We start from the raw sequence: 144,179 nt of genomic DNA on the forward strand, positions 1-144,179 counted from the left end.
AAGTTATTAAGTGGGAATTGGTGAGATTTGGAACGCTTGATGAGGGTCTTAGTACGACCATCAGAGAAGTCATAAGTAGCTCCAAACCCCATGACTCTGATATGCATGCAGATTGTTACATGGTGTAGTGTCCAGCCATTTGATTAACATGGTCAAAGTTTTTCACAATTCACAATAATGTCACATTTGTATGTATGAATTGGCTGTGTAATGTTTATGTAGCAATGTGGCCTATACCTTATGTTTGTCATTTACAAAGTGCAGATTTAGTGAACAGGCTCACTCTCATTTTGGCAATATCAGACAGTGTCACAGGCAGATTGAATTTGAAGATTCACAAATTCACATTTGTATTGACCTCTATCTGTTTCATGGGGTATGGGTATGGTCATTTGGGAGCAATGGTATGGGTATGTGATGAGGCTTTGTTCACATTTACCAAGCAATTTAAACTTTGTAATTTCATATTTTGCCGTTCATGTGTTTAGGCTTCATTAATCTACTGATATTCCTTAATGATGTAAACAGTTGTGGACTGTCTGGGTGTTGTTTGCGTTCCCCAGGGCGTGTACCACCACAGGTTAAGAACCACTGGCCTAATGAATTAAGGGGACTTTCCATGACCATGAGGAATCAAAAGTGATTCCCAAGGTTCTAACTCTGATCTGAGGGGATGTGGCGAGATTCCCAACGTGTTTTTTCATAGCTGCTGCAAGCATCAAGCTTCTGAGAGAAACAATTCATAAAATCTCTGTTTTCAAATCATTAAGGCGGAAACATATCATTAATTTCGCTTTGGATGGTTAAACGTGCATGGAAGGGAAAGTGAGGTATAAGTCCAAAGATGGTGCCAGTTTAAAAATAATGTTCTTCTGACCATCATGAACTGTACATTATTCAGTACCACAGTAGCTCTTGCTCGCCGTGCCAGCTCTAGTGGCGGGGTGGTCATTCATCACAATGCCCAATGCCCACTGGTTAACAATAAAAAAAAATCGCCAACACCCGCCTTTGGTCCCGTCTTGATGAATGGCTCCAATTAATTATTTTGCAGCGAAGCAGAATTAACGGGGTGGCAGTTTCATAATCTTGTCCGCACAAAGGCCTTCTTGTAACAGTAATGAATGTGCGCATTTGGTAGGCGCATGCAAATGCGATTTGGAGACGCGTAGCGCGCGGACTGGGAACCAGAGGTCGGCTTTCAATTCCCATCATTAGGGCATTCCTGGGGGGATTGCATTTTTTCAATAAACTCCAACAAATAAGGAGAAGACGCCTTTTTGATAACCCCCTTTTCTTTTGCATAATAACCTGCATGCGCCCGCACGTGAGCTGGCCCTTTAAGAGGCCGCCTGCAGGACTCCCGGGAGAATGGAGGGGAAGGCGGAGAGCCCACTGGACGGAGTTTAGGAGGAGGCGAGCACCCGGGACCAGACAGCAAGGATGGTGACCTCGTACCCGCTTCCCGAGGGCTTCACCGAGCTCGAGGTCTTCGCCCTCGGCACTGCCCTGCTCATAGAAGGTGAGTATCTATTATGAGTGCGTACCTTCTTTTGAAACGTTCAGGTGGTATGACAGGTGCGTGTCAGGAGGCTACGACACTTCCCCGCTCATAGAATGTGACAGTGTTTGTGCTGTAAGGGCGTGCTGCACGCCCCTCTGACCTGCCTCCTCTGGGGTCGTTTGTTGGACAGGCATGTTGCGTGACGGGTGCCTTGGGCACTACACTACTAAAAGTAGGCGTGTGTCTTATGTGTGTTGTGGGTGCGCTCTAGACGCCACATGCCTTTCGATGGGCAGTTCAGAGGTAAGGGGGATGTCTGACAGATGTCTTGGCACTTCTTTTCTCGTGGGCGTGTGTGTGTTGTGGGTACGTGGTACCAAACACATTCCTCCCCTTCGACAGTTCAGAATTAAGGCTGGTGCATGCCAAGAGTCAGAAAAAGTGGCTACATGGGCATTGTGTTTGTTGTGAGCCCCTGCTGCACGTCACTTGCCTCCTAATGGGCGGGCCAGGAGATGAGGTAGATGCCTATCACGAGTTTTGAGCAGTGCCGAGTGCCCTGCTCATAGAAGTCGCTGTGTATATTTTGACTGCGTGGAACGCGGCTCATGCTTCCCGTTGGACAGTTCCAAATAAGGCATGTGCGTTCCAGGATTTGGGTAGTGCCCTGCTCATAGCAGGTGGGCGCACGTATGGTGTTTGTTGTGAGGGCGTGGTACTCGACTCATGCCTCCCTGGGCAGTTGTTCCCACAGCAGGTGCATAACTGGGGTCTACTTATAGGAAGAGGATGCATGTGTATTGTGGTTGCCGTGAGGACATGGTACGCGACGCGACACCTGCCTTCCTCGACAGTTCATTCGTAAGGCAAAGCATGCCACGGGTCTTGTGTGTTGCAAGTGCGTGTCACGCGAGACGGGACTCCTCAGGGGCAGTTCGGAGGTAAGGTAGGTAGGTACCAGGAGTCTTGGACACTGCCTTGCTCGCAGAACACGCGCGCGCATGTGTGTACAATAGTGTTGAGTGTGTGCTGGGCGGCACCTACTTTCCCTTAGGTAGTTCACAGACAAAGCAGAAGCCTGCCAGTGATTTCGGACACTGTATACAAATGACAGAAAGCACAGAGATACTAGATAAAGCCTTATCTGTCGGTGCACTTCTATACTGCTAAATACCACTGGGGCACCAAGTGTGATCTAACAAACATCTTTGTTGCACGCGGTTATTCTGTGTCTATCAAACAATTTCAAGGTGTCCTGCGCTTATAGAGGGCGTTAAACACAATTTACATTTCGTATTTTAACATTTCAATATAAAATCCGCATCTGAAGCAGGGTGCGAACAGTAGGACTCACACGTATTTTTGGAGCGATTGTTAACCTACTGAACCCCTTTCAGTGCTTTGTGGTCGTCAGCCATTGTTTGATGCTGAAATAGCCCCATCGACCGTGAAGCGGTTTCTATAGCAACGGCGGGAAATATGACGCACCGAAGTGCCTTTCTGTATTCCCCGCAGCCCCGTTTTCAAAGGTGGGAAATGTGTCCAGTGGGTGATAGGTGAAGTGGTCTGTGATGTGCAATACCTGAAGTGTTTCAACTACTGTGTACTGTCTCTCTCTCTCGGCAAGGTGCTAGCTCGATGGACACTTCGGTCCTTTATCTGACATGAGATGTCACATGCCTGCCTGGAACATCACTAACAATCATTAGCAAAGCCAAAAAGCATTGAATTGGCTCCAGCCTTTTGGCTTTGTCAGTTCTTGCTTCGTTTTGTCATGGTTTCTGTAAATCATTTTTGATACACACCAATACTGTGGCCACACCAATATAAAAAGTTTGGCTAAAGAGATAACATGTTTTGGCTCTCAAAAGGCACACATTATCAACGTAGTTCCTGGCACTAAAAGGAACTACTTTGGATGCAGTTATGTTTCTTGAGAAAGAGCAGAATGACATAATTGACTGAAAGTGAAATTAGCCAGTGCCCGAAGGGGGCTGACCTATAGCTCCATGTTGTGTGCTAAAATGGGTGCCATAGCATGAGACTGACGCAACAATAGAATAAACGCAGAGGACTGGCTGAAATTCCTTAAAGTATCATATAAATAATTTTAGTTACATTAATAGGTCTTGACTAATGCCTGATCTAAAAACAAAATTCTTCTCAGGAGGACGTGAGGACGGCAGTGGGGTTTGGACAAGATATGTCCAATGATCGTTGGAAGCTGATTGGAAAGGATAGGCTGAGTAACTCAGTTACCTCTTTGCGTCACATTAAAATTCAATGATGCTGTGTAACTGTCCAGCGTTCCTCAATTAAGACATGGTAGCTCAGCTGACTGTTGCACCTGCTGCAGTGGTCTGCATGCCTAAGCAAGTTTCAGGTACCAGTTGTAGCAGGGATAACTTTAGCCTTCCGTCCTTCTGGGGCTAATATAATGAATACCCCTGGGTTGGTCTTTCGTAATATCTTTTAGTAAAGCGTGGAAGTACAACAGAAGTGTTCCAATGCTTTATCAAACTCACTGTTGTTGCAAGAAAGAGAATGGGTTAGATTTTTCATCGGAGCCAACTTCAATTTTTTTTTACTAGGACCCAACACCAGGTCAGTGGCTCAATGGAAACCCCCCACAAGCCTCCTGTTCTCCATGGTTCATTGAAAATGCCGGAGAAAGGCAAAGTATCCCAGACTCCAGAACCATGGATAAATGTTTTGTTTATTCCTTTTGTGGAGTGCCAACGATCCAGTGCTGGACAGCCAAGTGTCCTACTTTAAACTCAGAAAGTAGAGAACACACCCTAAATATATAGGTAAATAACTAATTTGCGGATGCAATAATGTCACTGCAACACGGGGAGGACCGTCACAACCTTATTATACTATACACTCTTTTGAAATCACCTCTGAAGTACAACCTTTGTAATGCAATTTTTTTTTGTAAATATATTAGTAAGCTTATGTGTTTTCATGTATAAACCACACATTTATGCTCCTGTCACTGCACAACCATCAGCGTTTGAATCAGCTAGAACCCTACTTGTAAAATATTGTTAACGAACTAAAGAATGTGTACGTGACTTTAAGAAAGTACATGTTGCTGTTAGACTTTAAATATGGAACTCATTAAGTTAGTAAGATCTGGTAAGAGCCACATACAGTTTTTCCACATCTGAAAGGGTAGTTGACCTTATAAGTGACTCAAAATGACATAAATAATTAAAACTTGTGTTTTATGGTACTTTTAAACTAGGAGTCTGCGAAATTCACATACTTTCCATTTACATAATTATACAAAATCTGGCAAAGTAGGCAAATTTATGAAAAATTACACGAACCTGGAATTACGTGTTATTTTTAGAGTGAAATGTAACCTTTTGTCCAGTTTGGACCCATTTTGTCCTACAAAAACCATTAACGACCTGATTTAGAGTTTGGCAGAGGGGGTTACTCGTCACAAATGTGACGGATATCCCGTCCACCATATTACGATTCCATTATAGCCTATGGAAATCATAATACGGCAAATGGGATATCTGTCACTTCTGTGACGGAGTAACCCTTTCCACAAACTCTAAATAAGGCCCTAAGTCACACGACACAAAGAACACCCACTCGTGTTCTGTTGTCCCGCGCTGCTCCTGTTCTGCTCTGGGAGAATTTTTCCACATATGGACAGAAAATTACATAAAATGGCTTAGTGGTATATGTTTGTGCATTTACGATAAAAAGTAAAGCATGACATGCCAGAAAGTTTACATCATTATGCTAGAGTTACGAGCGAGCTAGCCCTAATTTAACTGAGGCAAATTTTCAATGAAGAAAACACATATTCCGCGTTGATAATGCTTTAGTGATAAGAGTGGTAGATGGCTTGCAGTCGGAGCAATCTCTGTCTTTGGCTCCCCACAGGAGTCTTTAGATATACTAATTACTTTATTTTGCGCCGTTTTTCAGAAAATGGGTGGTTGGGCATTCCCTCCTTCTCTGTTCAAAGTGCAAAAGAACATCTCCATTTTCTTCCTCAGTCTTGGAAGGTTTGACTGGTTAAGAATGGGAAAGGTCCTGACCCCTCGTAATGAGTGATCTTCTAGGCCGGCACCATACCGGTACCCTCACTAACATTGAAGCTGCTACAATAATTCACGGCCGTACCAATAGTGCGCTTTTTCGTAAGTGTCAGTACCACCAGGCTAAGTCTTGTTAGCTCAGTCGTTGTCAGTGTTAGTATTGCCCAGATCTACAACATCGTATCATACACTTACTGCTTCGAGTAAAATACGGTTTCCTTTGGTGGTGGGTTAATTTCAGAGTTCCGAAGCATCACAACACAGATGGATGTTAAGTAACTGTCTGCTTTCTTTTACGCCCTGGCTGTGGTGTGGGGCTGCTTCCAATTGGATTTTACAGGCAGTTCGTAGTACAGATGCCACAGCCTGAGTTTTATATGCGTCTTTTATTTTCAGGAGTACTTCCTTAGCCCTAAGGGAGCACCACTGGAGTGCAAGACGTTAAGCAACGATAAAGAGCAAACAAGAACCACCTGGGACCCACACAGAACCACATACCTGCTTAATAAACAAGTAATCGTTAACAAACATATTTACACAGTGTTAATAACTGTAAATGCAAATCAGTATAGTATTACAATGCTCAATATTTCTCTGGTTATTTGCAATAATGAGTCACCTTCTATGCCACACTAACATAGTCACCCTTGAAGCTGCTTCAATAATTCACGCTCGTACCAATAGTGCACTTTTTAGTAAGTGTCAGTACCACCAGCCAAAGTCTTATTATTAGCTCAGTCGCTGTCAGAGTTAGTATTGCCCAGATCTACAACATCGTACTGTAGGGGCTGATTTAGAATTGGGATGGCGGAGCACCCAGCGATGGCCAGGGAGCTGGATGTAATGATATCCGCTGCCTTGGCAGACTACCACCACCTTTATTTAGGAATTGCCACTTGCGCGGTGGAAATCTCTAAGGCTCAGATTTATGTAAAGTGGCGTTGCACTTAGTGCAGTGCCCCTTTTCATGTGCCCCTTAGCGCCCCCCCTAACGTCAATGTTAGACTTTTCATCCTTGGCGTGGTCTCCCTTAACTTTTTGCCTCTGTTTCCCAGGTTGTTGATGTGTGCTGGACTCTGATTTTGCTGTTTTTGTTACTCTGGGCACTTTACCACTGCTAACCAGTGCTAAAGTGCAAGTGCTCCTATACAAAATGTATACATAATTGGTTCATCCATGATTGGCATATTTGATTTATACTGGTAAGTCCCTATTACAGTGCACTAGAGGTGCCCAGCGCCTGTAAATCAAATGCTACTAGTGGGCCTGCAGCACTGGTTGTGCCACCCACATTATTAGCTCTGTAAACATGTCTCAGACTTGCCACTGCAGTGTCTGTGTGTGCAGTTTTAAACTGTAAATTCGACTTGGCAAGTGTACTCACTTGCCAGGCCTAAACCTTCCCTTTTCTTACATGTAAGGCACCCCTAAGGTAGGCCAGAGGTAGCCCCGGTACAGTGTATGGTTAAGGTAGGATATATAGTATTGTGTTTTATATGTCCTGACAGTAAAATATTGCTAAATTTGTTTTTCAGTGTTGCAAGGCCTATCCCTCTCATTGGTTAACATGGGGGCTAACTTTAAATCTGATTACAGTGTAGATTCCCTTTGGGAGCGGATAGACATGTGGAGTTTGGGGTCTCTGAGCTCACATTTAAAAATACATCAGTAAAGTTGATTTTAAGATTGTCAGTTTGAAAATCCCACTTTTAGAAAGTGAGCATTTTCTTGCTTAAACCATTTCTGTGACTCTGCCTGTTTGTGGATTCCCTGTCTGGGTCAGTTGGGCTACTTGCACCTCTCACTAGACAGTGAGACAAAGGGAGCTAGGGTGTAGCCTGCATATCCTGTTGAGCCATCTGTGCTAGGAGGGAGGGGAGGAGTGGTCACTCACACCTGAAAGAGCTGTGCCTGCCCTCACACAATGCAGTCTCCAACCCCCTGGTGTGTATCTGGGGCCTGGCCTGGGCAAGGCAGGATTTCACAAACAAGAGAGACTTTCCTTTGAAGTAGGCCTACTTCAAAGGGCAAAATGGGTAAAAGAAGGGCACCCAAAACCACAAACTTTAGAACACTTCAGGAAACCAAGAGGAACCTCTGCCTGGAGAAGAGCTGAAGAGCTTAGGAAGAAGAGCTGCCCTGCCTGTGCTTTGTGGAGCTGTCCTGCAGTTGCTGCTTCTGCCTGTGATAGAGGACAAAGACAGGACTTTGTGTTGCTTTCCTTCTTGTGAAGATCTCCAAGGGCTTGTTTAGAGCTTGCCTTCTGTTGTTTGAAGTCTCAGGGAGAGCAAATACTTTTCTCTGCCAGCACCTGGAGCCTCTGGAGAGACTCCTACTCTGCCAAGTGGTGTCCATACAGTTCCTGGGACCCTGAGAAGAGCAGCTAGCAGCCCAAGAGTGAGAAATCCATGCACAAACCGCCATGCAGGGAAAAGATCGACGGGCTCCGATCTGCAGCTGAAAAATCGACGCACCGCCGGCTTTGCAGCTGAAAATCGACACTTGCCTGCAACGCGACCGGAAGATCGATGCCCGCGGCTAGAGAAACGACACACAGCATCACTAACTGAGGCTGGTAAGATTGCAACCTGCACTGCTTGGTTTTCGGACCATTGTGCGGCTAAATTTCTGAAGCAAACACCACTGGGCATGTAAAAACGACGCAAGGCCTGCCCATATCCGAGAGTGCTGTCCGGATCGACGCATCGCTCTCCTGCTGAGAGAAGAAATGACGCACGCTGACCTGACTGAAGGAGAAATGATGCAAGGTCTCGCTCGTGAGTGAAATCGACGCTATTGCAAGCCCTTTTTGACGCACACTTGTCCCTGCGGGGTACATTTTCATGCTGACAGAGTTAGCATTGTTTTTAAAATTACATGAAGACTCTTTTTGAATTCGTAGTGATAACTTGACTTGTGTATCGTGGATTTTTGTCCTTTTGGTCTTGTTTTGTTTAGATAAATATTTTCTAATTATAGAAAAATATGTCATTTTGTAGTGTTTTCATTAAGTTACTGTGTTTGTTGCTACAACTACTTTACAACTAGCACTCTGAAGTTAAGCCTGCTGCTCATGCCAAGCTACCAAGGGGATGAGTGGGGGTTAGCTGAGGGTGATTCTCTTTTACCCTGACTAGAGTGAGGGTCCTTGCTTGGACAGGGGGCAACCTGACTGCCAACCAAAGACCCCATTTCTAACAGTCACCATATGTGCGCTGTATTTAAAATACTTTGCATCATGGCAGTCATCAGCGGGGCTAATGCAATCATTTTTTATGCTAGTCTGGGGCTTTGCAGGACTAGCATAAAAAATGTGGACGCTAATCCTGCAAAGCACCCAGAGGCACATTGAACACAATGGGAGCCTCCTTTTAACACCTGCAGTTAGCAGGTGTTGAAAAATGCTGCTAAAAATGGCGCATGGGAATCGTATAGATTCCTTTGTGCCATTTTTACAGCCTGCCTAGCTCCAGAACACCCCCCTGCATGTATTATGCCTGGCGCAAGCATAATGTGGCGCAAGCGGTTAAAAAGTGGCACAATGCAAACATTGTGCCACTTTTTAATCATGGTGCTGTGTTTTCGCCCTTCCAATGCCACATTAGCATTAAAAAAATGACTCTAAAGTGGCATTGGAATGGCGCTTGGCCACCGTAAATCTGGACCTATGTCTTTATATGAAATGCCACCACAGCGGCTCCACTAAAGGCATTCAAAGTTTACTGAGGGGCTGCCATGTTTATGGGGCTGCTCAGCAAGCTTTTTTGTTTACAAAACAATTTATCTACCTAGTGGGAGTTTGTTTTTCTCTTTGGGACCACCAGCCTTTTTCTGGCTGACCTGAAGAAGAGAAAAAAAGTGCATCAGGCCATCCGCTATAAAATCTTCCCCCAAGTCCATCGGGCCATTGGTGTAATGTTACAAACAGCAGAACCAGCAGGGGCATCACCAGCTGAAACTTGATGGTCCGCCTACTCTAAATAGATTAGGCAGACTGAATACTCCACCTCATTTGTAGCGGAGTACCCTTTCCTCCACACTCCAAATGAGGGACACAATTTTAATTAATGCTAGTACCTTGATTAAAGGCTTAGTGAGCCAGTATCACACGTCCACGCCTTAAAAACCCCACCTTATTCAATCACATTACCTTCACTCTATACCTTAGTAACCCATTCCTTTCTGTGCCCTTCTGCCAAAGTACAAGTCTTAGGAACTCTGGGTCAATTTACTAGGGTGTTTTCCAGATGTAAGGCACACTTAAGACTATCTTACACCAGTTATGAGGGCATGCTTTGTGAAGGGTTTTCCCTGGATTAACACACTGTTAATACTGTCTTTCCTGTCTGAGATAATTTAAGACTGCTTGGCCTATGTTTAGAATGGGTTTTCCCACTGAGTTTAAGACAGGGGTAAGCCTCTTAAGCCAGGGCTAACCACTTCATAACTCAAGACTTCTAACATGGTTTAAGAGCGTTTTAACAAAGTCTTCAGCCTATAACCCCCCCACCGAGGACATTGCACTCTCTTAAACATCAAAATCTTTAGTAGTTCAGTTCCTGTTGGTGCTAATGCCACAAATACAGGCCTCAAGGACTTGGACTTTTTTAGTTACAGTAATGAAGTGCATGTCACAATAAACTGATAATAGCTATGTCACCATCAGTTCCACTGCCATCTGTGCAAACCTTTGTTAATCATTCCTGATAAGTTCCAGCACCATCTTTGCAACTTTATTAGTGCAGTCATTATTAGCTCTCCCACTACAGCAGACACCTTACCCCCAGTGCTCAGTTCCAGCAGTTCATGGTGCCATTGCTCATTTACGTCAATGTTAATACTACTCAGCTAATGTGAGTGGCAGTACTATCGCCCAGTGTAAGGCAACGAAATTCCGATCAGTCGCGGTGTTACCACAGCTTATACCTCAATCACCATAGTTGTTCAGTACCACCAGAGCTAATACTTGCATAAAAAAATTTAGTAACCAACTCGATCTCTGTCATTGTCGGTACCACCAATGCAGTGATCCCATCTTTGTCACCAGTTGTAGTGTCAGAGTGCGATTAAAACAACACACTGACAGACAAGTACTTTGAATTGTTGCTTATTTAAAATAAGGAGCAGTTTTTCAAGCCTGTGTTTCCCTTTCTGCTCTTGTTCCATTTTTGTCCATCCCTTAGTCCACCTTCTTTTCATACCTGTCCTAAAGCACATCCCGTTCCAGCTGTAGCGTCCAGTGCCCAGCTGATGTGCTGACCTATGTGGTCATCATCTTTCTATCACCCCCATTAGAACCACCCCAAGGCTTTTAACTCAAGCACATCAGCACAAGCCTTACTTTAGTGACTATCACCATAATTGTTGTTGATACTTGTAAAATCAGTCACTACCATTGTCAAAGCTGGTGATGAAAGGTTGATATCTCCATCATCATCAATGTCCACTTCAGCCACACAAGACTGTTGTAACAGTCATCAGCCTTGGATGTGAAGCTTTATACCAAGTTTCTAAAGTCTAAAAGAGGACTTGTTTATTCCTTCAATCTTTTTGTATGGCACTGGGGCAACCACAGAGTGCTTCAGAAGGCTGGTTAAAAAGGGAAGGGACAGAAATTCATCAGACGAGGTAAAAACATCAGGCAGCGAATATGATAAACATTCTCTGCCAAATGATGTTTGAAAGAGGCATGGCCTAAAGTGTTTCCAGAATTACCCGGTGACATGAATATAAAAATTTCTCTCCACAAGGAACTAATGAATCTCAAGACAGGAGCAAGTGCATTGCGCCTGTCACTGATAGCGATGGAGGGACTGGAGTGCAGAGTTTATCGCTTCTATGATGCCCCTGGTTAATGTTGAGATAAAAAGCCTAACTACAGGAAGACTTGATGGCTCCAGGAATGGTCATAGGAGATCGGGTATGCCTCATCTGGGGCTGAACAGTCTCAATAATTGGAGCAGGGTACAAAACCAATTACCTTAAAGGCAGTGTGACTGATGGGGAGTGGCTCATGGTGATAGCACCTGCCTCCTCTAGGGTGATATTTAGGGGAATGTTACTGATATACATGGCCTGGATCCTTTCAGGGTGAGTGTAAGTGGGAACCTGCCACAAGAATGCAGGACTGTCACCACTAGGACCCGAGGAGACCAAGTAGTATGCACGGTGATGAAGACCCCAACACCTTTAGAGCTAGACTTGCTCAAAGAATCAAAAATCATACCCTTTCCCTTCTGGGACTGGATAGGCGCAAAGGCTTGGCTCAGTGCTACGGAGGCTTCTATCTCTTAGAACATAGTGTACATCGCTCATTGGACTGTCATAGAGATGTACAGCCTGTTATGTTAATGGTACAATGTCACAAAGGGTTGACAGAAAGTAGGAAAATAGAGTCTTTCTATGGCTAAATGGACACACAGGGTTATGGGATCCAGCACATTCAACTACTAAAGTAGATTGGCTTAGAAAAATTGCATAAGGATAGAGAGCCTGTGACAATTAGGGCTTGGCAGGCACAAGTGAATGGCCTCATGCTCTACTGCAGTGACTGCTGTTGTGGTATCTGCTAGGATATTGGATAGGTCCCACTTAACAGTCACAGCCCAAGTGGCAGCCCTCTGTCTCTCAGCCGCAGAAGAGTAAGAAAGTATTAATTTTTGCACATGGTGAGTATCTGCACTCCCTTTAGGAGTCTATTTTCATTGTCTCTCCTTACCCCATTGCATGCACAGAAAGGCAGGAAATTAGGAAAGCTAGAGGAAGAGAAATATAGGAAAATATTGATAAAGTGAGAAATCGTGGATGAAAAAGATAAAGCAACAGGGAGTGTAGGATGATAGAAAAAAGGGCAGGAGGTGGATTCGTTAAGGATATCTTAGTAGTTAAAAACCTCACCAGTCAGCAGTGCAGATAGCAGTGCCTAAGAAGACCTTGGGCTTCTGCACTTTTTAGTTTTATAAATTTAGCACTAAGGGCCCTAACGCTGGCACCTCCTTCGCCTAGGCTTAGGCCATGATGAAGGAAAATAAAACCAATAGTTTAATTTCACCAACGAGTTGTGGCCTATGCACACAAAAGCCTTATTTTCCTGCTATAATTAAACTTCAAGCATACAATTCATTACAGAGCTGTGGGGATCATAGGAAGTGTAGAGCCTTAGGAAAAGCATCCCATCGGTACCTACACCCACCCTCTACTTCCAAGGGAGACGCGAAACAGAAGATTCACTCTTCTTGAGTCCTTCCTTCTCTCCTAACTTGCAGTTGTTTTCTGGTTAAGGGTTCTGATGCTGTTGCCCTATTGGTCTTCCACATGTAACAGCTACATTATTCATAAAATTCCATACTGAGAGGGAGGCACTGTGTTTTCTTAGACTGAGAACACCAGTTCAAGGAATCCTTGTCTGATTTCGAACTGCATAACAATTCCAGGTACAACTGCCTCATGCTCACTGAAATCAACAGACTGCTCAACCATTGGTCTTTGCCTAAGCAGCTGCTATGGAGCTAAAAGAGCTAAATAATTACCAGAGACTGTGGCCTTCCTTGATGTTTGGGACAGCAATCACTCCAGCACGGAGATTTACGACGAGACAATCAGAATAGATTGGATATTTGTGAATGCGGTGTGGAACTAATGATCATTGGGCAAACTCTCTCTCTCTCTTTCAAATATAAACTTCATCAGATCCCTACCCAAGTAGACTTCCTGGAGGTAATGCATGAAATGTTCTTCTTTAGCCTTCGTTGATGATGAAACAACACTACAGAGAGGGGCAAGCTCCCTCCTTTTCATTTAAGAAATGGTCCTGAGACAAACCAGGGGTATACTTGGGAAGTGGGACTGGAGTGTTGGGTGGAATGGAAAATCTCATAATCTCTGGGATTGGCCACAAAGTGACTACCCCTTTATGGGTAAGATTGACACCAGGAGCTTGATTTGAAGGAAAGGAAGCAATACTGAAGCTTACTTGAGAGTGAAGTGACTTTACAAGCAGGATAAGTTTACCCAGTGAATCCTCCATCCACTTCCTATCATCGTTGACCTTCATATACAACAGTGGTTTCAGCTGCAAGTGTATATCAAGATACATAGGTATAATGGCAGGTTCGGCAGTCCCAAGAAACTGTTCATTTCATATCTCGCTACAACATTGAAGAGCTATGTTTTTGCTGGCATAGTAGGATTTTCATTTGTGGCATAAGTCTTTATTTAATTAGTATAGAGTTTGTTCTCACTGATCATACTGAAGGTTGATCCAAGCATTTACCAACTACTTTGTGTAGAGGAATTTTCTTATGGTTCTTCCGATCCTTTCCTAACCAGACCATCCTATATCTTCTTGTCATCCATAAAGATTCCTGAACTGTTTCATGATTCTGCTTATTCAAGCAACTAAATGTATACAGCTGGAATAGACTTCCTTTGAACTCCTCCATTTTCTCTGTTCCTTTGTTCAAAACTTCCTTAATGACTCGCTTGCGCATGCTTGAAAATGGCGACAGCGCATTCGTAGTCCCTCACTCTTGCACTATTGCCCACTCCAGATACCACTATTTTAAATATGTACAAATACCAAGTCATCCGTCTGTCTAGTGTCTATTTTTGTCACAGTATGTGTTTTGTTATCTTTGACACTGAAATTGGTTATGATCTATTGTGCCTTGTTTTTTTTCGTTTTGGGGAACCTCTCACTGAAATGCTTGATGCATCTAACGACTTTCTCCTGTCAGTCTTCCTTTGGCACTCGTGCATGTTGTCTCTTCCTGTTTTTATACTACTAAGGCACAAATTACGAGTTGGCCATTAAATTCCATTGTGTACAGAAACGTCTGTTATGCACATTTTGGAATTATGAGTCTTGCAATAAATATCGCACTCAAAAGATATACTTTGGCAGGTGAAATCTACTGATATTTATCAGAGGGAAAATGCCAGTTGCTTTCTGGGATATGGGAACATCTGCATGGTATTCCCCTTATTAGGGAAAAACTCATGATCTGGTGGTAATTATTGCACCGAATAAGTTTCGACCCGGCGGAACCGAACTTTATTGGGTACACTATATATCATGTCAATTAACGGCCAGCTTGTAATGAGGGCCAGTGAGTTTCAATATGAATCATATCTCTTCTCTTTCTCACCACACAAATTTAAGGCATTGGCTAGTGCTCTCTTCTTAATATTTTTGATGCCAACCCTGCATCATTTTGAGCATTGTCCTTTAGACTTGTATCTGTTGTATCCTGTGAACGATGTTAGATTTAGCAAATATTAGCAGTTTTTGTGACGGCTAAGGGTTTATCAGCCAATCAGAATGCTTATAGGTATGATATTTACTGCGTTTGCTGTCCTGTATGTTAAGTTCTGTGTGTGATGAAGGCGGGGACAATGGGTGTGTTATCGATCTGGTGTGGAAGACCTTAGAGTGTGATGAAAGCTACATTGCGGATATTAAGTTAGGCATTATCAACTGTTATTGGCCTTTCCCCTCATTGTGGTCCCTCCCACTTGGTTCCAGCCCAAGATATCAGAGTGGGCGATAAGCGGAGGGTAACTTCCTGAGCATAGGGTTTTAAAAGCTGTAAATACCTTGAGCAGAGGGCAGTAAGGCTTACATATGCCGTGTGCAGATACGACACAACGTCATTGTGTGGGCTTACCATAACAGACGTCCTTTATTCACACCTGTGTCGACTGTTGAATTAAAGCTGTGATTGTCATGAACTAGAATTCCATCCTGAATTACTGCCCTGGCGCATTTGTTAACCAAACGTATCTGCTCTTGTTCTTTTGCAGCTCTGCTGGGCTTCATCTTAAATGGCCTGACAATCCTCTCCTTCTACAAAATCAGGTCACTCAGGACACCTCACAATTTCCTGATCGTCAGCCTGGCGCTGGCAGACACTGGCGTCTGCATCAATGCTTTCATCGCAGCTTTCTCCAGCTTCTTGAGGTACGGTGACGTCGCTTTTACATCACAGGTGCTTCTTGGCTAGCTTCTGGTACAAAAGCAAACAACAGCCAGTAAAAGGTGGACCTTAGAATAACCACCGACTGTGAACCGTCAGTAGTGCTGAATATTTCATGATAAGCAGAAAAGGAACACGATTCAGCAACAGCGATTCCAAGCAAAAGCTCGGGATAATTGTTCGAAAGGCGTGTGACAAATTTTGTACTGATTTTTTAGAATTATTTTTTCATAATATATTAAAAACACTCAGATTTACATTGGATGTTTTCAAGCGTCAGCTATATGTAACATAAGGTATAGACAGTGTTTCTTCAAATGAACATTAGGTAAGCAGTAATATATGTGAAATAAAAACACGCCACGAGGATAACGTAGTATCCTTATGAGATGTCTGTCTTTGTCCAAGCAGTACTACATTCAGACCGGGCCAATTCTGAGCCCTTATTTGGGATCCTCAAAGATTAACATTGGTTTCAGGGCAAAGCCAATAAGTCTCACCTGTGACACCTGGTCTCAGACCTATTGGGTTTGCCAATGTTTTTTTCCCTAAATAGTCTCTGTGCATGCACACTCAAAGGGACCATCTTGGCTTTCTTTAAGCATAAGAAATGTATTAAAAGTTTGGTCGATGGGTCCATCACACATGACTTTTACCTTGTCTTTGTTTTAAAAAAAACAAAATCCCAAATCAGGATTTTGGTTTTGAAGAACAAAAAGTAACGAACCCCACACTACGGGAGTTGTCTTCCACGGTGCTGGGGTCATGTAAAGGGTTTCACTGTTCCTCACCACCAGGTTTTTCATTTTGGAAAGGGAGAGTGAAAGCTTCACATTAGACCGCCCACTCTGAATTGGGGGGGGGGGGGGGGGGGGGGAGGGGCAGTCGAATGGCCAAAAACATTGACAGCCCACACTCCATCGGCCAGTCGGAGATGTATGTAAGCAACACAGCCAGAGTAGGCTCTGTCTCTGACATAATTAAGATCCGTTCAACTCTAAATCAGGTGGCCGGACAGTTTGAATCAGAGGGTACTTTGTTGCTGTTACGATGAAGTGCCCTCTCCTCAAAACTCTAAATCATACCCAAAGTCTATATTGGATCAAATGGATTTGTTGCCAAAAGACAACTAAAATCGTCTATAGGCAAGACCTAATAAGACATTCATTTGTGAATATTCTTTTTATACGTTTTCAATGACAAAAAACAGACCGTGAGAAATACAAATGTTTCTTTAACGAGCTAAACACTCTTGTTCGATCATTCTTCATACTTGGATCTCATCAAATTAATATAGCTGATGATTTATTGTGTCCAGTCTTTAAATCTGTGCTATGGTGAGCACAGTGCAGCACCGCAGCTTTCCATCCAGGGATCTCAGAGATATATGATCTTTTTCTTAGTGACCTAAGGTGTTCTCTTTGTTGTGGTTATGTAAGTACATGCAAAAACAGCAACTAAATAATTAAAATACTGAATTGTGAAACAATGTACGTTTATCACGTTCCCACCAGCGTTTAAGTGTCAATACCTCACATTTTCTATTAAGGGTATTTGTTTCAGTGATATGGGTAATAATGTATGATGATAAGTGTGGACTTTGGACTTTCAATTGCAATGATATATGCTTCGCCTCTGCAGCATATATAGTCATGCTAATGTCTCTAACACCTTCCCACATTCTTTTGAGAAATCATGCAGCAGCTGGGAATAGTGAGTGGAGCCCAGAGGTGATTACTCTTTCCTATGTCTTTCTGAACTGCTCTGTTGCCAGTTTCATCCTTTTTAGTTCACAGTGCAGATAGATGCCTAGCAGTAGTAAGTGGAGCCGCTAGGTCTAAGGGATTCCTTTTGGTTTTGTGATCAGCACGCCCTGGCTTGATCCTCTGCAGTGACAACATTACCACCCCCCCCCTCAGCCTTTAGCAGATCTTTCAGGGGCGGCTCCTCTGCAATGGCGGAGAATCATCGCCCCACAGGCTAAGAGCCAGCAGCAGAAAAATAAAGCAATATTTCCTTTTTATGTATTTTTGTGCTGCTGGCCCAGCCAGTATTTGAAGGGAGGAATGGAGCTGGGCTATGGGTGGGGGGTGGGGGGGAGGAGGAGTGTAGTCTATGCACTAAGTATGCATGCATGTTTGACTGCCCGTCTGTCTTAGGCCATCCAAACACACATGTGCACTTAGGTTTCTCCAACTTGGCTGTGTTGCACAGCCGGGCTGCAGAAACTGCAGAGACCCCAGTGCACAGTCTGAGCAGCAGACCAAGCTGCTCAGATCAATCCTGACACTGCTCTCATGCTAAGTATAGCATGAGAGCAGCACCAGGATTGCTCAGAAGCCTGTGCTGGTGTCCCAGTGAATGCTGGGACATCAGAAGAGCAGCGGAGGTCCAGGAGGCGGTGGCGAGAACAGTAAGTGTTTTTTTTATTATTTGTTAACCCCATCCCCGTGATCCCCCTTTCACCCCCTTGACATTTGGGGTGGCTACCACTGGATCCTATACATTTTCATGAGCGCCAATACATGAATGAAGCCACATCCTCACAACGCATCACAACCCTGTGCATAAAGTAGTGATGTTGTGTTAAGCTTGCAAAGGGCTCAGTGAACAAATCAATACACAATACATTCACATATATTTTTAAAAATGTTTCTAGTTTTCTTGGCAGAACTCATGAATTTCAAGAATTCAAGGGGATACCTTCATGACCACTACCAGCAGCAAGATAGATCAGTTTGAAGTTGATGAGTGACCGGCACACTCAGAAATGTGTTTGTATCCTTGACTGACCCCTCTCATTTCTCCTGATTGCATTTGACTTGCACATGAGTGTGCTAAAATGCATGTGAGGTTGGATACGAAGTTGGGTACCTTTGTACGGTCCCACTGATTGTAGGCAGCTCCTGAGGTTAATGTGAGTAAAAGGATGGTTCATTGTCTCTCCTTTTATCTCCCGCTTCCTGGGTATTAGTTTCTGCCCTCCTTCCTTTGTAACAAGCACTTGCACTGTGTATCATCGATTACAGAGAGGAGAAATTAGAACATTTGCTTGCAATTGATTGAAACCAAGCTGATTCCAGGTGGTTAGAGAGTGACCTAACCAGTATAGCACCTGGACAATGACTGTGGCCTAGAAACTAGGTTGGGGTAGGCACCTCTCACAGAGACTTTGCTTTGTGTTTTGTAACAAAAACCACTGCAGGAGAATCCGCAACCTGAGAGTCTGCAGCCTGTTGCCTAACTTGACCTATGTACCTCCTCTTGTGCAGTCCTCACAGCATGTGTGCTTAATTCTGCTGCAGCAATGTCGGTACCTCCCTCCAAACAGTGTCTGTGTGAGCCCAAGCACTACACCCTGCATTGCTGCTGACCCATCTGCACTTGATGAGCTTGTGAGGCTTCTGTGATGCACTGTTCGGTGTGATCTTCAAGCGATTAAGCATTGTGTAAGGTCAGCAGGCCTGTCCCTGGCAACCACTGAGTTGTTCAAGTAATCGATGAACGAGTGACACCCTTGTGCTTGCACCCAGGATGTATTCTTATTCTTTAAGTGCACAATAATTGCATAAACCTGTGTGCTTTCCTCTGCATTTGTTGCTGTTAATTCATGACTGAAGATCTGGGAGTACGATAGCCCTCAGGGCCCGCCACTTAAGACCCATCCTTTCTCTGGTTCAATAAAGCAGCCGGCACTGACAGGTACACACATGTAACTTATTTGTCTCTGATATCCCCCAAGACTAGCCCTGGACATTGTGTGACCTCTGAACCACCTCTCATATGCGGCTCCCCCATCATCTCTCTCGAAAGACCCATGAGCAATCGAACTGTGCACACAAAACATTTACAGGAAGGCTGAGCACCGAGTCATTAACGGCTGCTTCCTTTACCAAAGAACACTTTAGTGGAGGTTTTCTACGATAGCACTAATAGTACTCCTTACCTGAACCATCCTACATCAGCGCTGGCTATTAGTTGTATCTAGCGTTAACTAGAGGAAATAGTTGCATTGCTCCACCATGATATACCAGGCAGTATTATAAGTTAAATATGAGACATCTCTGATAGATCCTCATTTGAGTTGAAGAGGTTCGTGAATACCGCCCGAGGCTCTTATATCCAAACCTCCTCACCCTCTGACCAGAAAGATGACCCCCTCTTGGCGGTATCATACAGTGTAACTGTGGTGAAAGATACTGAACTAAAAGACACTATTTTATACATACATCTTTATGGTAGCATCTAGTTTAAAATTAGTACACACAGGAACCAGAAATAAAAAACAATTAAGAAATGATTCACAACCAAATAGAAGGGTAAACAGTGTAAAGAAGTAGGCATAAAGAATGAAAAGAGCACTAAATAGGGAAAAAAAATATATAATTTCATATCACTTTAATGCTAACACTCCTTTACATTACCCTTCTACTAGCCTCTGGATCTATATCCAAGAAAGCATTGGTAACTTTAGAAGACAAGGGCTGCAGGGCTTCCGGAGCTGCATTTCCATGCATGACCAGAACGAGTATATATTAAATATACTATTTCTTTCTAAATTACCATTGCGTGTGCTTGCTCTTCCCGATCTTGGAGCTAGTGACGTTTACAATACAGTTTCAATATAGGTTTTGCGGGCTGGGCAAAGTTTGACCTAAAAAAAAAAATATATAATTCCCATACTGTGAAACTTAACAAATGAATACCTTCAGCCCAATAATGTATTTTATTATTCTGCTGCCCTAAATAGTACGCATTGAGCCCCCTGAGCTTCTTGAAACCTATGCCCATGCTAGAAAGTTTGTCTTGGCAACTGAATAATGTCAAAAAGCAAATGTCCTAATGGCATCCTCTCTGCTCTCGCCATCACTGCTGATAAGAGCAAGATCCTTCATCACTGATGACCTTCTGAGACTTTCATTTTAAGACCTGCTTCACCAATAGCTTCACCAATAGCTGCAGTAAGCTGAACCAGACTGACTTTACTTCCTGGTGAAACCTTCTCCACCCCTGCCACCCATTCTTGTGTTTAATGTATGCTGGGCAAGACAATCAGCTGTTAACATTGATAAAAGCTCTTATTTCACCCTATCGGCTCATTATTGTGTCAGGCAGAGATGTGCCTGCCCATGCAAATTTTGGTGTTTCAGTGGGCATTCCTCCTGTTAACTCTGGTCAGATTCAGTTCATCAATCCAATTTATTGATTCAGCCAAGCAATTTAATCATCCCCCCTCGCATGTGTGCTGTTAATGATCAACTTTCTAACATTAATGCCGTTTTCTCATGGGACTCTCCAGGCATGACATTTAATCACCCCGGTTTTATGGTCTATCTGCAGCACTGCTCTATCCATGATTCTCAAACTCTCCCACCAAGTATGCCAATATTTATACAGTTAATTTTGATCCTCTCCAGTGGGTCTTTATTAGGAGTATTAGGATTATAAAAGAAATTAGAGCACTTTTTAATGCTGCCTGTGGGCTGACTAAAATGAAAGGACATTGTAATAGTCTCTTTTTTATTTAGTACAGTCCTTTTTCCAGTTTTTCATAAATTAAATTCATATATATATATATATATATATATATATATATATATATATATATATATATATATATATATATATATATATATATATATTTCTAAGGTGTTGCAAGAGACCAGGATGGTGCCTCTGTTTTTTTCGACTAACTTGATGCGGGAGGGGCTAGATTCAGTTGTTTTACTGGGTAGCATAAAGAGTGAAGGATAATGTGCTTCATAAAAATCCCCATATTGCCAGCTGGGACCTTTGTCAGTATCTTTAAGTTCCTTATTTTTTAAACATTTGCTGACTCGCAGCTACATCCCACCTAACGTATGATTTTTACAATGCTCCACAAAAATACCGAAATGATGCAGAGGACCTCAGTACTGTATATATTTGAATGTTAAAGGTGTTGGCCACAAGGTGTGGATCAGGTTCATGTGCTTGCCCCCTGCTTGAGCTTGCATGGGTAACGGGAGGGCATTTTTGAGATCCTTTCTCTTGCAAGCGAGTGCCGATTGTTTTCACCCTTGAGTTCTTTATTGAGTTCAGTACGCTAGATATGACAGAAGACTGTATGGTGAAAGCTTGTACCATAAAGTTATGGTTGGGAGGTTGATAATCACTTGACATTCGAAGCATTCTAGACCTGGGAGAATAGCGTAAACTGGAATTAGTAGATATTCCTTACTTTGTAAGCTGATGGTTATACGCAGGGCTTAATTTGAGCTGGTGGTTTTTGATGCTTGCCACCAGCACTTAATTATCAACACTGACACTGAGATGAGCACAACTAAAGGTATTCATTAATTCAATATATATTAAAAATGTCTAACATATGCCATCTAAGCAATCTATAGCTTTGGGGCCTGGAATGGTCTAAAATGTCACATCTGCAGGAGTGTGATGGTTAGAAGTTGTGTTGGCACTGTCATTGGTACTGCTTGGCTAGTTTTTATTGTTGATTTCCCTGATTTTAGTACAAACATTGCCTGCAGCAAGCTCAGATTCATGCAGTCTTCCATACCTTGCAAAACTGTCTCAATTTGGAAATAAGGGACAGTTTTTCAACTATAGATTTTGGTAATGGGGGCCATTTTTATTTTGTGCTCGGTCCTATTTTCTCTCACTGTCCAACCCTGTTGCCCAACTACAGTTAGCTATAACTATGCTGAACACTTTTATTTATTTATTACATTGTTTCAGTCCAGTTCCTGTGCCATAAAAAAGATGCAACCACAATGCAAATGGTGCAGCGATGTATGTGTAGCAGGCAGGATTGCTTTTGTGCAGGAAGGGATTTGCAGGAAGGGAACACCCATGCTCTACCCATGGACTGCCTCCCCAACACAATGTAACACAAGGCATTGCTGCACTCCTTGTGTTACTTTGTATTTACTGAACCATGCATAAAGGCATTGCATGGCTTAGTAAATGCCGAATAGAATAGAATGCCGAAACAAGACACAACCTCAATTCAAATCCTTAGTAAATCTGCCCCATAATATATATGCAGTGCTGTCATTCTGTGACAAAAATATTTAACATTTTTATTTACATTAACAGCAAATGCTAAAAAATGTGTAGGATCTTTTATGGCATTAACAATAATACAGAATGTGTATCTGGTTACTAGTTACTCTTTAATTGTTTTCTGTGGTGCCAAGAGTGTGCAGTTTAACAAGGTAAACAGTTAGAATCAACAAGGGACTATGGCCGTGCAAAGTGTCTACTATTCAGTTTCTTTATAGTCACACACCTTGAATGGTCTTCTCAGCACTGCCTAGCTCGATTACTGGGCTCCCAGACATTGGGTCACACAGGGTGGCAAGAAGAGCAGTCTTGGTTGGAAGACAGAGAAACATATGGCCCTTCACATTGGTGGTCACTTATGGTGAATTTCACATCAGCAATTTTGGGGCCACTGCAGTTAGTCCTTGCTTGGGGATCTAAGTCACTTGCTAAAAAAGGGTGCATTTAGGTAATGCAGGGATAAAAGCACAGTGTGGACTTTTAAGTAGATCAAGAAGGTTTGCACAACAATACAAAGATGTGGCACACAGGCCTCACAAGGTTATTGGGGTAGACATACACATGGTGCACACCAATGCAGTAGTAAGGTGGATGGGACTTACACTAACAACAGATTAGCAGGAGATCATGATAATGCATGGATTCAGGCACATGGTCCTCACACATACACTGGTGTTGCTGGAGAAGAAGTGCATACAGCAGGGTGAGGCACATGAAAGCTGGACTTCACTAGAAACTACATTTTATACTGTTCTCAGGCTGCTCACAGAGGTGAATCTCTTGTTGGACTGGGGACCCTGGACGGCTTAGTTCTCCTCAAAGCAATGTTCTGAATAGCTGGTCTTAAGCAATGGAGGAATGCGGCAGGTTCCCAGCTTGCTGGGCAGGCTGTTTACTTCATCTTCTCCTTCAGGACCAGCAGGCACAAAGCCTTTTCACAGTTCTGGGGTATTGTTTATTTTCCTTAAAAAGGAGACAACACTCTGGCTCTTGCCTTCTACATAGGCGTTCAGAGTTCCTTGAAGTAAAAGGAGAATACTGCATCAGACGAAAGTATCATCTTATATCAATTACATTGACAGCTGGTCAAATGTCCACTTGGACTCAAAGTTAGCCCCAAATCTTCAGCTGCAAACTATCAATACAAAGTGCAATTTCCTTTGAGGCTTGTCACATGCTTTTTTCCAGTCCAGGGAGGACGAGGCCTGGCAGTTCGGGCTGGACTGCTCCCATGGGGAGCCAGGTCAAGACTGATTTGTATATGGCTGAATCCGAAGTGGAATGGCATGGATAGCAAAAAACAATGGATTTAGGACCAGATCTCTGTACTAGAAGTTAGGGTTTGACATTGTTAAGCATTCCATTCATCACTTGTGCCTTTTGCATTTGTTGCCCTAAGTGGGATAGGTATGCCAAGACGTGGGTCCTGTGGTCCCCCATGCCACTGGAGTTAAGCTAGCCTGGCTGATGAGAGGTGATACACTCCAACTGGTCCCAGGATACTTGTTTCCAGTCCAGGGAGGCTCTGACCTGGCAGTTTGGGAGGGACATAGGGAGTAAGTTCAAGACTGATTTGCATATGATTGGGTTCAAAGTGGAATGGTATGAGTAGCAAAAAATCAATAGATTTAGGTCTCAATCTCTGTATTGGGAGTGAATGTTTGACATTATTCAGCATTCCCTGCCCTAGGTGAGACGGGTATGCCCAGATATGGGTTCCGTGCTCCATATGCTACTGGAGTCAATCAAGCCTGGCTTATGAGAGGTGATACCCCGAAACAGGTCCCTGAATCCTTGGTTATAATGCACGGAGGACCCGGCCTGGCAGTTCGGGCTGGACTGTTCCCATGGGATGCACGGTCAAGGCTGATTTGATTATGCCTGGGTCCAAAGTGGAATGGCATGGGTAGCAAAAAAGACAATGGATTTTTGCCCAGAGCTCTGTACTGGGAGTGAATGTTTGACATTGTTCAGCATTCAATCCATCACTTGTTCTTTTTTCATTTGTTTCCCTAAATGGGACGGGTATGCCCAGACTTGATACCCATGCTCCCCATGCCACTTGAGTCAAGCTAGCCTGGCTGATGAGGGATCATATCGTGAAACCTGTTCTAGACTGCTTGTTTCCTCCCCAGGGAGGACCTGTCTGGCAGTCCGGGCTGGACTGTTCCCATGGGGAGCAGGGTTAAGACTTATTTGCATATGGCTGTGTCCAAAGTGGAATAGTATGGGTAGCAAAAACATGATGAATTTTGGCCGCAGTCTTTGTACTGGGAGTGAATGTTTGACATTATTCAGCATTCCATCCATCACTTGTTATTTTTGCATTTGTTGCCCTAAGTGAGATGGGTATGACCAGATGTGAATCCCATGCTCCCCATGCTTCTGGAGTCCATCTTGCATGGCTGATGAGGTGTGATATTCCGAAACCAGTCCCAGGATGATTGTTTCTAGACTGGCCTGGCAGTTGGGCTGGACTGTTCCCATGGGGAGCTGGGTCAAGAATGATTTGCATATGGCTCATACCCTGAGACTGATCCCAGAGTCATTTTTTTATAGTGCAGGGATGAGGATCCCTGGCAGTTCTGGCTGGACTGTTCTCCTGGGGAGCAGGTTCAATACTTATTTACCGTACTTTCCGGCATATAAGACGACTTTTTAACCCCTGAAAATCTCCTCAAAAGTCGGGGGTCGTCTTATACGCCGGTATACGGTGTGCTGAAACTTCAGGGACAGGCGCCCTGTAGCTGAGCCACCGTGCGTTGCATTTGGAAATCGATTCCAAGCGTATGATGGGTTCCGCATCCCACAAGATTCAGCTACTTGTGGACACAGAGCTGATTGGTCAACCGTGAGTTGAGCTGTCCTTACTGTGTGCCGCAATCCTCGCTGGCAGTTGTCTGGACAGGCACGTATTTCTGCATGTGCTCCAGGCTATTCCACTTGCACTGTTTTATGTTTACATGTTTGATGACAAACAGCCTTCTGTTTATAAGTGACAGTTTTCCTACTAAGTACCTGAATGTCATAAGCATTTGAATTAAAATTACCATGTTAAAATCAAATCTGATGTTTTTAAATTTTTATTTGGTGTGCGTTGGAAGAGGGGTAGTCTTATACAGCGAGTATAGCCCAAACCCTATATTTTAACAGGAAAAGTAGGGGGTCGTCTTATACGCCCAGTCGTCTTATACGCCGGAAAATACGGTACATAAAGCTGGGTCCAAAGTGGAATGGCATAGATAGCAACAAAACTGTGGATTTAGACCCACAACACTGTACTGGGAGTGAATGTTTGACATTGTTCAGCATTCCGTCCTTCACTTGTTCTTTCTGCACAACATTTAAGTATGTTCATGTAAAGCCGCAGCATATCTGGGTTGAAGATCCTGTACATAATGTTAGGTGCCAATTCTCTTAATCTCTTGCGTGTTCCCCAATCCATTTCAAGGCCACGTGACACATGCATTTTCAGCACAGGCACTCAGGCTTAGGAACTGGAATTATGACAGAAAAGGGAGACAGAGGAGGAAGGGAAAGATAGGAAGACAGTGACAAAGACAGAAAGAAGGCATTACAAAAATAACCTGCAAGAGTGAGATAAAGGCAGGCAGCAATGGTGATGGAAGAAGGATGCATGAGGTAGAATCAATACTAGGGGGCAGATTTATTAAACAGTCAGGCAATGCAGAACAGCCGTGGCCATTGCACCCTGGGCCGTGCAGAGGGCCCCAACTTTGGCCCCCTGATGGCAAAAAAAAATAATAAAAAATTACTTACTCAGATTTACCTGGGATGGGGGTCTCCTGTCCTCTGGTGTCCCTGTGGGGGTGGGGATGTTCCTGGGGCTTGGGGAGGGCACCTGTGGACCCACTCCATGGTGTTTAACCATGGAAATGGGTCGACAGGTTCCCTAACAATGTTGCAAAGCAAGCTTTGCATCATTATTTAGCCCCTCCTCCTACCCGTGCGTCATTTTAGCATGGGGGGATAAATATGGGGCTATGGAGATAGCACAATTTTTTAGATGGGAATGCCTACCTTGCATCTCATTGACGCAAGGTAGGTGCAGGCATCCACAAAATGGTGCAAACTCCTATATTTTGACATTAGACGTGTCTAACGTCAAAATATAAATATAGAGTTATGTTTGGGCTGAATTTGCATTAAACAAATGACACAAATTCAGCAAAACAGGGTATAAATCTCCCCCTATGCCTAGACAACTTCTATAACTTTTCCTACTTTGGGCCAGATTTACACTTTTTGCCGCAAAACTGCGCAAATGCAGTTTTGCGGCAAAAAGTATACCGTCGGCTTGCGTAGCCAGGCACCATATTAAAGGAATGGCGCAAGCCATCGCTAAACTTAGGCTAGAGTCTTAAAAAAAGTTGCTAGCCGGGTGGTGGTGGCGGTAGAGAGGGAGGGGGTTGTGCTCCATAAAAATTACGCTAGCCTGGTTAGAGACACAAAAAAAATGCCTCTAACCAGACTAGCATCATTTCCTGGCACACAACCACCAAAAACATGACTGCTGTCTTAGCATAGATAGATGTCATGCGCACCACCCCAATGGCTAGCACAGGCAACAAGTGTCCCCTGGGCATGACTATTGCTTCCCGTGGATTGCATGGGCCACAAGTTAGGGCCACTGAGGGCAAACAAAAATAAAAAATAAAAAAATACTTACCTGGGATGGAGTCCCCCATCCTTCGGTGTCCCTCTGTTGGGGGTAGAGGTGTTCCTGGGGCTAGTGATGGGAACCTGTGGGTCCATTCCATGGCGTTTAGCCATGGCAATGGGTGCACAGGTCCCCTAACGCCTGGTCTGATCCAGACGTTAAATAATGGTGCAAAGCAAGCTTTGCACCATTACTTAGCCCCTCCTCCCACCCATGCGTCATTTTAGCACTGGGGGATAAATACGGGCCTAAGGGGATAGCACCTTTTTTTAGATAGGAACGCCTACCTTGCACCTCATTGAAGCAAGGTCGGTTCACGTATCCCAAAAATGGTCCAAACTTCAATATTTTGACACTAGATATCTAGCATCAAAATAAAAATATGGAGTTAAGTTTGTGCCAAATTTACGTAAAATAAAATGACACAAATTCAGTGCAATGGCGCAAAGGGTAGGCTAGTGTAAAAAAAAAATACGTTAGCTGGGTGGAGGTGGCGGTATGGGAGAATGGTTTTTGTACCAAAAATGACGTTAGGCTGGTTAGAGGCAAAAAAAAAAGCCTGTAACCAGCCTAGCATCCTTTTCTGATGCAAAACCATCCATACCACATGACTTCTATCTTAGAAAAGAAAGGAGTCATGCCCACCACCCCAATGGCTAGCACAGGCGACAAGTGTCCCCTGGGCATGACCATTACACCCGTGGCATTTATGGGGCCACAAGTTAGGGCGCCTGATGGCAAAATAAATAAATAAATTTAAAAATGCTTACTTACCGGGGATGGAGTCACCCATCCTCTGGTGTCCCTCTGTTGGGGGTAGAGGTTTTCCTGGGGCAAGGGATGGGCACCTGTGGGCCCATTCCATGGCGTTTAGCCATGGAAATGGGTGCATAGGTCCCCTAATGCCTGGTCTGACCCAGGTTTTAAATAAGGGTGCAAAGCAAGCTTTGCACCATTACTTAGCCCCTCCTCCCACCCGTTTGTCACTTTAGCACTGGGGGATAAATATGGGGCTAGGGGGATAGCACCATTTTTTAGATAGGAACGCCTACCTTACATCTCATTGATGCAAGGTAGGTTCACGCATCCCAAAAATGGTCCAAACTCCAATATTTTGACACTAGACATGTCTAGCATCAAAATATAAATATTTAGTTAAGTTTGCGCCGAGTTTGCATAAAATAAAATGACACAAATTCAGCGGAAACAGAGTAGAAATATGCCACTTTGTATGTGTGCTGGACAGTGCAGCATGCATCCAAAGTAGGAAAAGAAAGGAGAAATTACAACATTTCTCCTTTTAAGGCTTAGAGGCTTATTTATACTTTTTGATGCAAAACTGCAGTAACACAGTTTTGCATTAAAATATTTAGCACTGGCTTACGCCATTCCTGACCGCCAGCTGGGCTCCATATTTATGGATTGGCGCAAGCTGGCGCAAAGGGTGGGCTAGCGTAAAAAAAATGACGTTAGCTGGGTGGAGGTGGTGGCATGGGAGAAGGGTTTTTGTACCAAAAAATGACACTAGGCTGGTTAGAGGAAAAAAAAAGCCTCTAACCAGCCTAGCGTCATTTTCTGATGCAAAACCATCTATACCACATGACCCCTGTCTTAGAAAAGACAGGAGTCTTGCCCACCACCTCAATGGCCATCACAGGTGATCAGTGGGGACCAAGATGGGCCCCCGATGGCACTTAAATTAAAAAAAGAAACTTACCTTTACTTACCCTACTTACCTGGGATGGGGTCCCCCGTCCTCCGATGTCCCTCTGATGTGGGTGTTCCTGGGGCTTGAGGAGGGCACCTATGGACCCATTCCATGGTGTTTAACCATGGAAATGGGTCCACAGGTCCACTAACACCTGGTCTGACCCAGGCATTAAATAATGGTCCAAAGCAAGCTTTGGGCCATTATTTAGCCCCTCCTCCTACCCGTGCGTCATTTTAGCATGGGGTGCTAAATATGGGGCTGTGGGGTTAGCACCATTTTTAGATGAGAACGCCTACCTTGCATTTCATTGACATAAGGTAGGTTCACGCATCTAAAAAATGGTGCAAACTCCAATATTTTTACGTTAGACGGGTCTAACATCAAAATATAAATATGGAGTTAGTTTTGCACTGAATTTGCGTAAATAAAAGGATGCAAATTCGGTGCAAATGGAGTATAAATATGCCCCTTGGTTTTAAAAGGTGCTATTTTGTGACGCAAAGCTCTTTCTCACATTTTTGGTAGATAGAGTTTTGCGTCACAAAGGGTGCTTAGTTGTATGGGGACCCCCATGCAATGCCCTTTTGATGCCATGTATCGCAAAGCAGCAGGTTTGGTTAATTTCCAGTGCAAAAAACGTTGATCACTGGAACGTAGATAATAAAAAAACATTGCGTTGGTTTTTGTCACTTTTGTGATGCAAAGCCAGTGCATTGAAATATGTTAGTAAATCACCCCTTGGTATCCTTGTTATTTGTCAACTCTCTCATATACCTGCTCACAAAGAAAAACTTTGGGACAATGCACTTATCTTTTTTTCAAATGAATCACTGCCTCCCTATTTAAATTTGTGATACTTCTGCTCTGAGTCAAAAGTGGAGAGCAATTATTTCGTGTTTCTTTATCCAACGTGTCTTTGTCCTGTGCTGTTATTTTTTCCCTATCTGTTTCTTTGTTCGGTCGCTCCTGGCCAGCCTTTTGAATGAAGCTCTGCAAGTTCAATGTTAGGCTGCTGTCATCCAGAATTGAATTAGTTCACCACATGTGCTGTGTAAATATGATAAATACTAAATCATTTAAAACACGATCTTTAAGCATTCAAACAAAGCTTCCAAATCTCAGGCAGCTGGCTGTCTTTTGCCTCTCATTATAGTTTTGGGAGGGCCACGAAGTCTGTGTGTTCTTTCCCACTCGTTACCGAGCTCTTATTTTCTCACTTGCACTGGCTTTCATTTGGTTACTGGTTCTAATTTCATTTGTTATGCATTATGCTTAAATTCTTCCATTCCTTGTCGTACTGTTTCATTCTACCAACACACTGTCTTTAATATTTCTACCTCAACTTTTTCTTCCACTTCCTCCTGCTTTTTGTGTACCTTTACACTTCTTCTCTAGTCATAAATTCAGCGACGACTCATGTAATGGCTGAGGAGCGCCGCCCCTTTACTGGAGGCAGCAGATGCAATTGCAAACATGAAATATAAAATGATAAAAAAGCAATGTTATTATCATATTATTTTCATCACGTAACCGGAGCCAAGCCTGGCGGGTGGGGCCATCCTGATGACAAGCAGTAAGCATGGAGGAAGAGTGGTAGGCACTGCAAGTGCACATGGCGATTTGGCTGTCTGTCTAAGGACACCCAAACCCACATGTGCGCTTAGATTTCTGCGGACTCCAACCATAGCCAGGTCGAGAACAGCAAGCTCACACTCCCAGTCCCTGTGGAAGTGCAAAACCAGGCCACTCAGACCAACACCCGTGCGTCTCTCATGCTGGGTATTACTATTTCCGGCATGACAGCAGCTTCTAGATTGGCGCAGGGGAGTCTGGGCGCCTGTGCACCAGCAGCAGATGAACAGTTTTGTACCTAGGCGACAGGTAGTAGGTAAGTTATGTTTGATAGTTTTTTCACGAGATCGAGGGACTCCTCCTCTTTCGGCTCCATTGTGCATGGGCGTCGACTCCATCTTAGATTGTTTTCTTTCCGCCATCAGGTTCGGACGTGTTCCTTTTCGCTCCGCGCTTCGGAAAGTTAGTGAAAACCTCTGAAAATTCTACGGTATTGTTTGCGTTCAGTATCAGGTTAGTTACAACAGATCGACACCGAATTTTGAAGAGCTCCGGCGGCCCTTTGGGGTTTTCGATTCCCCGTGGGGCCTGGTCGGCCCGACCGTGTGCGTCTTCAAGGCTAATGGAACGGACCCCATTCTGCTTCTGCCTCGAATGTCACAACAAGTATCCTTATACAGATCAGCATTTGGTCTGTAATTTGTGTTTGTCGCCAGAACACAAAGAGGATACCTGAGAGACCTGTCGAGCATTTCGGTCCAGAAAGACCTTAAGGGACCAAAGAGCAAGAAGACTACAGATGGCGTCGTTGCCGACAGGACAAAAACACATGGAGGAAGAAGAGGAAGCCTTCTCCATCGAGGATTCGGACTCGGAAGAGGTCGATCCTGAACAGACGCCGAAAACCGTGAGTAAGACGTCGATACACAAGACTCACGTAAAGACCAGTAAAGCCCAGGGGACGCCACCGCCAACAGGCCAGGGATCAACCCGAAAAATAGGTGACCGGCCATCGGCACCGAAAAAGGGCATGCATGTGTCGAAGTCATCCGACTCCGGTCGAGATACCGGCACAGAGCACACTCGACCCCGAGACACCGGGTCAGAGCAGACTCGACCCCGAGACACCAGGTCAGAGCAGTCTCGGCACCGAGAGAGCGGCACCGAACCAAGTCGGCACCGAGAAATCAGTACGCCGAAGAGCAAAAAAGTGTCGTCGGAACCGAAAAAGGCAGCCAAAAAGGTTTCGATACCAAAACATCCGGCCTCGGAACCGAAATCAAGTTCCTACACAGAGGAACAAGGCCTGTCCTCACAAATGCAAACACATAGATTTGGACAGGAACTGGAGACAATGGAGCCAGACTACACCCAAAGAAGGCTCCACATCCAAAAAGATTTGAATGAAACAAAAACTTGCCTTCCAAGAGAAAGACAAGCAGCCAGAGGCGAAGGTGGCTAAACAAGTAACCCGCCAAAATCTCCACAACGCTCTCCACAACCATCACCAGTAGCCACTCCACCAATGATGCAATCCCCAAATCATACAAGGATGAGTCAGGATGATCCAGACGTGTGGGATCTTTATGATGCGCCAGTGTCAGATAACAGTCCCGACTGTTATCCAGCTAGACCGTCACCACCAGAAGATGGTACAGCCTACGCACAAGTGGTGTCAAGGGCAGCGGCGTTTCATAATGTCAGCATGCATGCGGAGCCAATTGAAGACGACTTTCTGTTTAATACACTGTCGTCCACACACAGCCAATACCAGAGCCTCCCCATGCTACCTGGAATGCTAAAACACTCCAAACAAGTATTTGAGGAGCCTGTGAAAGGAAGGGCCATTACTCCAAGGGTGGAGAAAAAATATAAACCACCACCAACAGACCCCGTGTACATCACACAACAACTAGCGCCAGACTCAGTGGTAGTAGGGGCAGCTCGAAAGAGGGCAAACTCACACACTTCAGGAGATGCACCACCTCCAGACAAGGAGAGTCGTAAGTTCGACGCGGCAGGGAAGAAAGTGGCGGCACAGGCCGCAAACCAGTGGTGTATTGCCAACTCACAGGCTTTGTTAGCCAGATATGATAGAGCTCATTGGGACGAAATGCAACACTTTATAGAACATTTGCCCAAGGAGTTCCAAAAGAGAGCACAGCAAGTGGTGGAAGAAGGACAGAGTATTTCAAACAATCAGATACGGTCAGCAATGGATGCAGCAGACACAGCTGCTAGAACTATAAACACAGCAGTGACAATACGGAGACATGCATGGCTGCGTACATCAGGATTCAAGCCGGAAATACAACAAGCCGTGCTGAATATGCCATTTAACGGACAGCAGTTGTTTGGGCCGGAGGTGGACACTGCTATCGAAAAACTTAAAAAGGACACTGATACGGCCAAAGCCATGGGCGCACTCTACTCCCCACAGAGCAGAGGCACATTTTGTAAAACACAATTTAGAGGGGGGTTTCGAGGACAAAGCACGGAACCCACAACCTCACAAACAAGGCCCACTTATCAGAGCCAATATCAGCAGGGAACGTTTCGGGGACAATATAGAGGGGGACAATTCCAAAAGAGAGAGAAGTTCCAAAGTCCCAAAACTCCACAAAACAAGCAGTGACTTCGACGTCACAAATCCCCAACACGTAACACCTGTGGGGGGGAGACTAACCAAGTTCTACAAACAATGGGAGAAAATAACAACAGACACTTGGGTCCTAGCAATTATCCGGCATGGTTATTGCATAGAATTTCTCAAATTCCCTCCAAATGTCCCACGAAAACACACAATATGTCAAAACAACACACGGATCTTCTACAACTGGAGGTCCAAGCGATGTTGCAAAAAGATGCAATAGAACTAGTACCAATTCATCAGAAAGGAACAGGAGTTTACTCGCTGTACTTTCTTATACCCAAAAAGGACAAAACTCTAAGACCTATATTAGATCTCAGAACATTAAATATCTACATCAAATCACTTTCACATGGTGACATTACAGGACGTAATCCCATTGCTCAAACAACAAGACTATGGGCCTCATTCTGACCCTGGCGGTCCTAAACCGCCAGGGCCACGGGCAACGGAAGCACCGCCAACAGGCTGGCGGTGCTTCAGTGCCCATTCTGACCGCGGCGGTAAAGCCGCGGTCAGAAAAGGGGATCCGGCGGTTTCCCGCCGGATTTCCCCTGGCTGGGATGAATCTCCATGGCGGCGCTGCAAGCAGCGCCACCATGGAGATTCCGACCCCCTTCCCGCCACCCTGTTTCTGGCGGTTTTTACCGCCAGGAACAGGATGGCGGGAACGGGTGTCGTGGGGCCCCTGGGGGCCCCTGCACTGCCCATGCCACTGGCATGGGCAGTGCAGGGGCCCCCTCACAGGGCCCCAGCATGATTTTCACTGTCTGCACAGCAGACAGTGAAAATCGTGACGGGTGCAACTGCACCCGTCGCACCCCTGCAACACCGCCGGCTCCATTCGGAGCCGGCTTCTGTGTTGCAGGGCCTTTCCCGCTGGGCCGGCGGGTGCTCCCTTGGCGGGCGCCCGCCGGCCCAGCGGGAAAGTCTGAATGGCCCCCACGGTCTTATGACCGCAGAGCGGTCATTCGGCGGAGTAAGTTTGGCGGACGGCGACCGCCGCCCGCCAAACTCAGAATGACCCCCTATATGACAACACTAGACCTAAAGGATGCATACTTCCATATACCGATACAACCTTCACACAGAAAGTACTTAAGGTTTGTATTCCAAGGGGTACATTACCAATTCAAAGTGTTGCCATTCGGGATAACAACTGCGCCAAGAGTTTTTACAAAATGCCTGGCAGTAGTAGCTGCTCATATCAGAAGGCAGCAAATACATGTGTTCCCGTACCTAGACGATTGGTTAATCAAAACCAACACGCAAGAACGGTGTTCACAACACACAAAGTATGTCATAGAAACCCTCCACAAACTAGGTTTCTCACTCAACTACACAAAGTCACACCTTCAGCCGTGTCAAACACAGCAAACAATCAACACAACAAAAGGGATTGCCACTCCAAGTCCGCAAAGGGTACAGGCATTTCACAATGTAATACAGGCCATGTATCCAAAACAAAAGATACAAGTCAAGATGGTGATGAAACTACTAGGCATGATGTCCTCATGCATTGCCATTGTCCTAAATGCAAGATTGCACATGCGGCACTTACAACAGTGCCTAGCATCACAATGGTCACAGGCACAGGGTCAACTTCTAGATCTAGTGTTGATAGACCGCCAAACATACACCTCGCTTCAATGGTGGAACAATATAAATTTAAACCAAGGGCGGCCTTTCCAAGACCCAGTGCCTCAATACGTAATAACGACAGATGCCTCCATGATAGGGTGGGGAGCACACCTCAACCAACACAGCATCCAAGGACAATGGGACACTCAGCAGAGACAGTTTCACATAAATCACTTAGAACTACTGGCAGTATTTCTAGCGTTGAAAGCATTTCAACCTATAATAAGACACAAACACATTCTTGTCAAAACAGACAACATGACAACGATGTATTATCTGAACAAACAGGGAGGAACACACTCAACACAGTTGTGTCTCCTGGCACAGAGAATATGGCATTGGGCGATTCACAACCGCATTCGCCTAATAGCACAGTTTATTCCAGGGATTCAGAATCAGTTAGCAGACAATCTCACTCGGGATCACCAGCAGATCCACGAATTGGAGATTCACCCCCAAATTCTAAACACCTACTTCCAAAGATGGGGTACACCACAAATAGACCTATTTGCAACAAAAGAAAATGCAAAATGCCAAAACTTCGCATCCAGATACCCACAGGATCAGTCTCAGGGCAATGCGTTATGGATGAGTTGGTCAGGGATATTTGCATACGCTTTTCCCCCTCTCTCACTCCTTCCATATCTGGTAAACAAATTGAGTCAAAACAAATTCAAACTCATACTAATAGCACCAACTTGGGCAAGACAACCTTGGTACACAACACTACTAGACCTCTCAGTAGTGCCTCATGTCAAACTACCAAACAGACCAGATCTGTTAACTCAAAACAAACAACAGATCAGACACCCAAATCCAGCATCGCTGAATCTAGCAATTTGGCTCCTGAAGTCTTAGAATTCGGACATCTGGACCTCACACAGGAATGTATGGAGGTCATAAAACAAGCTAGGAAACCAACCACAAGACATTGCTATGCAAATAAGTGGAAAAGATTTGTTTATTACTGCCATAATAAACAAATACAACCCTTACACGCATCTGCTAAAGACATCGTCAGCTACCTACTGCACTTACAAAAGTCAAAGCTAGCTTTTTCATCCATTAAAATACATCTCACCGCTATTTCAGCTTATCTGCAAATTATGCATTCAACATCACTATTTAGGATCCCATTTATAAAGGCTTTTATGGAGGGTCTGAAGAGAATTATCCCACCAAGGACGCCACCAGTTCCTTCGTGGAACCTTAACATTGTCTTAACATGGCTCATGGGTCCACCGTTTGAACCCATGCACTCATGTGAGATACAATACTTAACATGGAAAGTAGCATTTCTAATTGCCATCACATCTCTAAGAAGAGTAAGTGAGATACAAGCATTTACCATACAAGAACCCTTTATTCAGATACACAAGCATAAAGTCGTTTTATGAACAAATCCTAAGTTCTTACCAAAAGTCATATCACCGTTCCACTTGAATCAAACAGTAGAACTACCAGTGTTCTTTCCAGAGCCAGATTCTGTAGCTGAAAGAGCACTACATACATTAGACATCAAAAGAGCGTTAATGTACTACATTGACAGAACAAAACAAATTCGAAAAACGAAACAATTGTTAGTTGCTTTCCAAAAACCTCATACAGGGAACCCAATATCCAAACAAGGCATTGCTAGATGGATAGTTAAATGCATTCCAACCTGTTATCTCAAAGCAAAAAGAGAACTGCCTATAACACCAAAGGCACACTCAACTAGAAAGAAAGGTGCTACCATGGCCTTTCTAGGAAAACATTCCAATGACAGAAATATGTAAGGCAGCCACATGGTCTACGCCTCATACGTTTACCAAACACTACTGCGTGGATGTGTTAACAGCACAACAAGCCACAGTAGGACAAGCAGTACTACGAACTTTGTTCCAAACAACTTCAACTCCTACAGGCTGAACCACCGCTTTTGGGGAGATAACTGCTTACTAGTCTCTGCAAAGCATGTGTATCTACAGCTACACATGCCACCGAACAGAAAATGTCACTTACCCAGTGTACATCTGTTCGTGGCATGAGACGCTGCAGATTCACATGCGCCCACCCGCCTCCCTGGGAGCCTGTAGCCGTTTGAAGTTGATCTTGAACATATGTAAATTCGTAAATATATCACTTTAAACCACATTATGTACATACATACTTACTCCATTGCATGGGCACTATTACTATAATGCACAACTCTTACCTCACCCTCTGCGGGGAAAACAATCTAAGATGGAGTCGACGCCCATGCGCAATGGAGCCAAAAGGGGAGGAGTCCCTCGATCTCGTGACTCGAAAAAGACTTCTTCGAAGAAAAACAACTTGTAACACTCCGAGCCCAACACTGGATGGCGGGATGTGCAAAGCATGTGAATCTGCAGCGTCTCATGCCACGAACGGATGTACACTGGGTAAGTGACATTTTCCATATATATATATATATATATATACATATATATATTAAAGTTGAGGTGAGGGTCGACCCCTTTAACAACAACGCATCGCACACAACCTTTGGCTGTGCTTAGAGGAGGGTGGCCACGCACCCCCCTTCCCCAGGCCAATTTAGGGCCCCGGGACCACAACCCTCAGGGCACAGCCTAATCATTTATATTTTTTTTCACAGAGGGGGACCCCATGGCACCCCACCCCAACCCAAAAACCAGCCCCCAGGACCCCATTCCCTGGGGCGTGTCTTAATTTGTTTGGGGGGGGCTGGCGTGGCCCCCACCCCAGGCTGATCTGAGCTCCAGGGATTCCATCCCTTGGGGACTGACCATGTGACCTTTGTGTCCCCCCAAGGCACCCAGTCACAATGCTGGGGACCATGGGGGGAGCCTGAAGGCCCTCATGGTCCCTGGTGGCTCCCTGCCACCTGTGGGAGCCAGCAGCTCCCTCTCTGAGAACAGTTCCCTCTGTCTTCCTACCAGCATCTCAGCTGGCAGGGAGACAGAGGAAACCTCTGCTTGCAGTGAGGGAGAGCTGTTTCACAGCTCTCCCTCGCTGCGAGCATAGTGTTTGTTGTGACTTGGTGGCAGCTTTCAAAGCTGCCGCCAAGCCACAGCAAACAGCTACGTCCCAGGGGTGCCTGTGAAATGCAGATTTCATAATAATGTCAGGTCCTCAACCTTTCTGTAGAGCTTTAACATTGTCAGGGCTACTGTGGTTCTGCAGCACAGAGGACCAAATTGTGGAAATTACGTGACAAGGGTATCTAAGAAATGCCACAAGAATGCATGATATTTGGCACATTCTCCTATGGCTCCTCTTGCAGTATGTTTATCCATTTGAGCTAGAAACAATAGTTTTTGAAAAATCTGCGATTTGTGAAAATTATGTGACAAATGCAGTGAATCCATAATGATGCTCTACACACTGCAGCCAAACTATCACATGAATCTTCTGACCTCACAATTGTTCATTTATTTAATCAAATTGTTTTAAAAAAAGATCAACCAGCCCAAACATTCTAATTCCAACCAATTACCATTGATAGATGCACTTTAAAGAAACCTGCCTTTTCAAGCTAACTACCCCAAAGTAAATGTAATCTAAAAAAGTACATAACAGGTCAAAGGTGTATTATGGTCCTATCTTCCCAAATCAGGGTTCTGGTAAAACGTACAAACCACTCAGCCTTTGGCTTTGTGATTTATGGTAATGAAAAAAAACTCAATTACCATATTGGACCACATATATAGCACATCAAGCCATTATGAATCCCATAGGAAATTGATTTTTTGTTTGCTATTAACTTTGTCGCAGTTTGACAAGTCTTCACAAAACTTTCCACAAAAAAGGTTAACCCAACTCTACTCTTTCCTGGTAATTTACTAGCTGATCTCTCTAGTGGGGCCTGAGAAGAAGAGGGGAACCCAAACTGTGTGTGACCACGTCAGTTTTCCATAGGACAACTGAACAGCAATACAGCAAAAACGGCAGAACAGAATTACATAACATTTGATACAAAGCTAGATCTTTGTTGAGAAAATGTGTTTTTGTGATTTATTGTAAATCTGTTCAGGTGTTTTTGAAAAATGAAGGTTACAAATTTTTGTTGTATAGAGATGCTATAGGACCACGGGACCAGCAGATCACATGAAAAGATCAGATTTGCTTCTTCACATCAACAAAGATATTTGGCAGCCATTTTAGGACTCTGTGGCTTAGTCCCTGTGTCCTGAGAAAAAAATAAGAAATCCTACGGGGGCAGTGTAGGGATAACCTGACCCTTTAGACCTGCTGGTGTGGGGCCCCAGAGGGACCTACCCTGGGAAAAAGTGTAGCTTTTTTGTGCAGTACTACAGTAAAGAAAACATGCCCTTGTAATTATAAACCCCATGGTAGGACAGGCCAGTGGATTGGTGCATTCATTATTTCTGAAAAAGAGGAGGGGCCCGGCATGCAAATCCTTCCCAAGCAACAAAATGGCTACGGGGACCTCATCTTCCGGAGCCTTCAGCACATTATAATTATTTGGGGAGGTAGAAAGGGGGCTAAGCCATGTTATGGCTTCACAGACCCAATCCCCCAGCCTGATGCTAAACAGTGTCCCAGAGACCCCCATCTCCCGGCAAACTGTGTTATTCCCTGCACGCAAGAGTGCAGGCAAAGCTCACTACATTGACCCCATCAAGTGGGAGCAGAATAGCGCAGAAGTGTAACACCCTGCCTGCTCCCTTGCAGGCAGGGAACCAAGGATTGTTCCTGTCCATCAGGAGGAGGTACAAAAAAGCTGCTCCCGGCAAGCAGGAGCAAACAAGTCATGCTGGCTCCCGCTGACACGCAGGATTGGGGCTTGCAGGGGAGCCGGCAGGACTGCAGGGTCTATAGGTCTCCCCTCACAGCCCCCAATAGCTTCAGTATTGTGGGTGTCCTGGGTGGGCTGGTGCCTACACTAAACAAAAAAGAAAAGCTTTCTCCGTCTACACCTGAGATGGGTGCTGGCAGGGGAGCTGGGGAAACAAAAGGGCAATGGGCCTCCCCTGCTGCTCTCAACATTACACACGTGTTGGGTTACTCCAGTGGGACCATACCCCCCCACTATTAATAAATGAGGGGCTATGTACACAGAGGCCACTGGCCCACAGGGGAGCCACCAACAAAAAAGCAAGGTGTGGGTGTTCTAAGTGGGACTGGGACAAAGAAAAGAAAAAAAAAGAAAAGACAGGGAAAGAATATTATATGAGCTTCCAGAGCTGCTAATTTATTATTTACTGCTTCCTGGGAAGGAACACCCAAAAATACCTTTCATGAGCTAATGTACTCATATTGTTATGCTCCCTGGTGCCCCAATCTGTGCAGGGGCATGACCAACATGTTTTGTAAGTTTGGTGAGAGGCTGAAGGTAGTGCAGCAGCCCCTCAGAAATATTGTATACAAGTTAATCCTATGCTTCCTGGGGTCTATATCACATGACCCTTGGTAAAAATTAGGATGTTTTCAAGCATTCCCTGAGGTGATGCTTTTGCTTTTCAGCTCAGGAATGCTTGGACCACTGTGGGTCATCTTATGGCTGCATTGTGTGGCTTGTGGACTATAAAGAAAATACTCTGTGCATTTCTATTGCTGTTTTGATTACAACTGTTTATTTAAATGTTTATTGACAGGCATTGCAATTGTTGTTATCAATAATTCATATATTTTAATATGTTTTTGGAATCTACTTGTTTTAATTATGAGTTTTAACATGTTAATGTAGTTTTAGTTGGTGACCTTTCAATAAAGCCAGTACGAATGCCTTTATATATTTATGTCCTTACTCCTTGACAAAGTCAATAGTCTTGTTTTCATATATTGATGTGGTGATCCCTTGACAAACCCAATAGGCTTGTCTGGTATACTGATGTAGCCAGCCCTTGAGAAAGCCAATAGGCCTGCCTTTTATATATTGACTTGAATTTGCATCACAAAATAAAACCGTGGAAATGCACTAAAAATTTTAAAGATAAAGTAATGTTATAGTTAGTTATGGTAAAAAAATAAAACTCAGAAATTTACTGAAAAAACAAAGGTTAAAGTGACACTCTAATTAGGTAAAAATGTTGGTTAAAAATAACATTTTAAACTAAATAAAACACTGAGATTCACCAGTTATAGTGAACTGACCTAACTATAACTTGAATGCTTGCACTGCACCGTTTATGACCTCACATATTACATCAAACATTACATGTTCAATGACATCATTAATGACATCACTGATGACATCTCAAATGATGTCATTGATGACAAACATATTAGCAAATGAACACTTTTTTGCCTTTACTCTTTTTAATTGTATCCCCTTTATGGCTATGCGCAAATTCAAAAACACAGTAGTAATCTGAATTTACTAAGAGGCACATTTATCAATAGTTCATGCAGTGCAGAGTAGCAAGTCACCTTGCTGCACTGTGTGAAAGTGCATAAATGCACCATATTTAACATAATATGGTGCATTCCTGTCCTTTCCCTGGGCTGGAGCTCTTTTTGTTGCCTAGCGCCCAAGCAGGCAACCTTGTGTTGTGGTGCAAGGGCGCCCACGTTGCACACAGGATTGATTTTTTTCAGGGAGGGACACCTTCCTGCACAAAAACAATTCTCTGAGACATTTTCCTCTTTCTATCTGTGCTGCATTCTGCCACAAATGAAAACAGGGAGAAATGAATATATTTTTCCTCGTTATGCCTCAGCCAGGGAGGTGTAGCATTTTGATACATTCCCAGGTCTACCAGTAATGGTAAATCTGGGAATGTGCCAAAATCCATGGGTGGATGCATGGGAACACCCATAAGCCACCCATGGAAGACCTCCTTGGGGCAAAGTAACTCAACCCACGGATTTGCGCTGCGTTGCGTTACTTTAGATTTATCAAGCCACTCAGGGCCATGCAAGTGACATTACGTGGCTTGATAAATCTAACTTAGTAGTCATGTCACCCCTGCATCCCTTTGCAGGGTTCTAGGGCAACACAAGTACTTGATAAATATGCCCCTAAATGTCTGCCAAATTTCAGACATAGGCGGTGATTCTAACCGCGGCGGGCGGCGGTCGCCGCCCGCCATGCGGTTACCGCCAAATGACCGCACCGCGGTCACAAGACCGCGGCGGCCATTCTGGCTTTCCCGCTGTGCTGGCGGGCGACTGCCAAAAGGCCGCCCGCCAGCACAGCGGGAAAGACCCAGCAACGATGAAGCCGGCTCCGAATGGAGCCGGCGGAGTTGCTGGAGTGCGACGGGTGCAGTAGCACCCGTCGCGAATTTCAGTGTCTGCTAGGCAGACACTGAAATTCTTTTTGGTGCCCTCTTACGGGGGCCCCTGCAGTGCCCATGCCATTGGCATGGGCACTGCAGGGGCCCCCAGGGGCCCGCGGCACCCCCTACCGCCATCCTGTTACTGGCGGGAGACCCGCCAGGAACAGGATGGCGGTAGGGGGTGTCAGAATCCCCATGGCGGCGGAGCGCGCTCCGCCGTCATGAAGGATTCTCAAGGGCAGCGGAAAGTCGGCGGTACACCGCCGACTTTCCGTTTCTGGCCGCGGCTGAACCGCCGCGGTCAGAATGCCCAGCGGTGCACCGCCAGCCTCTTGGCGGTGCTACCGCGGTCATTCGCCCTGGCGGTTTTTACCGCCAGGGTTAGAATGACCCCCATAGTTCTTAAAATGCCAAAGTTAAAAGCAGATTTCCAAATGACTTTTTAACTGAAAAGCTATACAAATTGTTAACCCTTTCAAGTTCACATAGCTCATTTTTTCAAATGCATATATTAAAAAATAAACTGAGTAGATTACTACCAAATAAAAAAGCACACTATTTGAGTAAAGTTCTACATTCACGGGGGCGTGGCCGGCAAGATGGCCGCTCGAAACCACTAGGAGAGTGCTTGCGGCCCGTGTTCAAGATCCTGCATCATCCTGCCAACCGAGTCCCCACAGACCCAGCAAAATAGCCGTGGGAGACTATGGGATGAAGGTGAGGCATGGGAGTCAGTGGTTGTAAAGGGTTCGGGCCTCATTGCCGAAATCAGAGAGACCGCCTAACCCTAACATGGCAACCACCATATCGGCCGGCCGTTAATCAGATGGTGGTGGAGATGCGCTGCGCCGCACTGCAGTCTTGTTTAGGGGGCGCCCCGGTGGTGGCGGTCTGACCTGCGTCGGTTGGCTCATGTGGTAAGCAGATCCCCCTGCCTCTACTTTACTCGAGGTGTGGACTGCACCAACAGTGGGACTCTGGGCCTAATGGCCCCCTGGAACTAATACGGCGCCGGATGCGGTGGAGCCCCCACAGTGCAGACCGGTCACCAGAGACACCGATTTGACACATGGCGATAGTGCGCTGACAGGGCCTGTGTAAGGTGCCGGCCCAAGACTGCTGGATAGTGCTAAGTCCTTGCTCCACGGTGCTACAGTGACCGGTAAGAGTGTGAAGTTGCGAGCTCGCCCTGTCGCACACACCGCGACCATCAGTACCCTGGTGAGTGGTGTAGACAGATACAATGCCTAGTGCACACCATGGGCAAGGACAAATCGGGGAAAGGCACCCAGCAAACCTGGATGGACCAATATACAGCGCAGAATGCTACAAGAACCCCTTGGTCCCCTGGACAAGGGGAGTGAACCCACTGGAGCACAAATCCTAGCCGCCATTGAGGCCTCGGGACAGGTGGTAAAATCGCAAATTGTTGCCATGGCGGTCGACATGAACTTGTTGATAGAGGATTTAAGAGTGGTAGCTGAGCGATCAGTGGCGACAGAGGAACAAGTGACCTCCATGCAAGCCAACATTGATACCCTAAAGACCTCAGTGGCCGCTCTGGAGGTTAAAGTGTGCAAACTGGAGTTGAGAGCTGAGAGAAGGAAGGGCGCGTAGGTGCAACCTTCGTGTGGTGGGTTTCCCTGAAGGTGCAGAGGGTGCGAACCCGGAGGCTTTCTTGGAGGACTGGATTAAAAAATTGCTGCCAACCGCCTCCCTGTCAGCTGTGTTTGTGGTGGAACATGCGCACAGCGCATTGGCCCCTCCGCCGCTGCCGGGTGCCCCTCCTCGATCGATCATTGCCAAGATTCTCAACTACAGAGACCGTGACATAATTCTACAGGAGGTGAGCAAACATGGAGACCCTACCTATGAGAACCACATAATCCGCTTTTTTCCTGACTACACTAGGGAGCTGCAACTACAAAAACAGTCCTTCATGGGTGTTAAGCATAATTGAAAGAACTCGGTTATACCTATATGTTGCTATTTCCAGCTGAAAGTACTCCATGCAGGCCGCTCCCATTTCTTTCAGTCACCTGAGGCAGTGTGGAATTTGGTTGCATCTGGATAATGGAGGCAGAACCCTGGGGTCCCCAGGCAGAGGAGTCCGCTAGAAGCCCCTCAAAATGGATAAGCTGCAATCCACTATGCGCCGGACCAGCAGACGATGCCGTGCTATCCGAAGCACCAGAGTGATAGTACGCCCAGATGGCAACTTGAGTGTGGACCGGAGACGTCAAGAACGGGAGGAAGCGAGGCTGTTAGTGCAGTAGGTCACTTTGTAAGCATCCCCTCGGTCCGGTGGGGATGGTGGACTGACGCAAGACTCAGACAGCACAAACGCCTGACGGGTTGTTGTGAATACATAACAGAAATGGATGAGTGGAACTGGGATACTACCAGGCCTTAGATGCTGTTCCCCCTTTTCTGCTCTCCTTCCCTCTCTCCTCCTCTTTCCCCGCTTCTTCCCTCGCTGCCCTCCTCCTTTCTGTCAAGCTACTTGTTGTTACGGGTTAACGGAGGCTCGTGCTGCTACTGGGCATGGGGCGGGGCCTCGCCTAGCTTTGACCAAGGCTAACATTGTTTCATTCCCCCCCTTCTTGTGGGGAGAGTCACCCGTTGTGGCTCATTCTAATCATTGCATTGATTAACACAGTGATTTGGGTACTGTGTGCGCGAGGTCTGGGTAGTCAGGTGAGGGAAGTTGGAGTATAGTAGTGACTCTGTCCAGGCCATTTCCTCACTGTCGTGCAGGGTCAGTGGCTGCTTCTATCTTCTGGGCTCTGGGGTGAATAGTGGGGCACGGCAGACACTAGTTGTGGGTGGTGTTTACCCGGGTTGGGATGGAGGTGTTTTTTATGGATTCTAGTTGTTGTTGTAAATTTGTATCATGCACTGAATGCACCATATTTCCTGAGACGGAGGGGGGGCTCGAACCTCCACTGTTGAAAATGCGACAGACTGGAGGGCTTGATTGGTGGGGCTGTGGGCGGTGGTGGTGGGTTGGGTTGGGGTGGGGTCGGGGTGGAGAATGCGACTTGGCATAGAGCATGGCAGGTACATTAATCAGAATGGTTACATGGAATGTAACGGGGCTGAACTCTTTTATAAAACGCTATAGAGTGCATACATATCTTAGGAGACTCGGGGTCCATATTACTCTCCTCCAGGAGACACACTTGTTAGGTAATGAAGCGCAAAAACTACAGAAAAAATGGTGGGGCTAATTATACTCAACGACATACGCCTACGCCAGGGGTGTGTCCGTTTGGGTGGCCCCTGGGACACCTTTCCACCTAAAAAGCTTTACGGCAGATATGCAGGGCTGCTAAGTCTTGCTACAAGGAGATTTGGATGGCCGTGAGCTCTACATTTTTAAAATATATACGCCCCCAAATCAGACGATGCAGACTTCTTCCGAAGACTCCAGTGTGAATTAGTACCCTATACAGGGATGCCCAACATTTGGGCGGGCGGCTTTAATTGTGTTTTGGACAGGGCCTTGGCTAGAAGTCCGCCAGGGATGGGCACTAATCCTAATATGACTACCAATCTCCGCGAGATCATGGATAACCTACACTTAGTGGATATATGGAGGGAGATGCACCCCACCTCCACAACATTTTCTTGTTACACTCCCACACATTGGCCATATAGCCGATTGGACAGATTTTTACTTGCGAATGACGGGACCCTGGATGTTCGTCGGGCTGTTTACCAGGTCAGATTTCTGTCAGATCATGTCCCTCTTCTATTAGAATGCGGTACACGTATGCCTAGACCGGCGATCCCCCTCTGGCGCATGAGGCCGGAACTACTTGGCGACCATGAGTATAGGCGTGATATCCAGGAGGCGCTGAATGGTTATTTTGGCGTGAACTGGACCACGGCCCAGAGCCGCGGCATAGAATGGGAGGCCCTTAAATTTGTTACACGAGGAAGAAGTTAGATCAGGAACTAGTGCAGCAGGAGGACACCCTAAATACCCTGCAGTGTCAAATGGACAACTGTGTCGCATCGGAGGCTGAGAGTCGACTGGTGCATGGTCGCATAGGTGCCCTGTGGAGTAGACTAGATAATTATGTCCGTAAGGACTTCAGACAGCAATTGTATCGTGAAGGGGATCACTCGGGCGCATGCTCGCTTGGCTGCTCCAACATGAACCCCCCACCTCCATAATCTTATCTCTCCAGGGTCCAACTGGAGATAAGATTTTAGGTCAAACACGTGTGAATACCCATTTACGCGAGCACCTCAAACCCATATACACTTCTCTGCAGTGCGACTAGAGTTCTCAAATATGAGAATACCTGGACAGCTTTCGTTTGCCAGGCTTATGGATGCTCTGGTGGAAGAGCTAGAGGGGGAGTTGTCCCTGGAGGAACTCCAGGAGGCCTTGGGAGGTATAGCCTCTGGGAAAGCGCTGGGCCCAATGACCTCCCGGTCAAGTTTTATCGTGCATACTCCACAATGCTACTTCCCAGACTACTGGAAACGCTTCTTGAGTCACTCATAGAGGGCCTTTTGCCACAACAGATGAGGAAAGCATTGATCGTTATGCTACCTAAAGCAGGGAGGGACATTGCAGACCCAGGCTCCTATAGACCGCTTCCTATGTCAAATGTTGATGTGAAACTCCTCGCTAAGTCCTGGCAATGCAGTTAGGACATGTGGTGACCTATTTAGTGGGATGGGATCAATGTGGATTTATACCTGTGAGAGGGACTCACATGAACCTACGTAGGCTATTGCATGTCATGCACAAGACACATAAACTTGCTGACCACGCAGCCTTGGCTGCCTTGGATATAGAGAAGGCATTTGATACTCTGTCCTGGGAATACTTATGGGCAGTTCTGTACAGGATGGGCTTGGGTCCATACTTCTTGTCATGGGTACGTCTACTCTAGTCGTCACGCGGGCTCGGGTTCTCAGTAGGGCACTGGTGTCCGAGGCATTTGATATTGAGCAGGGGAAATTACAAGGTTGCCCCCTATCCCAGCTACTGTTCGCTCTGGCCATGGAACCCCTAGCTATATGGCTGCGGACACAGCTGCGTAATTGGGGCATACTGGCTGGGGCAACGACACACACTATATCACTGTATGCTGATGATGCCCTGGTGAATGTTACCGATCTGGAGAGATCTGTCCAACTCTAATTAATGTTGATGGACGATTTTGGTAAGGTATCAGGACTCTGAATAAATCAATGGAAGACAGTATTGTTTCCTATGGCGGGTCTGTCGGCAGTGGCGAAGTCAAAGCTACCGCGGATGGATCTGGAGTGGAAGACAGAGTCTTTTCAGTATCTAGGCATGCGGGTGACACATCCCACTCAACTACAATATGACTTAAATATAGGTAGAGTGATAGATAGCCTCCCAGCCAATTTTGGACTTCCCTCCCACTGTCAGTTATGGGCAGAGTTGCACTATGCAAGATAATTTTACTCCTGAGATGCCTGTACATGCTACAGAACTCATTCTGTGAAATACCACCTCCTCTTTTTCGACAGTTCGATAAATTACTTCTGTCCCTGGTCTGGGCGGGTAAGTGGTCCAGAGTCCGCATGGAGGTGCTGAAGCTGGACCTGGTTGACGGAGGGCTGGGCCTGCCAGATTTGTACCTACACTATGAGGCGGCTGGCTACAATATGCTGGCATGTGGTGTGACGACGGCCCAAATTGGGAGAAAGATCTGTTAGAAGGCTCTGTTTGTGTGTCTCGTCTACCGTATTTGTTGATGGGAGGCTCTAAGCTCCTGCCTGAGGTCCCCTTCCTAGTAGCCCAGGTGTCGCAGGTTTGGGAACAGGCTGCTGCGAGGGTGTTACGTAGGATGCCATATGCGCGCTTGCTTCCGCTTCCGCTTTGGTGGCTGCGTCCGTTCGCCAGTGCTGCAGAAATACTGGACTTCAGGAAGTGGCGGGACGGCGGATGTAATACTGCAGGTGATCTATATGAAAACAATACATTTATTACCTGGGAGGAAGCGGAGTCCCTTTTTGGAGTTGACCAAGGTCAATTTCTGCAATACGCAAGCCTATCGCAGACAGCGCGAGAGATTTTGACCTCTTTCCCCACAGAACCGGTTGAATCCCACCTTACAGCGACTCTCGTTGACCCTGGTTGCGACCGTGGTCTCCCTTCCCGGCTCTACAAGGCTCTAAAACAGGACAGGCAGATAAGCATAACTGGGGCTAGAGATATTTGGGATGCTGATCTGGATGCTCCGCTTACAGATGGTGAATGGACTAGAACCTGTTCCCTGGTGCGGGATGCAACTAGCAATGCGAGATTTAAACTGGCACAGTTTTATTATGTACACAGGGCTTACCTGACACCACACCCCCTACATAGAATGTTCCCAACATGCCGGGACAGATGTGCTCGCTGTGGTGGGGCCTCGGCTACTTTTGAACACATAACATGGGTATGTAGCATGATTCAACCCTTTTGGCTCCAAATAGTGCGAACACTGAGGGAAGTAACAGCTGTTAACGTGAAGGTAACCAAGAAACATTGCCTGTTGGGCTTAATTCCCTACTCCAAAAAAGGGCGCAAAATGACTTACAGATTTGCACAGTTGGGGCTTATCTTGGCCAAGCGACGAATTGCGATACACTGGGCAAACCCGGCCCCTCCATTGCATGATACATGGTTGGCTGATCTCGTTGCGTGGGAGACTGCGGAGGAATGTTGGATACATAAAGTGTGCTTGGATGAGCACGCTGAGCATGATCTGGAAAGGTGGAGAGGTATGATAAATGGCCTCTGAGGGGAATCTGTAGGGGTTGTGGAGGACTCCTTGGAGGTACTTCCACTAGCTGAGCCTGGATGATGCCAGCCTGGTCAGACAACACATGTGTGGGTTGTGTCTAAATGGTTGGGGGTGGCTGGAGGATGGAGTTCTTCCTCGCCCCTCCTCTCCCCCTCCCCCCTGCCTGCTGGTTTGCTACTGTGTGGTGGGTGACCCTGTCTGGGCCTTGGGAGTAATGTCTGTGGGCCCGGATGGATGCCTCCTTAGCATACTCCATTAGTTTGGTCTGTCTTGCTCGTGTCTGTAGTTCTCCCTCCAGAATTGGATTTAATACATCAGCTGGGTGACAGTAACGCACACTGGTTTGCTCTCAAATGTCTTCCACGTTGTAACACTTATAGTGAATGTTGTACATTTCCCTGTTGCCCATGTATTGCATGACAGGTGACAATTGTTTCTGCAGCCACATTGGTCAGTTTTGACCTACCCTCACATGTGTGGGTAACACCTTATGTATCGATGGAGACTCTGCTGCGGACGTGATGCAGGCATCACAACTGTCAGCTTGAAATGTAATGCTGTAGTGATGTAGTATACTTCATGAACGGTGCAATTCACGTGTTGTTATTATGTAGTAATAAATAACGTTTTTTTTTTTAAAGTTCTACATTCATGCCAACTTTGGTGGAAATCCATTTCAGTGGTTTTTCACTCCAACTTATAGCAAAATATTTTACTGGAGTGAAAATTGGAAGTGATGCGCTTTTCCACTCCCACCAGCTAAAGTATCTTTGTGAGCCTCAGCATGCTGAAAATTAGCTGACTGATTAGATTGCAAAGTTTTCTGAAAATCTAACCATGGGACCAACATTTTTAGGCAATGCAAAATTACATTTTCAATCAAAACATCATATGACACATAATTACATATATGTATATATACGAACTGCTGCAAAATGGGAAGTTTTTCCTATTGGTTAGGAAGGGGCCACGTGTCACCCTCAACCACAAGCTAGTGTGAGGCATAAATGAAGCACCTCTGAGTATACCCTTCAGAACACTACAGGTTGTGTGGAAGACAGAAGAAGGACTGCACCTGCAGTTGTGACCTGTGAATAATACCCTAAGGGCTAGACTCACTTGTACCCAAGGCCAAGAAGTGGACTCCAAGAGATAGTTGCATGATCTCCTTTTAAGCTACTAGGACACAAACGCTGCGGGAAGCCCACTCTCCTAGAAGAGTCCAGCTGATTAGGTTCAACTGGACCTGCCCGGGGCCCTGTTAGTTGCTTTTGTTGGGCTGCGTCCTGCCCCCGTGTGCTGTTCCTGAGGTTCTGGAATCCTTGACTGGTGTCCGAGTGCACTCCTTCCTACTCCTAAAAACTTGGAACTTAAAATGTGTTTGATAACTTTTTGCCCTGAGAACCATTCAGGGTCAAAGTTCTTTAGTGGGGGAGATCAGGGGTGGGAGGGATTGGGGTGTGATACCGCTCCAAATAGAATGCATTCTTGGCCTGAAAGTTAGGTATGGGGGCCCTGAGTCGGGTCTTCTATGCCTTTGTTGTTTTTTCTTCTTGGCCTCATTTGACTGAAAGGTTTTAACGTGTTATTTTTTTTTTTTTTTTTAACTTAGACAGAGACCCACCCAATGCAAATAAGTATTGAACCTGTTCCTCGTGAGGGACAGGATATCCCCAACCTTGGGCTACCACCCTTTGGCATCTTGTTTTTTCACAAACCCTGGTCACCCCTCCACTGTTCGGCATAGTTATTTTCGGTTGGGAAATTAGTTAATCACACCTTCCAAATTTCACTGACTAAGCTGCACCCCTGGAACCATTATGAGAATGAGTCAACTTGCCAGCCAACCCACCTATGGAGCATTGGCGGTAAGCCTGACTGCACCACAGCTTCTGCTAGGTTCTCCTCTCGAAGCCAGAATCCATCAACACGAGCCCTCCTCAGTTCCCAGCCACAGTTTTTTCAGCATCTCCATAGAAACAGACCCGGTTGACGCCAGAGATATCCGGGATGTGAAAACTCCAACTTCTCCCACTGGAGCTTTACTCGCATAAAGCAACTGTTTCGCAGAGGCTTTATCTCAATGCTAGAAACAGTCAACATCATGCCCTTTCCCTTTGCACAGGCCCACTCTCTGCTTTCACTGAAGGCTGGCTGAAGGCTGACCCTTACCTAGATCAGATTTAAGAAACACATTAATGTATCAAAATATTCCTCACTTCACTTATGGCTCAGCCCCAAGTAATCCTTCTTCTTTCTTTTTTTCCCTATCCTTTTTTTAATGCTCTATGCAGCTTTTTTTATCATGAGCCTTGAGAACCTTAATATGCTAACCACTCACAGTTGAGCAAAGCATAGGCTGATGTGGCTTAGCTGTAGCAAAAGTAGCAAACAAACAACATTTGTGCAATAAGTGAAAAAAAGTAGGAAAATAAGGACAAATAAGGAATAATATTTTTCATGCAATTACATGTGTCAACATCATCTTTACTCAGAATAAATTACAGTGGACCTATTTTACATAGAGTTTCAATCCCCAATTTATTCAGTTCTGATAATCCACGGAGAAGGACAACACAAACACACCAGCTTCTCACAAACAGTATCCTGCTGTAAGAAAGTGGATTATTAATCGGGTGGATTGGAGTTCACCACAAGGAAGTTTAATAGCCAAAATACAACAATATAATTACGAAACACAGCTTCTAACAGAAAAGAAAAACATAATGAGCAAAATGACATCAAATCGACAAACCAGCGATATGAATTTTTGAAGAACTAGGGTAAAATAGTGGTTAAAAAAGTAAAAGCACCTATCAGAAGCTACAGTACGCAGTTGGCAGGGACATGTGCACATTTAGAGGATGACCACGAAGGAGTGCTAAGTGAATACGCCACCCTGGTCAAAGATTTGACCTTCTTATTTAATGTCTGACATGAAATCCTCCAGTCGTGCAAGGTTCCATTCTGCATCCAATAACTTGCTGGTGGACTAGGTTCTGCTGAAGCCGTTGGTTTTGGCAGGGAAAAGTTTTATTTCACAGCTGCGGAAGTCCTCTCATCAGGCAGAAACTTTCTGCTCCTTCACCTGGTTTCGGACTTAGGGCCAGATTTGGATGTTGCCAGTATTACAGCCAATCTTCGGAGGCTGCGGACCTGCGAACACCGTCAAGTAGAAGTTGTTTCACCCGCCGTATTTTGATATATTGTGGCCGAGCTGAAGAAAGCCATGATGGAGTGCTCTTCCTAGCCCTCACTTTGGGGGATTTCCCGCTGACCATATTTAGAAGTTACAACTCTGCAGGGTTTGTACTGGTGGCTGCTTTTTGATGTAGGGAGGCCGTAGCTGGGCACAGTGGACATAATACAGTGGAAGTGGCTATAGAGCACAGGTAAATAATATACACACACTGCACCTTAGCCACGTGCATCCACCTGTATGATGCACAGCTCAGCACACCATATACACACACTATTATCCATTGCCATTTCAATACCACACAACCCATATAGGCTGAAAACATACATTCGCAATCATCGATGACCCAACATACACACCATTGAGACTACACACACACACACAACACAACCGCAACAACCAATACAACTGCATACGCATCTAAACAAACACACTCACACAAAGCTCAACTACACACATCAAGCAACGTCCACCACACAACAACAACAACATGCACATGCATGTTGCAGACACCAACACAACCAAACACGCACAACAATATCAGACCCATATGCTAGCTGCACAATTATGGATACAACCACATAACCCATTCCAGCTTCCTCCACCTCAACTAGCCAATCGAATTGCACACACACACACACACACATAAACGGACTGATTAGCATACACAACGAGAATCACAACATCACAGGTACAGGTCCCCTTGCAAAGTGCACACATGGACATGGTTGACAAGTGTGAATGTAACATTATTGCTGTACCAGCATTTATTTGGCAATGAAATCTGACACCAAAATTACATTTGTGTATTTATGTGAAATGTGTCTTGTGCAGTGAATCTCCATTCATGTCTGACACAATCGTTTTCCTGGCATATGCATGTCACAGTAATTTAAAAAAATTGCTGTGACGGGTATATGACTGCAATGCTCCCGAGCTCATGTGCAGTACCCACACAATGTACACAGCCAGTATGGGTTGCCTACCTTCGAGTCCGGCAACAGGGGAGTTCTGTTGTCTCCATGGTCTAGTGGCAGCAGCAAGGGCAGGTCTTGTCCAGTCGTGTCCAGGCTCAAACGTAAATGAATTCAGGAAAAAAGGTAAAATTTTACTGTGTTTCCCATCCAATCTGCCAATTCAGGTGTGGAGATTAGACTGCCACAATTGGCTTGGCGGTAAGACACATCAAAATCTGCATGGTTTTAAAGTAGGCTGGGGTCCCGCTGGCAGCCACTACTCTCTATGGCACCGTCGGCATGGGTGGAGATTCTTGTTGGAGACAGCGGAAATTGGGCACTTATCACCTATGGGTCTGCCACCATCTAAATCGGGCAGGTGGACTGCCAAGACGGTGGACAGGTTTTGAAATCGAAAAACCAATGGTGGGACCGTTACCAGCAAGAACTAAATCAGGCCCTTAGCCTCTTTTTTCAAGCTCAAAATTCTCCATTGGGGCAAGCCTGGAAACTGTATCTGACAAAGTCCTCTCTAAGTTGGACACCATGGCCTCGAGGTCCTGCTGAAGCTCAGGAGGCCATGGAAGTTCAAAAAAGTATTAAGTTCCAAATTTTCAGACTCTCTGGTGTAGCTTTTCTTTATCATTTCTAAGGCTTCCTCAACCTCAGGGACAGCACTTACTTTAGCATAGGCCATTAGCCAGGTTCAGTCCAGGTCCATTTGCTAAGGAGCCAACTAGGCACTTCAGGAAAAAGACATCTTGAAGCTTGCTGTAGCCACAGAGGAGGTAGGTCTACTAAACCCTTGAGTCCCCTTTTCAATGCTGGGTATAAGCTGGAGGAGGGAGGGTCCTTTGGGTCTCTTCATAGGTTTCAAAAGAGTGCCCTGTCTCCTGTCTTCTTCTGTTCATTCACAGGTATAGAAAGTGTTCTGAAGAGCAGTGCGGTGCCACTTCAGTAGATTTACTAGCCTGTGGGTAGGGATGACTCTTTGACACTGACTAATCAATGAGAAAAAAGTTCCCAGGGCCTACCCTTCCCATTTTTGCAGCCCATCATGTTTTCCTTGCAAACAATCCCATGGGGAACTATTTTGAGGCAAATATAGGATGATTGCACTTTTCCACCCTTTGAGGCTGCTACTGTGCTACTCATTGCGTGTAATTGGCAAAATAAGCAATCCTCTCATCCTCAACTACACCACTGAGCTGGTGCTAAACTGGCTGCAGAGGGCCTGAGAACAAAGGTTTGTCTTTCCCAGGTTTTATTTTACAGTTAACTAACCTCACAAGGGTCCTTTTCAAGATCATAAAGTTCCTGAGCCCTTCGCTGTGACCATGTTTGAGATAAAAGGAGAGACATACCTCATACCGGGTCTTTTTACCCAAAAGCCTAAACCATTGTTTGTGCTCTAAGAGCTCTGAGAGTAGTTTGTACATCTTATCAACTAGAAGCACTGACAATGCTCCTTAGATTACAGGAGGTTCAGGCACACAAAGTCTAACTTTTTAAAAGTCACTTTTCCTAAACATTTATTACAAAGCTGACTTTACAACTTAATTGTATTTTAATAAACATTAAAAACAGTGGTCAAATTATTCTAGTAGCTAGTCCCAAATCAAAGTTGCCATAGATTTGACATGATTTTGAACTTTACTTTTTCTCCTAGGAAAGCTTTTACAGTAAAAATAGATTTTGGAGCTAGTCAGTGTAGGTTCATGCTAATACTAAATTCACGCATGTACCACTTTTAATTACTAACCAGCCTATTTTTGTGGGCTACAAGATCTACCCAGTGGCAATTTATTTAATATTTAACAGTCTGTCAGAAAGTGTTATTATGACAAGTTTGCCTACAGGTTTAACAGCGGAAGCAGTCAGACTACACAAGTATTTTCTTTGTCAGGCTAGTGGGTGGCACAACATGTGCTATAATCCACAGGCGACAGGTACCTTCCCATACGATTTGTGCATTTCCTACACCATATACTGTGGCCTTACCGGAAAACTTAATATGCCAACTAGGAGTTAGCCAATTTACTATCTTTTAAGGATCAGAGAACTTACACTGGGATAGCTGTGTCCCAGTGTTCAGAGTAAAAAAAAGAGCACCATCAGTCCCCAAACAATCCTAACATCTGCCGTTCAGGACAACAAAGCTCTGGGATGCTACATCTTGGGAGAAAGCACTGCAATATTTTCAGAGTTCACACAGGACCTTAAAGCAAATAGAAAATGGCAAACAGTGATTAAACATTTTTATTGACCTAGGGCACACTATGATTAATATTGTCACTGAACTTTGCATTAGAGATATTGTCCCTTGGCTCGAAAAGTACCAAATTCACATCATGAATAGGCCTTAGGCTACCACGTTGTGCCCCTTTAAGTCTAATCATGCCAAATTCACATTGTAATGAATCCTATATCCTCTGGGTGGGACAAGGGAGATGGTATGAATTTAATGTGGCAGGCACTAGACCTATGGGTTTGACTTTTTCCATATTCCTTTAGTGACTATGATTTTGTCTTTTAATTACTGATAGTATGGCACTGGATATGCAAAATACATGTAGTCATACAATGACATGGTTAATGTGTATGAATATAAACAGGAATCGTGGTAGTAATGGTAAAATAGAGACACTTCCCACATGTGTCCAGCAGTAGAAATAAATAAGTACTTGTAAATGTGGTGCTATGAGGTCAATTGTCTTACTACCCGAAGCAAAAAGCATGTATCCCAAAAATACACCACATACAAATATCAAAATAGAACCAAAGTACTCCGGTATGAGCACATAGAGAATTGTTAAATGTTCCCAAGTCATAAGAATTTTAAACCAGTCCTTTAAGAAAATATATTCTTCTTTGTTGCAAATGTGTAGTTTATTCACATCAGCAATAGCCCTTCATATCTTATTCATTAATTGACAGCCAACACGTGTTTCGTCACTAATGTGACTTTTTCAAGGCAACAACATAAGATATGTTGTGTCCATTCATAACATAGGTCAATCATATATGAGAAAGCTGTGCCCGGTGCTTAATGTAGACTTCAGTCACTTCAAAAAGTACAAAAAACTGTCTCCTCTACCATATCACCAAAGAGGATAAGTTCCAAAGCTTCGACATTTTAAAACAGAAGTAGAAGCTCACGGGACCATGATAAGTCTTATGTCTTGAGAAAACGTGTTCTACCGAATCCCAGCGTCCTCAGGACATACTCTATGTGCTCATACCAGAGTGCTGTGGTCTTATTTTGATATTTTGATGGTTAATTTGTATTCCATACAAAACATGTGTTTGCTTATCAAAAAACTCAGTGTTCAATATGGACATATTTTTATGTGCTTTCGAATATCTTGGCACTGACTATCAATTTACAGAGAAATGTGCCTTAAGCAGATCACAGTTTGATGCTTGGCGATCCTTACACCTACTTTAAGTGAATTTTCTCCAATGCACACTTTGTTTCCTTATTGTGGGTGCCAGCCTAGAACAACCTGCAATTGTATCTCATCAAGGTACATATTTAATTGACAGGAGACACCATTACTCCCAACATTAGTATATTTACACCAACCCTGGATGATCTTGGCCAGTTGAACACAGATCTTTTTGAAAATTGACAACTCCATTTCCTCTGGCTCTCTCCTACCCCCTTAGAAGTTGGAATGAAATTCCTGCGTGCCTGGCTACAGCTCCAATGTCTATTTGAAATCATTCTCTCTCCATGGACTCTGTATCTTCAGAGGGGAAAAAGGCCATGGTGGTTCCTCTACTGAAAAAAACAACATCTGATCCACCAATTTTGAGTAATTTGTAGCTTACATCTTTCCTGCCTTTCCCTGTGAAAAGCATGGAGAAATAGCGTAATAGACTGATATCTGACTATCTGAATCCCAACTGAGCTATAAAGTGCTCAGTTGGGATTCAGATCTTGCTTAGATTCTGGATGGCCTCAGAATGGCAGCAGACAATTACCACTTTTTGCCCTTTGTCTTACTCAATCTGTCTGCTGCTTCTGATATTGTCAGCCACAACAAATGTATCACCAGACTGACTGAGGTTGGGATCAGAAGTACACCTTTGAACTGGTGTAAATCCTGCTTGGTTTCAATCATCCATATTCCCCCTTCTATTCCAAGTTCAAAGCTGTTGGATAAGGTTTTCTCAGAGATCTTCTTTAAGTCCGGCCTTGTTCAATATTTACTGAACATCTCTGGCTCAATTGATCGGAGCACAGGGAGTAAACTTAATGAATGATGCTGACGACACCCAGCTAATCATATTAGTTGACCATTCTATTCTGTCTACATTGCGGGACTTTCATAATTGTATGCAGTGTATCATTTGCATGGCTAGCACTAAAACCCTTACGGAGACAAGACTGAAATCTTGTGCTGTTCTACTAGCAGACCTACTTCTCCTCTTTCAGTAGACATTTATGGGGTAATTTTGACCCTGGCGGTACGCGACAGCCAGGGCTAAAATGACGGAAGCACCGCCAACAGGCTGGCTGGGCTTCCAGGCGTATTACGACCGCCGGTGGTATTCCGCCACTTTTGCCCCGGTGGTGATAATCCGGCATGGCAGTGCAGGGGTCCCCTGACAGGGCCCCATGCAGCTTTTCACTGCCTGCAGAAAAGCGCAACGGGTGCAACTGCACCCGGGACACGGCCGCAACACCGCCGGCTCCATTTGGCGGGCGGGCAGGTTTCCGCCTGCCGGCCCAGCGGGGATCTCCAAATGGCCGCTGGGGGGTGCGGCCGTATTGGGGGCCGCACGGGGTCAGATCCTGGCGGGTGGTTGATGCCGCCTGCCAAGGTCGTAATGACCCCCTTAGTCATACCAGGCATCTCTGCTCCATTGGCCTCATCTTCTGTCCATGATCTTATGTTCTTTAAGGATGAAGATCTCCCTGCTTTTTAACAGAAAAACAGATTGCTATCCTCATGTTCCTCCTCAATGCACGTTATCTGTAAAATTCTGCCTTTTCTTCAATATCAGTCTTTCCCTCTTGTGGAACAGCACTTCACAAAGGCTAAAATGGGTATATTTCAGAATAGCCAATGAATACCAAAAAGTCCTTAAGGCACTGGACGAAGGGTGCAGATCAGTTGAAGAGCCTGGTCTTGAGGTCCTTGAGGTCCTTCCTGAACTGGATCAGCGATGGGGATTGCCTGAGGTGGAGAGGCAGCTTGTTCTAGGTCTGACCAAGAGATAGGAGAAGGATCTTCCTGCAGCTGAGTTCTTGCAGATCCTTGAGATGGAGGCGAGAGCCAGCTGGGTGGAGTAGAACTGTCTCGTGGAAGTGTAGAAGGGGACCAATGTTGTGTGTATCCTTGCATGCGCGTGTGAGGAGATTGAAGGTGATTCTTTTGTTGACTGGCAGCTGGTGGAGGTCTCTCAGGTGTACGGTTATGTGGTTGTGGCAGGGGATGTCTAAGATGAGTCTGGCCACAGCGTTCTGGATTCTCTGGAGTCTTGTTTGGAGTTTCCTGGTTATGCCAGCATAGAGTGCATTGCCGTAGTCAAGCTTGCTGCTGATGAGTGCCTGTGTGACAGTTCTGCTTGTCTCAATGGGCATCCATTTGAAGATCTTTCAGCAGGAGAAGCGTGTGGAAACATTATGATGAGACAGAGTTAACTTGGCGGGCCATGGAGAGCGAGGAGTTGAGGATGATGACAAGTGTGTGTGCGTGGTTGGTGGGTGAGGGGGGCCCTGAGAGCTGCGGGCCACACAGAGTCATCCCAGGCAGAGAGGTGGATGGCAGCATGAGGAGCTCCATCTTTTCAGAGTTGAGCTTGAGACAGTTGTCTTTCATTCAGGTGGTGACTACCTTCATTCCATTGTGGAAGTTGTTCTTGGCATTGTTGGTTGAGAAGGAGAGAATCAGCTGGGTGTGGTCAGCATAGGAAACAATGTTGAGACCCTGGTGTCTGACGATGTTAGCGAGCAGGGTCATGTAGATATTGAAGATGGTGGGGCTCAGAGAGGAGTCTTAAGGTACACTGCAGCTGGACTCCATCGGTTTCAAGGCGAATGGTGGGACCTGGACTTTCTGGGTTCGGTCATGAGGAAGGAGCAGATCCACTCAAGGGCTGTGCCACGTATGCTGCGTCATGTAGTCTGTTGCAGAGGGTAGTGTGTGAGACAGTGTCGAAGGTGGCAGAGAGGTCCAGGAGGATGAAGGCTGCTGTTTTGCCACGGTTGAGGAGGGTGTGGGTGTCATCCGTGGCTGCAGGGAGTGGGGTCTCGTACTGTTGTTACTCCTGAATCCGGATTGGGAGGGGGCCAGGATTTGGTTGGTCTCAATAAATTCACTGAGCTGGGCGTTCATGGCCTTCTCAATGACTTTGGCTTGGTAGGAGAGCAGTGAGATGGGTATGTAGTTTTTCAAGCCCATCTCAAATATTTCCATACAATACATGATCACTTCTTGCTAGTATTCCACAGTAGCAATGTGTTTGCCATGCAGGTGTTTTTATTATGTCTAATGTGCCAGATTTGCATTATTACTATTGCCATTGTCTTTGAGGTATTGCACCATGCTCTGTTTGCTTTGGTCTGATGTCTATGCCATGCAGATACTGCTACTATTTCTATGAATGTTCAAGAGTCCAATTGTCTCTCTGTTTTTATTTCACATTTCCTGTTCATATATCTCTGAACGTACAGATTTACAATGAAACTGTGCCATTGCATTGAATTTCAGGTACTGGCCATATGGCTCTGAAGGTTGCCAAATCCATGGGTTCCAGGGATTCGTAACAGCTTTATCGAGCATCAGCTCCTGTGGTGTTATTGCTTGGGACAGATATAACCAGTACTGTACCAGTAAGTTTCTATAGCTACTTGTGATTTATGTATTTATGTATGTGTTTATTTATGTATCCATGAGTTTTGTACTGGGTGAATATCGTAGCCATAGGGCTATGCAAGGCTTCTGGTTCTACATTTGAACCAAAATCTTTATACATATCATCATGAGTGGAATCCAGGGTTGATGGTTTCTGCATTGAATCTCGGAGAGCCGTAGATAACTGACTTTTTTAATATTTCCATCAGAACCACATTGGAATCTGCTCCGAAAATAACGCTTGGCTCATACAAAATGAGTACAGATAAGTTTCACTTGACAGCGAATCAATTGATAGTACCTCGAATCTGTCAAAGAGAGACCCACGCTCTCTCTTCTTGCCTTGCATTATTTAAAACTTCTACAGAGTTCTCGCAACACTGCTTTTAATGAGTTAAATCATACATTGAAATACCAGTACTGAGACATTCATAGCTCTGTCACGTCGCCCCTACAAGCTGAACTGCAGCAAGCATTCCAATTTTGAGTCATTCACAGGGCTCTCGTGATGCACATTCCAAATGACCTGTCCCCTGGGCTTCTATCCATTGCAGAGACACTCACTGTGGACGTCTACTCATCCTTGTCATACAAAAGTATCACAGCACTGATGCACACATTGCACTCTCACAAGGTGCCTCGCTAGCTTGTCTTGTACAATGCACCAAAATGTGGGTATTTTGTAATTCAGCAAAACCTCCTAATGTTCCTTCATTGTTCTTATGTGGACCATGCACCACTACTGAGACATCACAATGCAGTTTTATTCTGGTTTAAAGAATGCTCTGATATCCCATTGGTGATTCATCGACCAATGTCCTACAAATGATCCCTGTTCTAAAATACATAAGGCACATATATGAAAAGTGGTGCCACTTTTCTTGCGCTCCTTAGCGCCCCCCTAACGCCACCATGGTAGCGATGTATTTACAATACTGAGAACCACAGCAGTAGTTAGGGTGACTAGCGTCATAATTTTTAGCTAGTCCTGTGCTTTGCAGTTCTAGCGTCAAAAATTCTGACGCTTATCCTGCAAAGAACCCAAAGGCCCATTGTAATCAATTGGAGCCTCTTTTTAACACCTGCACCTAGCAAGTGTTAAAAAATGCTGATAAAAATGGCGCAAAGGAATCTCGTAAATTCCTTTGCACCATTTTTTCGGCCCTCCTTAGCACCGGAACGCCCCCCCTTGCATTCATTATGCCTGGCACAGTGCTGTGATGTTTATTGATACTACTTGTTATGAACTGATCCAAAGTAATTCACCTTGGAATAATTGTGAAAAATCTATCTATTCCGTGTGTGTAATCCAAGTGTGTGAATGAACCACTTAGGTAAATGAAGCCTACCGGATCTATCCAAGCGGCAAGGACTTAAAAAACATGGCAAAAAAAACAGTCAGTTTGGCACAAGTCTTTAAACTGCAAGACTGTATGTACCATTGTGCAACCTGCATATTACCTTCATAATACCAGTATAATTGTTTAGTGGGTAACTTTTCCTGCTTTACGGTTCGTTTTTACAGCATACATGTTTACATTACACATATTTACAAATTTAAGCTGCGCCACGCTACCTTTGGTCATGTCCCTAACTTCGGACTAAAAATGAAGTATGCGTTTTTAAATGTCAAAATTAATATGTTAAATGTAGTAATAAAAGCTGGTTCTCAAATTGGGAAGCAGGACACTGGAGTTTGTGGTTGCACATACCTGCTCCATGGTTCCACTCATCAAAAAAGGGTAAGTTGCTGCACAGCTTTGCATTAAAGGGAGGCAGCTGAATGTGCCATAATTACAAAGATGCAGCGCATCTATACTGTCTTCTAGCACTAGTGCACTCTGTTCTGTCTAGCGCCAAAACAGGCACGCTTGAGCCATGATGCAAGGGTTCCTGTGTTACAGGCATGATTGTTTTTGTGCAAAACAATCCTTAGCGGCATTTCCCTCTTTCTATGTGTGCTACAGAATGCAGCACTCATAAGGAGAAGAAGTAACAAGGAGAAATCAAGATGGATTTTGGTGCGTTCCCAGAGTTACTAACGTTTGTAAACCTGGGAATGTGTTAACACGTTATGCCTTCCCCAGTGAGGCATAACAGGGAGATATATCTTTATTTCTCCGAATATTCCGCTAAGAATTGTTTTGCACCATGGCGCAAGAGCACATACGTTGGTGCTAGGCAGCACAGTGTGTCAGTGCTAGGAGACAGCAGGAATGTGCCATTTCGCTACAAATATGGCACATTTCTGCTGTCTCCCTTTCATGAAAAACAGCACAGCAAGTTGCCTCGCAGTGTTGCATTGTGAGAAATGTAAGTAAATCTGCCCCTTAATCCTCACTGTGAACCGGGTGGATGGCATGCAGCACTCAGTGCCCTATATGGGTTTGTCACCCACATTCACAACAGGGATGCAGACCTATGTCATTCTCTCCAGGGAAAAAGCGTCCACACCAAGCACCATCAAATATGCACAAGAATGTGATTTGTCCTCTTAGCAACCTCCACTAATGATTGCAATGATGCTCGGGAATGCCTGGTGAGGAGTGAAATCCTACAGCTGTTTGAGAGAGATGTGGACGTGTTTGTACACGCACTGCATGTCAGTGAAAGTAAGATATGAAACTAAACCATTCACTGATGCAGTATGAAAGGATTACTTGTGTAAAACCTTCAGATAATCCTTACTTTTTAATCCAACAGCACTTTTCATGCTGGGAGACAATAGCTTCTACTGGGAGCTTCAATTACCATAACATATGATGCGACTGGGTAAAAAGCCAGAAATTGCCTAAGGTGTCACATGCAACAATGGTCCAAAAGGTACAGTTGGTTAGTGTGGTATGCTGTAGCATAACAACTGGTACTGAGAGCAACAGTAGATGCCCCAGTATACACTTATAAGGATATTTCCATCAAATAGTGCCCTACATGGAAACAGAGCTATGGGTGGTACACAGTGGCTGTGTAGGGATGTGGTGCCAAAGAACACCAAACACAAAGCTTTCATTCTACTTATAAAACCATAATTAAAATGGTAAAGGAAATTATTTGTTGAGGCACGAATGCAATTAAAGCAGAAATGTTGACACTGGTTAGAAAAGGCAGCAACTTGCATACAGTATTTACTTATGTTTCAAGAAAGCACAGTAGCAAGCAACATTGCCGCACTGTGTTGCTTTAAGCAGAGAGAGCAGAAATGGGCCTTGTCTACTAAGATATGAAACACTTCTCCCTCCATGCGCTGCAATACTTGAGGCTGCCTAGTGCCTTCACAGCCACCCTTGCACCTTGCTAAGTGGTTGCCTGCATTGCAGGGAGGATTTCATTGTGCAGGAACTGGCACTTTCCTGCAAAAAACAATCCTTAAAGGCGTTTTCCTTTTTCTATATGTAATGTGGAATGCATCACACATAGGTAAAGGAAGTAACAAGGAAGTAAGAAGGAGAAATAAAGCGATTTCTCCTCATTACTCCTGGCAATCCCAGGTTTACTGACCTTAGTAAATCTGGGATTGCATCAAAATCCAATGGTGGCTGAATAGGATTGTCTGTGCTCTCTCCTTACTTTATATTTACTAAACCACCTAAGGCCAGGCAAAGTGACATTGCATACGTCCTTAGGAATCTGGACCTAATGGTTCTTGGTTGGGTAGTAATTCTTAGGTGGCAGGTGTTCCAAGATCCTACGACATATTATCATATTAAAATAATTTGACATTGCACTACTGATTTGTTACCCAAGTGCAGTCAGAAAATCAATAGGTCAAGAAGTATTTGTACAGCCAAAACATTCCTGGTTGCTGAAGTCTCCTCTGTTCAGTGCTCAGAAGAAAAGGCAAGAGTTTTCATTCAATTATCATATGCTATAGGGGGTAGCGTCTACAAAAACCATGAGCTTAGTGACTTGAATGTCCATGAAACCCTCAGTGTACTGTGCCCGCTGAAACTACACACACCCCCTTAAATGATTCCTGTATCTTGTTAGGGTACCTCATGTTCTTCATTGCTCAGAAGGATGCTGCAAATAAATGTTGATTTTTGTCACAAAAGTGTGACTACAAAAGTCAAGAAACCCTAGAAAATGTGCAAATAATTCAAATTGGTCGCAACAGATTTAGAAGAATGATTCAAATGTTCCCAGTATGAAAAGTAAGGGCCTCATTGCTACGTTAATATTGAATTGCTCTGTATTGTGAAGGCTCGAGTTAAGTGTATGTCAGTAAACCTGAGTTGCCAGAACAACTGATACTTTATCCCTCCCGCTGGAGGCATTTTTCATGCATATTCTGAGCAAGCATTGCAACTGATCTCCTCGCCCCAAATGCCACAATTTAAGTAGAGCACTGTAGAATACTATGCTTTCATCTAAGTACTTCCTCTCCTTAAAAAACTGCTTTATGCACCCATATCCCCTACCAGCCGGTGACAACTGCACTACAGTGTGTCCAGAGATGGCTGCAGTGCTTCATAGCTCCCGCCCTAGATACTCCGCGTGAATGGGGTCACTGTTGTCTGGACTCTGCATCCCGAAACGTCTTTAGACTGATGGGTGGATACCTACTCCAGGCAGATAAAAAGGTAGTGTGAAGGTTACCGAACATCAGAATTCAGATGCTGATCATTGAGGACAATGCTGCCCTTGAAATATTATTGTCAAAAGAGGTCTAGAAACAGGACAATATACAAAATTGGATCACCGAACAATGTTTTTTTAAAAACATGTTTCTTTATTAAAGTAGAATCAAAATATAACACCCAAGTCAATAAATCAACATGAAAATGTTACAGGATGTAAAAGTGAACATTCTCACTGCTGAATACAAGCTCATGTCTGAAGAAGTGCAGAGACTGAACCTTGTGCCTCCTAACAATCGAACTCTCACAACACAATTCGGCATTACATGCAACCACATTATTACAAGGCATTACAATACACTTGCATATTCAGTTCAACACGTTGGTCACCAGTGTCACCACCAGGGAGATTCACTTACGTCTTAGAGCATCTCGCCCAGTAGAGCATCTCCATTGCATGACCGGATTTCCAGTTCCAAGAACTCATTCCTCCACGGAGGACCAGATAAGTATTCAAAGGTTCCCATATATCATTGGGTCGAAGCTGATGGGAATCAACATCTAGAAAGCGTCTAATTGTTCCTGGCAGTAGGTGTCATCCTGCTGTTAGTCTTTAGTGGTGGGTACCGGACCACAGCTCCATTGCATCGCCACTCATGCATAGCCAGCGGGACGGCAGTAATCGTGCGTACCCCGGCTGAAGTATACTTTACATAGCTCAGCAGAGCCACCTGGGGTGTGTCTAGGTACCTGAGAGCTTATCATCAATGACTAGACACTGATCATTGCATTCCTCAACTCACAAACTGCTCAATAAAGTGTTGCATATATGTAGATTATAAATTTACACCAACACAACTTCACACTTTTGTTCAAAAACCTCTCCACTGACAGCAGACATTCTATGGACTGAGCTTTTAAAAGGGAAAGAGAGGACGCACTAAGAGTGAAAGTAAAACAAACAGAAAACTGAAAACTCTGGCCAAAAACATAGCACTCACCCCTTACATAGGTTTAGTCCATATATTGGATGAGGGTGTGGGTGTCAGCAACAGGACTGCCAGCCATGGGCAGAGAGCACACCTCAGCTTAGATTACACTGAGACCAAGGGAACACATCCAAGCTGCGATGTTGCTGATGTCCCATTTGTCACTCTCCAGTCCACCCCTCACTGCTCAGAATTTCGTGGAGCTGATTGCAGATGAGCAGCAGGTGACAGAAAGAGCACCTGTGGAACCAAGTGCAAAGTGACCCTTCTTCATTTATACACCTAGACACAGCTGTGGCATCTCTTGGTGCCTCACAGCGCACTGCTGAAGAGCAAAGATCTTCAGCTGCCCAAGTCCTAGAATTGTGCAAGACTTCTACCATGCAGCTGTCAGTAGCACGGACTGCTTCAATTGATGAGTTCCAATGGCTCCTGCATTGAAGAAAACATAAAAATTGACTGACAGGATGTTTGAGTTAATCTCATCAACTGGTAATTACTCATGGCCGCATCCCAGTGCATCATCAATTTTGCCCATCATCAGTGCTTTAAATGGAAATCTAGAGGTGCAGATACTCACTCTGTAGAGTACTTGTATGCTCCAGTGAAGTACTGGTACTCTTCAATTAAATATATTGGAGCAGTGCTGAGAAGTGCAGGTACTCTGCCTTTCATATGAAAGAAATGCAGGTACTCAGTACCGGAGAAGCACTGCACTATCCCACCTCAAACAGGACCCAGCCATACGTAAATCAGTCTTGGTCCTGATCCAGTAGGAACAATCCAGCCCAAATGCCTGGTCTTGTCCACTCTGAATAGGTACATAAGCAACACCAACCAGTTTCAGCATATTTGGGTCTCTTCCGTAGGGTGTAGTTTGAGTTCCATAGCACAGCCAGAATGAGACCTGCATTACTGGTATTGCTGTCATTGTGTGCAGGACATGTGTAAGCCCTCTGGATAGTACCAATAACTGGAGATCTATATCTGTGGATTGGACAACAGATAATACAAACAGTCCCTAGGATACAGAAGCTTGCTTATACTATGAAAATGTCTTTTGAGTCTTTTGAGCCAGTCAACATTATTTAAATTAACAGCATAATAAAATGTACACATTGACTGAACCTGAAAGATGCGCTGCTTGCCAAAGTTTTTGCCATATAACATTACACTACTTCTCCAGATAAAGCTTCTTCTTAGACCCATGCCCTCACAAAATAAGAAAAACTGGGATGGAGCTCAGTCGCAGTGTGCTACAAATGTTCCTACTGTGCCAAATACCAAAGGAGCAGTAGTCAATCTCAAGGCCCCTCATCCCTTAAATATAGTATGTAGGAGAGAGACCATTCAGATCATTTTGATCTATGGTAAGTGAAAACATTCTCCTCTCTCCCTAAACCTCTCTAAAAGTAAACCTATTGCACACCGACATATTGCAATGTTCATTACACAGTGGTAAGTGGCACAGACGTCAGAAGGGAGACTAGTGAGGCTTTTGCTTTTGAAGACAAGGCTACCCTCTATAAATAAAGAATGTCATGACCCAGAGTTAGGTCATTACATTTTGCATTACTCTTTATTATTATAAACATGAATGCCAACAGTGTTGATTTGTAGAAAAAACTGTCTCTTCTGCATGGTCACACCAGATGTTTTGTGTTTTTCTGAGCCCAAATTTTGTGGAACTCTGTAAACTTTGTCTCTGCTAAAGAGAAGCAAAGTGCCTGTGCTTCCCATTAAAATTGGATACATTGGTTTATCCCTGATTGACAAATGTATCTTGCTTATTGGTCCTTAGTAGTAGTGTAGAACATATGCCTAAGGCCTGAAGTTAACTGCCACCTGTGGAATGTTGTTTCTATTGTGCCAAGCACATTGTTGCACTGTAAAACGTGGCTTTAGGCCTAGTATGTGTAACCTGACTGCAGCCTAAACACTTGCAGTCAAACCTCTTAAAATTACCAATTTTCTTAAGGAAGGAACCTTGTTTTTAAATATTTATACATTATCCCTACGTGCACCTTGTGGCACAAAAGGTGTCAGATATTTATAAGCGGAACATGTGTGAAATGAAAGTTAACATGTTCCTCCAATGGGTAGCCCCCAAAACCTAATTTCACTGGCAGGGCTGTAGATGAAGCCTAGTGAATGCCAATGTACAGATTATAAACAGTAATTTGTAACGTTTGACAGGAAATTGCTAGAATAGGCATTCAAAGACCTTTTTCATATTTATTTAATATCACTTTCATTGACAAAGTTACATGTTATTAAATATTCTTTAAAAGTAACTTTTAGAAAGCTGCCCTTTCCCTGCCTAAAAGTGCTTGCATTAGCCTGCTAGCAGCAGCGCAGCCAGTGCTTGACCTTAATAAGGTGTGACAATTGCTCCCAGAGAAGCACAATGGCTTAGTCCTGGTGATAAGATAGGCTTGGTTGGGGCACATGGCCCCTATCAATTCAGAAAGAAGGGTTGATGTGGGCCCAGGAACATCAATAACTTGAAAGGGACAGAGACGAAGCTTGCCCATTCATAGTTTAGTGTATGAGAGACCTTTGTTAACAAGGCTCATAGTAGACAAGACAGCTTCAACCCCAGGAGGAGGGAATCTACTACCAGAACCAGCTTGGAATAGACACAGAGAATGGGATTGCTCATTTCTTAGCCACACCTCTGGGTGGACACAAATGCTCCTCACGAGGGAGGAAGGGTTCCCTCATTTTGGATTTTGGATTTTAGGAGCATTGTGCACTGTGGAATTGTTTGTGGTAAGCCAGACAGGATCTGCTGAAGAAGTGGATATGGTTATCGCTGGGTACATTTGCCCCATTGGTTAGGTAGGAGCAGGAGTCATACCTACCCTCTAGTTAGTACAAACCATATATGTGGCACCCCAAGGAGCTCTCCTCAAAACACTTACTGGACCTACAGAACCCTTTTTCCTTAAGTGACCAGTTGTCAGTACCAACTGAGCGTGGCTGGACCTTGTTGCTGATATCTGTTTGAGTGAGTCCTGGCCTCTAAGTGCTGTCTCGATAGGGCTCAAAGCCTGAAGTGTGACCTAGAAGAGCTGCTCCAGAAATCCTGAAAAGTTGGGACTTTGAAAATATTTGGACTTTCTAGATCTAGAGAGCACTAGCAAGACTGTGTCTTTGTTTTGATGCATCTACCTCAGATACAGGTTCAGGCTTGCCCTGATGGGGAATTTTAAACTCCATAAAAGAAGACTACGGGCCAAATTTAAGAAACATGGCACTGCATCCAATGCAACACCACTTTTCTTCCACACCTAAGCGCTCCCCTAATGCCACTATGTGTGCACCATATTTCACATATGGCACAACATGGTGGTAGTTAGGGGACCAGAGTCAAACTTTTTGACGATAGTTTAGCTCTTTGCAGAACTAGTGCCAAAAATGTTGACGCTAATCCTGCAAAGTACATTGAGGCCCATTGAATACAATGGTGTGTCTCCTTTTAATGCCCATCTCTTTGCAGGCGTTAAAAATGGTACAAAAAATGGTGCAAAGAAATCTTTTAGATTTAATTGTGCCATTTTTTCAGCTACCCCCTGTTGGACTTTTGCTTATGCAGGGTCATCCCCAGTCTTTTTGCCTCCTGCCTCCTATTTTTTTCTGACCTGTCGCTGTTGGCTTTTGAACTCTGAGCACTTTCCCACTGCTAACCAGTGCAAAAGTGCATATGCTCTCTGTGTGAAATTGTATGTGATTGGTTTATCCATGATTAGCATATTGGATTTACTAGTAAGTCCCTAGTAAGGTGCACTAGAGGTGCCAGGGCCTGTAAATCAAATGCTACTAGTGGGCCTGCAGCACAGGTTGTGCCACCCACATAAGTAGCTCTGTAATCATGTCTCAGACCTGCCACTACAGTGTCTGTGTGTGTATTATTACACTGTAAATTCGACTTGGCAAGTGTACCCACTTGCCAGGCCTAAACCTTCCCTTTTCTTACATGTAAGGCACCCCTAAGGTAGGCCCTAGGTAGCCCCAAGGGCAGGGTGCAGTGTAGGGATAAGGTAGGACATATAGTAATGTGGTTTATATGTCCTGACAGTGAAATACTGCTAAATTCGTTTTTCACTGTTGCAAGGCCTGTCTCTCTCATAGGATAATATGGGGGCTACCTTTAAATATGATTAAAGTGTAGATTCCCCTAGAGAGTAGATGGACATGTGGAGTTTGGGGTCCCTGAGCTCACAATTTAAAAATACATCTTTTAGTAAAGTTGATTTTAAGATTGTGCGTTTGAAAATGCCACTTTTAGAAAGTGAGCATTTTCTTGCTTAAACCATTCTGTGACTCTGCCTTGTTTGTGGATTCCCTGTCTGGGTCAGTTTGACAGTTGGGTTGTTTTTCACCTCACACCAGACAGTGACACAAAGGGAGCTGGGGTGTAACCTGCATTTCCTGATTAGCCATCTCTGCTAGGAGGGAGGGGTGGAGTGGTCACTCTCATCTGAAAGGACTGTGCCTGCCTCTAACAATGCCGGCTCCAGCCCCCTGGTGTGTGTCTGAGGCCTTGCCTGGGCAAGGCAGGATTTCACAAGTAGGTGTGAGTCCCCTTTGAAGAAAGGTGACTTCAAAGACTAAAATGGGTATAAGAAGGGCACCCAAATCTACAGACTTTAGAAACACTTCTGGAATCAAGAGGAACCTCTGCCTGGAGAAGAGCTGTTAGCTGAGGAGGAAGTGCTGCCCTGCCTGTGACTGTGCTTTGTGGAGCTTTCCTGCAGTGCTGCTTCTGCCAGAGTAAGAGGGCAAAGACTGGACTTTGTGTGCCTTCCATCTTGAGAAGAAATCTCCAAGGGCTTGATCTAGAGCTTGCCTCCTGTTGTTTGAAGTCTCAGGGACAGCAAAGACTTCTCTCTGCCAGCACCTGGAGCCTCTGGAGAGACTCCTAATCTGCCCTGTGGTGCCCATCCAGTCCTGGGACCCTGAAAGGAGAAGCTGGCAGCCTAAAGACAAGAAAATCCACGCACAGAGCGCCGTGCGGGGAAAAGATCGACGCGAATCCGATCGGTGGCTGAAAAACGACGCGCCGCCAGCTCAGCGGCTGAGAAACGACGCTCGCAGGAAACGCGACCGAAGAATCGACGCACGGAGCAGGAGAAACGACGCGCAGCATCGCTGATGGAGGCTGGGAGATCGCAACCTGCGCGGCTGGATCGTCAACTCATCGTGCGGCTGGATTTTTGACTCGAGTACCGCCGTGCGGAGTTATTTTCGACGCACACCCGCCCGTGCGGGGTTATTTTTGGACGCACACCAGGTACATTTTCACTCTAGCAGCGCTAGTGTGTTTTTAAAACTACTTAAAGACTCTTTTTGATTTTTAATTAATAACTTGACTTGTGTATGGTGGATTTTTGTCATTTTGGTCTTGTTTTGTTTAGATAAATATTTCCTATTTTTCTAAACCTGTGTTGTGTCATTTTGTAGTGTTTTCATTGAGTTACTGTGTGTGTTGGTACAAATACTTCACGCCTAGCACTCTGAGGTTAAGCCTACTGCTCTGCCAAGCTACCAAGGGGGTAAGCAGGGGTTAGCTGAGGGTGATTCTCTTTTACCCTGACTAGAGTGAGGGTCTTTGCTTGAACAGGGGGTAACCTGACTGTCAACCAAGGACCCCATTTCTAACATTGGTGATCAGCGGTCGGGATTTGGACTTGTATTTGTACTTGACATACAGTGATTAAGTGTACACTACTGTTTTGATCTCAGACCACTACGTGACCACATACTACTTGTTTGGTGATCTTTTGCTTTTTCTCTTAAGGACTCCTTTTTGTTCTACTTCCATGATTTTCCTGATCCCTTGACTGATTCTTTTTACTTCATTGGGAACTTATTTTCTGCCTTTGGAACTTTGCACTTGTGACCATCATGTCTCAATCTGTAGATGCAACAGCTGGAGCTGTGTTTGAAATGGAGAAACTGAAGGAATACTCAGTTGCTCAATTGAAACAGTTCCTTAAAGATCTTGACTGTCCCACTAAGAGCTCCACCAGGGAGGGGGAGCTGCAAAAGGCACAGAGGGCCGGGGTGACAATCAAGAAGGCTGGAGGGCACACAGAGGAGGAGAATGTGGGTGGGGAAGTGCAGAGGATACACAGTGGTGTAGTGGAGGTACCTGTTACGCCTGGGGGGAGGGTCCCCAGGAGGGGTAGCAGGGTGTCGTCTAAGGGTCTGACTCCTAAAGATGTGCAGGACAGACAGGCAGAAAGGGTTCGCCGGTTGGAGGCAGAAAAGTTGAGGATGCAAAGGGAGTATGACAAGTGGGAAAGGGACTTCGAGATACAAAGGATGATTTATGCTTACAAGCTTAAATTGAAACCGCTGGAAGTCATGAGGGCTGAATCCAGCTGGAATGGTGGCAGCAACAATTTTATATCTAGTGCTGCTGAAGAAATGCACATGCCCAGAGATGTGGTGCCCTACTTGAAGGAGGGAGTTAACACACACCAGGAGGTTCAGGGGTATGAGGTAGCTCCAGTGATGCACAGGGTCCCTGAGGTGGATTGGGGAACTGGCATGGGGAGTCATATTCCTACTGGTGGGAAGGACACTCTACTGACTCTAGGTGAGAGTGACAGGGAGAGGGGTTCCCCCCAGGTAGAAGTCCTGGTTATGGAGTGTGAAGACATCCCAGAAGAGTGTGGGTTGAGTGTCAGGGACAGTCAGGTACTGTCTCACCAGTCTCAGGAGGGTGATGTGGGGTGCTTTTTCAAAGCAGAGTCACTGGATGGTTGGGTGAAGTGTACTTTGGTTAATTCATGTGAGGGGCTGAGTGATGTAATTGCTGGAGAGCATATGTCTAGTCCTTATTTTCCAGAGCTATGCCAACACCAGGTGGAGTGTGAGTTCTCTGACCCCAGGGAGCTTACAATGGAGGCAGACCTCTTGGTGAGTACCAGAGAGTCTGAAGAGGCATTTGGGGGTGCTCCTGAGAGGAGTGGTCTAGGTATTTCCCAACCAGGTGAGGTAGGGAAGGATTGTAGTGTCCCAGGTAGGTCCCAGTGTAGTGGGATGGGTGAGGGACCCCGTGTCCAGTCTCTGAGGAGAGGGAATGGGGATCGGCTGAGGTCCAAGGTGCCCGAGATCCGGTCCCAGGTCCTGGAGGGTTCCATGAGGGAACACCAGGAGGGGAGCCTAGCCTGTACCATAGGGCCATCTGTTGAGGGAGACCCCACAGTGTCAGGAGAACTTGGGGGGGCGGCTGTAGCCAGCGTCCCACCAGTTCTGGTGTCTGGCAGTACCACTCCTAGTGAGGGGGTGCAGAAGTCCAGACAGAGGGTTGAGAGGGGGTTGCGGACCCCAGTGGAGAACCTGGAGGGTCAGGGGTCAGCTCTGAGAGCAGAGCCCCCCAGGAATGACCTTGGTAAGACCATTTCTGGGTTGGGGGGAATCCAGACTCTGTCAGATGGGCAGAGGTCAGGAGACCTGCGCCAGCCAGACTCTTGTGTGGCCCTTGGGGACAGTGTGTCCCATGAGGGGGGTAAGTGTGCCCCCCTGGAAGTCCTGGTGTGCCAGGCAGTGGTTCAACTGCAGGGTGGTGACTCTGGGTTGAATGATCAGGTTCAGGGGGTAAACTCTGACCTGATGGGGGGTAAGTGTGCTCCCAAGGAAGTCCTGGTGCGCCAGGCAGTGGTTCAACCGCAGGGTGGTGACCCTGGGTTGGATGACCAGGTTCAGAGGGTAAACTCTGACCTGGTGGGGGGTAGGTATGCCCCCCAGGAAGTCCTGGGTTGCCAGGCAGTGGTCCAGTCTGTGGGTACAGACCCTGGACTGGAGGATCAGGTGCAGGGGGTAAACCCTGACCTGAAGGGGTGGGCGGTTTGCCCAATCACCCCCCCTGGTGTGACTTCAAGGGGTACTCTCCCTGAGGGGGGGGTGCAGAACCCTGAGAGTAGGGACAGGGGAGAAAGAGCCTCACCCCTGGCCCCAGTGCAATCTAAGGGTACAGACCCTGGATTGGAAGGCCAGGTTCATGGTGTCATCCCTGACCTGGTGGAAGAGAGAGTGGTCAAAGGGTGCCAGGCACCTGGGGCTACCGCCCCCCACTCTCCACAGTCACAGTGGTTAGAGAGGCCTGAGGTCGGGCTCTCATCCCTGACAGTTGTCAGGGGTCACCGTGGCTTGCTGTCCTGGTGGACAGAGTTGCCCCTGGGGGGGGGACGAGAGTCACACCCCGGGGGTGGAGTGGGCAACACCACTGTGTTGGCCCTGGTGGTACTATCTGCCCATTGCAATTAATCTGTGAGCAAAGTAAAGTTAGGTGCTGCACAGATGGTGTCTGTAGATGTGGAGAAGGGTTCCCCATGGGTTAGCTTAGTGGGCCCTGAGAGTATGGACAGAGGGATCCAACTGGAGTCAGGAAGGCGTAGAACTGGAACATGCCCCTGCTGTTGTGGGCCTGGGTCCTTGTTCTATCGCCCCAATCAGGGAAGTACATCAAGGTATTGATTGTTCTCCCCTGGCTTTAGGCTGGTAGGGGGTCGTGTTGGACTTTTGCTTATGCAGGGTCATCCCCAGTCTTTTTGCCTCCTGCCTCCTATTTTTTTCTGACCTGTCGCTGTTGGCTTTTGAACTCTGAGCACTTTCCCACTGCTAACCAGTGCTAAAGTGCATATGCTCTCTGTGTGAAATTGTATGTGATTAGTTTATCCATGATTGGCATATTTGATTTACTAGTAAGTCCCTAGTAAGGTGCACTAGAGGTGCCAGGGCCTGTAAATCAAATGCTACTAGTGGGCCTGCAGCACTGGTTGTGCCACCCACATAAGTAGCTCTGTAATCATGTCTCAGACCTGCCACTGCAGTGTCTGTGTGTGTATTATTACACTGTAAATTCGACTTGGCAAGTGTACCCACTTGCCAGGCCTAAACCTTCCCTTTTCTTACATGTAAGGCACCCCTAAGGTAGGCCCTAGGTAGCCCCAAGGGCAGGGTGCAGTGTAGGGATAAGGTAGGACATATAGTAATGTGGTTTATATGTCCTGACAGTGAAATACTGCTAAATTCGTTTTTCACTGTTGCAAGGACTGTCTCTCTCATAGGATAATATGGGGGCTACCTTTAAATATGATTAAAGTGTAGATTCCCCTAGAGAGTAGATGGACATGTGGAGTTTGGGGTCCCTGAGCTCACAATTTAAAAATACATCTTTTAGTAAAGTTGATTTTAAGATTGTGCGTTTGAAAATGCCACTTTTAGAAAGTGAGCATTTTCTTGCTTAAACCATTCTGTGACTCTGCCTTGTTTGTGGATTCCCTGTCTGGGTCAGTTTGACAGTTGGGTTGTTTTTCACCTCACACCAGACAGTGACACAAAGGGAGCTGGGGTGTAACCTGCATTTCCTGATTAGCCATCTCTGCTAGGAGGGAGGGGTGGAGTGGTCACTCTCATTTGAAAGGACTGTGCCTGCCTCTAAGAATGCCGGCTCCAGCCCCCTGGTGTGTGTCTGAGTCCTTGCCTGGGCAAGGCAGGATTTCACAAGTAGGTGTGAGTCCCCTTTGAAGAAAGGTGACTTCAAAGACTAAAATGGGTATAAGAAGGGCACCCAAATCTACAGACTTTAGAAACACTTCTGGAATCAAGAGGAACCTCTGCCTGGAGAAGAGCTGTTAGCTGAGGAGGAAGTGCTGCCCTGCCTGTGACTGTGCTTTGTGGAGCTTTCCTGCAGTGCTGCTTCTGCCAGAGTAAGAGGGCAAAGACTGGACTTTGTGTGCCTTCCATCTTGAGAAGAAATCTCCAAGGGCTTGATCTAGAGCTTGCCTCCTGTTGTTTGAAGTCTCAGGGACAGCAAAGACTTCTCTCTGCCAGCACCTGGAGCCTCTGGAGAGACTCCTACTCTGCCCTGTGGTGCCCATCCAGTCCTGGGACTCTGAAAGGAGAAGCTGGCAGCCTAAAGACAAGAAAATCCACGCACAGAGCGCCGTGCGGGGAAAAGATCGACGCGAATCCGATCGGCGGCTGAAAAACGACGCGCCGCCAGCTCCGCGGCTGAGAAACGACGCTCGCAGGAAACACGACCGAAGAATCGACGCACGGAGCAGGAGAAACGACGCGCAGCATCGCTGACGGAGGCTGGGAGATCGCAACCTGCGCGGCTGGATCGTCAACTCATCGTGCGGCTGGATTTTTGACTCAAGTACCGCCGTGCGGAGTTATTTTCGATGCACGCCCGCCCGTGCGGGGTTATTTTTGGACGCACACCAGGTACATTTTCACTCTAGCAGCGCTAGTGTGTTTTTAAAACTACTTAAAGACTCTTTTTGATTTTTAATTAATAACTTGACTTGTGTATGGTGGATTTTTGTCATTTTGGTCTTGTTTTGTTTAGATAAATATTTCCTATTTTTCTAAACCTGTGTTGTGTCATTTTGTAGTGTTTTCATTGAGTTACTGTGTGTGTTGGTACAAATACTTTACGCCTAGCACTCTGAGGTTAAGCCTACTGCTCTGCCAAGCTACCAAGGGGGTAAGCAGGGGTTAGCTGAGGGTGATTCTCTTTTACCCTGACTAGAGTGAGGGTCTTTGCTTGAACAGGGGGTAACCTGACTGTCAACCAAAGACCCCATTTCTAACACCCCCCAACTGTAAAAACACCCCCCATGCGTGCATTATGCCTGGCACAGGCATAATTTGGCACAAGGGGTTACAAAGTGGTGCTACGCATGCATTGCGCCCCTTTGTAAACATGGCACAGCTATTTTTGAAGCCTAACACCACATAAGCATAAAACAATTATGCTAATATGGCGCTAGAGCTCCTGTGCCTAAGTCAGAAAGTTACATTTTTGCCCCGGATTTAGCCCCTCTGGGTGTATCTGACCTGCGCTCTAGCTTGGTCACCTTAAATCGCACATAGGTCCCAGTCTCCCTCTTCCATATGCTATCATTAGCACTTAGTGCTTTTTGGCCTTGTTTTTTCTTAAGACTTTAAAATTGCATATCTCAGGTTCCCCTTATTGAATTTGTTCTTCTGGTCTCTTTTTTTATTAAAATGTTCTCTATTTTTCTAATTCAGTTTATGATTCTTAGGGGCAGATTTATGGAATGTGGCGCTGCACTGAGTGCAGCACCACTTTCCCTGCATCCTTTAGCAACCCCCTACTGCCACCATATGTGAGCCGTATTTGAAGTACAACGCACCATGGAGCAGGGTAAGGGGCAATAGTGTCATTTTTTATGACTCTATTGATGCACTCTTCAAGCGTAGCGCCAAGATATTGGTGCTACTCCTGCAAAGTACATAGGGGCCTATTCTTAAGAATGGAAGCCCCGTTTTAATGCCTGCTCTTGAACACTCTGTAAATACGGCGCAGGGATTTGGCCTCATTGGGCCACATTAACATCAAAATAAATTACGTTAATGTGGCACAAGGTGGCTCTACAGGCCTATAAATAGGCCCCTTATTATGTGGTATTTTGAGTTTCATACTGTTTTGGTGCAGCATAAATACAATATACACAACCCTAAGTTAAGGCTATCTTCTTTGTGCCGTAGCTATCAGAGGGTTGAGCTCAAGTTAAGCTAGTATCTTTTGGTGTCCACCCTGAAAAGTTAGTGTTATTATTACTGAGGTGGGCAAGAGCCCACCCCGGCAATAATAATTATACAGTTTCTAACATGAGTTATTATTATACACATAGTATAACTACAATAAAAGAGCGAAAGGTGGGAACGGATGAAGGAAAGTTGGAAACAATGGAGGGAAGAGTCAGAAATGGAATGAATGAAAAAGGAGGGATGACGTGGAAGCAAGGAATGCAGACAGAGGAGAGGAGTTTGGATAAAGGAATTAAGGTAGTGGGGATGATGGCATGAGGAAATTAAGGAGGTAAGAAAGGAAGGGAGGACTGAAAGAAGAAGCGGAGGATGGAAGAAAGAGGTATGTAAGGAACAGATTGAGAGGAATAGAAAGGGAAAGAGGAAGGAGAAGGAAAGAAGGATGGCGGTCGGGAGGTAGAGAGGCAGGCGAAAGAAGAAAGGGAAGGGAAGGGAAGTAGCACCATTGTGCACTGTTAGGGCTATACAATATATTGAGATACCTAATACATTTACATCACCTGAGCAATGTTTTTTCACGACCACAAAAGTACCTTTTTAATCGCTGAATAAAAGTGCACTGAAAAGTAACTAATACATACTAGATTCCTGACACTAATATACTTCTTTATTATTAAAATGATTGATAAAATCGCTTACTCGCTTCTCATCTTACTGTGAGCACTGGGCGGTTTGCCGCAGGGAGGACAGCAATGTGTTTGCCCCCCACCAAAAAGAGGTGGGGAAATGTTAAGTGCTAGTATGAAGGATCAGAAGCGCACCCGAATGATACATCAGTTAATGTTGTTTCCACCCTGACCATTAATCCTTCTCATTTAGTTAAAAAATCAGGCTCCGGACTGCTACTACCATAATTTTGATTCGTTGCATCGAGAGAGACCTTGTATTTGGCAATTATCCACAACTGATGTTTCATTTGGTTTTAAGGACTATCTCTTCATCTGTGAAACAATTCAACTTGGTTGCTTTCCCATGACCCCTAAATATACTAGATGCCATTCTTTTCATGTGCATGGTAATTGACAATTAATTGCGCGGACTTCTTTTTGTTCTCCCTTCGAGGCCTGTGAAGCTGGCTGTGGGAGGCAGAGAGAATCATTTTAGCCCACGCATGCATTTCTCGCGGGGTTGCTGTCTGATCTCAAAACTCATTTAACGAGGCAAGAGTGGCATCCTTTCTATGCCCTCCTCATACACGCAGGAGCTCAGAGTTCGGGATGGTGAAAGAAATGTTTGCATTGAATGATCTCCCTCCGAGCTGGCACGCACGTCACCTACTACCAGGCGTGAGAGAAGCAACGAGAATTCAAACATGAGAACAGCAACAGAATCCTCTTCACTGAGAATAGAATGCTCACATATTCTACTGCATAACTAAGTTAAACTCAGAGGGCCACATTCACAAAGGCAATCTTAATCTTTTGTTCTAAATTTAGACCGAAGATAGCACTCATAAATGCCCTTTGTGAGTTCCCAAAGTCCTAAACTTAGACTTTTGGTCTAAGTTTAGAACAAAAGTCTAAGTTTACCTTTGTGAATCAAGCCCCCTCTGTTTGAAAGTGATCCGATCTTATGCATGTAGTTTAAAGGAAGAACTTGGAGTATATTTTGATTTGCCCAGGGCCACGCAATTGGGTTAAGCTGATGTGAACTCGAGTTATAGGTTCACAAGCTCACCATTTAGCCAACAGGCCATCAGTATAAACAGACCTGTTGACTTCAAATCATTTTTCACTGCGTGAGTGGGGGGAAGAACGTCTTGGATTATGTGGGTCTTCATGTCATTAAGAACTGTCTAAGAGTAACTTCTTCCCCTTCCCTACCAACTTCACCCCACTTTAAAAAAAAAAAAAAAAAAGATTGCAGACGGTGCCATGGGGTGTTTAATAACTGTAATAGGCATTGACTATGCAGAGTCCCAAAGAGGAGCTGGACCCCACTCAGTGATAGGGGTTCCCGCTCGTCTTTTCTTCACTAAGTGATATTAGCTCTTCACCAGTGTACCGTATGAAGGGAGCAGATATCGGGAGATATACGGAGGCACCTTATGATTTTGCAGGTCAGTGTCAAGTTACTGGTCAAGAAACCTTAATTAAGTGATAGCATGACCCACTGGTTTCTCTACAGGATTAAAAAGACTTTCAATTTTACTGTATCAAGAGACTCTATTCCAGTTCAGGGTTGGAAGTGTTGTATCATTTGACACAAATTTAAAGCATTCTCTCTATATTCATTTTCTCCTACATTTTGGAAAATGGCAGCAACGAAAGCACAGAGAGCGGACTTGAAGATTACTCTCCTGTCCCAAGTTATTCATATGAAGAAAGGAAACTCCCATCACAACCAACAGTCTCAGTCACTGTCACTTATTGGGAGTCTCTGAAGAAAAACTGCAACTCAAAGAGGCAAAGAAAATCATTTCTCCTAACACCGTGTGAAGGCAGCCTGTTGTAGGGCAGGAAGATGAAGGTGAGCAGAAGGGTTGAGTTGAGGGAATAGTGTACTAACAGTGCCCTCCTCTACTCATTTATCTGATCCATACATGGTGGACATTTTCCATCAAGAACAAACTGGCACCTTCCACAAGCAAATCAGTTCAGGTCACATCGCATGCATGAAGTCAACTTCAACAAAGAATCAACAGAACAAAAACGGGACAGCAAATGTCATGGCAGTTAAACATGCTGGTGGAAATCTGGCTTAAAGAGGGCAAGCTGCTCTGGATGATGTCACGCTATAAGGATGCCAACTACATGTCCTGAATTAAGGCCCCATGACATCAAACCTTAGAGCCAGTCAAACATTTGCAGGGAAATTGCTGAAGACAATATAGTGATGAACAAAACTGAGTTGTCCTATGGCCGAGTCAAAAGTCTGTTCTGTCTCTCTTTGTGACCTAAATTTCAAAGAACAAACATTACATTTTCAACTAGCCACTGTGATCTTATCCCTTTATTTGAATGCCACTTGCCTGGTTGTTTCTTGTCATTCAACCTTATGAAGGAAGAAACAGTAAGACAATTGGTGAAAAGCCTCAATTTGTATCAACATCGAGACAACAATGCCCAAAATGGTGTGTCAAGATGTACAACCACTCTCGCTCCACTCAGCCTTACCTCTCAACTCATCAATTCATTTTTACTCACAGCAGCATTGCTTGGCTATTCAAGGCCAGCTGAAGTAAAATATGCCCCAACTATTGTGCCTCTCTTGAAAGGTGTGCTAACAAATTAGTTACATCTCTTTGGTAAGAAAATGTCCCTGCTCCATGACTGGCAAGTTTGATGCAGGGCCATAATTCTACTAAAGTCTCTCCTACTGTCATTCATAAAGATTTTCTCATCTTCTCAAATAGCATTCGTCCATCAGCCTTCATAATCTAGGGCATGTAGGCTGCCTCTGGTACCATGGATCACATTATTGGAATCCAGTGTCTTTAAGTATACCCATGGATCTTAGAAAGTGAAATGGATTAGAATACGTTCTGCCTACAAAACAGGTCTCAGCAGGTTAATCCGCAAATCAGCAAATATTAGGTCACTTGCCTAGTCCTCAAAGGCTCAGAACACTCCCCATAACCATTCCATATTTAAATGCGCCAATTGGCCAACTTACTCAGGTATAATGAAAAAGCTTTTCCAAACTGGAATTACTAACGACCTCCTCCTCATGCTCAAATGAGTAAAAAGAGAATTACTAATTAGCAAAATTGAAGAAACGTGCTCCTGGTGACAAGATTCCTAGATATTTTACTTTTCTACTAGGCCGAAAAAATGTTAAAAAGCTGTGGAATATATTTCACTCGTATCTAGTTCAGCCGAGTACAACAATATAGTGTGAAAATCTGGCTTCTTTATACTCCACCTAGTAAAGTAGTATGTTTATTGTGATTCCAACATCACACCTGGGACTCAAGCCTTTCTTATGTATAATGTACATATTGGTAAATGAATATTTCTCCTCACCACAACTTTTTCACTCTTCAGCTGACCTGTTGGACAGGACCTGAATAACTATGAGCACTAATGCAAACCACACCTCAGTCTCAACTGCTGCTTAGGCTCAGGGGGAGTACCTCTCACAGCAACACTCCACTCCGAGATACCCTGTAGACAAGAAGGTCATTTAAGGGTGACGAGATCAATTAAGGATCACCAAACCTGCTACCTAAATCCGTTCAAAATTTAATTTCTCGACATTTTCTGTAAATTTTGATACCAAATTTCCTTGAGCCAGACTCCAACAGAAAAAAGTATGCAAAACTCCACATCAACAGAACTAGCATAATTTTATGATGGTAATGACATTCACACAGACCTACAGTGCAACTCCAGCTTGTTCTTTAGGACCACTACACTGCCTTTGCCATCTCTGGCCTCGGGGAGCTGTGAAGGCAGTAACAGAAAGTACACAATGTGGTTTCCACTCCTCGTCCTTCTCTTCCCATCATAAAAAAAACAGCAAGATGATAAATCTATCTTTTAAGGTCATCAGAAGTTAAAGAGTACGTGGAATAATTTCTGTTACCTCTGCATTTTGGTGAGACTATATCGATGCCTATAGGGTGACTGTGCATACTGTAGCTGTGAGAAATGGGACCAGAAAGCTTCTATGTACTTCCTGTTATTTAAATAACAGTTTTATGTAGCGCATAGGTATCAAAAAGGGATATATTTGCTTTATAAAGCACAGTGACTATGATAAAGGGCCTTATGTTGAACTAAAATAAATAAGAAGTGAAGAAAAGATATGGGAATTCTATGGTAGAGGAAAGCGCATAAGGAGACTCACATAAGAAAGGGAGGAGGCAATGAAGGGAGAGTCGAGAAGAAGGTGAGGAGATAGGCAAGAGAAGGGAGGGGAGGGAAGGAGGAAGGTTAAAAAGGGGAAGAGGAGGACTGAAAAAGGGGGAGGAGGTTGAGGGAAGCATAGGAGAAGGGGTGAGGGGTGGAGGTAAAAACAGAGAAGCAGGAGTGGGAGGTTAGTGAGAAGGGAGCCAGAAGAGGAAGAGAAGGGGGCAAGGGAATGGCTAAGAGGGAGGGACACAGTGTGTGTGACGAAATGATAAAAAGTGAAGTGTGGGCGGAAAGGAAAAGAGAAGAGGGAGAAACGGGAAGGTTGGGAATGGGCGGAAAGTGGAGAGTAGAGGACCTGGTGAGGCAGAGAAAGAGGAATAAATGGTTACAGGTAACACGTGAAAAGATAAGCAAAAGAGTACAGGCAGTTTAGTGGAAGGACAGAGAACACACACTTCCACGTAACTAGTTTAAGAATAAAAAAGACTTAGAAGGTTTAAGAAAATCCATTTCCTCAACAGAGACAGTGGATAAGATGTAGTGTAAAGAAATGTGCCTTTAGGACACAATGGCAGCATTGATGGGTTGGTTTGGTCCTATCTTCTGTAGGCAGATAGTTGCAGTGGAAGAAAGCAGCTCCGGAGAATCACTAATGCAGAGCATGGGCAGTTCTGAATAAGGCGTTTTCCAGAATATGCTTGTTTTTGCTTCGAAACTTTCTTGCATCAACAGATATCTTGTGTAGATTGGTAGTTAGGGCATTTTCTCCTGTGGGGTGCTTTGTAGGATAGACATCACATTTGAATTTTGAGTTTGACCTCGATCGGGAGCCAGTGTTCTTCATTTAGGACTGGAGAGATCTGCTCAAATGTATTTGGCATCAATAACATTTTGGCAGTGAAATGGAAGAGATTTGATTTTTGAGCAGCAAAACCGCAGACTGGGAGATCCCTGCATTGGACACCAATATCAAAGTCAAGAAATTATGGAATTAGGGGCATGGGCTGCAGTTTTTAGGAGGATCAGGTTGCATAGTACACTTTTTTTCAGAACCTGACGGGGGTAGTTAACCAATTTAGAGATTTTGTGCAACTGAGGCATCTTAGAAAGATATATGTCCAGCGTGATTACAAAGGATGAGACTTTTGCTGAGCGGGAGAGAATTTGGTAATGTTTAGATGCCTAACACGAGTATGGTTAAATGACTGTTTGAGCTTTGAGAGAACAGGATGAATGCAGTCTTTTTTTAATTGAGAGGAAAATGTCTCCATCATCCATTGGTCCTGCATATTCCTTCTGAAGAGTAAGAATGTTCTCTGTAAAGTGTGCTGTTATTGGTTGGAGCTAGTTTGTGCTACAACTAATTCTCAAAATTATACATTTGAATTTGTAAAGGACAAGATGTTTTTCGCTGAGGGGTTAAGTGTAACATCAAGTAACCACTGTGAGTCATGCTGCTTCCATAATGTTGCTTCTAAGAAATCACACGTGTGAGGCTTGCTCCTGTTATGAATACACCTAAGAAATCACCATTGTGTGGCATGCTGCTTATAAGAAATCACCATAGTTTGAGGCATGCTGCTCCTCAGAAATCACCACTATGTGACGTTTACAACTCCTAAGAAACATGCTGCTCCTAAGAAATCACCACCCTATGAGGCATGATGCCGCTAAGAAATCAACACTGTGTGAGGCTTTCTTCTGCTAAGAAATCACACCTGTATGAGACTTGCTCCTGTTACGAATTCACCGGTTGGCGAGGCATGCAATACCTCGGAAACCACCACTGTGTGATACTTGTTGCGCCTACGAAATCACCACTGTGTGAGGCATGCTCCTCATATGTAATCCACTGTGTTAGGCATGCTCCTCCTAAGAAACCATGCCTGTGATTGAGGCTTGCTCCTGTTAGAAAATCACCAGTTAGTGAGACGTGCTATACCTAGGAAATCACCACTGTGTGTGGCATGCTGCTCCTAAGAAATCACCACTGTGTGTGACTTGCTGCTCCAAAATAGTGCCTTTTATGAGGCATGTTGCTTTTAGGAAATCGCCATTGTGTGAAGCATTTTGCCTCTGAAAAATAACCAATGTGTATGGTATACTGCTTCTAAGAAATTACTAATGTGTCTTGCATGCTATTTCTAATACATCACCTCAGTGTTAGGCATGTTACACTTAAGCATTCACCAGTAATTAGAGCTCTGCATGCCCCTTCTTCACAAAGACAGTGACAGTAGACAACGACAAAATTAGAGTAAAACTCCTCACTAGATAACAATAGACTTTACAAATACTCAAGGAATACTGTATGTTGCGATCAAAGAAGTGTGTTCTCTTTAGATGATGGGTGCTGGGACATTAAGGGGGAGATTTATGGAGAGTGGCGCTGCACTGAGTGCAGTGCCACTTTCCCTGCGCCCCTTAGGACCCCCCCCCCACCGCCACCATGTGTGCGCCATATTTAAAATGGTGCAGGGTAGGGGGCAATAGTGTCATTTTTCATGGCACTATTGATGTAGTCTGCAAGTGTAGTGCCAAAATGTTGGTGCTACTCCTTCAGAGTACATAGGGGCCCATTCAAAAGAACGGAAGCCCCCTTTTAATGCCTGCTCTTGAGCAAACGTTAAAAGTGCTATAAAAAATGGTGCAAGTAAATCTCATAGATTTCCTTGAGCCATTTTTCCGGCTACGCTAATGGGGGAACTCTCCCTTTGCGCTACATTATTCCTGGAGCAGGCATAATGTAGCGCAAAGGGTTACAGAGTGGCGCAATGCATGCGTTGAGCCACTCTGTAAATACGGCACGGGGATTTCAACCTCGTTGGGCCTCATTAACATAAAAAATATTGATGTTAATGTTGCGCAAGATGGCGCTAGGGCATTATAAATATGCCCCTGAGTTTATTAGTTGGAATGTTGAGACTAGGACAACCAATCCGTTGCCTCCCAATACTGTCATACCTATTGGTACTTTCCATCAGCTGAAGCACTCAGATGAAAAAAGTAGCTTTTTACAGACAAAGAAGTGTGGTATCGATCGAGCTGCCACATTTATTTGTCAATATCCTGAACTGTCCTTGGAGTCAATCAATATCTCTAATTATTGTCCTTGTCCTCCGTACGTGCCTTCTGCTTCGGGTCAGATGCAAGAAATAACTAAGGGTCATTTACTGGGGTTATTGGCTGGCTCGATGGTCATTATTTGCAAATAAATAGTACACCGCTGTACATGGTGGTTGTTCCACCTGAAATGAATGAACAGTGCTTAATTTGTGCTGGTCACGGACGGTGTGAACACTGGGACTTACCACTGGGGACAGCGACTTATCTTTCATCATCAAATATTGACGTAGAGTAGGAGACAGTAAGACAGAAAAGGGAGAAAGGAAGAAATAAGGGGAAAAGAGGATAACAATGAAAGAGGGAGAAAGCAGAGACAAAAACGGATTTCACACAGATAAAGAGAAATGAAGTGTAGGGTAATGTTAGAAAGAGTCATGAGGTGAACACAAGGCTATGTACCCCTGGTGTTCAGCTTCCCCGCCACTCTACAGCACCTAGATAGGCTCATAAGAAAACCTTTGGACCTCCTGGACTTGTATTTTTTTCTAATTAAGCAACCTGGGTGAACTACAAGCAAACCGCAGTAGCTTTTTGTGCAGATCATTTAGCTGTTGCTGTCTTGCTAGGCTTAGTCACATCCTAATCACAGCGTTTTCTGACCCACACAAGTCTGCTGCGCATGTGTGCATGCAGTTACCTCCTCAGTGTGTGGCACGATAATAAAAGTGTGAAGACAGTGACGCTGCAAGGTTCCACCTGACATCTATCCTCATTAGTAATCCTCAAATAGAGTTCCGATCTCTTTCCCATAGAAAAAAGGTTGAGCTACAGAGGCATTTTAATTAAACACACGACATTCATATTTTGTCTACATCCAGCCTGTAAGGAGGCCACGTCTGAGAAATAACAAATAGTCAGGGTTTAATAGGATAACAATTGCACATTTTGCAAAACCAGATCAGCGCCTCCAAGGCAAATTTGTCAGACTTCCCAGTGCATGTCACTGTATGAATCCGATTACAGACCGCTAATCTTCATTACTCTGAGTCCAAGTCAACCTTGTTGTACTCATGTAACTCTAAAGGGAGCCACTCCTCGCAGACAGGTAAACAAAAATGTAACCCTATACATTATTGTTGTAAGAGATGTTTTTAAAAAGCTCCTACCCAATTATGCTCATCCCCAAACTACCTACAATTCAAAGCAGTACCAGGCCCTGGGCATGGGGACCAGAAGGGTGGGATGCAGTGCCAAACTGATGGAAAATCTGGCTACATAAAAATTACTAATTAATACTGAGATCATTATATCTCACTCTTTTTTATTTTCTTAGTCCCTCCTTACTGAGGAAACATCAAAGCCATATCACAACATAAGCACCCAAAACGCCTAATTGAAAGTCGCTTTGTGGTTCACTCATGTTTTAACTGCAGTAAAATATATATGACTCTCAATTCAAGTCTAGAATCTGAGAGCTGAAAGATTCTGCACTGACTCCACCCGAGCTTCGGGTGATTCACAAAGGCTTAGATAGCCCACGTATCATCCTCATTGTGTGTATCCTGCATGTCTATGTCTGTGGATAGCGAGAAACATTTGTGCACAACACAGACAATGTTCAGTTATTCCCGCTTCCCCAAAATTCAGAGACAGGAGATTTTGCTCTACCGGTCATTGAAGAGGTCCCCAAGAGAGCACAAGGGGAATGAGCCGTCACTCCAGTTAGTAAAGCTCATAGACACCTCTTGTTTGCACAGAGTACACTGTCTATGAGACAGTTGATGGGAGAACCCACTCATTCCATCATCTGCTTAGTGAATAAGCAGCCTGACTCAGTTGTGTATTCAAGTACCAGAATCTCCATCAGATGTACGTTTGCTTCCATTACTTCTGCATGGAACTGATGGTACTGTTCAATGGAATGAGATAATGTTCTGAGTCCTAATCCCTCAGATGAAGAAAGAGTCCACTTTAGAATTCAGACCTTCCCAAAGACCCAGCAACAAGGATCAGATTGTCATACTCCACGGGTGCTGGCTACCACTGTGGTAGACAATAATGAACCAAAGGGGTGAAGGTAATCTGGCCTATGGTACCACATTGCAGCCAACAGAAAAAAGGAACATTTAGTCTGTGGCGATCTTAATTAAGGCTAAGTTAGATGTGATACTAAGAGGAGCATAGTGTAGTTGCTCTGCCACCGAAATGCCTGGAGACCATTGCCCAGCAAATCTAAGTCTAAATGCTCTAAAAAAACAAAAACCAGACCCCAGCCGGACATTGATATTAGTTCATATATGAACCTCCAATCAGTATGCAGTAATGCATCCAATGGCTCCAATACATTTGTTCATACTTGAAGAGTAGGCATGAGGACACTTTAAAAATTGAAAAGACAAAGACATTTACACTAGTGGAATGGTCAATATTTCCATGTGCAAATATGCATCCTCCACATCTATTGAAAGTAAGAAGTTGCCTTTGTGGACAGCGAAGAGAGGTAACCTTGAATTCACAATAGTTGACAGCAATCTTTGAACCCTGTCGCACAGGACCTGTTATTTACCAGCCTGCTGCAGAACTGGGTTTGGCCTACATCTTTCTGGGGTTGAGGCTCAACATTCAAAATCGTAGACCGCCAAGACATAATCCTTTTCTCAAAGATCCTTACCCTGCTAACATGATAAGTCTAAAAATAGCTTATGTCACTCACCAACAGAAAGTCCTGGAGATTGTGGGTTTCTGGGTCAGGACATCTCCTACACCGCAGGATAAAACACGATGGCAGATGCACGAGAAGAATTTAAAAAAAAGAACAGTTAAAAAAGGAAGAGGGTTTACAGTCGTTCTTTGTAATACTGTAATAATAAAAAAAAAAGAACCACAACCGGGAAGCAGGCAGCAAGAACCACAAGGACATCTGGTTCACGACCCCCTCCCGAACCGTGGTGCCATGCTTTTCTTTGCATCTTTCTTCCATAGCTAGAGAGCAAGAAGATGATAAGGGGCTCTTCAAAAAACAAACCTTACAGGCAGGAAGGGGCAACAGAGGAAGGCTGTTTGGCAGGGAGTTCAGCACAGGGCAAATTCTAGTGCAAAGCATGTTTTGGTGATTGTCCTGGGTGAAAAGTGCTAGAACCACAAAGACCTGCAGATAAAGTTGTGAGACAGTTTCAGGACAAAAATGTCTAGAAATCAGTGTGTGCCTGGCATATTCACGGCATGGCTTCCTCTAACCTCTGTCAGAGTCATATTACAAATACTTGTGTTGGGGAGGTTTGAGGTATGACAAGATAAGTATTTATTTATTTATTTATTTATTTTACTGTCTGGCGGTTGTGAATTAGCCCTATCCACACCCTTACCTTTCTATTGTGTCTTTTTCTCGTATGATTACACATGAGAATCGGGCGATGCCCTGACTGATGGATATGGATATCACATTCCATTGAAAGTTCTGCTAGGCTACAGAAGTCATAGGCGAGATGTACTTTATCCAGTATGGGGAGGAGTGCCAATGTACCCCTTTAAACTAGTAAACAACAAGATATAAATGCTAAACTCTGAACTCATACTTTCAGGAGGTGCGAGAGAGCTCTATTGACAAATAATAAATGGATGTAGGAGATAGAATTCTGTTCACAATAGCTAACACGGCCGTGTTTGTTGGTTCCTATATAGGTGTGCTTCTTTGATTGGTCACCTAAATGATAGTTGTGGAACTTTGATATACCAAGAAGTTGGGGTCATCTGGAATCCGTAATTCGGTGAACTCTATTAGGAAGTAAATGCTTCTAGCTTTTGAAGTTTCTAGCCTCGTTCCTATTATATAGACACGTTTAGTGTAGTTGTTAGGACAGTATTCTGTAACTGAATTGAGTTAAGTTGTTTTTGTTTCTTCTGGCCCAGGTTATGTCACAATTTTTAATAGACCTTGATTGGATAGCCATTCGAGAGAGTAACTATAGTTAAACTCAGAGCAAAGAGGGCCGTCGTGGTTTTGATGATTTTTCTTGTGATCTTTAGGGGGCGCGGCTTGCCACGAGTTGCAGTAAATCGGAGCTGGGAAGTGGCAGACCACTGTACTGAGATGTTGATTTACTTGTGCTATGACGCTGATTTACTTGTATTTCTGGTGGTGAAGTAATTTATTGGTGAGAATAGACGCCTTGAGTGATCCGAGTAATGTAACAATTTCATTTGGTTATACTTTGAAAGATATTGACTTATGGCTTTCTTTACATACATTACTCCGTCAATCCATTAAACATTTCTGGAATCATTGAAGCTGTGGTAAGAGTCTTTCTACATGACTGAGAATAGCATGTAACAGGTGAAAGTTTGCCAACTTTACTCACGAGTGAGATTTCTCTTTTGTAGGGTGATCAGAATTTTAAACGCCAAAACGCGGGGCATTTCACAAGAAAAAGAAGGAATACAATTTTACTTCAATCAAGCTCGCAGAATGACAGTGCTCAACAGGGTGGAGTTAAAGAAGAAGAGGCATTAAGAATATAAATAAAACACAATTTTTAAGCCAGTATAATGCCCGGTATTTAATTTGCTTTCTGATAACACCTGCTAACTATTGCTTCTTTGTTAAACCAAAAATCCTCTCCCACAGTTTTCATGGTGACCCTCTCTAAAAACTGGGACATGAGCTAAATTTTCCGAACCCTACCAGGACAGCCGGTGAAAAACCGGGGCTGTCCAACCAAATCCGAGACACCTGGTCACCCCAGTCTTTTGTGTTTAGTTACTTATGCTGGCTAAATAAGAGTATTGGACTTGCCTCCTTTTGACTCTCAGAGCAAGTATTGTTTTTTTGTGCTTCTTTTCTGTTCTGGGGCTGTGTTTTTACTATGATTCACTCTCTGTGTTGGGTTCTTTGTTGTTGCATGATATTTTGTTGTCACTTGATAGCTTTGGGTGAGTTCATTTAGGGTTGACTAGAGACTATGGTTGTGTGTCACTGGAGTACTTGGACACGCACAAAGACTACACTTGGCTTGTTTGAGGTGTATTTTGTATCTCCTTGTGAGCGGGTGATACACTTGCATGTACAGCATTTTTGTTGGTTTGTAGTAGTATTGTTGGTTTTGTAATGTCAGTCATTTATTGTGTTATAGATCAACATTAATAGGCTTCATTCCTTTTCGGCACTGTGTCCTGAGGATGGTCTTGTGGACTCACCTAACCGTTGGAGACAGAAACGTCGACAGTATGCAGTCCATGACTGAACTTGCCGCATAAACTGCTTCGTCCATCTCAAAATGTCTGGATTCCTCGGAAAATACTTTATAGGACTGTGAAAATTGTCAAGTACTTTTTAGTCAGGTGGGAGGTGTCCTCCTGCTGTTCTCCAGGTAGAGTAGAGACGGGGATCAGAGGAGTTATCACTGCATCTGCATATACAAAAGACTCATATATTTATATTGTGATACATGTTGCTTTGACCGTGAATACTGGATGATATTAATATATGTGAATATAAAAAGTAATACATTTTTTTAGGATAACAATTCGCTGTTTTTTATTTATTCACATACAGAATTGCTTTATTGATAATTGTAACATTAAGTGTCTCTATACATTGCTGAAGAACTGAATATGGAAATAAGTCCTCCAGGAACACATTGGGCCTCATTATGACCCTGGCGGGCAGCGGAGGCCGCCCGCCAGGATCCCGCCCTCCAAATTACCGCGCCGCGGTCAAAAGACCGCGGCGGGTATTACGAGTTTTCCCCTGGGCTGGCGGGCGGTTCCAGTTAAACCGCCCGCCAGCCCAGGGGAAAACGACCTTCCCACGAGGATGCCGGCTCGTAATCGAGCCGGCGGAGTGGGAAGGTGCGACGGGTGCTACTGCACCCGTCGCGTATTTCACTGTCTGCAAGGCAGACAGTGAAATACATTTTGGGGCCCTCTTACGGGGGCCCCTGCCGTGCCCATGCCATTGGCATGGGCACGGCAGGGGCCCCCAGGGGCCCCGCGACCCCCCCTACCGCCATCCTGTTCATGGCGGCTTTCCCGCCATGAACTGGATGGCGGTAGGGGGGGTCAGAATCCTCATGGCTGCGGAGCGCGCTCCGCAGCCATGGAGGATTCCAATGAGCAGCGGAAAGTCAGCGGGAGACCGCTGACTTTCCGCTTCTGACCGCGGCTGAACCGCCGCGGTCAGAATGCTCATTGGAGCACCGCCAGCCTGTCGGCGGTGCTCCCGTGGTCGGTGGCCCTGGCGGCCACCGGCCGCCAGGGTCAGAATGACCCTCATTGTCTTCTTTTATCTCTGCTGACTGGCCATCAAATATCAATGGAGCAGAGACAGCACTGGTGCCCAGAAGTTACGTTGACTGCCACCCCCTAGTTTGATACCAATTATAGTGACTTTTGACACTTTTATATATATATATATATATTTGACATATATATATATATATATATATATATATATATATATATATATTTATATATATTAAAAAAATAATCTAGAGCATTATTCATTTTCATTTTCATCTAAGAAAACGCTTTGGGCCTTGCAGTCAGTGAGTCATGAGTACAGTAAAAAAAAACACAGAATCACACGTTTTAAATTTAAGAAGAAGGGGCGAGGCGACGGGGTATAAGCATTACTCATTCCATAAATAAAATATTCAAGATTAGAATGGAGTTTAGTTTCATAAATCGCCCCAGACCAAATAAAATATTACAAAAATAACTATCTGTGCCAGAAAAGTTGACAAATGCCAAATAACCATGAATAATTGTCTGCTGTCTTTGCAGTGTTAAAACATTTTTCATTTTAAAACAGGCATCCAGACCATATGGTAAAGGGCGTGTGTCTGTTTTCCTGTGTTTCTGTCTTTTTGTGTGTGGCTGAGGAGGCTTTTAGAACTTATTAATTTTCACTCGCCTTTGAAAATATACATAATGGTGTCCGCACACCGAATCCATGTTGAAGGACATTATTACATCTTGGGTTGGAATAACTCCTACTGCCATGATAGATAGAAATTAAACCCCAAGAAAGAGAAGAAAGAAACATACATTATACTGAATTTTAAAAAGTGTGAATTGCTGCAAAAGCACCTAAAAGCAGCCTTACTAAGTGGCATATGTATACTTTTTGATGCAAATCCTCACTAACGCGGTTTTGCATCAAAAGGTTTAGCACTGACTTGCACCATTCCTGAGCATCAGCCGGGCTCAATATTTATGGAATGGTGCACGCCGGTGAAAAGGGTGGGCTAGCGTAAAACAAAATGACATTAGCCTGGTGGGGGTGGCGGTATGGGAAAAGCGGGTTTTGCACCAAAAAATGACGTTAGGCTGGTTAGAGGCAAAAAAATGCCTCTAACCAGCCTAGCGTCATTTTCTGATGCAAAACCATCCATACCACATGACTCCCGTCTTAGAAAAAACAGGAGTCATGCCCACCACCCCAATGGCCAGCACAGGGGACCAGTGTCCCCTGGGCATGGCCATTGCACCCTGTGCCATGCACGGGGCCCCATGGCACTTTAATTAAAAAACAAAAATACTAACCTATACTTACCCTACTTACCTTGGATGGGTCCCCCATCCTCCGGTGTGGGTGGGGCTGTTGCTGGGGCTTGAGGAGGGCACCTGTGGACCAATTCCATGGTGTTTAACCAGGGAAATGGGTCCATAGGTCCCCTAGTGCCTGGTTTGAGCCAGGCGTTAAATAATGGTGCAAAGCAGGCTTTGCACCATTATTTAGCCCCTTCTCCCACTTGTGTGTCATTTTAGCCCAGGAGGATAAATATAGGGCTATGGGGTAAGCACCATTTTTTAGATGGGAACGCCTACCTTGTATCTCATTGATGCAAGGTAGGATCATGCATCTGACAAATGGGGCAAACTCCAATATTTTGATGTTAGACGGGTCTAACGGCAAAATATAAATATTGAGTTTGTTTTTTGCCGAATTTGAGTTAAAAAATGATGCAGATTCGGCGCTAATGGAGTATAAATATGCCCCTAAATGTTTAATAATGGCAGTATATAGCTAAGAGTGAATGAGGCCCTCATATAATTACAGGCCCTGAAAAGTCAGGGAAGCGGCAGTGAGTGCATGTCTCAGTCGAATAAGGATGATTATTTATGAAGGGTTCGCGCAGTTGCAGTTAGTCGGGTGGGCTATAGAATTCTGTGCTGATTCTCTGGGCTTTTAGAATGTTAAGTATATCGGCACATTGCTTTGTGTTAGTTAGTGCCACACAAGTGCACACCTTAGTAAATAACCCCTTAAGCAGGCAAGACTTGAACACCTGCAGTATTTCCTCCCCTGAACTCAACTGACTTAGGCACTCACTCAGCTGTAACCCCTGGCTTGCCCTTTGCTACCCATGCCACTGCCTGTGCGACCCCTTGCCTCAGAGGTGGCCAGCTCAGTGCCAGGAAAACAGTGACAGCTCGATAGCTATGGACGTCAGATCGGACTCCACTCTCTTTGTTTTTTGCCAATTTCTATTACCCTACAGGTGAATAATAAATGATTCACTTTTATGGTAATACAAATGGAGTACACTTGGTTTGAATATGTCCTTCCAAGGCAGCTGAGGTAAGTCAATGTTTTAAAATAAATGTGTGCACTTTTGTGGGTGAGAATGTGCTTATGTGCAAGAGTGTGTATGTACATGTAAATTCGTGTGTTTGTGTAAGTGTGCACATGAGTGAAAGTGTAGGTCAAAGGACATGTGATGCCACTTCCGCTACTCCTGGCATTTCAGTGAATTGACGTCCATGAGGAGAAGGAATACCTTTCTTCTTTGATTTAATGTTGGTGGTATAGGAGTGAATATAAAGGCATAAAAACAGTGACAGCTCCTTAATTGGGGCTTCTTAGTTGAACCCTTCATCCTTACAGGTGACATTTACTGAAACTTGCCACTACCCACAACTGGTAATTATTTAACTGAGCAGTGTACTTGAGATCACAACTTTGGTGTTTTCATGAACACTGCTACTGCGCAGATCGGCCCTCTTGGCCTGTTTCCAGGCCTCTGTTGATGGGAGGAGGGCTGAGGCTGAGAGGAGTGAAGCATGATCAATCTAAAGAGTGATGTTTAAAAAGACACTCTATAAGTGGATGTCTGGATTGTGTATTTGAGGGATGTAGTTCAAATATGATCCCGTCACAAAGACACAATCCATGTTATTTAGCAGAGATACTGCACAAGCCTCAGGTGGCACAGCATATCTGCTAAAATGAGGCTGTAAGGATGCAAATTAGTTCATCCCCGAAGCTGTGAGGAACCACACAGAGAAGCAGCAGTATGATCACTGTCACAGTCTCAGCTTGTTACAGGGTTACACCTTCAATCCTGTCAAGAAGCTGGGTGAAGAAGTGTTTCTTTCCATTTTTTTAGTCTGGCCCTGATGCCTTGCCTGGCCCTTTGTTGTGAGTCACGGCTTGCTAATTCGAATGTCCAGCACTTAATGCTGCTCTGCTTCTGCCATGGAACCTCCGAGTTAAAGGAAAAGAAAATCTCTGTGCTTGTGTGTGTTTGTGAATGACTGAGAGTGAACAAGATTGAACATGAATCTGTGTGTGAAAGGGTGTTTAAGAATGTTAATGAGACTTAAAGTGAGTGATGATCAATGAGAGTGAGAGAAATAAGTGAATATGAATATGTGGAAGTGAGTGCAAGGTAATGAGTGAAGGAGTGCGAGTGAGTTAGGAGTGAATGAGGGGAGTTTGTGAGAGAGAGCGGAAGTGAGTCAGAGGTATAGCTATCATTGGTAAAGCAGGTATATTCGCACCAGGGCCCAGAGGCCATAAGGGGCGTGCTGAATCATGTTTATTAAAGCAAAGCACCTTTATATCAGGAGCTGTGAGCGAAAGTCAGTTAGGGTGAAGGGGTGAGTTTGAGTAAGCAGGGTCAGTTTTAGCACTGGTTGCACTAGTTGCACTGGGGCATAAATCATTTGTTTGCGCTGCCAGTGACCTCCTCCACGGATTCCCATCTTCCAACAGTTCCCAGCATCCTTCCATAGCCCCTATCTCACATACATTTAATTGGCTTTAAACAGGCGGTTGGGGTTGGCTTTACTAATAGGAATGTATATCTACTCAAATTAACCATTTTCAGCAACATTAGGAATAGATTATGAAAGACTGAGGAAAAAACATATCATCCTAATTTATAAAGTGCAATTTGCATTAATTTCTTTGAAAATTCATAGGTCACTATGCCATATTTGCATTGTAGCTTTTAACAAAAGGATCTTCATGACAAAGCAGTAATCCACTGAGCTAGCCACAGGCCTAAAGAAAAAAGTGGAGTACAAATAAATAATCTATTAACATCTAATTTATGTAATGAAACTCTGATTAAAAATGTTGAGCAAAATTCTAGCAAGGCACCTGATGGAAAGATATGAGACACTGTAAATCTTTGCACATTAACATGCCTACAGGTCGTATGTCTAGAAAAATGTGAATTTGCTAACCAATTCTCTAATATAACTTGTTTGCAGGAAGTAAGCTGCAATGGAGCACGGCTATATCCCTGGTGTCGTTTGTGTGGGCGTTCTCGGCTTTTTGGTCTGTGATGCCACTCATAGGCTGGGGTCAATATGATTATGAGCCACTGAGAACTTGCTGCACTCTGGACTACACCAGAGGAGACAAGTGAGTAGGAAAAATGAGAATTTCAGTCAAAATACTCCGGTCTTCCAATGTACTAGGATTTTTTTCACCAAAATGAGACATATAAGTACATGCAAATTCAAATCGGGCATCATTGTTAAGCACGGCACACCCTCTGGCTCATGGTTCTGCAAATTTGTTTTTATAATTCTCATCTGTACTGATCGTAGAAGAGGTAACCATGTCATTGCTCACCTGAATTGTAAGGGCAGATTGGAACTTAACACCAAATGGTATTGTTGGGACTTGTTCAGATGGGTACCAATAAACCAGAGTATATGCCACCAACCTCATTTTACTAAGCCCAATGAATACTAGACAGATGGTATTATCTCAAATCCCAATACTGTAAGCAAGATGTAATCTTATGTTGCACTATGATCAAAAGAGTAATGAATCCTGAATACCGACTACTACTATATTGTGGAGGCAAGTACACAGAGCTAAAGTATAGAATTTTTATCCATAGATTTATCAAGTTTAAAGTTTAATTTTATTAAGTGTACAGTTTATTTACAATCATCGCCCTAAGTGGATAAATTCAAATTTTAAAGTCAAAACTTACAAGGAGACACTTTGACTAGTGACATTGAATATAACATAGGGCAGAATGTTGCAAGTTTAAACTGTGTAGAGGAACACATTTATTCATAAGATAAAATACAGCTGCAGTCCCAAACTGCCTGTTTATGTTGAAGTGGTTATTCAACATGCATTACACACGTAAAAACTTGTTCGGGGACTTGAGTAGCCGCAGGGGTTATAGCGCCCAGTAGATGATTAATTTTCTGGCCAAGTCTAATCTGGTATTTTGTAAGCCTGCAGCTGAGCTGTATGTCCTCTGAGTTAAAACAAGCTAAGATTATGGGTCTGCAGCTGCATATCCCCTCTGGTTCCATGCTGGTCTTAGAATAGTTCTTCGATCTTTTTGTTTGTATCACATGTACAGATTTGGAGGAGCATAGTAGCAGAAGATTTTCCACAAAGTCGGCAGAGCTCCATCATGCCGGTTGGGTTCCATGGTGGCATGTGTAGAAATGATGGTAGACACTCCAAACAATGCCTTTGGTCTGGATTTTAGTGGCCATTCCCAAGTAAGGTTAAGATATAGCTTAGTGTAGGACGCTAATGTGAGCCAAGTGTCCCGTCTCAGGGCAAATGCCTCTTTATCAGCCAACAGCTAACTAGTTTTGACTTGGGAGTTGGTGAAGAGGGTCTCCCGTTGTTCTGTTCGTACAGTTTTTGCTAATGAGCTGGTGATGTAAATTCTGGCCAGGGAGTGGTCTCTTCCACTGATTTCTATCCAGAGATGGTGGTTCAGGGTCCTACTGCTGGCTTCCGTTAGCTTGTAGCAGAGCTTAATGAAAGCTCCCTGCCTTGCTATAGATTGCTTGACTAGGCTGAATTCATGAGATGGGTATTCCGGCAGGGAAAAAATTACTTGAAAAGTTTGAAGATGGCTTTGTCTAGATGATCGCCACTTCTACCCCTGGATAGTTGGAACTAATTGGGCCTGAAGAGGTAGGAATGCAGACACTGTTGTGGCTGCTTTAATGCGCTTAAAAGCTGTAGTTAAAGCAATTGATTTCCGGAGCCTGAGTTCCAGGTGTTGTTTGAAGGAGCCCTGTCTGTCTAGAAGCACACCCAGGTAGTTGTATTCTTGTGCCTCCTCTACATTATGCTTGACACATGCCACTGGTAAAGGCTCCAAGGCGATTTTCCCAAAATCAATATTTTAGACTTTTTAAAATTAATCTCCATTGCTTTTGCGTCGGCCTTCATTTTTTTTAATCACATGCCATTAGCAAAGTGCTGTACGAGCCATGACAGGGATGGGGAAGTTATGGTGTGCATTGTAAACCAAAACTGGTAAATTTCAGGTCTTTTTCGGTTTTGTGTCTGCTGAACCGTAACTAGCTACTGACTTTGTTTTCCTAGAGAATTTCATGCATTTTATGAAGTACTACATTTCAAAACATGCACCCATACTGAACTGCACACAGCATTTGCCTTTTTTTTAAGTGAGGTTGGTCAGAGTCCCCAGCCTTCAGCAAGGTGTCGCTCCTAGGGGCTGTGCACATCTGGGAACGGCAAATGGTCTCGCCTATGCTCGGGTCTTGTCCTCAAACCGTGATGGCAAATAGCCCCTGCTATCAAAGGCCTTTAGCAAGATGCACTGAATGTTAGCCAAAGGTCTTGGCCTTTTTTAATCTCCCCTTTAACTTACCCCATCTGATCTGCATATGCTTGAACTAGGACTTATTTGCTAACTGCCTGACAAATTTCATGTAGATTAAACAACAGCACCAAAGTTACTATTGAATGAAACATTTATTATCCCACATGTATCTTTTCTTCAACCTCTTGATAGATCTTCTCACAACTTTCCATATCAACATAAAGGGAGACCTGCTAAATATTTAAAAATTTCATGCAGATTCGTTAAATGACAGCAAATATAGTAAGAAATGTACGCTTCTTTGACCATCCCAGTGTAACTGTTCTTTTCCCCCTTGACAAACCTGCATGAAATTGAGAACACCAAGAGAAACGTAAACATGACAAAATTTACATTTCATGCAGATCTATTCAATGGTGCCAAAATTAGCAAATAAAATATAACGTCTTTTCACCCCATTTAACTTAGTCCCTCATTGTAGCTCTGCATAACACTTGAAATCCCAGCACCTCCCACATGCAACACAGATTCATTAAACAGTGCCTAAGTTACACATATATGCATCCACAGATTAGTGGGACGTTATAGTTAGGGTCAGATTTTACATGCACAACCCCATAAAATTCAACATTTATATTTATCTCAAGAAACTATAACTCATGCCCTAAGGTAACTATATCTCACGCCCCGACGTGCAGTTTTCTCATCAAAACCTTTATTGCAAATGTTGCGGTGATGTTATCAATGATGTCAAAGAAGATGTCATGATTGATGTAATATGTGAGGTAATTATCAGTGCAGTGTGAGTTATAGATACCTTAGGGCACGAGTTATAGCCCCTTGGTATAGTTTCTTTCTATGGTTTTGTGCATGTAAAATCTGAACCTACCTATGAAGTTTTTTTAATTCTATTTCCTAACAATAACATCCCTGGAACCCTTGCTTTTTTCAGTGAATGTCTATTTTTTTTATTGTTCAGTAATATTTAATTACTTTAAGCTAATCCAACATCTGCCGTGCACAGCCTTAGGTCGTGCACAGTGGGGGCTGGCTCCAGGTCCTGGACTGAGGCCAGGCTCTGCAGCCAAACCCCCATAGACACGCAACCCTGCGCCATGCACATCCTTCGGCTGTGTGTTGTGGGGGTGGCAGCAGGACTTGGCCTGAGGCCAGGCCTGTGGCCAACCTACCATAAACACCCAAACTGTGGCCAGCCCACCATAAACACCCAAACTAGCGCCACACATGCCCTTCGGCTGTACATAGTGGGAATTGGCCACAGGGCCTGGCTTGCAGCAAGGCCCTATGGCCAACCCACCATACCTACCCAACCCTTCCCTCGGATGGCCTTTGGACATGCATGGCAGGCGTTAGCTGCAGGGCCTGGCCTGTGGCCTGGTCCTGCAGCCAAAACCTCCATACACAACCAAACCTACGCCATTCACAGCCTTGGGCCGTGCACAGTAGATCTTGGCTGCAGGAGCTGACCTCCGGCCTGGCCCTTCAGCTAACACCCCACATGGACCCTCCTCATGTCTCCCACAGCCTTTGGACATGCTTGGTGGAGGATTGGCTGCAAGGCTTGACCACCCCACTCTGGCCCATCTCCCATATTTAGGCAACACAAGAGAGCGGCATGCAGCCCTCCTTCCCTGACCATCCTCTAGGGCCACCCAATAAATAAAAGTGAGGTGGGCCAAGTGACCCCCTTCTTCAGGCTGATTTTGGCCCTGGGGACCCCCACCTCTGGGGCCTGGCCAATTAGTATAAGGGGAGGGAGGCTGCCTGGCCCTCTCTCTCTCTGGGCCTATTTTTGGCCTTGGGGACCTCATATCCCGGGCCCAGACTGCTTTATCCTGGGTGCCCTGGCCCTACCCAAGGCACCCAGTGTTCATTTTGAAATGGGGTGCGGGCTGCATGGCCCCCTCTGAAGGCTGAATTTTGCCCCGCTGACCCCATCCTCAAGGCCTGGCCACTTGATATTGAGTGCCCTGCCATCCTCAAAGACCCCATGGTCCCTGCTGCATCCCACACACAGGAAGCAGCAAGAAATGCTCCTCCCTGTGTGCGGGAGCCATTCCTTCATCTGTTTTCCTACCCACTTGACAGCGGGCAGGAAAACAGATGAAAAGTCCTCTGCCAGCTGGCAGGAGCAGTTTTACTCCTCCTGCCTGCTTGGAGTGAAGTTACACTTTGGTCTCGCTTCAGTGGAGCTGTCATAGTACATCAGGACATAGGGCACTTCGGGACATAGAGAGCTGGCCCTGGGGGAGGCCATCACAGGGCCTCTAATAGCTCCAGGAGGGGTGCTGCACTACCTCCTCCTTTGTTCTAGTAGGGCCAGGTCCAGCAAATTGGGTGTCCACTGGTTCAAATATGGCCCCGGAGGGCCCGGACACTCTCCCCCTTTGAAAATGACTATGACCCTGGGGAGGTAGCTGTCTCCGGGGCTCTTTAGGGCTCAGGATGGGGGCCTGTGGTGCCCCCTCTTATTTTAAGGCCAGGCCTCAGGGAGGCCATAAAAGACCAATGGAGGGGCCCCACCTCATAATTACACATTGGCCTGGCCCCGGGGAGGTGGCACTTCCCGGGTCCCATATCGGCCATGAGGAGTGGACCACATGCAACCCCTCCCCATAGAATAGAATGAAATTTGCCCCCTAGACTAGGCCCACATTGGGGCTCAATCACAAACAAGTGCTGGAGACAACTCTTGTTTTTTTTTCCAACTGGATCCACTGATTCTCCATGGTTTTGCAGGAAAATGTTCAAGAAAAATGCTTTTTGGCCCTGGCAGAGTCCCTAGGGGAACCCCACGACTGGGCCTAGGGAGTCAGAGTATTCCTACCCTGCCCCATCTCTTTTTTTTTAACTGTTCTTTAGGAGTCGGCTGAGTCTGAGTCCCAAAATGGTTGCTGACACTTCCTGGATGAAATGTTGGCAGCCAATCAGATATCACCATCGGATTCCTTCAGATCCCCGGAGAATCCGCATCCTTAGATACACAATTTAGTTTTTCTCTAATTACTCAAAAACAACTGAACGAATTTACAAGAGCTAGCTTTCTGCCAAATCTGGTGAAATTCAATCCAGTGGTTCGGTCTGTGGTAATGTCTAAAATCCCTATGATAATTGCATGATAATTGCATGGGGAAAAAGCGTTTTGGGACCTTCCCCCCTTTTTCTCAGCCTCCGCTTGATGAATCACCCCAAAACGTTCAACACACCAGCTGAAATGAAATGAGGTGTGTACTAGTTTCGAGAATTAGACTAACGATTCATCACACCGTGCCAAAGATATAGGCAAAACAAAAACACTTTTCCTATGGAAAGTAGGTCCTAACTATATATATATATATATGCATATATATGCATATATATATGCACACTTTGGCACTGTGTGATGAATCTTCATGAAATTTTCCCCAAAAAAGTGCCCTTGCGATGCGTGTTGGCACAGAAAGTTTTGGGCGCTCCATGAAGGCGGGGGCAGAGAAAAAGGGAGGGGAGTCAAGAAAGTTGTGTCTCCCATGTTGATTCCCATAGTACCTTTAGACACGACTACAGCTGGAACCGCTGGACGAAATGACATCAAATTTGCCAAAAAGCTAGGTGGCGGTACTCAGATCACTCTTTCGGTATTTTGGGGCCAGATGTAGTAAACTTTTTGCATGTTGCAAACAGCAAATGTTGCTGTTTGCGACGTGCAAAAAGCACATCGCGATACCCAAGCCCCGTTTTGCGATTCGGTAACCTGGTTACCGAATCGCAAAACGGGACTGCGAGTCACAATTAGGAAGGGGTGTTACCTTCCTAATTGCGAGTCCCAGCGCGATGTTGTATTGTTTTGGGACCGCGAACGTGGTCGCAAAACAATCGCAGTTAGCACCCATTTCAAATGGGTGCTAACCCATTCGCAAAAAGGAAGGGCTCCCCATAGGACCCCTTCCCCTTTGTGAATGACATTAAAAACATTTTTCCAGAGCAGGAAGTGATCCTATGGACCACTGCCTGCTCTGAAAAAATGAAATGAAAACATTTAATTTTTTAGTTTTGTAATGCATCTCGTTTTCCTTTAAGGGAAACGGTCTGCATTACAAAAAAAAACTGCTTTATTTAAAAGCAGTCACAGGCATGGTGGTCTGCTGTCTCCAGCAGGCCACCATCCCTGTGAGTGCCGCGATTCTCAAGGGGGTCGCAAATTGCGACCCACCTCATGAATATTCATGAGGTGGGCCTTTGCGACCCCCGTGCGAATCGCAGATGGTGTCAGGGACACAATCCAGCATTCTGAATTGCGAGTCGGTCTGACTCGCAATTTGCGGGTCGTAATTCAGAATGTTCCTACATCTGGCCCTTAGTGTAAATCCATTCAGTAGTTTCGAAGAAATTAAAGAAAATCCAAATTTGTATTTCTGAGCTTGCAAATTATTCGCAAATATTTGAGAATTTTCGTGAATACGCTTGCGAATAGAAGAGCTGTAATAGGCTGGCCACAACCTGAACAGAAAGTTGTGGTTGCCATTTTAAGGTCTCGGACAATGGTCCCTGAGCCTGAAAAACAAAATGAAAAGTAGCATGATGGATCATGGTGGAGGTACCCTGACCCCTGAATTGTGATATAGGGTTGTTCACCATGCACGATATTCGCGATTAATCGCAAAGGCCGTGTGTGGCGCTGGTTTGGGCGGTTATGAGAGGTTGGCTGCAGGGTTGAGTGGTTATAGGGGGTGGCCTTCTAGGCCTGTAAAATCTGGGGTTGGGGTATTGGTGGACCTGGCATCCTGGGGCCTCCCTTGTCTATGTTGCCTCTGCTTCCCATGTTTTGACTGTGTGCTAGACTCTGTTTTTGGTGTTTTTAGTACCCTGGGCACTTTACCAATCCTGACCAGTGCTAAAGTGCAAGTGCTCCAGTGTAAAGTGTACGTGTAATTGGCTTTTCCATGATTGGCATATTTAATTTACTAGTAAGTCCCTAGTAAAGTGCACTAGAGGTGCCCAGGGCCTGTAAGTCAAATGCTACTAGTGGACCTGCAGCACTGGTTGTGTCACCCACATTAGTAGCCCTGTAAACATGGCTCAGACCTGCCACAGTAGTGTCTGTGTGTGCAGTTTTAAACTGCCAGTTCGACTTGGCAATTGTACCCACTTGCCAGGCCCAAACTAGCTTATCTAACAGATTCCCTTTGAGAGCAGATAGAAATATGTAGTTTGTGGTCTCTGAACTCACAGTTGGTTTTTAAATTGTCAGTTTTAAAATGCCACTTTTAGTAAGTAGGCATTTTCTTGTATAAACCAAAATGTGACTCTGTCTGGTTGTGGATTTCCTGTCTGGGTCAGACTGACAGTTGGGCTGTTTGTGAATCTCCTCTAGACAGTGACACAAAGGGAGCTACGGTGTAGCCTGCATATCCTGATGATCCATTTGAGCTAGATTGGAGGGAGGAGTGGTCAAATACAACTGAATGGGCTGTGCGTGCCCTCACACAATGCAGTCTCCAAACCCCCGGGTGTGTGTCTGGAGCAAGGCCTGGGCAAGGCAGTATCTTGTGATTAACAGAGACTTTCCTTTGAAGTTTGCCTTCTTCAAAGGCAGAAAGGCGTATAAGTAGTGGACCCAAAACCCCAGACTGTTAATATACTTATCTCCAGAAACTACAGGTTGAGCCCTCAGGTAACTATACTCGTGCTCTCGCCTGCACAGTTTTCTCATTAATAATTTCACTGCAAAAGTTGCAGTGATATTATTTGATGGGTGATGTCATCAGTGATGTACTGTGTGTGGTAATTGGATGTGGCCAACTGTGTAGTGTGGGATGAAAACAAACACAGTTTTTCCAGGCTCATTTACTATGTTGCAAATTGTGAGGGCAGTAAAACACAAATAAATCAAAATGTCACCATCAGGATTTCCAGGGCCAGATGTACAAAGCTATTTTGTGGTCACAAACAGCAGAATCTGCCTTTTGCGACCGCAAAATAGCCTTGTAACATGTACCATCCCTATTTGGGGAGTTGGTAACCTCTTACCGACTGACAAAATAGGGCTTGAGACTTGTTTTTAGGAAGGGGCTTTCCAAGGGCATCCCTTCCTAATAGCGACTCGTAGGCCGTGTTTGATTTTTTTGTGACTGTGAATGCTGTCGCAAAACAATCACAGTTCCCACCAGTTTCAAAATGGTGATTACCCATTCACAAATGGGAAGGGGTCCCCAAGGGATCCTTTTCTCTTTAATAATGGGGGTGCAAAAATGTTTTCGGAGCAGACAGTTGACCTACAGATCACTGCCTACTCTGAAAAGATGAAACTGAAATGTCTCATTTTTAGTTTTGAAATGCATCCCGCTTTCCTTCAAGGGAAATGGGCTGCATTTGAAAAAAACTTTTTTTTTTTTAAAGCAGTCACAGACATGGTGGTCTGCTGACCCTAGAAGGCCATTATCCCTGTGAGTGCGGCCATTCCCAAATGGGTCGCAACTTGCGACCTGTCTCATGATTATTAATAAGACAGGTCCCTTGCGACCCATTTAGGAATCACTAACAGTGCCTCAGACACTGTTGTCCATTTTGTTATGCAACTTGCAATTTACGATTCGCAAAAAAATCGCAAATTGCTAGTTGCAAAAAAAAGGTTATATGTTTGGCCCCAAATGTTTATTTTTAGTTATTCACTTTGTGTCACACAAATAAACATTATGAAATGCTGAAAGAGCATTTTCAGTATGAAGTGTAAAAAAATAATTAACAACAGAGTACTGAACGCAACCTAATGAATTACAAGGTTACGCTCTTTGCACCATGTATAATTACGTGTTGGTATTGAGAAAAATTTAAAGTGCAGTTATAAACTATTGGACAGCAACTCCCACAATGTCTTGAGACTATGAAAAGACTAATAAGATTGGAACTGGGTTTTAAAACACTGTGATCAAGACAAAAGTTAAAATGAGTAGGTGGTGATTTGGAAAGTTGTTAAGGACTTTTCTATAAAGAGATGGAAAGTAATATCCAGGGTGAGCAGCGCTTTTTTTTTATTAATATGAGCGGGGGTGGTCAATCCCCGGTACTTGCACCAGCAGTGAGGCGCATTGCTGTTTGACCATGTTTGTTTGCCAAATGTACATATATATATATTCTGTTATTGTTATTTGGTGTAAATCCATTCAGTAGTTTTTGAGATATTAAAGGAAAATAACATTTGTGTAGCTAGGCGGAGCCTAAGCACAGATCTCATGGTAAGATCTGATTGTCTGTCAGCACTTCAACCAAGTAGTGCTGGCAGACATCTTGCTACCATATATATGATAGCACCCCATTGACATGAACTGGTAGGTTTTGAGGGTCAAAAAAGGAGAACGTATAAAGGGTGATAACAGATTTTTATTACAATATGATGGTTCCATAGTTATCTTTGGAATTACGGTGGGTTCTAAGGTGATTTTACCCTATAAAAAAGCTTTCTGCTTGGATTTTATGAATCATGATTGAGAGAAAATTGTTTTCTCATGATTTTTCATAGGGTTATGGAAGGTGCTCCAGAAGCTAAAATGAGAGCACAATTTCTGTAACTTTACACTATCTTTCTAAGCCATATGAGTAAAATGTATGACATTCTTAGTAAAACACTTCCAACAGGAGCAGTCTGTCAGTTGGCTCCCTTGTGTTCTACTGCAGTCTCCCATAGTGTTCTAAAGAACAAATAGAGTGCTAACAGTCTTACTTATGACAAAAGTATGTCACACGTTAAGGCATCTTCATTGGCTCAAAGTGGTAAAACTTAAATTTAGAAAGAAACAAAATGAGTAGGTCAATTTTGTGATAGAAATTATGGTTAGTGCTGTAGAAAGAAAAATGAGGACACGTTTTAAGTGAGTTCTCAGCTATCTTCCTCCTACATATCATTAAAAAATGCTGACATGAAGATTAGAATATGGACTTTCAACACCAGCAGCAGACTGACAGTTAACTCACTGGTGATCAGCAGCTTTACTACAGTGCTCTACTGAGCAAATAGAGTGCTAACATTGTGAATTTTTGCCAAAAGTGTGGTACAACTGAATGCCATCTCGATAGACTCGAAGTGAAAAACTGAAAGCATTTTCTACTGAGCATACTGCTGTAAATTAAAAAAATTACACAGTGCTGTAATGAGGGAGCAGAGGCATGGACTTGGACAATGGATTGCAAGAAAGAGGTGGGACAGGAGCACTAAACTTGGGAGTGGGCAGCCCTGTGTCCAAACATACCCCTACCACCACCACCGTGCATTGCAATGGGCATCTTATTTAACATTAAAAAACCCTAGAAATTCACTGGGAAAAACAAAGGTTACAGGGACGTTACAGTTTTCAAATAGAATAAAAAAACCTTGGAAGTTCACAGACGTTATAGTTAGGTTCAGATTTTACACACATAAAACCTAGAAATTCAGCTGTTATAGTTAGAGTTATTTCAAGTAACTATAACTTGTACCCATGTAACTATAACTTGCGCCCTCACCATGTATAAAATCTATAACAGCCCTGTAACCTTTGGTTTTGAGTGAATATAATTTTAGTTAACATATATTTATATGTAACTGTCGATAGATAGATAGATAGATAGATAGATAGATAGATAGATAGATAGATAGATAGATAGATAGATAGATAGATATGCAGAGTGTAATATACTATTTATTACAAGTGTTCCATCCAGTGTTGAGTGTGGGGGAAATAACTCACGAGAGGTAGTCTCAAGTGAATCATGATGCCCTTCCCTTGTCTTCATCAAAGGTGGTAATGAATGTCATATTAATACTCTGTGCACCCATCTGCATATATTTCATATAATGTTTAGACTATACAAATGTCTTGTGTACTGTGTACCATATGTGACGTGTACTTGCTTTACCAAAATGTATTCAACCAAAATCAGCATGGAATCGGTTACTTTTGTGTAGAAAGGTACAATCACATTGAAGAGTCTTCCTAACTACTATGACAGTTGTTTCCCTGAGTAAAGTAATTGTTATTTGCAATATAAGAGTCAGTAAACAATGCATTCATCATGTCAGTTTTGTTGTACTGAGGTAACAAACTCGAATTTGACTTTTGTACTGTGGTAATGAGCAACGACTATTTTCTCATTAGTACAGTTGCCATAAATAACATGTTTTTGGGACACATTAATTTTCACTGTTGTGGAACATATATGAGTGTAAGGGTCAAGGGAGCATGTCTGGTAACCCTAGGAAGCTGGCTAGGTTATATAGTGGAATAGAATTGGATATGAACCTTGTGATTTATGGACATCTTCAGAAGTCGACTTCTAAGAGTATATCTCATTTACATCTATTGCTTCGATTCTAAACATATCTTATGAAAGGTGAAAACCTGCACATCTTCGTTTCAAAAGATGCTACAATCATAATTTGTCAAACATCATCCATATTTTAATTGTATCTCATAGTTGTTATCTATCTAATAGTCTAACGAACAGATCTGTAAAGAAGTGCTCTAAATGAACAAATGGCCCAAGGAAAATGTTTAATGAAAGTGATAAGATGGCGCACTGCATATAAATCGCGTTTAGTGAATGTGAGAAATTGGGTTGTGGCTGTGGGGTGTGAAATCCTACTCAAGCAAAAGCTGCAATCCTTACCAGAGTGAACCACAAAAAGCCACCAAATTAACCTGTGCTCAACCCTTTGGTAGCTTGGCACACAAGTAGTCAGGCTTAACACAGAGGGAACATGTAAAGTATTTGTGGAGCACACAAACAGTAATAAAATAAAACACAATGCAAGAAAATGCAAACTAGTTTAGAAAAATAGATTGTGATATAATAAATAATTTGAGACTAAAATCCAATCGGCAGAAGTGCAGATATGCTTTTTCAAACATTTTTAGGGAAAATAGCACTGAAAAGCAAATAGCCCCAACTATGGTTATCTGGTCAAGCTTGTCTAGACAAAGTCACAAGTTCAGGCCGACTGTGATGAAGTGCAGGTCGGGCACAGGGCCAAGTTTGGCCCATTGAGGTAGTAACTTGTGTCTTTGGAATTAAGATGCAAAGTCCTCGTCAGCTTGTGTCATGCTACGCTGCGCTGATCAGCAGTCGAGCAGAAGCTGTAATGCATGGTCGTGCTGTTTAAAAGATCAGCCAAGATACAGAACCTTAAGGACAGCATGGAGCTGGAAGGGACAGTTTCTGTTATTGCCCTCATGATGATATTCACAACATAATTTAAATGGGGGACCAATAAGCTATCATGGTGTTAGTGCTTTAAAATCAATGAGAATTATAAATTTCAGTAGGATGATTTTGGTGTTTTTAGATGATAACGCTTTTATGATTGTTGCTGATTGCAATGATTTTTAATAATTATGCAATAACGTATTAAATCTGCATGCTCTTGCATTGAGATGCATCATGCTTGGTGGTCCTGTCAATGCTGCAGATCAGGGACTGCAATGCTGGCATTGAGATGTGTCACATTGTGTTGGGTCGATGAAGCCACCAGCATTGGGCGGTGACGTGCCTCAAGATGCGTTGTACTTGGTGGGTGCTGGGGAAGCTCCTCATCTGGAGCTGCAATGTGAGGTCTGACATCGAAGTGTGGCATGGGTTGTTGGTTCTGATTAAGCCATCTGTCTGAAGCTGGAGGTGCAGGGACTTGCACCGAAATGCATTGTGCTGCATCAGTTCTGATGAGGCTGCCGGTCAGGAACCTGTTGTAGCTGAGAACAGGAGGCCAGTTGACTGACCTTTGGAGACACTCTGGTAGCTCTTGGTCAAAGCAGGAAGGCAAACTTCATGATGCAGGGCATTCCTCAGACAGCTGCCATTTTTCAGACAGGAGGGAAGTGTAATGACGAGTGGGTCTGAAGGTCCTATTTTTATACCTGTTACCAGCTTTGAAGTGGAAGAAACTTCCGGAGTTTTCCCCCACTGAAGGTTAAGGAATTTCTTGCCTCCCTGCCCTGTTCCCAGGTTGGCTGGAGTCACAAAATGCTAGTGTGAAGGTCTTTGTGTGTGTGCTGCGGCAGCTCCTTTGAAATGTAAGTGATTTTGCAAACAGCTCTTCCCCTCCATCCTGTCAGGATAGCCCACACTGACAACAACTAGTCTCCCTTTTGTGTTACTTTCTAGGAGCAATACACTAATGGCAGCTGCTAACTACACCTAGTCATGTGACCCAGGATACAAGCTGCATGCACCAAGTGGCTAGGACCAGAAAATGTCAACTTTCTAAAGTGGCATTTTCAGAATTATGACTTTAAAAAAATCTGACTTTATAACTAAACAGGATTCTAAATGATAATTCCTTAGACAGCAAACATGATACCTCTGCCTGTTCCCAAACAAATGTTATCACTTATCAACTGTAATAAAGTAGCCTAATATTAGCCTATGTGAGACATAGGCCTCACTGTAGCAAAAAATTAATTTGTGAGTTTTACACAACCAGGACATGTAAAACTAAGGTATATTTCCCAGTTTATAAATACAATGTACACTGACCCATGGACTGTTTAGTCTAGGACCCTAGATGTGACTTACATGCATTAAAAAGGAGGGTTTTGTCCTGGCAAACTGTTTAGTTTGCAGGTTGAAATGGCAGTTTAAAACTAAAACTGCACACAGACTGCAGTGACAGGCCTGAACCATGTTTTAAAAGTGTTACTTAAGCAGGAAGCACAATAAGTACTGTGACACCACTAGTAGCATTTAATTTACAGGCCCTTGGGTACGTGGAGTACCACTTTATTAGTGACCTAAAAGTAAATTAAAAGTGACAATTTTGGATAAACCAACTTTAACAGGTTTAAATGGGAGTGCACACGCATGTTACCATTGTTAGCAGTGGTAAAATGAACATTGTCCCTGAAGCCAACAAAAACAGCTTTAGAAAACAGATGGGATGAAGGTGAAATGTTTATGGGTGACCCTGCAGAGAGGGCAAAGTCCAACAGTGAAATTGCAGGGTTTTGGTATAAAAGTCAAACAATTCATGGGTTACAGGAGAATTCACTGCTCAAAGCAGCACTTATGACTGAACATGTTTTGGAATCACAAAACTCAAATTCATCCCCATTTATATCTCTAATGACCGTGACGTCCTATGAGGTCTTCCTCAGGATCAGCAATTAAAACACTGCATATGTTTCACTCAAAAAGAATCAACTGCATTCAAAATTATATTACAGTAGTGTCTATGTTATCTGTGCCTGTTCTATTATAGTGATAGCAACTACTGAGTCATTATGCCTAGATTTAAAGTGATTATCACAGAGTAGGATTGTGGCAGTATACAACTCAAAATAACTGACCATTATAATTGCAGCTTATGGTATATATACCCTATGCACCAATGACGTTTGCAATATCACAAATTTAGATGCTAAAAACCCAAGGTGATCTAGCTGCATAGGACACTTTGTCCAGGCATGACTATGCATGTAACTTGTTCAATGTTGTACATTATAAATAGTTACAAAGGAGTTTGAGAGGAAACATTCCTGTTGTAGGATACTTGAATATCTAATGAAACTTTCTCACCTGAAAGAGAGATCTACTAGAATGATGTAACAGAAGTCCATTCTGCACGTGACTTAGGGCCAGATGCAGGAAACGTTTAGCGAGTCGCAAACGGCAAAAATTGCCGTTTGCGACTCGCTAAACGCATTTCACTATGCAGAAATACATATTGCGAGTCGGAACCGAATCGCAATATGCATTTCAGAATCGCAAATAGGAAGGGGTGTTCCCTTCCTATTTGCGATTCGGAGTGGAATGCAATACCATTTGCGACCGCATATGCGGTCGCAAAGGGTATCGCAGTTACCATCCACTTCAAGTGGATGTAACCCACTCGCAAATTGACCCCTTCCACTTTGTGAATGGACCCAAAATTATTTTTTCAGGGCAGGTAGTGGTCCAAGGGAAACTAAAGGTTTCGGTTTTTTTTTTAAGTGCAGCTCGTTTTCCTTTAAGGAAAACGGGCTACACTTAAAAAAAAAAAACTGCTTTATTGATAAAGCAGTCACGAACATGGAGGTCTGCTGACGACAGCAGGCCTCCATGTTTGCGAGTGCCTAGACTCGCTATGGGGCTGCAATTTGCGACCCACCTCATTAATATTAATGAGGTGGGTCATTGCGACCCCATAGCGAGTCGCAGACGGTGTCTGAGACACCGTTCTGCATTGGAAATTGGGACTTGCAATTTGCGAGTCGCTCCGACTCGCAAATTGCAAGTCGCAATTTCCAAATTTCCTACATCTGGCCCTAAGTGACTTAAGTGCCTTGAAGTCCTAAACTAAATGATGATGATAAAGTTCTGATATCATTTATACGATTAAAATGATATTAAATGGGTGCGTTCTGACTAAGAATTATTTTTTTTTACTTCGTGAAAAGTTTTAGACCTTAACAGGTGCCAATAGAGTTATAAATCAGGTAAAGGATATTTGTGGTAATAATGTTAGTGTAGACAGCATACACAAAATATCCTCTGATTTCTTAGAAGTGTTTCCAACCAAGTGGCTGCAAACTCACTAACACCAAACAACGCAAACAATTCTATCAACTAACTGTAACATGCGTTAAGCTATTGATTAATGTCATTTGTATGCCTTATACATATGTACTTCACCATATTACTTGCAGTTTAAGGGACAGCATTTCTCTCTGTCAATATCGAACATTCATATTTAAAACATTACAAAAAGTGTAAATAACAACAGTGTTTTGTGAAACCTGCTGATAAACTGATAATCTACTGATAAACTCAATGCTTGTAGAAGGTATCAATTGAAGGGCATGTAGCCCATCTACAGATGTTTAAAAGCAGCTGACAAAGTTATATAGGAAACAATGAGCAGTGCACATTACTATGTTTCACCCGAAATAGTATATACATTAATTCTAACAAATAACTGTTAACCTAGACATGTGATTATGTTAATACTGACTTCAAAAGGCTTTTTCCTGCGCATTTGTCGCATCTGCTTTCCGCTTTTCAACAGTCGTTAACAGAACCTGACTTGAAAGGATTAAAAATGTGTTTTTGCCTTGGCAGAAATTTCATCTCTTATCTATTTCCACTGGCCTTTTTCGAGTTTGTAATTCCACTCTTCATCATGTTGACGGCCTACCAGTCAGTGGAGCAAAAGTTCAAGAAAACCGGTCAGCACAAGGTAAGAACAGGAGCCAGAAGTTAACAGTGATCTTGTAACGATGCCTTGAGCATTTGGCTTCTAGGGCAGCGCACCCCGCGAATCTAAGACTAAGCCCAAATGTTCTAAAACCAAAGGAAAACATTTCTGAAGAGGCAAGTACTGGGCAGGCTTCATGCCAGCTGTGCAATGTGATCAGGATGTAATGTGCCCACTTGAACATTTCATTATCGCTAATGTTGCTTTGGCACGCCAACATTATTCGGGTCTTTTACACACTTGAGGACGTATAAAAGGAGGCAGAGGAACATCACTTTCTAAAATGTATACTTTTTTCAACCACGGTGCATCTATACAGGGTGGAAACTCCAGTGCAAATCCACTATCTAAAAATCACAACTTCAGTATATTGTGTTAAGCTCTGTTACCCCGACATTTCTTTCACAGCTACCAATAACACCTTGTATTTTATACACTGCTCCAGCCACACTTGTTTCTAAGCACTGTGAATAACAGATGGCTGTTTAACCTAATTCAACCTTTTACCTAATTTTATGGCATTCTGTTTACAAACCTCAGGCATATAAAATGCAGCCGACAGTGTTGAACTCGTGACCTTTAGATGATGGTCTATCTCAGCACTGACAAAAAGGCACAGCTCTAAACAGCGGGAAATAGAGCTCTGCAGAGGACCAGAAATAAATATATTTTTCTTTTCTACTTTATTCACCAATTTCAAGATGACATTCCAGTAATACTCATCTCGATATATATATATATATATATATATATATATATATATATATATATATATATATATATATATATATATAAAGAGAGAGTGAGAGAGAGAGAGAGGTAGTTTTTTTTTTTTTAAATCATACTACTTCTTTTAGGGAAACTTGAGAGTTGAATGCATGTGATTCAAGCAAAGACCCTCAATTTCAGACAGCTGAACACTGCCTATTTGTTAACCCCAATTGACACGGTTGCTCTCAACTTTACACATATCACACCTTTTTCGAAGGCCCTTCTGTGATGAGCGGTCGATTTCAAAGTGTTTAGACATCCCAAACTCAAATTACCGATAAAAAAAAATTCAAAAAGATGTTGGGAATGCTGTTTAACCATCATTTTGCATTTTTGAATAACCTTTGTAGTGGTCTGAACCTTGCGTTTTTTACGTAACATATGGCAGATGTTTTTATTAAAATGCTAAACGATTTTCTAGTTGACCAGTTAATATATAGCTGGTCCACTGTCTAAACACTGCATATGAGGGCAAGCTCATTAAGCCATGCATGTGCCCATTGAGTGTAGGACCGGCTGCACAAACACTGAGCTGCCATGTGACATAGGGTTTCATGCCTCATCAGGCAGCTCCTCAAGAAGAGGGACACTCACATGGTGAGCTGGAAACCCCTGGACATGAGGAGTTCTCAGCTGGGCGAATGCTCTACACAGCTGGCTTCAAATAACCCCGCATCACCAGATGAATATCACGCATCTCCAGATGAATTCTTTATTGCTATGAAGGGGAGTTAGCTGTGGCTGTTCAGGCAGTGCAGGAGACTCAAGGCTTCACTCGCCATTGACCCGCCACCTTTCCACGGCCACACCCTCCTCCATAAGTTGCGAACATTTTGAGGACCCCCTTTCAATGTGCTTCCAAATGCCCTGAACTTTATTTCTTCAGCACGAACCTCAGTGAGCCTAAACAATATTAGTGTACCTCCGCCATTCAAAGGTAGGTGGGCAATACCTTAAAATTCAGCAGAGTCCGATTTTATCAGGTGCGAAAAATATCACTTATTACCTGGCCACTTGTAGTGAGGCCCTTAGTCATCTTGAGTAATCCAGAATTTTCCAGGAGCGCGGTCTTTCTGCCAAAATGTACAAAGCCTTACATATGTTATTTCCTTTGCAGTTCAACACCAGTCTGCCAGTAAAGACATTGGTCATGTGCTGGGGGCCTTACTCGCTGCTGTGCTTTTATGCAACCATTGAAAACGCCACCACTATTTCACCAAAAATCAGGATGGTACGTATGGAAAATACCTTATTGTGCTGTATGTAGAGTGGTGGTGTTCTCTCTTTCGATTTTCCATGAGATTCTGTAATTTTATTTTTTCAATTATTATTACGCTGGGGTGCCCAGTACTTATTTTTCACAGAAATAAGTGCAGGAACCCACAAGGATTCTTTGGAAACTGCAGCCAGCCTGGAATGCCAAATACCACGGCTGCCTCCTCTTGATTCCACCTGATGCTTGTTTCTTTCACCAGTCTACACTACCTCTTTCTTGAGCTCACTCTTGCAGGTTCTTTTTCATCTCTGCTTTCTCTCTTTCGTACTGTGCTCCTTCATCTCCCACCTTTTTCAGATGTACCCTGCGAAAGTCAGTGCCCCATCCGAATCAATGCATACTCGGGGTACATGGATATACAGGCCCATGTGTATACTTTTTTAGCGCAGTATTTGTGTAATTTTTTGACGCAAAAGCAGCGCAAACTTACAAAATACAATTATATTTTGTTAGTTTGTGCCACTTTTGCGTCAAAAAATGACGCAAATGCGGCATTAAAAAAGTATAAATATGGGCCACAGTTTCTTACCTAGGGCTCACACTTGTATGCTGAGACCCATTCATTTCTTAAAACTGCTATCAGATGTTTCAAATAAAACATTTAGCTAGAGGTATATTACCACACATCAATTGCAATGATATCATTTGCATCACATTGTAATGTACTTCAATAGAAATGAAAGTTACATTGCAAACAATCATAAAGACTTACATCAACATTGCAATTTTTAAGGTCCTTTGTAATTTCGTGTATATATATCTTTTGTGTTTCATGCTTTCGCTGTCAGTATTTTTTAAACGGTTTGCATTCTATTTAGAGAAGGAATTTATTGTTTAATCGATGTTTATTTAATATTATAATTTATTTATGAAAGCATATCGTTCAAATTAGAATCCGGTCGTATAAGGGCTATTGGACTGAGAGTGGGAAGTAACGTTTTTATTTAAGCATTTCTAAATTAACAGAATTCGAATTTCGTTCTATTTTTATGGAATTTTTAAAGTGATATGAGGCAAAGTGGGGAATTAAATTTCTTTAGTAACTACAATGTTTTATAATTTTTCATAATGTATTTAAAATTAAACAGCACACATTTCTCCCCTGAATTGAATGCAGTTTAAAAAGTACTTAGGCCCATATTTATACTTTCTTAGCGCCACTTTTGCGTATTTTTTTAAAAACAAAAACGGTGCAAACTTACAAAATACAGTTATATTTTGTAAGTTTGCTCCGCTTTGCGTAAAAAAATAACGCGAACGCAGCGCTAAAAAAGTATAAATATGGGCATTAGAGATAAAGCATAAAAGGAAAAATAAACATGCAGTAACAATGTATTGTAAAAAAGTGTTGTAAATGTGAGTCTATCCAAACAATAAGCATCGCAAAATATGTTCTGCAAATGTAACTATGACAATTAATCATTGTTAAGATAACATACTTCTCAAAACATGTCTGTGAATATCAGAGATGTGACTTTTGCACACAGCTGTAAATTGGCTTTAATTTTAGATAAGGCATTTCCTTAGGCAGAACTTTGCTTGATATTCTCAAAGCTAAAAAGTGAAAGTTCCTCTGTGAGAACATCCACGATTTCTTTCCTCTTTTGTGAAAGGGACGTACACAGGGTTTACTGAATATTAAACTAACATAGGGAGGGCCCAAAACTAGAAAGAAGCATTAAAATACTCCAGAAGGAGGATGCAAGCTAGTCAGCAAAAGTTTGTTTTAGTGCCTTGGTACAATTGAACTGTTATTTCACATTGTTACGTGATAATACCACAGCTATTGAGTACCCTTACCTTGGGGTGTGGTTTTACTGCTTCTATGAGTCCCACGTCTCGTCTTGGAACAGGCTTGAGAGCACTAATAGAGCACGTGTTCTCTGTTCCCAGTTGCAACCAATTACAATGATGTTTTTTCCCACTGCACGCCTTCTACCAGGTTTTACCACACAGAATTTGTGTAGGGTGGAAAGTCCTTTGGGTGTGAGAAGTACCTCAAACCTTGGTTAGTGCCCGAAATGAGAACTTACATACATTTTCCAATCTAGCAAACACTTCTTCTGTGCTGAGTGTCTCAGACACACTTGTACACCGAGGGGCACTTCCACAGTGTAGCTTCTAAGAAACAAAGGGCCTGATTCTAACTTTGGAGGACGGTGTTAAACCGTCCCAAAAGTGGCGGATATACCACCTACCGTATTACGAGTCCATTATATCCTATGGAACTCGTAATACGGTAGGTGGCATATCCGCCACTTTTGGGACGGTTTAACACCGTCCTCCAAAGTTAGAATCAGGCCCAAAATGTTTATTTTTCGAGGTGTGGGATGGTTAGCACTCTAGGACCAGAGAATGCATGATGATGCATATTTGGTGTATCAATGTCTTTTGTAGATTAAAATACATTTTTTCTAATGGTTATTAGTTATGGGGGCTGTAATTTTAATTTAATTTCCAATGAAGAAGAAGTAAAGACAGAGCACATGTCTTAGGTCACAGTGTTTCAGTGTTGGTCTACAGACGGCTGACGCACGTGCATGGCTTATGCCTTCATTTCACAATAGCTGGGAACTGACGGGGGATACTGGACTCTCACTCAGAGTTACCAATTCCAGTAGGTAATTCACCCCAGTTACTGCCCATCACACGTTACCAGGCCTGGAGTATGAGAAAACATGCAGGACCTGATATTACGGACTGCATTGCAGCATATTTTTCTCCGACTCTGGGCCCTTTTCAGCACATTTTACTCCTGCTGGGGGAGCATGGTAGGGAAATGTCCAGGGAAAAGTATTTGAATTTATAACGTGTGCTCCTGCACCTGCCAAAGCTCACTTTTGTGGGCTCCACTTCTCATGACTGAGGATGAGGGCCTTGGTCTTCTAGTTGACCAGATTTTCTGCACTCAATGAGTGGGTTAGTAAACAGAGAACCCTCGAAAAACACTATTGCAAATGTGATATAAAAATAAAACAAAAACAACAGATGATGGACGGAATGCAGAGCAAATCAAACATTCCCCTCCCAGTCACAGTTCTGGGCTTAATCCATCAGTTTTTTTGTTTGCCATGCCATTCCAGTTTGGACCCAGTTGTATGCAAATCAGTCTTGACCTTGTTCCCCATGGGAACAGTCCACCTGAACTGCCGGACCAGGCTCTCCCTGGACCAGAAGAAAACAAAAAACATCCTGGGACCGTTTTCAGGGTATCACCCTTCATCAGCCAGGCTAGCTTGAATCTGGTGGCATAGCAGGCATGGGACCCACATCTGGGCATACCCTTACCACTTGGGGCGACAAAAGCAAAAACAACAGATGATGGACGGAGTGCAGAGCAAATCAAACATTCCTCCCAGTCAAACTGAGGTGGCATAGTGACAAAAGAACAATGGAATAAACCCAGATCTGTTATGAATGTTTGCATTGCTCAGCATTCCGTCCTTCATCCTTTTGTGTTGCTAAAGTTGCCATAAGTGGGAAGGGTATGTCCAGACGTGGGTCCCTTGCTCACTGTGCCACAGGATTTAGGCTAGCCTGGCTGATGAAAGGTGATACCCTGAAACCAGTCCCAGGATGCTTGTTTCTGGTCCAGGGAGGACTTGGCCCGACAGTTTATGCTGGACTGATCCCATGGGGAACAGGGTCAAGACTGATTTGCATATGGCTGGGTCCAAACTGGGGTGGCATGGTGAGAAAAAGACTGATGGATTAAACCCAGATCTGTGACTGGGGGTGAATGTTTGCATTTTCAGCATTTCATCCATCATCCTTTTGTGCTGATAAAAATAAAACATTAATTACCTGCCATGCACGTCCGAATTTAAAGTATTTCACATAGGTGAAAACGGTGCAACAACCATGGAAAATTGTCTTATAAACCCCCAATTTGTCAACGAGAACAAAGACATGGGAATAGGAATACGAGAATGAGTGTTTTGGTAAAATAATGATAATTAAAATATGACAGCCCAGCTTACAGTCATGGGTGTCACAGATGGCATATGGATGGCATTAATGGAAAAATTGCGTCACCCGGGCATTTGATGTACATTTTGGCACAAAGAGGCACTGACAGCATATGGGGGCATTCATGACAAAATGCTCACCGAAGCATAATTGAGGATTTTTTTGACCGATGGGGGCAACCTTAGTACATTTGTAAAAAAACTGGGTCCACTCCTGGGGAGCATCAAGTTTCAATAGCTTGGCATGTTATAAAAGAAATACTTGATGAGTACCCTGTCAGAACCTATGGGGCTTTAGCAGATTTGTGTGCTTTAAAATCTTTTATTTAACCTCATTTTTTCAATATTTTATCTGTGGGGGCCCAGTGCTTAATTTGTGCTTGTTGTTTCCGGTGCAAAGCACCGGCACTTATTTTTGAGGGCCGGCACTTATTTTTCGGACTCAAGGATTTACTGCAAGCAAAAGACATCTGGTAAAGACAGTGGAAAAGAATAATGAAAAAACGTCACAATGGGAGAAAGCAGAAAGCTGCAAGAGTGAGCTGAAGAGGCATGGAGTGGCTTTAAATGGATTCAAGAGGGTAGAGATGGCTTCAGGATTACGCTGCCTCAGTATTCCGTGTTTGCACATTTAATTGCAGCAGCCGCGTGTTTAAGAGGAGGGCTTTGGGCACCAGCACTTTTTTATTTACAAATTAAACACTGCGGGGGCCCTAGAAGAAACGCAACTCCCTGCTACAATTAAGCTGCATTTCAGGGCAACTATTACGCCCCAACACTTTTGAAGAACATAGCAGCCCCGAAATGCAGGTGATGTTGAAAATAAACATTTGTCTGTGTTGTGGTGTGTTGTTATATTAATCAAGTAGTTAATATTGAACTTCAACAATGTCAGTTATGGTGATGTCGTCAAGGGTAAGGTCATGTGGCATGAGTTTCTCAGAAGATTTAGGCTTGTAGGTCATATGATGTAACTCCCTGTGATGTCATGAATGTCAAACAGTGTGTGATGTCGTTTCTCCTACCACTGGCCATTTGGTGAAAGGACATCCCTTTTACTTCAGTAGGAGTATCATTACAAGATACGTTTTTTACATGCAGTACAGGAAACTGCATGTGACAGTACATGGCTCTTCAAGATGAACATAGTAGAGCTACCCATTGTATCCTCTTGTAAAAATATAATCCTCAATGTTGAGGTATGCTTACTCCATAATGCTTGATTAATGGTGTGCTCCTTTTTCCAGCTCCCAGCGATTTTGGCGAAGACTGCACCGGCCATTAATGCCTTCGTTTATGGCATTGGAAATGAAGGTTACAGAGGAGGAATATGGCAATTCCTTACTGGCCAGAAAATAGATAAAGTAGAAGTTGACAACAAAACTAAGTAACCGGACGCATTTTGAAGCAGACGCATAATCTGTTCTGTGGCGAAGGACAAACAGCACAAGGGCCAGTGTCAGACCCTATCTAAACTAAGAGGTTCTACAGTGTCTACAAGCAAGGAACTACTGAGTGGCAGCTTCTCTCCTTGTCCATCAGCTATCTTCTGGCCAACACTAATCATTTGTCTGCTACTCATACAACAGCCCGGCCTACCTGACTGTTGATGTCCGCTGGTGCAGTGTCAGGTGTCCGTCCAGTATATTTTGTGATACAATAACAAGGTGTATTGTTTATACAAATGTTTTTCATTTGCATTTACATACACATAAGCTAATGTTGTTTTAAATTAAAGGTGTTTGAAATATACGATGTAAACGTGTCATTTGATAGAACATACATTCAGATGGAGCCACAAATCTCCCGGCAGGTTGTTCTTATTGTTAAATCAATATGTTTCTTTAGTTGTGTATGAAAAGAATGTCTCTTAGGTAGCTAACAGCGAAGATGATTGGTGAGCTCATTACAAAACTGGAAATAACTGATTCTGCGTGCCACATTTTGTTCACATTTATGGATTTCCCCTCCTTCCCACTTAGTTCACCATCTGCAGCTTATGTTTAAGATTCCAACAATAGAAAATGATTCTTAGCAGCTAAAAATGTGAATCGAGGACTGCACCATACCAGACTATTTGGAAAAGTTAAGCGGTCACCATCCTGCTGGTGATTGCTATATTGTAATTTTAAACTAATTCTAAAGAAACGAAACATGCGCCCAAACAGAATTAAAATGTTAAAATGAAAATCTAGTAAAATAATACTACCACAACACGTTCCCACATTATGCTGCATAGATTGTGCATAATTTACCAAGCCCTGCCACATAATTTGATCTTCCATAGCCACATAACTCCTGTGGCATTGACTCAAAGAGATGATGGTTAGTGGCCCAACGTTATTGGCTGCAAGTGAGGCATTAGAAGTAATGGTAATCTGGTAAATATTGATAGGGAATATTGAGCAAAGAGCAATGGTGAACAGATGATCAATTTTGATGAACATTACTGAGCTAGTAGAAGTTGGTTTACAGGCTCTCAGTTATGGAATTCACAAGCTGATTGTGATGGTTGCTGGGGTAAAATGATGGTAGAGAGGCACCAGCGATTATGGGCCTCATTTACAAGGATCTGACACATCGCCTCTGATGCATCAGATTCCTTCTGCTGCCCTGCGACCTCCTAACAGTGCCATGAATGCATTGTATTTACAATACAGAGCTCCATGCCGCACATTTTCACAGATGCATCAGAAATTCTGATGCATCTGTAGCGCTAAAGTCACCCATTGCCGGACTAGCGTAAAAAAAAAAAAGACGGCCCATAGACAAAAGCCCTGCCAATTCTGATGGAGTGGAGGCAAAGAACGACGAAGTGAAATATTGTAAATTTCACTGCGTCAATTCTGCATGGCTTTTTGCCTGGGAACACCTACATTGCATATCACTGCTGGTGCCCAGGGGTGAAAAGTGATGCTAGAGGGCTCTATCATCACTTTGTAGATTTAGAGTTATTTTAGCACTGCTACAGCATAAAACAATTACGCTGGGGTGGCGCAAAGGGCCTTGTAAATGAGGCCCTATGTTTTTTGCTTCACCTGTGATGCAGATACCTCTCCAGTTCAACAAATACTGCCTGATAAAAATGTGGTGGTAACCTATGAAAACTCCTACAATTTCTACAGCGAAATCTGAAAACAGAGTAGGACTCCTTGACTTCATTCTCTCCACCATATAAGTAGTATTGGAGACAATTTAGCAAGTGGGTTTTACTCCAGTTTAGGGTTTTCTTTTGGATTTGAAGCATTTTCAGTTCCAGCTGCTCTTATATAGACCCATATATCCGCATTTATATTTGGGTGAGACAGCAGTCCAACAGCTGGCACAGGAGAGGCACTCTCTCCAGGGATCAGCAGTAACCAACCATCCAAGTATAGAGTTCCCAGCATGTTCTTAGGGTATTTTTTGAAGAGGCACTTCGTGGCAGATTGACAACCTCCCACGTCTTGGTGACATGGTTGACTGGTGCCAAATGTTTGGTTTTTCAAAGACAAACCCCACATAAGGGAATGCTACAAGCCTTCGGAACACCTATTGTCTCATGGACATGCCAGGCATGAAAAAAGCTGAGAGTAATAACGTCAGAGGGCCAACCTGTTTATGGCTTCCCCTCCAATGCCATTCTCACCAATGAGAGGGAAAGAGAAACCATAACGATTTCCAGTGGTAGAGCTGGTTGAGGCAGCACCAAAAGAAGCACAGAAGGGCCCCCGCCTCTAAATTAGCCACATAGGCATCATCCGATTTTTGGCATATTCTTGATTACAGTTCTTAATATTATCTCCAGAATAATACTATGTTTTAGAGAAATGGAAGGATAGAAGAAGGAATGGGACCACATGGAAATGTACAAATCTCTTCATCTGACATATTTCTGCCTGGGCATGCAAACAAAGTTACAGTTTCATTCTCATAGTTATTTGTCTTAACTACAGACTAAGCACAAAACATTATACAGATGTGAAAACCCTAAATGCTTACGCAGTTGACCGGAGGATACCCATACCATCTGGTATGTTGTATTGATTCCAATGCTTAATTTGAACTAGTGGTTGCAGGTGGGCTGACCGGCACTCTTTTTAAGGGATTGTCACGCCTTTTTCTTTGTAAGACTTTAGCCCAAAGCAAGAGAAAGAAAGCCCAAAAAGGGGGAGAGAAAAAGGAGGAAGAGAAAGATGGAAAAACAGTGATAAAGGGCGAAAGTAGGAAGGTGCAGGAGTGAGGTGAAGTGGGGTGCCTGGTGGTGGGTTAAAAAGGCATCAGGTGGATTCAAGACCACACAGCCTTGGTATGATTGACTTCGATAGCCCCCCCTACGGGCTTTGGATTAAAAATTAAACCCTGAATGATTTCTTGGAAACTAGTGTTCCGAGGTGGTCTTTACCTTGCCAGAGAACTACGCATAGAGTGAAAAATAAATTAAAGCTAAAAAACAAGTTGATAAAATGTAAAATGCAAACAATAGGAAACATCGCTCAGTTAAGTTTTTCACTAATTCTGAAAAGCTAAGAGGATCTTCTGAAACCAACACGAAACCTGGTCTTAGCATGTAAGATAGTCTGGAGAGATGCAAGTGTGGCTGTAGAAATACAAAATGTTGGACATGAGCACGTGCATACTCTAAACAGGGACACTTGTCATAAGTCCTGAAGGGTTGGATTCATACCAGGTTTTCATGATATCTATGTTGGTAAATTTACATATATAAAGGCTGATTTTATCTCAGTCAATAGGGTTTGTGAATAAAGGTTCCACAGAAGGAATATATTATTAACAATACATCTTTAATATGGTCCTTCTCATTGTATTGTTAATGGGGGTGAGGTCTTAGTCCAATTTTTGTGTGTTGAATATGTCAAGAAATTCATGAAGAATGAGGGTTAATCCAAGCTATTTAATAATATATGTTCAGACGAGTGCCTAAATTCAGCACCGGGTGTGATTAACATTTTTCAGTTGCAAACCCTCTCCACATCCCCCTTTTTCAAAGTTATATAAGGCTGTTTGAAATGCCACCACCAAGTCAAAGAAAAACATTGCTTTAAACCCACAACCTGGGATTAAATGGTACTATATGAAAGCCATCAGGAACATTTTTCCATTGAAATATTGATTTGATGCAGCATAAATAAGAACAACACAATGTACAAATGAAATAACAAAAAGTGTTCCTACAATTTGCACAGCCACTGGACCTGTTGGCGAGAATGAGGTAATATTGAGACGTTCTGTCATGTGAATTGTACTTGCCCACTAGTAAAAGAATGCTAAGCCATTGCTTTGTCAAAACAATATGGCAACACATTAGAGTAAGCCAGGTACAATTTCTTGATCTCCCTCAAACATCAACCTTTATTCATATAAATAAGGATTTTCGTACACCACATAACCCAACCTGAATTCAATCTTCAGATTAATCAATAAGTGATAATATTAGTCAAATAACTAATACAAAAACACCCTTATTAGTCATGGTGTTGATTAGACCAGTCATTGACCTTGAGAGAATGAAAGGCTTTGTTGGCCCAAACAGGTTTAAAGACTATGACAACTAGGTTACGCACAGATCTCTGCAGCAGACGCTCAACCTAATGAGCGACTTTGGGTAGGCTCGCTATCAACTGTCTAACTGAAGGATATTCGCCAGAACAGCATTGTTAAGGACGTTGTTCAGGTTATAAGGGAAACCCTCTTTAAGACGAACTGAGAGCCTGATTTCAAGGTTGTTTGCACTTTGGGAGGTAAAGTTAAAATCTGATTTCCATTATGAGGTGGGTTGTCCAACAATTAGAAAAGAGTGTTCTTGAGAGTTGAGATGAATAGCCTGCAGAAAATCCAGACAGGAATTTCAGAGGATGAATTGAAGTACCTGGGTTTGAAGACATGCTAAAAAATAATTGTGTAGACCACTAGGGTGGGTCAAGACTCACGGAACACGTACACTTCAAAACATTTGGTGGATCAAAGCAAGGCTGTATTGTACACTCAGGAGCATGGTTGAGAATGGAGAAGAAAACCTGTAAATGGCACTTTGGAGTCCTATAATACTTTACATTGAGCAAATTTAAAGAAATATAGTTAATTAACATTACGCACAGATTTACTGGTTCACAAACAGAGATTAAGCGTTCCTCTTTGTTTTGTTTTTATGGTCTACCATGGCAGGAAAAACCTGTATTTCTTTCTTTTGCAATCTTACCAATTCCTTTAGGCACTATTTGGAGATAGGACCAACTTTCTAGGATCAATGGGCCTTATTTCCTTTTGTGGAATAAGCATCAACGTTGCTTTTCTATCCCACATAATTTTGCTCCTTTTTAGAGCTATTCAAGTGTGCATAGCACCAACACTAGCAAATCCAGGCTTTCTTGTGTTGTCCAGTTCGACATATAATTAGGCCATGCTGACGAATTTACACATCCACTCCCATGATCAATAAAACAGCAGGGACCAGGAGATCTACCAACTGACGAGTAACTGAGAGGAAAACAGGCAGAATAGGAAGCCACAACAATCAAGATCAAGTGGCATGGTTTCTTGTGCTTGTGACTTTGGCTTGAATAGAAAAATAAGTCAGAGACAACAGCCAGTCAGTCCCAAAGCTAGAAAGCAATCTGAGCAAATTGAATGGGTGAATAGCACCTCGACAGAGTATGGCGGAGGTTCTTAAGTGGAGTAAAAGAGTTGGGGAAGCAGCAGACACATCTCAAACCAACAACTGCAGCAGTTCATGACATATAGGCCCTCATTCTGAGTCTGACGGGCGGCGGAGGCCGCCCGCCAGACTTCCCCCCTCCGAAATACCGCTCCGCGGTCGAAAGACCGCGGAGGGTATTCCGAGTTTTCCCCTGGGCTGGCGGGCGGTCTTCGCAAGACCGCCCGCCAGCCCAGGGGAAAACTCCCTTCCCACGATGACGCCGGCTCGTAATAGAGCCGGCGGAGTGGGAAGGTGCGACGGGTGCAGTTGCACCCGTCGCGTATTTCAGTGTCTGCTTTGCAGACACTGAAATACTTTTAGGGGCCCTCTTACGGGGGCCCCGCGACTCCCCCTCCCGCCATCCGGTTCCCGGCGGGAGAACCGCCAGGAACTGGATGGCGGGAGGGGGAGTCGGAATCCTCCATGGCTGCGGAGCGCGCTCCGCAGCCATGGAGGATTCCTACGAGCGGCGGAAAGTCAGCGGGAGACCGCTGGCTTTCCGCGTCTGACCGCGGCTAAACCGCCGCGGTCAGAATGCTCGTAGGAGCACCGCCAGCCTGTTGGCGGTGCTCCCGTGGTCGGTGGCCCTGGCGGCCACCGACCGCCAGGGTCGGAATGACCCGCATAGTATGCAATATGTAGGAGTACAATCTCTTGCCCACAGTGCTAAAGTCTTGGAGGACATAGCGAGTTATGCAGGGGAATACAATACAGTTTCAGCTGGGAACAAAGGGTGATCTCCTTTGATGTTCCACAACCATATTACTTGTGGATGAAATCGACACTGGTGCAGAGGAGAACACATTGGGACTTATATTTGCTATCTGCTAAACATGAAGGGGGTCAAGACCGCCCGTTATTCCACTTAAGGGACGACCATCGTTAGAGACATCATGAAAAAGAGATACAAGAAGGAAGTTCTTGTATGAGTGAGAAGGAAGAAAGTGAGCCTTGCTTATGAGTGGAGTAAAAGCCTATGGCCCCTGGACCTGGCGCCAGATATGTTGTAGAACAGACATCTTCTTAAAGTCATTAAGAAAACGTTCCTGACCAGAGGGTCATAGAAGTGAGTTTCACTGCCAAAGCCAAGAGTGACACGGAAGGCAGAGACTATATTGTCTGGACCTTGAGGAGTAGAAACCTTACTAGGCGTGGTGCCAGAATAAAAAAAGAAGACATTGGGCTGTAAGAGTTAAATGGCCCGAGAGTTAGGTGCCACCTTGTTTTGTCAGGATGGAAAGTAGAGTTAGGAGACAACTGGGTTCTGATTACATGGGGAACAGATACTGAATGCTATACCGTGCCTAATGTCAGTAAAGGGATTGCCTTTATAGTGGAATGTTTCACTCTGCATAACTCCTTAAGGAGTGATCACCCATAGGAGAGACATGTTTGTGCCTACAAGGCTGGCTGATAGCATCACTAAAGTTTATAAGGGATATGCCTCCTGTGGTACGGATGGAGAATCCTTCATTTGTTATGTGTTTTCCATTCTAAAATCATTATTGAGATGTATTTAAAAAAAAAAGTTACTGCATCGCATTGAGCCAGTCGATGACCCTACATAGTATAGTATAGAACGAACTGTTTTTTTAAGATTAAAATTAAGCGGTTTAAATCATTTTCTGTGTTACCTACTACACAATCTAGAAACATATTCGAACAGCCTAGAAATTGTCTACTAAGTACCTGCAACCTTATACATCCCAACAATAAATGAGGCAATGTTTCTGGTTCAATCAAACAAAAACGACAAAGCAGAACCCCTCGAGGAAGGTTTAACCGGGCATCCCGAGATCTAATAAACATAGATGAGCCAAAGTAAATAAAGGCATTATTGACCTATCATGCATGGAAATAAATTCATGTATGCCCAGGTTATCCGTACCATTCAAGGCAACCGTATTGTTGGTGATGTAGCCGTATATTATGTGAGGATTGAACTCTCAGGTAGTCACAGTTTGTCTTGGTTCGCCGCCGAGGATCAGAAAGGAACAAGGCCAGCAGCCCATCACATAAGCATTATATAGAAATAAATGCGAAAGGGCAGAAACAAACCCAAGCTCAGCCCCAGGCACTGTACTGGAATAGTTTTATCGAGTAATAGTACATCTCGCAGTGGTGGCCCGTTATAGAATGTCGTTTGGTTTCGTTTTGGAGCACCCGTAATGCCACACCAGATATCAACATTGAGGTAACTATCAATTTAAATGCTGTTCCCCTTGGGTAAAGAGATTATGTTAAACCTCAGAGACCTCGCCCTGGGGCTGTGAAAAGGAGACAACCCTAAAAAACACCCAATAACAAAGGTAACAGCAACCACCACCATTCCAGTATTGACCTTTTTTCCAGAATGACTAATGTTGATGTTGCTTACAAAAGGCCACAATCCTGGTCTTCGTCTAGTCGATTTTCCATTTCTTATTTTAAAATACTTCTTCCTTGCTGCCAATGAATCCCGAAGATCACTATTCAGGGAATTCAAGAGAAGAACGCCATCACAGTAAAAGAGGGGAAGTAGTCACTGCCCGCTCAGTGTAAGTAGATGAATGTCCATGGATCTTAAAATAAATTCTAAATCAGCAAAGAACAACTTGAGTAGGGCATGAGCAAGCACACAGCACTGCTTAACACTGTTTCAGGAACATTTCCTTTGTACCACCACCCGATTGTAACAGTAAAGGCTCTGCATCCCCCATGATGTGCTAACCTTATTTCGCCTGTGACCTAACATGTAAGGATAGGTTACCCTGGTCAATGTGCGTTCCCATCACTAGTTGCTACTCGTACACTACACAGTGTGTCTAATGTGCAACAACGCACTCACTGATTTCAACCCTGGAAAGTAGATGATTATGTCTCCTGCTATAGCCTCAGGCTAGCAGTGTCTGAGATCCACCGGGATGCCAGCAGTCACCCACCACAGGGCGTTCCCTCCAGAATTTGATGGGTACGATTACTGCAGTATGAGAAGAGAGACAAGCCACAAACCAAACACAGAGACATCAGTGGTTCATCACTGGCCTTCTCTCGCTGTCACCCAGTTTATCATGTTTTAATGTGATTCCACTCAGCCTGGGAAGCATCTTATTTTATGTTAAATTGTGCACACAAACATTGTTATATCAAGGCAGGCCTTAGACAGCAGAGACTTATTCATGCTGTAGGCACTCTCACCAGCTCCTTCAGCTCATCCAGAATGCACTGTGTGATAGACGGTTGTGCACCGTAATATCGAGTAGCAAAGTGTCCAGAATATCGACCGACTAGCGCTATTTGATGAAGGTAACAAAATATAGTTCAGCATATATTTACTGTTGCCATCTCCACTTTTACGTACCTTGAAGAAATATTTCATCAAAGTATATAGAATTGGAGTTAAGAACAGTAAATCTATACTTTCCTATATATACCTACCCTGATGATATAGTTGTTGCCGATATTCAGGAGCTGATGTTATTGCTGGGCGACACTAAAAACCTGATGATGTTATAGAACACAGTGGTAGATGCTCCCTAGCACAACAGGGAGGATAGTAAGAAAACATTCACCAACATCAATCTGCAGTCCCTCAGGGATAATACGGTGTTCACCAATGGTGTGCCCCTGTTTCTAGAGATGTATGAATTTTCTCACACTCTCCCTCGCCTTGTGACAATACTTACTGCGGATGGCTTGGAAAACATTCTGTAGCGATCGTGCTAAGGATTTCCTCATGTGCTCCAAAGAAAACCTCGTGGTCCAGTAAAATCCTGAGTATTAAACTAAGTAGGATTGGAACAGAAACCAGATTAGTCTTAAACAATGGTTTCGTTATCTACGGTGTAAAACCCAGGATGCAGGTGCCTACAAAGCGGATTATGTGGGCTGCTTTCGCTGGGTGGACATGTGGAAAACAAAAGCAATAATGAATACCGTGGACATGTGGAAAACAAAAGAATCATACATCCTGTAGCTGGATGGCAGTGTCATGAATGTGTACACAAGTCATATTACTCTGGGAGGATGGGTCAGTCGCTCACCGGGGCATGTATACCACGCTATGCGTTAGACATATGACTAGTAAGTTATTGATGCACTAACATGTTGCTTTTCATCGCAGGATTTATAAGTACTGATTAGTAGACACATTCTGAACCTAACCTAAAACGTCAATAAATAATTTGAAATTGAATATTTCCACAAAAATGCTATAATTCAATCACTAATTCAATCAATTTCGGAAATCCCAACTCTGGCACAAACAGAATAGTCCCCCTTAATCAGGATTACAAATTTCGCTATAGGTGACACTGTCACTGTATTTTTGTCTGCATTATTTCAGCAGGCCTGGCCCGGAAGAAATTGTGATTACAAAACTCATACATTTCGAGCCCATGGTTTTCTCAACAGGGCAAAACACGCAATAGCATGTGATCCTTCATTCCAATGTATGTAAATGATGGAGTAATTTACATGTGGTAAATACGGTACCCTGTGGTTTTACTATTTGCTGGGTGCAATATTAGAATGGGGAATAACAAGGAAAATTTAGTGAGGGCTAAAGTAGGGGCAAAGAGGCTGGTCAATTTACTCTAATCTCCTACACTAGCTAGTGGAGCACTGCTCAATTTGGTGATAATTGGTTTTCTCCAAGACCAAGACCAAACCCAAAGTCTAATGGCTATGGTTCTGGACAGAGCAGCAACAGTGACCTGTTTTCCATGAGATGTGAGAAGAAAAGATGAAGGCTGCTGCAGGGCTATTTGTCTCATCTTAAACTCACAACACAACAGAAGGGTCCCTGATGAGAAAGTGACTAAACCAAACATGTACCGCTCCCTAACACAAAGAAGACACAATGAGATACATGTGGTTGGTTTTCTAAGTGTATGTCTGTACTAAAACAAATATTTTTTATTAAGGATTAGAACCATAACCCACCCTAAGGTGGCATGCTTCATCAAAGGGCACCTCCTCACATCAGGTTTACGACTTTGGGAATTCAAAAAGGGCATTTCAGAGTATTATCTTTTCATCTGCACTCAGGGCCCACCTTAAGAGAGGAAAAGGGGCCACTACATACTTATAATTCCTTCTCAAAATGTATATCAAGAGCACCAATTGCAGCTTTGAGACCCTGCCAAACTCTAAACACATCATTAAGAGCAGGACCGCTTTAGCGCTGATGGTGCCCGGTGTGACAATCTTTTTTGGCGTCCCAACACCAGAGCTCCTATCCTTAGTGTCCCTCACTTCCACCCAACAAAAGTGCCTCTCATGTCTCCATAGCCCCTCTCTCACATACATTTCATTTTCCTTAGAGCGCTGGTAAAGGCTGGTTTTACTAATCCAGTCAGCTAGTCATATAAAAAACAGAGGAAGGCATATTAGCTCTCTACGCTATTCTATGGAGAGTCAAAACTGCCACTGGCATAAAATCAGATCTCTTTCTAGCAGCATATTAATCACAAGAGTTATCTTGACATTTTTATTGCTGCCCGAAAGTTGGACCCAGAAGCAGCAGGTGCTTTTAAATCAAGGTATTGTTCAATACAGGGACCCCTCTCCTGCATGCCCGAGGTCAGTGCCTCCTCCAGGTCAGTGCCCAGTGCGGCCTCTGCACTGCCCTAAATTCTGTCCCAACATGGAGAAAACATTGCACTATTAGCACAAGATTGAGCGTCTCAATGACAACACCAACATTCTGTACATAAGATAAGGAAGACATAACAAGCATTTGCAATATAATGAGTCTAGCATTTGCTCCAGCTAGAGCTATTGGCGTTGTGAATGTAAATTACGTGGACTTTTCTTGCCACATAAATTGAAAATGAAAAGTAAAACAGTATTTGACATAAGCGAGTCGATTCATAGAGCCGTGACCGACCATGAGCGCGAAGGAGAGACACAAAAGGAAAAATAAGTTAGTTCGCAGTCAAACATATTGGCAATCGGGCAATTATCCATGTACCAGGTTCAGTCTACAAGGCGGTAACCACACCGCCTCAATGAGAGAAAAAGCATCTACCAATGCGGATAAAGGATTGTTGAAAGTCAAGCCCAGGAGCGAGTGTGTGTGAGACGGGCGAGTGGAAGGTGGGGATCAAATCCTACAATACTTACAAAAGGTCAAAGGGCTTCCGTGCTCGGCCTAAACAAGGAAGAGGAAGAAACAACACACAGCCGTGGAGTGCAAAGCAGAGGTAAAAGTACATGTTCTGGCTATCAGCAATCCATTCTCCACTGCCGTAGCAGGCTGCGTTGCCCTTCATTTGTGTTCCATCTCAGACATTGCTTGTCCGTAAATTCCTGCCCATAAGTAATAACTGTTTTCCATTTCTTTTGACGCACTCGTATGCGCCAGGGGTCCCAGTTGTTCTTATCTAAGGAATGCAGATCCCCCTCATTAACAGCACATTCTTATGGAGAGGGTTAATGGAAACTCAGCTTCTATTCCAAAGCAAGTAGCAACACAGGGAGATCTGTGCCCCTAAAAAAGAAAGCACGCTTCAGAGCATAGGGAGATGAACTGAATTGTGAATGGTGGCAACACAAACATGAAATCAGCGACAGGTGGGAGGTGATAGGAGGGCGGCACTGTGTGCTGAGCCAAAATAAATGACTTACATCTATTAGTGTTGTAAATCCCTGACTAGACTTATTTTGCCACATCAATTGAAGATGAAAGGTAAGAATGAAATAAGCAAGTCAATTTAAAGCGCCATGGCCGCCATAAGCAGGATTGCGAAGGAGAGAGACAAAAGGAAAAATAAGTTTGCTCGCAGTTAAACATATCGGCAAACGTGCAATTGTCCATTTAACAGGGTCGATAGCCAAGGAGGTAACAAAACTGCTCCAAGGAGGGACAAAAGTAAAGCATTTTCCAATGATAACAAAGGATTTTTGAAAGGCAAGCCCACGAACGAGTGAAAGTGATGGGCCTAAGGTGGGCAGTGTTAGAAGCCCACATAGATACCAACACGTCAAAAAAGCAGCACTTCCGCTCTGCTACCTTCAACCTAAAAACAACACCAAACTCTAAACACATCACTGAGAATTGCATAGAGACAACATCAATTTAATAATGCATCATTTACAACCACACAGAGACTACACAAAACTAGAAACACATGATTAAACTCTACATCAAGACTTCACTAATGTCGAAATACATCTTAAAAGGCACGATAGAGACTTTAAGGAGTTCTAAAAAACAACCTGAAGAGCAGTAGAGGGGCCAAATGGAATTATAAATACACCATTAGGAGGGGCTTAGAGACCATACCAAAATGTAAATACACAAAGAAAGATTCAAAACGTGTCCATACTCTGCATGGTTTCATAAGTGTCCACCCAGGAACTGAACAGTCACCCGAAAAGATGACGGTAGTTTTATATTTTCATAGTGCTTGTCTTCTGAAAGATTTGTGAGGTTTTTTGTTTTCATTTTCTCTTTTTCTTCCTATGTTATATCTCACGGTTGGAAAATAATATGCTTTATTCTGGCTAAAAGTGATTTCTGGAATATAGGAACATAACCCCTTGTAGAATACTCCAGCATGGCAACCCTAGCAGCATTTATTCAATGACGTCACTTTCGTTGTACTTTTAGTCTGCTGTGTAGATTGAATCATATCCCAAATGGCACTGAGCAAGCAAAGAGATCAATGCAGGCCCTTTCTTACTCTCGGTAAAATCATGCGAGCAAAGTTGATACAAATTGGGGTGATTGATGCATTTTACAGTAAAATTTTAAGCAAACAATTTCGAGACATTTCCAAAAAGGGACCAATGATATCTTCGGAAAAATCCAGTACTGCTTACTGCGGCTGTCCTTTATCAGGGGTTTTGGGAGGTCAGGCACTAGGGCAATTCTAAAAAAATGCAGCCAAATTGTACATCTTCCAGCTCAATTTTTATATATATTGAAAAAAAATTATATTAAAGGCTAGCTCTGAAGAGGCAGTCATTAAATATTTCAATACCTTCATGGCCTGCAAGGCATGTCTAACGCTTCCAAGGGAATGCCAGGGTTAGTTCACTGCTCAGGAAAGCCCGAAAAAAATAATAACACAACAGAGCATTTTAGGTGGATTTTGCCTGTAAATTGTCCATAACATGATAGGAAAACCTGGGTATACTTTTTTGTGTTAATCTTTATATTGAGAATTTTAAACTGAGAAACATTTAATCATGTCCTCTGAACGATAGGGCAAAAATTGTACTTATACAATAACAAAATCTGTGCAGATACAGCATCGTACAACACATCGCACATAAATTGACATCACAAAATGACAAACACAAGATGATACCAGAATCAGAAAAAATGGAAATTGAAGTTTTGAAACTCCCCTCCCCAACTATTGCAACTATCCTGTACCCAAGTGAATGGAAGATCTGAACCACCTGTCCAATGTTATACTGAAATTGCATGAGTACCTAGCCACCTCACGCCCACCCAGCATTGTTCATCTATATGTATGTTCATACCCTTAATGAGGGAGCCCCGTTTGAACCCTCAGTCAAAGAGCTCCAGAGCTTTCCACCTGAAGGGCTTTCATTTAGCTTCAAAGAACAAGGGGTGACATTCATATTGTTGCCTAGCTGTTCAAGTTCTAAAATGTACACAAGCTTGTGATGCCATTGGGGTAGCGGTAGGGTGTCCTTATTCTTCAAGTGAAAGACTATCATTAATTTGACTGCTGTCAGACACTGGAGTACCCTTTGCCAGTCATCTTTGGGTATCATTTCAAGTATGATCAATACAGGGCTGAGCAGCAAGACCTCCATGAGCAAGTGTACATAGTATGCTTCCTGCCTACAATGAAGTCAATGTCTTTCAGGGCTGACCTCCAGCATGGGGACCATTCAACCGCACCCAGGCAGGGTCTCAGCCTTGATCTGAGCGTTCAAGTGCACACAGAGAGGTGGAGCATAGAAAAGTAACTTGCAATCCAACAAGACACCACTTCACCATGGAGGGACCTGTGCTGGGTCACTCCACCAGCTAGAGCCATCCATGATCACTTGAGCCCCACCAAGTAGTGATTCTGCCCTTCAGATGGCTCCAGCTAGATACATCTTGCCTCTTGGAGCCAGAGTCACCCTGCCGTTGTCAAGATTCCAAAGGGTCGTTGAACTCAGCGATGCTCAACAGTCAGGAGGCCTGCAGCCTCTCCATGACATGATGATGTTTGCCACCTATTGCAAATGTAAGACCAAAAGGATACGCCCAATGGTATTTGATGCCTCGCTCTCTCAACCTCTGAGTGACAACTCTGAACTCTGCTTGCTGGACAGTTGTTTGTTCAACATCCTGGTATATGGAGCACATTTGGTTTTGAATGGAGATATTGCCCAGCTATCTTGCTTTTTTCAGGAGCTCTTCTTTTTCTGAAAAATAATGAAACTTGAATAGAATGTTTCCCATTCGCTGCTGTTTTCTTGACTTCCTGGTGCGAAATCTGTGTCAACGTGCACCCCTCACTATGTCCTTCGTACAGTACTTCCGGGAATACACCAGCCACAAAGGCATCAAAATTGGTGCCTGACACCTCTTCGCTCAGGCCGCGAATCCTGAAATGTTTCTTTCAGGAATTATTCGCCAAGTCCACCAGCTTATCCAACACGGATTGTAACTGTTGATCAGCCGCAGAAGTGAAACAAGATGTGGCACGCTGCTCCATGAAAGTGTCCAATCTGTCCTCAGCATTAGAAAGAATGTTGCCCCACCGAATCTATGCCTGCACGTAAGTCTTGTATTTTAGAGCCCAGGTCGGCTTTATTGTCAGCTAAATCTTGAAGCAGTTTCCCCATAATCCTACCTTCAATGTGCTGAGGCTCCACATCAAGTCTTTCTTAGTTAGTTCTTGGTGCTTGCATGTGCATGTTTCTCCTGGGTGTCAGGGGTAACCACATCACCAGCGTCAGCTGTGGATGTGCCCAGTTATGTAAGAAGGCTGCCTCTTGTTCCTTTCTTCTTCAATAGCACACGGGGGCTGCCCTGTGGCCTCTCTAGGCTCGGAAACCGAGGTGGCACAGCTCTATTACTATGTGTGTGTGGTAGTAGGAACCCCGTGGCACCATACCTAGTGGTATGAAGAATCAGCTTTACCAAACAACCTTACTGTTCATGGTGCATGAGGATTTTCAGTCCGCCCCCAAAGACATAATTCAGAAATATAGGCAGACAGCATCTATCACAATGACTGTGCTGTAATAAAAGCCCTCTTGGTCTACTGCCAGAGGCATTAGGGGGCAAGCTTCACCAGACAACCTGCTTATTCTGGGGTAGCCACACCCCAGCTATGTGGTCAGCTGCACTGGGCAGGAGGCCTCCTCCTTGCAGTTTGATGCCAGGTTATTTGTATATGAGGCTGCACATGTTTCAAGGGCAGTCAAAGGATTCTATGTTGCAAGTTCCTTACTAGGTCCCACAGTTCAGACTAGGAGGAAGGGCACCCCACTCAAGGCCCAGATCCTGAGTAAAAAATCAAAAGTAAAAGGAGAGAAATCAGGCAAAGTTCACTGAGTGCAACTTTATTTTCAGTGCTGAGCCCTGCATTCCAGGCCGTAATGAAATATTGACTGTGCTTGTGGTCGTGTATCCAGTCAAACTGCCAAGTCTCCTGGAGTGCTCACCTTAATCACTCTAGGTGCCTTCCGTTGGTCACTGACATTGTTACTGGGGCCATCTATTGTGAGGCAGCTTTCTTCTGGGACTCCGTTGGCTCAGTACCCTCTGTTGTCCGCAGCACCTGGATCTGCCTGGCCAGGCCCGATCTCCCAGAGCACCCTTCGTCCACAATGCTCAATAGATTGGGAGCCCCTCTGCTGACTGTACCCCACCACAGTGGAGAGCACTATGCATCCTCAGTACTGGATGAACCTCGAAACTTAGGATGTAAAATGCCGGGTCAGGCTGGCAGCTCAGATGGAGAGCTATTCTGCCATCTTGGCCATGCCACCATGGCTATGCATTTTGACAAAGGCTCTTGTTAGGTTTCAAGATGTTTACAACATTGGTTTTCACTACTAACATCCATATCCTTCCAAATTCCATTTCTTCCCTTCCTAAGTATGTGTTCAGTCCTATGCTATTACCAAATGTTCACTGGAAGGAACCACAGTGGGTAAATGAGAAGTCAAATCGCTCTCAAAAGTCAGTATGGCTCTATCTCAGCATAGACAGGTCTTATAAACTCAGAAACGAGGGATCCCTCCCAGTTTCAGAGGCCCAGTGTATCATTGATGATAATGCAATATAAGTCTTCAATAATAAATGCACATAATTCCTTCACAGGAACCACCAACAGCTATGAGTGAACTCACACATCAAATATCCATTCAATATGTACTTATATACGGTAATAATGTTCAAATGCTATTATTGCAACCCCAGTGTAAAAATACATATTCTGTTCTTCAGTTTTTTTTATAATGGAAACTGTCTTCGTCCCAAGAAAAATACTACATTTTTAATAAAAAAAATATCAGCTTTGTACTTTTAATAAATCCACTAGTTATGCGCCATAATTAAAGTTTAGCAGTTATTATCAGTTATTTCCATGAAATGCTGCCTTCATGTGAATATCATCTGGTTCATATACCCATATATCATAATCACATGTCAGGAAACCCCATCATATGCTAGTCATGGTCACCAATTGCCAAGGATGTTCACCTGATGCCAAGGCGCCAAAACAGAAGATTTTGAGGGTCACTAAATGCCCAGGATAGCAACAATAATACAAAGAGGCTGAAAATACGCAATGGAAAGCTGCCTTCTCTAAAGTCCGCCACTATGCCAAGGATCGCAAAAATGATGCCTTTGGGTTCCCACGACATGAAAAAATATATTTTTTGCCTGGAAGGTCAATAACATGCCAAAAAAAGGAATCCTCACGTCAGGGCCACCATAATGCCTGGGATGCCAACAACTTGCCAAGAATGGTACCTTATGTCTCTAAGCCTAAAATGTGTCATGCCCAGTGACTTTTTGCCAAAACTACCATAGTTCTAATATGCCCTAATTATACCAATCAGGGCCACCTTTCGTCCAGAACTTAAAAAATGCCCAAGTGTACAAATTAAAATTTTGACATCATAATGGTAGAATGCCTTTAATATGCTATAGGTGTCACCTTGTGCCAATGCCAACATAAGTGCTAAAATGACCACCAATCTCTACCACTGTCAGGACAACCACTGATTTTTCCTCTCGACAGAAAGAGGCTTATTTACATGGATAGGGAATACCCTTCCCATCCTAATAAAAACACACTTATTAGGTTTCAATTAAATCTAAGAGAAAATTTGCTCAACCTCCCTACTGGTAAGTGTGGCACAATCAGCAGGCAGGACACCCAGAAACGTGTGTTAAGCTCAATCAGTACAGCAATTGCAACGTCAAGAAAACAAACCAATAAAATTCCTACACCTATTTAGTAAAGTAAAGGTTTTTACCTTATGGCTAACTCCCTGATTTATTGTTTGGTTGTTGGTCTGCTGTCCAATAAGTGGCACAAGACATTACATCCAACAACCTGATAGACTACCACGCATCATATTATGACGTATCATCAGCCCTACGATGAAGTCTGTTCGTTTACCGCTGTGGTGGCAGAAGATGGAAGAGAAAGTTTGGTGAGCTGTTGCTACAATGCGGGCAACAGCTCACCAAACAATTGTGTTTTTCAAAACAACTCCCAAACTGGGAGTTTGTATTTGAAAAACAAAATACAAATGATCCTGACACCCTGGGAGACTAATTTTAGCAAATTTTTTTCTGTTTTGGACTGACAAGTTTTACCTGGGAGTCCTGAACAGAATAAAGACCCATCAGGCTGCAAGTGTCTACTAGGGCAGGCAATATAACATTTTTACACTGATCATCCCCTTCCCCATCAAGCCTTCAGTGGAATGTTTCTGACAGCAAAGACAGCAAAGACACTTCCTTGGGAACCCCTTTGGTCCACTTAAATTAAACCAGAGTGGGCTGACCAAAGGTTTGACAGATAGGGTACTAAACGACATTTGTGATGGAGAACCACCTAACTATAAAACAGGTCCTTAGTCATCCAACAGAGTAAGGCAAGAAGGTGAAGTCTGTGATGGTCCCTCAAAGTCTGATACACTGTTGTCAAACTTCTCCTGAAGCCATTGGTTTTGACGCCAAACAAATACAGAGTGGAACAAGCCAGATATTTCACAGCTGCCGAAGTTGCTTTGCTTCTACGATAGATTTGTTGCTGTTTCCCTGTCTATTTTACCTTCAATTACTTTTTTGACCCGTGACGCAAAACTGTATGGTGTACTGGGGCAGGGCGCTAAAAAGCCTGTTACCTTTACAGCAAAGTCCTGCTGAACACATTTCCAGTACAGTAACTAGTTACTGGTACTTGGTTGAGTTTGTGCATTCCCCAGAGAAGGCTCAGTATCTTGTCCCGGTCCTCAATTACAACTTCTTTTCAACTACTAAGAAAGTTTCACCTCCTCAGAATTCAGGTTATCTGGGCGTCCACAGGGTAGAGTCATCATTGGTCAACTCAGCCCTCTTGGAGACAAGGCTCTTACTTTTTATGACCCAATTCAACTGCTGTTTTTAACCTTTTGATTTCTGTGAACCCCCAAGTAATCATTTCTTGTGTCCAGAATTCACTACTGAAATCCAGGGACCCTCACTTAGCCATTACTGGAACACACGACTCCCACCTTTAGCAATTTCAGAAACAAGCATTCATCAAACAAATCCACAAATAATGAAATATTTTATTTAATTCAGAAACAAATGTAAAAAATAAAACTTTTAATTTTAGAGGAAAGGTTGAGACTCTTCTAAACTCAACTGAGAAACCCATTGTCCATACTGTATTCTGTTTGATGCATTTGCAGTGATCCCATTGATCAATCTGAGGACACCAACTTAATTTTTAGGCAACTTCCTTCACACTCACAAAACATTTTCAATTTTACAATTTGCTTCTTTATTTATATACACTTTATAAATCTGTTAATATTACTTAGTTTTCTAAGTAGCCATGGTCCCCCTGAGTAGGCGAACGCCAGGGGTTCCCGGATCACAGGTAAAGAACTCATGCTATAGAACATAACAAGAGAGCCACCACTTGACCCTTGAAGAGCAGTTCTACTCTGTGGGTGGCAGCAGAAGTTAGGAGTCATCGGGTCTTCTTCTTCGAACAGTCAGTTTGAGTCTTCTTTTGTTTAAGATGTTTTCTTCCTAGGTCCAGGAGTGTTCTGAGAAGCTGATAGTAAGATGATGTTCTATCCAATACATTAGCTGGTGACTGGAGTATCCCCTTTATCCAACCCTACCTAGTTTCTTGCAAATTCTGCACCTCCTTTTTCAACACTTAGGTCCTCATTATGACCCTGGCAGATGGTGTAATTATGGCAGGAGGACTGCAAACAGGCCGGTGGTAATTACCGCCCCATTATGACATTGGCGGTTTGGCATATGCCAAACCACCAATGTACCGCACCGTCCGCCACGGCGGTAACAACCGCCAGGCTGGAGACAACGGTCTCCAGCCCGGCGACCGTCACTAGTCCGCCGGCGGTATCATGACCCCGCATACCGCCATGGATTTCATGGGGTTTTGAACCACCACGAAATCCATGGCGTTAGGCACTATCAGTGCCAGGGAATTCGTTCTCTGGCACAGACTGACGTCTGCCCATCCCCCCTCCCCTTTCCACTCCCCTGAGTCCACCCCCAACACTCACAGCCCCCTACCACCCCCCCAAAGGTAGTAGGACCCCCCACCCCGCCCGATCCCCATAGAACCCCACAAACATAGCCCCCCCCGCTTCACGCACGCTCACACCACTTACACACATACACGTGCACATACATGCACACATGCACACATACATACACAGAACATTTCCCCTATACACATTACACCTCCTGCATACATACACACACTCACACACCCCCTCTAAACATGCACACGCCCATGCACACACTCACCACAAAACACCCTCCCACCCCCTCCCCTGACGGATGATCACCATACCTGTTTCGGTGGTCCTCCGGGAGGGAACAGGTTGCATGGGGGCTGCTCCGCCGCCATCACCCCGTCACCAGAACACCGCCACGCCGAATACTGGGATGTAATTTGGTGGGCGGTGTTCTGATGACGTGGCGGTGATGGTGGAGCAGCCTCCACTACACCACCGACCGCCATTATGGCTGCTGGCGGCTCTCCATCCAAAAAAGGGCGAAGGGTCACCAGCAGTCATAATATGGTTGGCTGAAGACCGCCAACACTGGCGGTCTTCGGCCTGGCGGAACCTCGGCGGTCTTAGGAAAAGACCACCGAGGTTGAAATGAGGGCCTGTACCATCATGTCTGTCATCCATCTTTGAGTGTCCTCCCAGCCAAGAGGGAACAAAGTGAAACTCTTAGAGTCCCTCAACACGACCCTCTAAGCGGAGGTTACCACCTCAAATGACAAAAGTGAAATGAGTAAATAACTCAGTAAAACATAGCAAAGCTTTGCATTGAGTGCAAAAGCATTAGTTACCTATGTAGTCTGATGGCTGGTGACATGACCAGAAAAAGTTGAAAACAAGATCAGCGATAAGAAAAACCTGCTGAGGCATAGGCCATTTAACAAACAAAATCACTTCATCTAAAAGCTCTGAGTTATTGGAATATTGTCTAAAAAGATTTTTTTGTGTAGGACATTAGAAACAAAAACAAAAACACATACTGAGGAAATAAATGGTCCTGAGCACTCACTTGTTGGTGTTTACACACACGGTTTAGAACACGCAGTCCAGCAAAAAAGATATCTGCATTTTCCATGAGCACTAATAGCCTTTCAGCTGCATCTCCATCATGCTTTAAGAGCTATTGCTTGGGAACACCTCAACTCACAATGTATATCATAGATTGCAAAGCAGTGTCTTGTCTACATATAGAGAAATATGTAAACCCTGGTCTCTAGGGAATCATTCATATTGAAAAATTTAGTTTAATCTATAATGTATGGTATTATACCTATGCATGTATCCCACTGCATAATTGCTTCTAAATGCACTGTCATGACTACAAGCAATCAGTGCAGTAGATGATTTATTTTGCAACAAGTGTCAAAAGTATCTAAAGAGGACATAACAATAACAACATAGTCTTGGAAACTTTGTGCATTATACTCAGGTGTATATAAAGCATATATACATCAATTCATTAACGACAGTGACGATGAGGTGCAATGTGCAAAAAAGTGCAGAAGTGCAGGAAGGTAACAGAATTGGCCAACGGGCTGAATATAAATTTAGCTGAAATGATTACCATCCAGAAGTTGGAAGAGACCCGGAAATTGTATGGAAATTTCAGGCTTGCTGTTCACTGTATGGTTGGAACCTAAATGGCAACAATCTGTGTAAGGACAGAGCACTTCAGACTATTACTTAATAAAATATTAGAAGGCTATGTGCTAGGTTCTACGTCCAGGTCTGTTAGTGCCAAAAGTGGGTCAAAATAATCTGGGGGTGTTCAAAGTGCAAATTTCAGATGGTCAAGTAGGGCAATAAATGCCAAAATACAAAATAGCAAGGTAGGTTGAGCTATCCATTTAAGTGAGCAACTATATCTGTTTTAGTGTACTTAGGCCCAAATTTATACCTTTTGACGCAAAACTGCCTTTGCGCAGTTTTGCATCAAAAAGTCAAGCACCGGCTTGCGCCATTCCAGGACGCCAGCTGGGCACCATATTAATAGAATGGCACAATACGGCACAAAGGGTGGGCTAGCGTAAAAAACTGACATTAGCCGGGTGGGCGTGGCGGTATGTGAGAAGGGGGCTTTGCACCAAAAAATTATGTTAGGCAAGTTAGAGTAAAAAAAAATACTCTAACCAGCCTAGCGTCATTGTTTGACGCAAAACCATCCATACCACATGACTCCTGGCTTATAAAAGACAAGAGTCATGCACACCACCCCAATGGCCAGCACAGGGGACAAGGGTCCCCTGGGCATGGCCATTGCATCCAGTGCCATGTAGGGGTCCCATTTCAGGGACCCCAATGGCACTTTGACAAATAAATCGAAAAACATACCTCTGATTACCTATACTTAGACCTGGGATGGGGTCCACCATCCTCTGGTGTCTCTCTGGTTTGGTTGAGGGTGTTACTGGGGCTTAGGGAGGGCACCTGTGGGCTCTTTTTTTTTGGTGCTTGACCATAGAAATGGGTTCACGGATCCCCTAACACCTCCCCTGACAAAGGCATTAAATAATGGCGCTAAGCAGGTGTGCCATTATTCAGGCCCGCCTCCCTCCAGTGCACCATTTTTGCATGGGAGGATAAATAAGATGCTAGGGCCTTAAAGTCATTTTTCTGACAGGAACGTCCACCCTACACCTCATTGACGTAAGGTGGGTTCACGCATCCCAAAAAATGACTCTAACTCCAATATTTTGACGTTAGAATAGTCTAGCTTCAAAAAATAATATGGAGTTAAGTTTGCGCTGAATAAGCGTAAAAAAGATTACGCTAATTCAACGCAAACAGAGTATAAATCTGGGCCTAAGTCTATAAATCAGCATGCAAAATATTACAAGGGTAGATCAGGAAACCAAAAGTAACCCTGGTAGGAATGCTCAACCCAGCTCCTCTCTCTCTTCGTCTCCTCTTGCAATCTCTCTCTCTCTTTCCATCCAACCATTCTTTCTCACCTCTCTGTCTTCTCCCTCCCTGATTGCTTTCTCCATACCTTTCCCGTTCCTCTTTCCCTTTGTCTGTCTCTTGAAGTCTCCTGTGCCTGCTGCAATTATCTTCAGGGAGATGGGGAAGGTGGAAGAGACACTGGGAGCAGCCCTGGGCTTTCAAAACTGGATTCCAAGGGCTCCCAGTAGAATAAAAAGACTGCCTGGCCCTGTATATTACATAATGGTACAATTGTGGAACAATAAGGAAGAACTCTAGTGTAAAATGCCTAAGGATGAAGAGGACTCTCAGGGAATCTCAGGGTGAGAAATATTCCAAGAACACCCAAGAGAATAATGTGGAATAATTTTGTTTCCAGTCTTGACAAAAGAGTGAGAAATATTCCAAGAACACCTAAGAGAATAATGTGGAATGATTTTGTTTCCAGTCTTGACAAAAGTTACAGGCCTAATAATGTTTAAAATATTTTTAGCACCACAAATGTTTATGAACATTAGGTCCATGCTCCTAACTAAACAGTGTTTTGCGAAAGGTTGCGATCTACAAATGTGGGCCACTTTCTTTTGACTGCCCGGGCCTAATTGTGTCCCCAATACAACCCTGCTTCAGCCCACCAAAGATTCTACTTCTACAGGATATAACTGGTATTTAAGTGTATTAATACATATTTAGGATGACTTTGTACATGGCCACGTTTAGATGTGCTTTCATCTACCAGTAGCCACGTTTTGTTAAACACGCTCACCTGCAGTTCAAAAGACCTGCCCTGCTTACTTCCTTAACAGATTTCTTCAGCGCACTGTTATTCCATTCAGTGTAGGAGGCTGGACTGGCTTGTAGTGAGTACCAAGGGGTACTTGCACCTTGCACCAGGCCCAGTTATCCCTTATTAGTGTATAGGGTGTCTAGCAGCATAGGCTGATAGATAATGGTAGCTTAGCAGAGCAGCTTAGGCTGAACTAGGAGACGTGTGAAGCTACTACAGTACCACTTAGTGTCACATGCACAATATCATAAGAAAACACAATACACAGTTATACTAAAAATAAAGGTACTTTATTTTTATGACAATATGCCAAAGTATCTTAGAGTGTACCCTCAGTGAGAGGATAGGAAATATACACAAGATATATATACACAATAGCAAAAATATGCAGCATAGTCTTAGAAAACAGTGCAAACAATGTATAGTTACAATAGGATGCAATGGGGAAACATAGGGATAGGGGCAACACAAACCATATACTCCAAAAGTGGAATGCGAACCACGAATGGACCCCAAACCTATGTGACCTTGTAGAGGGTCGCTGGGACTATTAGAAAATAGTGAGAGTTAGAAAAATAACCCTCCCCAAGACCCTGAAAAGTGAGTGCAAAGTGCACTAAAGTTCCCCTAAGGACAAAATAGTCGTGTTAGAGGAATAATGCAGGAAAGACACAAACCAGCAATGCAACAACTGTGGATTTCCAATCTAGGGTACCTGTGGAACAAGGGGACCAAGTCCAAAAGTCACAAGCAAGTCGGAGATGGGCAGATGCCCAGGAAATGCCAGCTGCGGGTGCAAAGAAGCTTCGACTGGACAGAAGAAGCTGAGGTTTCTGCAGGAACGAAAAGGGCTAGAGACTTTCCCTTTAGTGGACGGATCCCACTCGCCGTGGAGAGTCGTGCAAAAGTGTATTCCCGCCAGAAGGACGCCAACAAGCCTTGCTACACGCAAATCGTGTGTTTGGCGTTTTTGGACGCTGCTGGGGCCCAGGAGGGACCAGGAGGTCGCAAATTGGACCTGAAGAGAGAGGGGACGTAGAGCAAG

The 144,179-nt window shown here is 43.9% G+C and overlaps 1 protein-coding gene across 1 annotated transcript; it reads left to right on the top strand.

Annotated features, from left to right (window-relative positions):
• Positions 1-1,160: 1,160 nt before the first annotated feature.
• RGR (retinal G protein coupled receptor) lies at positions 1,161-119,738 on the top strand. Its single transcript, XM_069240660.1, has 7 exons — positions 1,161-1,522; positions 15,373-15,529; positions 59,751-59,872; positions 95,421-95,574; positions 111,836-111,953; positions 113,860-113,973; positions 119,234-119,738. Exons 1-7 carry the CDS (start codon positions 1,444-1,446, stop codon positions 119,375-119,377), a joined length of 888 nt encoding a protein of 295 aa, XP_069096761.1. The 5' UTR covers positions 1,161-1,443; the 3' UTR covers positions 119,378-119,738.
• Positions 119,739-144,179: the final 24,441 nt, after the last annotated feature.

Source organism: Pleurodeles waltl, chromosome 6 (genome assembly GCF_031143425.1).
Source record: "Pleurodeles waltl isolate 20211129_DDA chromosome 6, aPleWal1.hap1.20221129, whole genome shotgun sequence".
In the NCBI taxonomy this organism is placed as follows: Eukaryota; Metazoa; Chordata; class Amphibia; order Caudata; family Salamandridae; genus Pleurodeles; species Pleurodeles waltl.

Excerpts from the sequence above, each read along its gene's own strand:
- RGR (XM_069240660.1), top strand. The coding sequence starts at position 1,444 with ATGGTGACCTCGTACCCGCTTCCCGAGGGCTTCACCGAGCTCGAGGTC. Across the intron at positions 15,530-59,750 it reads GCTTTCTCCAGCTTCTTGAG|GTACTGGCCATATGGCTCTG; the intron begins GTACGGTGACGT and ends ATTGAATTTCAG. Across the intron at positions 111,954-113,859 it reads AGAAAACCGGTCAGCACAAG|TTCAACACCAGTCTGCCAGT; the intron begins GTAAGAACAGGA and ends TTTCCTTTGCAG.